This window comes from Podarcis melisellensis (genome assembly GCF_964234715.1).
Source record: "Podarcis melisellensis genome assembly, chromosome: 7".
NCBI classification, from domain to species: domain Eukaryota; kingdom Metazoa; phylum Chordata; class Lepidosauria; order Squamata; family Lacertidae; genus Podarcis; species Podarcis melisellensis.
Window position 1 is genome coordinate 37442613 of NC_138539.1, and position 143332 is coordinate 37585944.

The window sequence follows — 143332 nt, forward strand, 5'->3', positions numbered from 1 at the left end:
CTACTTGAGTTTCATCTCAGTCAGGAGGGGAGAGGTCTTCTAGAAAGAGAAGACTCCCAAACCAGTTCAGAGTGGTGTTGTGTTCCCCTGGTTTTTAAGATGACAGATTGCAAACAGGCTAAAGTTTTCATACAACTGGTTTTCACACACACACACACACACACACACACACACCTGACCCCTGTTCACGGACGGACAAATAACACAACTGCTAGCACATTTGCAAAGCTTAGCAGGGTCTGGTATGGTTTCCAGTTTGATGGGGGTCTGTGTACTCAGTTTCCTTGGGGTTCCTTCCAACTCTACAAGTCTATGAAACACAAACTTTCTGATAAGCCTAAATTGCCTTTACATCAGTTACTCTCTGTGTGACCAGCAGAAGTCTTGTCTGGTGCGCTTTTTCATCAGCTTATTTTCACCCCTCTTGTGCTGCATCCCTTTATGTAATATTTAAAGAGATTCTGATGGGTATGCAATCTCTATGAAGATTCTGGAAGCGATATATACAACCTTTAACTAGATAGTTACAGCCTGTCATTTGCAATAAAACATGCAGTGTGGGGTGACATGTATAACAAGCATACTTGTATGGATAATGGATCAGATAAAGTCAGTTTTTGGATAATGGATCAGATAAAGTCAATTTTTGCTGAAGTATCAAAGGAAGTAATTGTGAGAAGTATGTTATATCCCTTTGCTGATAGCTCCCTTCTACCTAATGCACAAGTCAGAGAACAAGCTACTTACACCATCCACCTTCAAGAAAGGTACAATACGTTCTTGAGATAGGATCTTCTTGCTTAATATTGCTTCTGCGGACTTGTGTACAATCAGCTTGCCCTGTGTAGTCACCCCTTTGTAGACCTTAAGGAAAGAAGCCTTTACAGTGCATGATGTTTGGGCCAGGGCCTCCAAGGCACATGCGTATGAATAGGGTGAGAGGGATGGTGGGGGGAATGGTGAGCAGAAGGCTGGAAGTATCCTGGGGCCTCTTTCTGGGGATGTGATGTGGGATAACATGTCTGCTGCCAGGTATGAGGAAATGCTGTTTGCCTCCACCTCCAAGAACCAAAACCAGATAGCACTGCCCCTAGAAATCCTTTCTATTTTGGTAACCAGGGACCATGCCACAAGACTACTGCATCCTGAAAAGTCTTTGGAGCTAGTGTTATTTTTCTAGGAAAAGAGGTGCTGGAACCATAGCTATCAACTTACAGATTTGAAAATAAGGGACAGCAGCCTTAAAAATAAGGGACCAGCAGCCAAAATAAGGGACTCGCGGCCTCACCTGTTCCAGGCACTCCGGTCTTCCTGTCCTCCTGCAGTCTGGTCAAACTCATGCTGGGTAGCTTCGAGAACACTGTCCAACCAACTTTGGAACCAGAGGTTCAACTGAATAGAATCTGAATCACATGCACCACAAGGCCTATGCAGCCTCAAATTAAGATGGCTCCCCAGCCTGGCTTTGCACTGCAAAGTTTGCAGCAGCACGTGCAACAAAATGGCGTCCAGCATTCAAAAACCCCCTCAGCTTGCATTAACTAGCCACACACAAGGCATGCAAGCTCCACCGCCCAGTCTTTCTTAGACTTCTTATTGGGTGAGCAACACAGCCAAGCAACACAGTTGGAGCCTCCCTCCTCCCTGGCTGGCAGGGAGGGAGGGAGAGGAGCTGCTTCCTTTGAAATTTAAGGGACATCATTTAAGGGACATTTAAGGGACATCCATCAATAAGGGACAGCAGCGGGACATGTCACAGGAATAAGGGACTGTCCCTTCAAATAAGGGACACTTGACAGCTATGGCCGGAACTCACCATGTACACCTCCTTCTTTCTCTTAGAATAACAATGGCACCCACCTGAGAGGTGCTGGAACTGAGTTCCAGTGATTTCCCCCTGGAAAAAAGCCCTGCAGAAAACCCAATTAGCTTTATATAGTTGGAGAGAGAGAGAGAGAGAGAGAGAGAGAGAGAGAGAGAGACTGTGCAGAGGGTGTACAGAGCCCTGGAGGCACATGGCTTGGCTCTGCTGCTGCTGGTGGCAGTGACCACGCACTCTTTTGGCTCGGTGTCTCAGCTGCCTCTCGGCCTCTCACTGCCTCAGTCGTCTTCAGCTGCTCCTTGCACCCTCTTATTTTTGCAAAATCCAATAACAGCCCTTGAGCCACTTAAGCAACAGTTAGAAAGGTATCACAGGGTAGCAGGATTTCAAATTGACTATTCTAAATTTGCCCTCCTTCTTATCAATTTAGACGACACTATGAGAGACTAGGTACTAGTTAACTCTCCATTTGTCATAATGCATGGAGAATTTAAGTACTTAGATATTAGCCTTACTGCAGATATAAGACAACTGGGATGTAGAAATATAGGGGACTCAATAAATTCAACAAAAACTTAGGAAATGGATACATATCAGCCTTAGCTGGCTTGGGCAAATACCCATGGTTAAAATTTTAGTGTTGCCTAAATTCCTTTTTTCCCCCTTCAAGTTTTGCCTATTCCCATCTATCCTCTTCAGCTAAAGAGATGGCAAAAGAAACTCAATGTGTTTGTGTCGGGATTCTTGCCTTTAGATTCTTGCACACCTTTTGCATCTCAGAAAGGACACAAAAATTGCATGACCCAGTTTTCTATGCAATTCATGTACACACCCCTTATGAACTGACAAATTCTCCTGAACCATCTGGGCTGCTTTAAGAGACTTGTCCTGCATTACATACAGCCCATTTCCATCTTTTCATAGCCACATACCTGAGTTCCATTCTTTATCAGACAACCATCCTGCATGAACTTAACACTATACCTTGCATTAATCAAGCAGCTTACAGACAGTAAACAATAGTCCAAACTGCTGACAAACAGAGTCTCTGGTAGAGTAGTGTTCAAACACTGCAGGAAATATATTCTATGGCCATCAATCTTGCTTCTACGAACATCAGCAAGATAAATTGAGTCTTTTCCATTGGCAGGCTTCACCAGGGTCTTAAAGTCCTCCCAACTGTTGCAGATAATCCTGCTGCTGCCAGAGTCCAGCAACCATGTTCCTCGAGGTATCTTCCCCTCCTCTCGAGAAAATGCAGACACAAATTGAGCAGAATGCATGTTATTCTTCCCTGAAGAGAAACTCTTCTGCTTACGTTTCTGCGTCGATTGCTATCTCTGCTCCATGTCATCTCCTGGAAGTTTTGCCCTGCATTGACATTGGAGATGCCCGGGTTGGTTGCATCTATAGCACCTCCTCACTGCCACGGCCAAGTCCAAACCTTGGCATTGCTCCATTGGCAGATTTTGGCGCTGGCCCCCTCAGGTGCAACTTCTCCACCCTTGGAGTTCAGCTTTTCTATCTGACCTTCTTTCAGCTTCTTCGATCAATCTTCCGACAACATACTCAAGGGTCAGACCTCGGGGATGCATACTCTCCATGCTGTTAATCACGGGCAATCAGTTTCAGACAAACTTGAAAGGATAATGTATGTTTGGTCAGTTTCATCATAACGCTTACCTCTCTGCTGTAGTTGAAGAAACAGAGATTTCAGCGTTTGAAGATGTGTTGCCAACCTCTCACCTTCTTTCATAACAGTCCTGAACGGCCTTCTGGTCAGAGAAATTATAGTTCCAGCAGTTTCTCTGACATGCATTGTCCTTAATTAATTCTAGCACTCAAACACTGTGCTGGCATTTGCTACATGCAATAACAGAGTTGCTCAAACACAGCATAATTTGGGCATGAGCCCTTTCATTCAGCCGTCTTTTCTCATAGAATCATAGAGTTGGGAGCCGCCCAGAGTGGCTGGGGAAACTCAGCCAGATGGGCGGGGTATAAATAATAAATTATTATTATTATTATTATTATTATTATTATTATTAGTTGGAAGAGACCACAAGGGCCATCGAGTCCAACCCCCTGCCAAGCAGGAAACACCATCAGAGCACTCCTGACATATGGTTGTCAAGCCTCTGCTTAAAGAGCTCCAAAGAAGGAGACTCCACCACACTCCTTGGCAGCAAATTCCACTGTCGAACAGCTCTTACTGTCAGGAAGTTCTTCCTAATGTTTAGGTGGAATCTTCTTTCTTGTAGTTTGGAACCATTGCTCCGTGTCCACTTCTCTGGAGCAGCAGAAAACAACCTTTCTCCCTCCTCTATGTGACATCATTTTATATATTTGAACATGGCTATCATATCACCCCTTAGCCTCCTCTTTTCCAGGCTAAACATGCCCAGCTCCCTTAGCCGTTCCTCATAAGGCATCGTTTCCAGGCCTTTGACCATTTTGGTTGCCCTCCTCTGGACACATTCCAGTTTGTCAGTGTCCTTCTTGAACTGTGGTGCCCAGAACTGGATACAGTACTCCAGGTGAGGTCTGACCAGAGCAGAATACAGTGGCACTATTACTTCCCTTGATCTAGATGCTATACTCCTATTGATGCAGCCCAGAATTGCATTGGCTTTTTTAGCTGCCTCGTCACACTGTTGGCTCATGTCAACTTTGTGGTCAACCAAGACTCCTAGATCCTTTTCACGTGTATTGCTCTCAAGCCAGGTGTCACCCATCTTGTATTTGTGCCTCTCATTTGTTTTGCCCAAGTGCAATACTTTACATTTCTCCCTGTTAATTCATCTTGTTTGTTTTGGCCCAGTTCTCTAATCAGTCAAGGTCGTTTTGAAGTGTGATCCTGTCTTCTGGGGTGTTAGCCACCCCTCCCAGTTTGGTGTCATCTGCAAATTTGATCAGGATGCCCTTGAGTCCATCATCCAAGTCGTTGATAAAGATGTTGAATAAGACCGGGCCCAAGACAGAACCCTGTGGCACCCCACTAGTCACTCTTCTCCAGGATGAAGAGGAACCATTGATGAGCACCCTTTGGGTTCCGTCAGTCAGGCAGTTACAAATCCACTGAGTGGTAGCATTGTCAAGACCGCATTTTACCAGCTTCTTTACAAGAATATCATGGGGCACCTTGTCAAATGCCTTGCTGAAATCAAGGTAGGATACATCCACTGCGTTCCCTTCATCTACCAGGGTTGTAATTCTGTCAAAAAATGAGATCAGGTTAGTCTGATATGACTTATTTTTCAGAAATCCATGCTATTGGTGACCACAGCATTCCTTTCTAGGTGCTCACAGACTGTTTACTTAATGATCTGCTCCAGAATCTTCCCTGGTATTGATGTCAGATTGACTGGGCGGTAATTATTTCTTCTCAGCAGAGTCCCGGCTTGAAACCTCAGTTTCAACACAGTCCCACAAACCATGTCTTAGCAACTGCTGCATTTTTATCAACCAACTCAGCCAGTTGCTTTCTCAGAGAAGTTCAAAAGGAATGCCTCCCCCAAGATTTATGACTTGGGAGGACTGGGAATCTGCCATCTTAGGTGCTTGCTGAGCCCCTTCTGTGGGGCCTCCAGCAATCTCTTCTGACTCTCTCTTTAAAGTCCAACTGGACGGTCCTGGGCGGCACTCACCAGCTTCTAGCTGCTGCCTCTGTCGACCCTCAGGTTCCGCCTGCCTCTGCAACTGGTGTAGCCGCTCTGTGAGTTGCCTACTGTGGTCCTCTAGCAGTTCAAACTTTTCCAGTAGCCGCCACTGAGTGCTTTCCTGATCCTCAGATCGTAGCCCCTCCAGCATCACTGCAGACAGTTACAGCTTGCCACCAACTCCTCCAACACACAGCCACTGGCTCCATACACCACCAGGACTCACCAGCTCCCTGCTCAGATGCTGTCAGTTGCTTTGCACTCTGCACACGCTCAGAAACACTGGGCCCATAACCTGTCAGTGTTTGAAAAAGAAAAGGTTCTGACCTCCTTTTTACTCCTTTGCCTAGTCCTCAGACCTTAGTTGGCACAAAAAAGTCTTTGAGAAAGAGGATTCTTTCAGAGTATTGCTGCTTTTATTTTTAAAAAGTCTTCTTCTCCAACCACGACTAACAGCTTTTACACACACCAAACGCAACCAGCTTTCAACCAACCCACACCCAACAGTAACATTGACCACTCTATATATACAGGTACAATTTGGTGAAAGGTTGCATGAGTCATTGTAGGCCGCTGACTCATGCTGACTTAGTTCTTTTAGCATTAAAGAAACAGCAGCCAATTTTTAGCCGTGACAAGCAATGGAAGAAATTCCCCTGAACATATGGGGAAATAATATCTGAGATACAGTGATGTCTTAACATCTCACCAGACAGGAGGGCAATTAAAGGCATAACAAATAGAGACACTTTCCAGGAAATGTGGAGCTCTTTCTTTGTTAATGACAAAAATCAAGGCCTGATTATACCAGCTGCTCAATCTTCTCAGAGGAGAGGTTTGAACACTGAATGTGTGAGCTTATGTCTAAAGTCAATGGAAAGAACAAACATTATTAGATGTACTGCTGGATAAGGGTTTAATGGTAATTGTTAATGTATTCGTATTTGTTTAAAAACCAACAAAAATTGTTTGTGTTTTTTGGTTTTTAAATTACACAAATTGAGGCGGATGAAGAAATAATTGGTTGGGTCATATTCAATTTATCTTCCCCTCCCTTTCCAAATATCCTGACTGAAATACACTATGGTTGAATGCCCAGCAAGGGAGATTGGAAGACGATGATACAAGGATAACATTGCTAAAACATCTCTTTTTCCTACACGTTTCATTTGAGGATTCTGGGATGGCTCATTTTCAGTGTGCAAAGCAAGAAGCTTTGCCTGTTTACCTTGAACTGGGTCAACTGGAAAAGGTATATGCTGCAAACAGAGTAGGGATGGCTGAATCTGTCAATTTTTGGTTTCTCTCACTTTCTGACCCCACATATTAGGTTCCCTGGACTGCTGTGAGCCATGCTGTAAGATCTAGACTTCCTCCATGCAGGCTGAATTTGTAAACAGGTGAATAAACCAAATTTATTAAAGTACAACAATCTCCGCTGTCTATTCTCCAAAGGGACACAGACCCTGTGTGTGTGCCTGGGGATCCATGGGCTCTTGCCAGTCCTCAGCAGAGAGAGGGGCAGGCACCCAACTTTTGTATCAATGTTGCATTTTTCTTGATGGTGGATGGTGTAAGTAGCTTGTTCCTTGATTTGTTCATTCTGTTCAAGGCAGAAGGGAGCTATAAGCAAAGGGAGACAACATAGTTGTCAGAATTCCTACCTTTTATCCTTTGCCAAGAATAGGCTTTATGTGATTCACCATGCTACTATGCAATGCTTTCTATTACCTCGCGCAGCATGTTTAACTGCATATGGGAATAAAACCAAGTTGTATCATTTCCAAAAAGCTTGTTTTCTTCATAGGGTGTCACACCCATCAGAGTCTCTTTAAAAATCACAAAAGGGATGCATCACAATAGGAGTGAAAGCCTATGAAAAAAACCATGAGAGAACTTCTGCTGATCCCATGGAGAGGTAACTGATGTGAAGGAAATTTAGGCTCATCAGGAATGTAAGTTAAAAGTTTGTGTTTCATAGATTTGTAGCATTGGAAGGAACCCCAATGGACCCCCCCCATCAAACTGGAAACCATACCAGACCCTGCTAAGCTTTGCAAATGTGCTAGCAGTTGTGTTATTTGTCCGTCCGTGAACAGGGGTCAGGTGTGTGTGAAAACCAGTTGTATGAAAACTTTAGCCTGTTTGCAATCTGTCATCTTAAAACCCAGGGGAACACAACACCACTCTGAACTGGTTTGGGAGTCTTCTCTTTCTAGAAGACCTCTCCCCTCCTGACTGAGATGAAACTCAAGTAGATTGTGATCTCCTGGCACTGCCTCAGCCTCCTGGACTTTTGGCTTAATACTCTCACAGGACGCTATACACTGTCCTTCTCATTAAGCTCAGAAACTCCTTTCTCTAGCTTTAGATATTTTCCTCAAAGTGGATGTTTCTTTTCTTTTCTTTTTAATGATATTTATTAAGATTTCAACAAAAAAGGTTACAAAAGTAATAAAAAGAGAATAAAAAGAAAAGGGGGGGAAAGATACAAAATACAGAAAAAATGAAGACAATTAAAAATAAATCCCTCTTTCTATGTTTTACTTGTTTCCTGACCTCCTCACACCTCCCTTTTTTGTATTCCATTTCTAGTGGTTAATTCAGCAAATCCTTTCACTCTTTGTTTTTATCTTATTTCTTTATCTTAACATATTATAGCCTTATTTTTTCCTCTATTATCAATCCATTTTTACATATTCCTTTTTAACATTACTGCTAAAACCGCTTCATTTCATTCCGACATCATTTTAACACTCATTAATTTTACAATGTTTCTGTAGATAGTCTTTAAATTTCTTCCAATCTTCTTCCACCAACTCTTCTCCCTGGTCTCGGATTCTGCCAGTCATTTCCGCCAATTCCATATAGTCCATCACTTTCATCTGCCATTCTTCCAGAGTGGTTAGATCTTGTGTCTTCCAATTCTTTGCGATGAGTATTCTTGCTGCTGTTGTAGCAGTTGTGTTATTTGTCTGTCCATGAACAGGGGTCAGCAGAATGTGTGTGTGTGTGTGTGTGTGTGTGTGTAAAAACCACTTGTATGAAAACTTTAGCCTGTTTACAAACTGTCAACTTAAAACACAGCTAGGGTGTTCTTTTTTCAATCAGGGTTTATCTGAAATTGGTTTAGGGAAAAACTAACCAATATAAAGTATTTCATAAGAATTAACATGACATTAGCCACATATAGATGGTGGCTAATGTCGTGAGTAAACAGCTCTCTAAACCAGCAATAGGAGAGCACTGGATGCAGAGCAAACCGAGACTTAAATATATGCAATATAAAACACTTTGTTTTAGTCACAACTGGAATTTATCATTCTTCTAATACCAGTAGAATCATAGAAGGTAAATGGCCCCTGGATGGTTAAATCCAGTCAAAGGTGGCTATGGGGTGCGGCACTCATCTTGCTTCAGGCCGAGGGAGCCGGCGTTCGTTCATAGATAGCTTTCTGGATCATATGGCCAAGCATGACTAAACTGCTTCTGGAATACCATGACGGAAGTCAGAGAACATGGAAACGCTGTTTACCTTCCTGCCACAGTGGTAACTATTTATCTACTTGCACTGGTATGCTTTCAAACTGCTACTGTAGGTTGGCAGAAGCTGGGACGGAGCAACAGGCGCTCACCCTGTTGCGCGGATTCAAATTGCTGACCTTCCGATCAGCAAACCCAAGAGGCTCAGTGGTTTAGACCACAGCACCACCCATGTCTCTTAGAATCAGAGTTGGAAGGAACCCTGAGGATCATCTGGTATAACCCCCTGCAAGCTTCTTTCCTTAAGGTCCACAAATGGGGAGGGGGCGCTACATAGGGGAAGCTGTTTGTACACAGATCTGCAGAAGAAATACACAACTCTGAAGTAATATAATGCCACATATTTTTACTCAACTGGCTATTTAGACATAGGGTAATCTGGTCATAAATATATTTGAACCTTAATTGGGCATTCCATTTGAACAGCAAGATTCTAGTGTGAAGGGAGCTGCTTTACTAATGTGCAGGGTTTCCAACACAGAGATGGGAATCCTCATAAATTCAGTGGTGCTCACTTCTGAGTAGACGGGGTTTGTTTTGCAGCCATTAACTTTATCTCTAAGGTGTCACAACACTCATTTTAAAATTTTTGCTGCCAAAATCTAACAGGGCTACCTCCAGACATCTGTGATCACACATAGAAGGCAATTGGTTTTAAATCTTATAATGATGACAAAAAGAGGACAATACATATGTATAAAGCCTCCACAGAAAATAGCAGGAGAGAGAGCGATTTACCTGGGAGAAATGGAACAGCAGTTGAATGAAACCAGCTTGCTTTGTGACTAGTATTCTTTCCCAAAAAAGAACCCAACCATGAAGTTGTTACAGTAACACTGGGCGACTCAGGGCAACCCTGAACAGATGCCAGTTCTCCATGGTTCTGGTGTGCGGGGGCACACCAGATTTCTTCCCTTGATTTCTTAGATTCAGGTGGATGACGAGAGCAGCTCAGAAGGGCCTTGCATAAACGCACATGAGTGCAATGGTAGAGGCTTCCCTGGAATGCTTAAAGCCCACCACCAGCACACGTGAAAAGGATATACGAATTGGCTCCTCCATGTAGCTTGACAAATTGTGGCTAGGAATGGCCAGGGGTGGAGTCATAGATCTAAAAAAGGGGTAGACCAATACACTGGCCAGCTTCTGTTTTGACTCGAAATGTTCATTTGGGGCTTCTCAGAAGTACATAAAGACAAGAAGCAGGTGTGAAGTGAAGGCACAAGACAGGTGTTGATCATCATGTGAGCTGCGCACAGGTGGGCTGAAGCGAGCTGCTGACCAGCCTGTGGAGCCTCCTTTTATTGAGACAAATATGCAAGCTAGGCAGATACATTTTGGGCTGTGACCTTTACACATCTTCCGTCCTGAGATCGTGGGGTGGTATAAAGTTATTTTGGCACCTGTTTCCACCGCGTCATTTTCCCCTTTCACAGTGTATGACGAAGGAGACAAAAGGTCTCAGGGACAAAGGTTACAGCCAGGACACCGCCGACTACTGAGACCGCAAAAGGTCAGACAGAACGATGTACCAGACAGCTGTGGCTTGTCTGAGGGGGGGTTGTACCCCACACCCCAGGGTCACACGTGCAGGCAGACTGTGGCTGCCTGCTGGTGGGGAAGTGAGCTCCCTCTGGACTCCACTCCCCACTCTGCGATATCCCTACACAGGTGGAAGGAGCATCTGCCCACAATGGCGCCCACCTGAGAGGTGCCAGAACTACATTCTGATTGAAATATGATGAATCATACATTACTAATACAGTGGTACCTCCAGTTGCGGATGGGATCCGTTCCGGGGCTCCGATTGGATCCCAAGGTTTCTGCAACCAGAGATGCCTGTTCTATGCATGCGCGTCGTGCAACAGAGCACTTCTGCGCATGCGTGTGTGGCGAGACCCGGAGATATACTTCTGTGCTTGCTGGGTGCATATCCCGAAGGATACGTAACAAGAGGGACACGTAAGTAGAGGTACCACTGTATTGTACATCCCAGCAATGAATGTTGAAAAAACAATATGTCTACTTGGCAAGTTATAATGGGAAAACTAGAAAAATAGTAAATAGCATGAGATTTCATAAATGTCTCTGGGGTGGCAATTCAAATTAATGTACTGCATTTTCTGTTTTCCAGGTAAATGGTGTGTGTGGGGGAAACCATTACGACTGTGGAAAATTCCACTTGATTTCTTTCTTTCATTGGCATACACTTGATGCTTCAGATCAGGAAACAATGAGCTGGTTTACTCAAATGCTGGGAAACTGGATTAGTTTTCCTTATTTAGAAGACTACCTGACCTCGGTGGTTCACCCTCTGTGGTTTTTTGTGCTTCTGATGTTGTTTTATTCAGAAATATTGGTTTTCTGGTTTTTTTCCTCTTGTGCCTCACTATTGTTATATATTTACAAGAAGATGAATAACCACCAAGAAAATGATTTTTATAGCAAATTTTGGGACAAGCCAAAGCAAGTTATGGCTAAAGTTGTAGATACATATGGAAAGATATGGCATGGTGAGTAAAGGTTTCTTTCATACCAATTATTCCATCTTATGAGCCACTATACTTTCATAGTACTGAGCATCAGAATTTCAGGCTTCAAGCACTGGAACAATAGTTGCCACAGTGCATCAGGAGTGTAGCTCTGAACCCACCTTGGCGTCACAACAGCTACAAGTTTGGTTTGGCTTCATAAGGCTCAAAACAAAGCCATCAAGATTTATTTATGTAATAAGCAATCATAAAGAAATACAAAACTTTTTATGAGGTATGAAATTAAGACATATCACAGAAGAAAGGGTCAATTGGTGACTGCATAAACACCATACATTTAATCACATTTTAAGCATGCCTCATCTCCAAAAGAAACTTGGGAGAATGTTGCTTACACCCAGTGCTTTTTTCCTGTCAGTACGCATCATCGGTATGTTGTACTGCCACCTCTATCCCCCCTGCCACCATCTTGCTGCCACTTGCCCATCCCCCACTCACTCCCCCTGCACCTTTGCCGCTTTCGACTCCAAAATCTCTGCTGCATCCCTCGGCTGCAGTCAAGCCAGAGCCAAGGCACTTTGGCCATTGTAAGAGCCATGCCATAGCACCTCCAGGAGGATTCCCCTGCAACCACGGGAAGCAGCAGTGATGGAGGAGGAGGAAGAAGCAGCAAAATAGTACCTCGGGTTAAGAACTTTGCTTCAGGATGAGAACAGAATTCGCGCGGCAGCGGCAGCGGGAGGCCCCATTAGCTAAAGTGGTACCTCAGGTTAAGAACGGTTTCAGGTTAAGAACAGACCTCCGGAATGAATTAAGTTCTTAACCTGAGGTACCAGTGTAGCTGTCTCAAAGGCTGGGCAAAAAATGTTTGCATCCATGCCCAAACGTAAGCAAGGAAAGAACATTTCAGGAGAGTAGGTGTCCCCCTTCTTTAATTCTGCAACCACCACAGAGTAAGCTCTGTTTCCTGTGGATGACAACCTAGCACCCACAATGCTTGAGCATATAGCAGAGCTTTTTACCTGACCTTTAGTTTTTCTGAACCACATTGTTTTCCTCCACTAAAAGCTGGTGATATCGTATTTAGTTTCATTAAAGCAATATTTATTTGTTAAACTTTGTATTATTTTCAGGTTATGAAGTTATGGACATGGAACGTCTCCCTAAAGGTCCAGGGATTATTATTCTCTACCATCCACCTTTTCCTATCAACTATATATTATTTCTGACTAAACTTTATAAAAAGACAGGGTTACACTGCCATTCAGTAATTGATCACATGTTGTATTGGACACCAGGTAAATGATTTAAATTCAAATCATGCCTTTTTAGATAAAAATGTACAAAATATGACATAAAACAAAGTGATTAAATATAAAACAGTGCATCAGGCAAACAGGTAAAAAGCAACAGAAAATAAAATACCACCAATAGGTGAAATTGCACTCAGTCTCACTCTATTGCTTACCAGAAAAAGATTACTCCAAGAACATGTGAGCAAAAGAGGAACTAGCATAAAGGTCACCTTTCATGAAATCATGGTTGAAGAAGATTTGCAGAGAGCTGTACTTGTGATCCATAATAGTGCAATATCATTTGAATAATGACACTTGTATAGTATTCACACTATTTCCTAAATAAGAGTTATATAAGGTGCATTTTTCTGTTTGGGTTTATTTTTTTAGGGATGAAGATGATGTGTGATGTTGTCTTCTTGAGAGATTTCACGAATGCTGAATGTGTGGAAATTCTGAAGAAAGGCTATTTATTGGGCATTATACCGGGTGGAGCTAGAGAAGCAAACTTTAGTAATGATTACAGCTTAATGTGGGGTAACCGCAGAGGTTTCGCTCGGATAGCTTTGGAGGCGAAAGTGGTGAGTGACCTTTGGGCAATTTGCATTGACCTCAAGATTATCCTGGAAATGATGTATGACGTAATGTGTTAAAATCCTTGATCTAGCATCCTAAATAGCCAGACATCCTGTTTTGGTGTCAAATGATTATCTGGAGAGCCACAAATCAATGGCATTTAGAAAGAAAAACAGCTTTTCTTTCTTTTTTCTCTTCAATTCCTGAAAATCTGGGGGACAGCTTGTGAAGTTTCTTCATCTGAGATATTTGAATTGAAGCAAATTAAATAATTTATGAGTTGCCTGTCATTATAATACCAAATGGGAAGCATTCTTCCTAGTCTTTAAGAAAAATAAAGGCAGGACGGTTGGGGGGAAGTAGTTTTCCAGTTCTCGCCTTTCTTTTCATTGTTATTCCATCTTTTATCTTCTAGCCCATCATCCCTATATTTACCCAAAACATGTGTGAAACATACAGGACCATTGGAAAGACAAGTGAGCTAAATATCCTATGTTCCTTGGTTGACCAAGAGCTCTGATATCAGGGAATAAACATTTTAGGTTTTTTTTTAAAAAAGAATATCTATTTATTACCTACTAGTAGAGTTTATTCCATGTACACTTATCTGCAAAAAGCGGTGCTGCCTGCCTCAGAACTGAGTGAACATGTCCTTGCTTAGTTTCCCATTAAATTTAAAACAAAGCTACAATAGATACATGTGGTAGCAACCCTAACATGGAGGGGAACTGAGCAGGAAACAAACCATATTCTGCAGTGTATTGCACAACCTATGACCCTGATTGCAAAGTATGAGAAGGGCTGACTGAATATCTTGCATCTCTTTCCCCAAGCACTTATATTATTTAACTCTTCCACGCTGTGATGTATGGATTGTAACTGCTAAACACTTAGAATGCCAACTAATTTGAAATTCTTTCCTAATCTTCTTCCATTTCATACACAGGTCTGACAAAATGGCTGTATGAGAAAACTCGATGTATATTCCTTCCCACTTATGGAGGGTTCCCAGTGAAATTGAGGACATATGTTGGAGAACCCATCCCATATGATCCAAATATAACTGCCACAGAGCTGGCTGAAAAAGTAAGTGAACCCTACACTTGGAAGTAAAGAAGCAGAATATTTTTTCCCTGTTGGTTTCTCTCTCTTTCAGTTCTAAATTGTACTCTGCGTACAGTGGTACCTTGGGTTACAGACGCTTCAGGTTACGCGTTTTCGGGTTGTGTACCACACCGAACCTGGAAGTTCGCACTTTGCACATGCGCAGAAATGCCAAATCGCGACCTGTGCATGCACAGATGCGGCGCTGCAGGTTGCAAATGTTGCGGGTTGCAAATGTGCCTCCCACACGGATCACGTTCGCAACCCAAGGTTCCACTGTACTCACTTCCTCATTCTATATGACCAGAGATAGGGTTCATTATATACACTTTTGTGCATCATTTTCCTCGCTCAGTTTCCCTCTTCTTAACTTGTTCAGACTAATTAAATGGGAGAAACTATGCATTTTATCTAGTGCAGCACAAAGAGATCTGATCACACAATGGAACTTTTTTTCTCCCCCACTATAGAGGGTCCCTCTAAGTCACCCCAGTGCCAATTTTTGAGGGTGGTGAGAGGGCTGAAGAGGAAGACAATTCATTGTACACGTGGATGTGTGTTGCATGAGCCGAACTGCACTGTTGGATACCGCTCTCTTTAACAGCCATGATTCCAATCCAATCAGCTACCAACCCTGAATCTCCAACACATTTTTCGTTAGCTATTGCTTGTGCATCATCAATCTCCTAAATGGGATGCTATTTCACAGAAGACAATTTTAAACACAGGTGCCATCTTTATGGTAAACTCTGGTATTACATTATAGTGTGACAATAAATCATTCTTAAAGATTGACGTTGGTTAGGACTGTCTAAAAGAAGCTCAACAATTTTGGGGCCTTCCTAAACGAGAAAACCAGGGTAAACATGAATAAAATGGGCTGGATTCACAGAGAGATGAGCAGTTGTATTGTAGAGTTTGCTGGCCCTGGCTCCTCTTGCTCAACCCTCCATGCTTAAAAAGCCGTTCTTGAGTGTTGATACACAAGGCCTCTCATGCAACACATCTCTGAATACAAATGACTGGATTTACATTTGCAGCATCGTCCCTCAAAATAAATTCAGTTGCTTACATTTACATTTTTGCTGGAAGGAAGGAGATTCTGGATGCCACAGATTCTGATGCCTTTTGCTTTTTCCTCACTGATATTAATAACTGTGAATATCTATTTTGTTTTTCTTTCAACAGGCAAAGACTGCACTTGAAAATCTTCGGGACAGACACCAAAAAAGGCCAGGAAATATATTAAGAGCTCTTTTAGAACGATTTGATAAGCATGACAAAGCCAACTAGTCCATATAAAACAAACCATATGTTTGTAATAGGAAAAATTAATAATTATGTAATTAAAGCTAAGTTAACATGCATAGAATTGTGCTGGATTGTATATGAATTATCTGGAAGGGTCCCTAGCTCAGTAGCTCAGCACCTGCTGTGTGTGCAGAAGGTCCTAGGTTTGGAAAAGGTACAGGTGCTTTCCTGCCCTATCCTGCAATACTCCCAGAATCCCCTTTTTGGGGGAACTTGCATTAGTAGAGGCAGAATCGAAGAGTATAACAGGAAGGCAAGTGTTTAACTGAAACATGAAATAATACTACATGTGAAAGAGTAATGTCTATAAATCACCTGTATTAAAACAGTGGCACTTCTTTCATATTTATAAAAGGGTGCTCCAAGATCAGCTTTGAATCTGAGTCTCTGCAATCCACATGCAGTTATACAGCTAAAGAAAACTGTCCCAGACTTACATCTTAAACCTGAGGATTACTGAAATTGGGATCAGAATCTGAGATGGAGTGGGGTGCTAGAGAAAGAGCAGGGGGAAGACATGGCTGAACAGTTTGTATGTGGGGTAGGTAGGGTTGCGCAATATATCAATAAATTTTTAGAAACCAGTTTGAAGAGCATATCCCAATGACCATTTTGAGCTTGTGACATATCACCAGAAGGAGCCTGAGAATGTGCTCACCTGCCTGCCTGCAGCTCCCTTCCTTCACAAATGGGCTCCCTCCTCCCTTCCTCCTGATCACTCCTCCTGCCCACACCCTCCCCACCACAGTCCAGTCACTGCAAGGGGCTAGAGGCAATTGCTGGGGAGGACCTGCTGCCTGTGGTTTTAAAGCGCATGCTGCTCGCTCCTCTACCAAGCCCTTCTTAAGTCTCCCCTGCCTCCTGCAGCCACAGCCATTAAAAAAATAAATCAATAGTTATTTACTTAAAAGTAGGAAATAAAATATTGTCCTGCTCCGTCTCCACTTTTGTGTGTGTGTGTGTGTGTGTGTGTGAGAGAGAGAGAGAGAGAGCGTGCAATGGCAGGCCGAAAGCAGGATGCTGCCTTGCCTTCCCTCTCCCAGATATGAGTCTCTCAGAGAAATGGGGTAAACTGAGGGGGGAAGATTCAAACTGGCTGCCTTACGAGAGAGGTTGGATGGCCACCTATCACAGCTGCTTGAGTTGAAGGGGGATTCACACTATCCATGCTTAAGGCCTGGAAACAAGAAGTAGGCACATTGCCACCAACCCCATCCCCACTAATCCCCTTGTCTCATTATCCATTATCAGTCATGCGGCCCAAACCTTTCACATAGAAACATGGCAAACCAAAGGCCTATACTGTCTTGCAGACTTCTACAAAAACAATAAACCCATATCAACAGAGGAATTACAGGATAAAATAGGAGGCATTCAAGTATCCTGGCTAACGCACCATCAACTGCACACATCCCTAAACAACAACAAAGCCTTCTTTTGTCAGCAGAGGGACATGGTAGGGGGGTAGTATCTGCAATATACAAAATACTACAGTGGTACCTCAGGTTAAGTACATAATTCGTTCCAGAGGTCCGTTCTTAACCTGAAACTGTTCTTAACCTGAAGCACCACTTTAGCTAATGGGGCCTCCTGCTGCCGCTGTGCTGCCGGAGCACGATTTCTGTTCTCATCCTGAAGCAAAGTTCTTAACCTGAAGCACTATTTCTGGGTTAGCGGAGGCTGTAACTTGAAGCGTATGTAACCTGAAGCGTATGTAACCTGAGGTACCACTGTACTTTACAACGCCGCAATTGCACTTGACACAATTAAAAAACAATGGGAACATGACATAGGTTACAAAATAAACTCTATCCAATGGACTACAATTTGGTCCAAACCTCCCTTTAAATCCACCTCAGCCAACAGAAGAGAACTCACTTTGAAACTTATCTATAGATGGCATCTGACCCTGAGGAAATTGGTGTTAGTACATTCAGGAACCTTATCAAAATGCTGAAGAGGCTGTACCTCTACAGGCACATACCTTCACATGTGGTGGGAATGTTCCCAAATCCAACCCTTTTGGACAGCAGTCCTACAAAAAATATGTAACATAACTAAGGAGGTATTGGAACCCACTCCAGAATTGGCCCTATTTTCCAAAACAATAATGTTCACTTCCACAAAGAGCTTATAACCCACCTACTCTCAACAGCCAGAAACGTCATAGTTAGACACTGAAAAACTAAAACTGACATGAAGACAAAAAAAAGAGGACACCTTCACTCTTGTGTGGCTCCCTTTTGTTACACGCACAGCTCAAACTGACAACAGTGATAGCAGGGATATACCAACAGCATTCAGCTCAATATGGCTAACTTGACCTAATATTTCATACACACCCTTCCGCAACTTCAAACAAATCTCACTACAGTTCATCAGCGGCAATAAAAGGCAAATAAACACGGCCTGCCCCCAATCTTCTCTCATCATCAATGTAAACCAGTAAATATACAGAAAGAGAACCTACTCAACTGACACTGGCATAAAACTCCATAGCTACCATCTATGGACCAGCAGCTTTTACAGCCTCAGAGGTTCCAGAATTATTAAAACAGCTGATCGACTCACATGTAACAAAAAACAAACAAACCACTATAACCTTATACAAGTGTTTATTATAAGCATACCAGTTTGATAGGCAAATATTAAGAGAGGAGCGGAATAATGAATTAGGGATGCCAATCTTGGCCAAGCAATGAGAACCTGTGCTAAGTTCTACAACACGGGGGTCTCTGGACCTTAGACTAAGACTCATATAACAAAAAATATTATTTAGAATTTAATGCACTTGACTACGTTTGTTTAGGAAAGGGCTGTCTATGACATCTAGCTGCTGCAGATTTTTTTGACGAGCTGTCTGTAGTAAAATCAACACAGCATAATTTAATCCCAACTATCAAACAGATGGTATTGGAGATCTCAGATAATGCCTGGAGCACAAGTCCATTCACCCCTTTTGGTGTGGCGGCATTGCAGGACGGTAGAAGATCCACTGGGGCCCCAACGAGGGAACCATGCATTTGGTGCCCTTCCTGATAGGTGGTGAGGGCTTATCAGGAGCCGGATCCTGGCATTCACCCTGCTTTGGTGAATGTGGATGCAGGCTGGGACTTTGGCTGTGCCAGGGGGCAGTGCCAATGGAGCAGGAAGGCTTCCTTTAGGTCCACCCCCTGGCCATTTAAGCAGCCCACACCTGCCAGAATTTATGCTCTTAGTCATGTCAAGAATTGAGTCCCAAGGAATGATGCTTTGCTCATTCATTTGGGGGAAAATGATGTGGGCCAACACAAGGGTATTGATCTAACATGGGTTATAATTGAGGACTTGCAGACATTGCACAACCTGTACCCCTCCATAAGCCTAGGCTGGTCCGAGATGCTGGAGAGACAATGGCAGAACCCAGACTCAACCGGGCTTGGCAAAAGGTTAATTGCGCAGTGAGGTGCTGCATACTACAGTGGGGTCGTTGAGTGATTTACCACCCCAAGATCACATTCTCAGATGAGACCCTGTTTAGGCCGGATGGCGCACATCTTTTCTTATCAGGAAACAATATTTGGTTGCCAGATATTGTTATGTACTGAAGTTCTCACCCTGGGCCAGCAGGGGGATACTGTAGATAGTTATGCAAATGAAGGATTGAAAGTGACGTTCAGTGATTGGATAGTTTTAGAAACTTGTTACAGTAACGTTCTGGAGCTCTATATAAGCAGGCTGACTGAACCCTTCAGTTCAGTTCTGTTCTGGCCTCTGAATAAACAAGAGCTGTTTGAAGAATTGCTGTGTCGTCTGATATGTTCACCCACAACTTAACACTGGTGATGTGGATGGGATCGATGGACATCAGAGCACAGCCCTTGGAACTGAGCCGTATCACTGAGCTGAATCACTGAACGAAATCACTGAACAGAACCAATTCAGAGCTGACTGTTCTGGCTAGAGCACTATGTTCCATCCATCGCCCTCCATGCCGGCATCAGAATCATGGCTTCACTTGTGCCTCTGGCCGTTTGTGCCAGCCTCTGAATCATGGGAGTCCTACCTCGCTCGGTTCGACTGCTACCTCCAAGCCAACAAGCTGACAGAAGTATCACAGGAGCGGAAGCGGTGCCTATTCCTCAGCCTTTGTGGGCCTGAGGTGTTTGAGACGGCCCAAGCATTGCTTGCACCTGAAGCAGTCCAGGCAGCACCGTGGGACACGATCCAGGAGTAGCTCCACAACCACTACACACCAAAGCTGTCCAAGATTGCTGCCCGCCCTGCATTCTAGCACCGGAACCAGGCAGAGGCGGAGTCAATTAACAACTACACCGCTGCCCTCCGACAGGCTGCAATGCATTGTGAGTTCCAAGACTTAGATGATGTGCTGATGGATCGAATCGTCTGTGGGGACCGGGACATCCGTCTGCAACGGTATCTCCTCACCAAGCCAGATCTCACACTGCAGAATGCCATTGAGGAGGCCGTGGCCTCAGAAGCTGCTGAACGCTCCACCCAGTAGATCCGCAAGGCCAGCAGCCCGTGTCTTGCTAGGAAGCCAGTTCCAGTGCATCACAAAGAGGCCAGCAGTGATGAGGCATCCTCCAGTGAAGACGATGACGTGCACCAGACAAAGCGGGAGTGCACAAAGTTCCAACAGAAGTCCAAGGGCCAATCAGAATGTGCTGGCTGCGGAGGCAACCATTCCCAAGCCAAATGTTGATTCAGAGACGCCATCTGTCACAAGTATTCCAGAAGGGGCCACATTGCTAAGGTCTGCCGATCGGCACCATCTGGCACCCCCCCTTCACCGACTTGCAAGTCCAAGTCTTCACTCCAGTCCATTGAAAGCTGTTTCACTCTCACCAACTGCCACTGCCCATCTGGAACCACGATTGGCCAAACCGACTCGCCTACGCGACACAAGCTGAACGTCACGGTGCTCATTGAAGGAGCTCCATGTGACATGGAGATCGACACTGGGTCTGCCCTGTCCATCATGTCTTGGAGCACCATCAAAAGACTGGTACCCAGAGTGTCCAAAAGGCAACTTGACTCTCACTGCGTACACCTGAGAGACTACTAGGGAAACGACATTCCTGTGGTAGGCGTTGGCCGGTTCTAGATCGCCTTCAAGGATTTTTTGGGCCTGCTCTGACTGGTGGTGGTCGAAGGGCAGCGGCCAAGCCTCCTAGGGCTAGACTGGTTTGATGCCCTCGGCCTGGCAGTCACTGGCATCAACTGCATCTCTAACGCAGAGACTGAGGGTCTGGTCAAAGACTTTGCCGAGGTTTTTGATGGCACTTTGGGTCAATATACAGGTACGCCCATCTCCTTTAGCCTTGATCCATCAAGCTAAAGCCACACTGGGTTCCTTTTGCTCTCAAGGCTAAGGTGGACGAACAACTGGACAAGCTGATTGCCCAAGGAGTTTTGGAGCTGGCTGACCACGCCAAGCCAGACGGGTCAGTGAGAATCTGCGCTGACTACAAGTGCACGATCAACAAGGCACTTCAGCAGCACGCTTATCCGGTTCCTGTTGTCTAACACCTGCTGCATTCCCTGGGTGAGGGTAAGGTCTTCGCTAAGCTGGACCTTGCCCAAGCCTATCAACAACTGCCCGTCGATGATGCCACTGCTGAAGCCCAGATGATCGTCACCCACCGGGGGCATTCCGTTGCCGCCGTTTGCAGTTCGGGGTGAGTTTGGCTCCTGGCATCTTCCAAAGCCTTATGGAGCGTCTCCTGCAAGGGCTTCAGGGTGTGGTACCATATTTTGATGACGTCTTGGTGTCTGCAGACTCACACCAGCAGCTGTTCGAGTGCCTCCGCACCCTGCTGACCAGGTTCCAGGAGGCTGGGCTCAAGGTAAAGAGGGAGAAGTGCCAGATCGCTGTTCCACAGGTGGAGTTCCTGGGCTATCTTATCAACACCTCCGGCCTTCACCCGACCACATCCAAGATCCGCGCTATCCAGCAGGCCCCCATCCCAAAGAACAAGACGGAGTTGCAGGCGTTCCTGGGACTGCTGAACTTTTATAACTGCCCCACAAAGCCACGGTGGCTGAGCCTCCTCACCGACTCCTCAGCACAAAGACACCTTGGTCCTGGGGTCATCGGAAGACAGCCGCCTTCAAAGCGGTCAAGGCTCTCATTTCATCGGACAGTGTGCTGGACAGTACAGTGAAGCCAGGACGCTGGTCCTTGCCTGTGACGCCTCACCTTTTGGCATTGGCGCTGTCCTTAGTCACCGTTTTCCAGACAGAAGAGAAGCACCGCTCGCCTACTTTTCCAGGACCGCTATCTCTGACTGAACGGAATTACAGCTAGCTTGACAAGGAGGCACTGGCACTTGTGGCTGGAGTGAAGAGGTTCCATGAATACGGCAGGATTTTTGACCTCATCCCCGACCACAAGCTGCTCCAGGGCATCCTTGCCGGTGATTGATCAACTCCATCGGTCCTCTCGCCATGCATGCTGCGATGGACTGTTTTCCTGGCTGCCTACCACTACCAGCTTGTCCATCGCCCAGGGAAATCCATAAGCCATGGCGACACTCTCAGCCATTGCTCTCTTCCAGCGTTTGTGGAAGACCTGGCTTCTGCTTCATCGCTCCTTCTGATTGAGGATCTTTCGGCAGAGCCTGTATCGGCTGCCACTGTGGCATCTGCATCTGCCCAGGATCACAGCATCAGCTGTGTGCTCAAATGGGTGTGGAGGGGGTGGCCACAAGGGCCTTTTGCATCAGAGTTCCAGCTGTTTGCAACCAGACAACATGAACTCTCGGCTCATCGCGGCTGTCTGCTGTGCGGAGACCGTGTTGTGATTCCCCAAAGACTCCGTCAACGTGTCCTTGAGGCTCTGCACGTTGGCCACCTGGGAATCGTCAAAAAGAAGGCGTTGGCTCGGTGTTACATATGGTGGCCTAACATGGACGATGCCATCACTGCCTCGGTTTCCGCCTGTCAAGCGTGTCAAGAATTGAGGCCTGCGCCACCAGCAGTTAAGGGACACACCTGGGAGACGCCCAAGACACCCTGGTCAAGGATGCACATCGATCTGGCCAGCCCCTTTCACGGCCGGACCTTTATGGTAGTGATGCACGCCTATTCCAAATGGCTGGACGTGGCCCTGATGCCCTCCACCACTACCGAGGCCATCATCCGGGTGCTGCGAGGCCTCTTTGCAACGCATGGGTGTCCTGATGTCCTTGTCACAGTTCACGTCAGGCACTTTTGAGTGGTACCTTTTGGGACTGGACATCCGCCATGCCCTAAGGGACCATTTCATCTAACCAGCAACGGGCAAGCAGAGAGAATGGTGCGCTCGGCAAAAGAGGCACTGGCGCACCTGGACCGGGGAGACTGGCACGAGCGGGTCGCCGTATACTTGTTTGTACAACACATCACCCCTCATCCGGCCACAGGGCAGAGTCCTGCCGAACTGCTTATGGGCCGCCGCCTCAGGTCCCTGCTTGACCAGCTGCGCCCAGACTTTGCTGTGGCTGAACCCCCAGTCTGTGCCAATGCGCCATGGTCATTTGTTCCAGGAAACCAGGTCTTTGCCTGGAACTTTGTGGGGGACATTCCTTGGGTGCCAGCCACAGTAGTGGGAGTCACTGGACCTCGCTCGTACCAGGTGGCACTTGAAGACGGACCCTTGTGGCACCGGCACATAGACCAGCTTAGGCGCAGGGTTGGGGACTTGGACTCTACAGTGGTGCCCTCAACTGCACTCGTGGCTCCAGAACAGACACTTACAGATGGTGATGCTCCACCTACACCTCTCTCGCAAACTGTGGGTGTGGAGCCGAACCAAGCCACTTCAGGGGGTCTGCAGGAGTTCCCACAGACTCAGACCACTGCCGTACCTGACATTCCATCAACTCCACTTGTGGAGGTTCCACCCAAAGCAGCGGATCCAGGGGACTTGGTTTCAACATCACCTAGGGTCGCGCCACAGCCTCAGCAAGAATTGGGCGGTCCCTCAGACTTGGGTACTGGTCCCCAGCGGTCTGGCAGAGTTTCCAAGTGCCCAACTTATTGAAAGGACTATGTTGTTGGACATGTAACACTGTTGGTCTAAGTATGTGGAAGTATATGAAATGTAACTGATATGCTTTTGCGCCTAATTGAACCATTACGTGTAGTGCTGTTTATAAGGAAACCATTACGATTGTAACTAACGCCTTATCTCGGTGGGGAGGGGTGTTATGTACTGAAGTTCTCACCCTGGGCCAGCAGGGGGATACTGTAGATAGTTATGCAAATGAAGGATCGAAAGTGATAGTTTTAGAAAGTTGTTACAGTAACGTTCTGGAGCTCTATATAAGCAGGCTGACTGAATCCTTCAGTTCAGTTCTGTTCTGGCCTCTCAAACAAGAGCTGTTTGAAGAATCGCTGTGTCATCTGATATGTTCACCCACAACTTAACAGATATGATTGAAGGTATTAGGGCATGGATGTAGATGTAAGTGTTTTTGGGCAAGCTGTCTGCTCGGTTGGGCATTGGGGCAATCTGTTGTCTTCGCCTGCCCCTCCAAACACTGGTGTATCCCATTAAGGGATCTGGGGGGAGTGGTTATATCTGCGTGCTCAGGCGGGGCCAGGTCTGAAGGCACTCCCCCAGACGGCAGTCCCTGTGGGGGTCACCCTATTTGATGTAACTCTTAGGAACCCCCATCTGGATTGAACTATGCGTCACTTCTGGCAGGTGGGCTGGAAATATTTTGATTGCCCCATGCCCAAGCCAAACCTCTTTCATCTGTATTCAATAAAGTTGTGACCTGTTTTGATCCAAACCAATTTTATTGGTCTCTTTCATCTGTAAAGTGGTACCTCGGGTTAGGTACCTAATTAGTTTCGTTATTGTGCCATAGGAATGCTATTGTAGGTGTGACTCACTATTTCATGTTTAATTACAAAGGGCCACAACCTCCAAGCAGCCGGTGCCCTAAGCCTTCCCTCATTTTCACAATGCTTCATCTCTTAATACAAATGGCACCACCCATCACAGTCTCTTCAAGCCACTACAGAAACAGACGTGCCTCATTACACCTGGAAATTAGCTGATGAAAAAGTGCACCTGACAGGACTTCTGGTGCTTCTACAGAATGGTGACTGAAGCCAAGGCAATTTAGACTTACTGTACCAGGAATGTAAGTAAAAAAAAAAAAGTTCATAGATTGAGAGAAATGTAGAGTTGGAAGGGGCTCCAAGAATAATCTAGTCAATGCCCTGCAATGCAGGAATCTCAAAAAACCAGTCTTTTCTTAGCTTAGCAAATGTGCTATTAGTTGTGTTAATTCTCAGTTCCTGTAAGGTGAAATTTGGTTTTTCATAGCTGCGCAAAGAGAGGAGCTTGAGCTCTTATGGTTTTTGAATTTTATAACACTGAGAAGCAGAAATTTGCGTAATAACACAGTCTTCTTCAGTAAAAGAATAAAAGCTTTACTGAGTTAAAATAAACTTATATGCAAATAACAGCATAATGAACAGAAGATTAAACTAGCGTCAGACCATACACAGAGTTTCCATTGAGCACAGGCTTGGCAGAGCACAGGATCCACCACACACACTGACACACACACACACACACACGACACTGAGCAAAATTTATACAGAGAATGAGTCATCCTCAATATAAGTCACAGTGATTCAGCATGCTAAATGATTCTGCAGCTTTCAGCATTTCACAACATTTCTAGACTCCTTATCTTCTTCCTTTACGGCTTCTGCTCTCAAATACCTTTGTCACATGCCACAGCCTTCCCCCTTTGCCAATTTTATCATACTATTTAGTTGTAAGATGTAGTGAAAATAGAGGAGAATCAGAAATGTGCAATTCAGCTACAGTGGTACCTCTGGATGCGAAAGGGATCCGTTCCAGAGCCCCGTTCGCATCCTAAGCAGAACGCAACCCGCGTCTCCACAGGCTGTGATTTGGCCGCTCCTGCGCGTGCGTGTGATGTCATTTTGAGCGTCTGCGCATGGGCGAGCGGTGAAACCCAGAAGTAACCCGTTCCTTTACTTCCAGGTCACTGCGAAACGCAACCTGAAAACGCTCAACCTGAAGCGACTTTAACACAAGTTATGACTGTATGTGACTGTATGTGAGGTTTTCAGGTGATTTAGTAATTTGTAGATAAAAACATGGTGAATGAGTATTATGGCATGGTCCCCCATTACCCATGTGGAAAGAAGTTCTAGAGGCAGTGATATTAGGTAGGGTTTGGTTTCAAGAGGTAGAATCCCACAGCATTGGCTCTCACCTGGCAATCCCACATCACATCCCCAGAAAGAGGCACTTTGTAGTGTATCCCAAAATGCTTCCAAACTTCAGCTCCCCATTCACCCCGCCCTCCTTGTTGACTGTTGTGTTCGCGCTGCAGAAGTTCAGTCAAGCGGTTAGGTTCAATGTAGGAAACAACTGTGTAGCAGAGAGAGCTCTTACTTCGGGGGCAAAAAGACACACACTATATATACACACATTCTTTGCAGTTGTTACAAGAAGTCTTCACTCTCTGAAGACAAGAGAGCGTTTTGGCTTATAAAGTACAGTGGTACCTCAGGTTAAGAACTTAATTTGTTCTGGAGGTCCGTTCTTAACCTGAAACTGTTCTTAACTTTAGCTAATGGGGCCTCCTGCTGTCGCCGTGCCGCCGTGGTGCTATTTCTGTTCTCACCCTGAAGCAAAGTTCTTAACCCGAGGTAATAATAATAATGATAATAATAAATTTTATTTATATCCCTCCCTCCCCAGCCAAAGCCGGGCTCAGGACAGCCGACAACACTAAAACAGTGCAACATTATAAACATTAATTAAAATCAAAATTGATGGCAACCATAAACTAAAGTTTTGTAAAGATTGCCAAAGGAGGGAGTCAGGCTGCGCCCTGACCAAAGGCCTGGTGGAACAGCTCTTCCTTGCAGGCCCTGCGGAAAGATGTCAAGTCCTGCAGGGCCCTTGTCTCTTGTGGCAGAGCGTTCCACCAGGTTGGAGCCGCAGCCGAAAAAGCCCTGGCTCTAGTTGAGGCCAGCCTAACCTCTCTGTGGCCTGGGACCTTCAAGATGTTTTTATTTGAAGACCGTAAGTTCCTCTGTGGGGCATACCAGGAGAGGCGGTCCCGTAGGTATGAGGTGTTCCACCTTAAAAGGGAGCAGGCTATGTGAGTCACAGAGTCTGCGTATTTCCTGTTCACAGGATGTTTATGTTTGCTATTGCTTTCGTTTTCTCTCTCGGTGCCTGAACACGCTAGCAGGCGGTCATGTTTTTCTTTGTTCTGACCAACGCTGAATAAACTTGTAAATATGCTCTCCTGCTGTGCAACTTTCGCTGTGTGAATTCTGCTGATAGAGTGTGCATCAGTCCAGGAATGTGGCAATCTATTTCTGGAGCTTGTGTCGCTAAACTTTGATACTGTATCTACGGGAGGTCGATGGACGTCCGGAGTCCGGAGTTGGCGTGGAGGCAGTGATGGCAACAGGTTTCAGGCCCAGATTCACGGCACTTACAGGAGAGTAAGACTGCGACAGACTGCTGAGGTATGTGTTGGAAAAGCGAAAGGAAATAAGGCTTTTCTGAATGCCGGCAAAAGTCTTAGATGTCCGGCTGGCTTAATTGGCCTGGGAGCCGCGCCAGAGGCTTCGTGATTAATGAGCTGCCAAAATAAGAAGTCTTTGAAGGCATAAAGGCTCACGGCTCAAGTAAAGACCTGGAATGGAGTTTTTACAAGCCTCAGAAGCTGCAGAGTGCCCAAAGTTAAATCGGCACAATTATGACACCTGGGTTGTGTACTGTGAGAGCTTGCTGAGACAATTTGGAGTGTGGCATACTGTGTGTGAGGCCCCTCCAGTTCCTCTGACAGAGAGATGGAAGGCTCAGAATTCGACGGCTGTAGACATAATAGTCTTGTCCGTCTCTCTGGAGGAAATTAAAATGCTTGCTGGCAACGTGACTGCACGACAGATGTGGAATGCTTTGAAAAAAGCTCATCTGCCAGTCATCCCAGCTCAGAGTCTGAATGCCCAGAGTGTGAATGCATCGGAGGTCCTGGCTGTTTCCCAGAATGCGAATGAATGCAGGGATGCTGAGGGCACCGGTTGCAAGCTGCAGGGGGAGCTGACTGTGATGTCATCCCAGGCAGCATTCCAGTCTCCAGGGGGAGCCAAGGAGTTTGCAGCTGAGAGCTCTGTTTCTCGTGGGAACCAAGGTCATCGCCTTTGCAGAGGCCAGAAGGCCAGAGGTAAACAAAGACAGATGCCTGCAGATGGCCTGAAGCAGAGGGAGGATGAAGAGCCCACGCCAGTGGAAAACAAGGCTTTGTTTGCTGGCACAGCTTCACCAAAGGCTAAAGGCAAGTCTGATGGCCAGGAGCAGGGGGGTAAGCTGCAAAAGCCCACGCCGGTGGAAAACAAGGTTTTGCTTGCCAGAAAAGCTGCTCCAAAGGCCAGATTTGTTATTGATTCGGGGTGTACCCGTCATGTTTCAAAAGACAAGCACCTGTTTATCTCCTTCACACCTCAAGATGGTGAGATCCACCTGGCTGATGGAAGGACGTTGCAAATTGCAGGAGTTGGGACTGTGAAACTTGCAAGTCTGCACACTACCATCAGAGATGTACTTTTTGTTCCAGGTGATGCGGACAATTTGCTCAGTGTCCCACAGCTGACTGGGTGTGGTTTTGAGATTTCCTTCAAGAGGAGCGTCTGTGTCATCAGGAAAGGCAAAGAGGACATTTTGCATGCAAAGTTTACGGATGGCTTATTCTGTATAACTTATGATGACAATGCTGTTGTGTCTAATGTTGATTCTTGTTGTGTTGCACAAACTAACAAGGTTCTTCATGCAGGATGTATTCATGAAGCACATTGAAGATTTTGTCACATGTCTTGGCAGGCGCTGGCCAAGATGCCTGAGTTGGTTGAAGGTTTGAACATCAAACTTGCGTCTGGTTCGCAGGTCCGAAAGGGCGACCAAAGGCAGACCTCCAAAGAGATTTGCTGATGAGTTTGCTAAGACAGCAACTGCTGTTCTTAGTAGCTCAGAGAAGGTGTGGGAACCTTCAAGCTTCAAAGACGTTCAAGAGTTAACCTCTAAAGATGCTGAGCCTTGGCTAAATGCCATGAAGGCTGAAGTTGATTCCTTGAACAGGAACCAGACTTGGGAACTGGTACCGGTAGTCCCAGGAATGAGACTGGTTGGCAGCAAATGGGTCTTCAAGGCCAAGACAGACCAGAATGGCAAGGTTGTCAGACACAAAGCCAGATTGGTTGCCAGAGGTTTTTCACAGGTACCAGGACAGGATTACCACGAGACCTACTCGCCCACCGTCAAATATGAGAGCATTCGACTGATGCTCAAGATCGCTGCAGAGGAGAAACTGCATGTTTCCCATCATGACATTAATACAGCTTTTTTGTACGGGATTTTGGGGGAGGAGCTGTACATGCTTCCACCTGATGGAATGCAGATACAGAAGGGAATGGTCTGTAAACTGCGGAAATCCTTATATGGTCTCAAGCAGAGTGCCAGGTGTTGGAACACAAAACTCACTGAGACATTGCTTTCTCTAGGTTTTCACCAGGGCAAAGCTGATCCATGTGTGTTTGTCAAGGAGGAGGGGCAAAACAAACTGTATTGTTTATGTTTTGTTGATGATCTTCTGGTGTTTTGGAAGAATCAGGCTTTTTACAAAAGCACCCTAGCTCAACTGAAGGAGCACTTTGACATGAAGGATCTTGGTGAGGTATCCAACTATCTTTCTCTGCAGGTGGAGAGGGACCAAGCAGGTAATTTTCTGGTACACCAAACACAGAAAATTGCTGATGTATTAACCAGGTTGAATTTGGTTGATGCAAACCCAGCAGACACACCGATGGTGACAGGTTACCAGGTAGATAGTACTGCTGAAGCATTTTCTGACACTACAGATGCATTCTAGGCAAGTTGAATTTCATTGCTAGATGCTCAAGACCTGACATTGCTGTAAGCACTAACCTGTTTAGCAGACATGCTAGCAATCCCACTGTTCAGGATTGGAAAGCTCTGAAGCGCATAGCCCGCTATTTGAAAGGGACTATGCACTACAGGCTGAGGTTCACCAGTCAGAAGACTGGAGGTCTTGAAATCTTTGCAGATGCAAGTTTTGGAAGTGACACCACGGATGGTACAAGCACTTCTGGAGTATGCTACATGTACAACCACTGTCTGTTTGACTGGTTGTGCAAAAAGCAGATGACAGTGAGCCTAAGTTCCTGTGAAGCAGAACTCAATGCTCTGTCATTTTCACTCATGGATTGTGAATGGTTGATGCAACTGTTTAAGGACATCGGAGTTTCTGTGAAATGTCCTATACAAGTGTATCAAGACAATAGATCCTGTTTGGCTTTGCTGAACTCAGAAAGTTGCAAGCAAAGAACCAAGTACTTGCAGATTAAGCTACATCGTGCAAGAGAGTGTATTCAGAAAGGACTCATTTAGGTGTCCTACATGCCAGGAAATGAAATTCCTGCTGATCTGTTGTCTAAGGTTGTTAACAGAGAACAACTTAAGGTTTACGTACAGAGGTTGCAATTGGGTTGAACCACAGGTACTACAGGTTACACTGAAAGGGGGAGGATGTTAGGATATTTCCGTTCCACCTTAAAAGGGAGCAGGCTATGTGAGTCACAGAGTCTGCGTATTTCCTGTTCACAGGATGTTTATGTTTGCTATTGCTTTCGTTTTCTCTCTCGGTGCCTGAACACGCTAGCAGGCGGTCATGTTTATCTTTGTTCTGACCAACGCTGAATAAACTTGTAAATATGCTCTCCTGCTGTGCAACTTTCACTTTGTGAATTCTGCTGATAGAGTGTGCATCAGCCCAGGAATGTGGCAATCTATTTCTGGAGCTCGTGTCGCTAAACGTTGATACTGTATCTACGGGAGGTTGATGGACGTCTGGAGTCCGGAGTCGGCGTGGAGGCAGTGATGGCCTTTGTCTCCCATGCAGTATCCCAACACGAGGGCCCTAGGCCGTATAGGGCTTTGAAGGTTAAAACCAGCACCTTAAACCTGATCCTGTACTCCACCGGGAGCCAGTGCAGCTGGTATAGCACCGGATGAATGTGATCTTGCATCGAAGACCCCGTAGGGCATTCTGCACCCGCTGGAGTTTTTGGGTCAGTCTCAAGGGCAGCCCCACGTAGAGCGAGTTACAATAATCCAGTCTGGAGGTGACCGTCGCGTGGATCACAGTGGCTAGGTCAGGGCAAGAGAGGTAAGGAGCCAACTACTTAGCTTGGTGGAGATGAAAAAATGCCACCTTTGTTATAGCTGCAATCTGCGCCTCCATGGAGAGGGAGGTATCGAAGATTACACCCAAACTCTTAACGGACGATGCTGGCACTAATTGCACCCCCGCAAGAGATGGGAGTTGCTCCCTCAATCCCATATTGTCCTGTCCCAGCCACAGGACCTCTGTCTTTGAAGGATTTAACTTCAACCAGCTCCCACGTAACCATCCAGCCACAGCTTCCAAGCATCTGATCAGTGTGTCTGGGGCCGAGTCAGGATGGCCATCCATCAACAGATAGAGTTGGGTGTCATCAGCATACTGATGGCAGCCCAGCCCAAAACTCCAGACAAGCTGGGCGAGGAGGCGCATAAAGATGTTAAAAAGCATGGGTGAGAGTATCGCACCCTGGGGCACTCCACACACCAAGGAGTGGTGGGATGACAATCCCCCCCCAAGCGCCACCCTCTGTCCCCGACCAGAGAGAAACGAGCGCAGCCATTGAAGGACTGTGCCCTGGATCCCCACGTTGGCAAGGCGGTGGTCCAGGAGTTCGTGATCAACCATGTTGAAGGTTGCTGACAGGTCTAGAAGATTCAGCAGCCCTGACCCGCCTCGATCCAGCTGCCTGCGGAGATCATCTGTTAGGGCGACCAGAGCCGTCTCGGTCCCATGACCAGCGCGGACGCCGGACTGGAATGGATCCAGAGCCGGTTTCATCCAGAAACCTACCAAGCTGTTCAGCAACCGCTCTCTCAATCACCTTACCCAGGAATGGAAGATTCGAAACCCGGCGGTAATTGGATAGATCTAAGGGATCTAATGTTTTCTTTAAAAGCGGGCGCACCACTGCCTCCTTCAGTTCCCCTGGGAATGTCCCGGTGCCAAGGGACAAATTGATGATATCCCCCAGGGGGCCCCGCACCTCATCTGGACACGCTCTAATCAGCCAGGACGGGCACGGGTCGAGAGGACAAGTGGTGGGCTTTCCAGCTCGGAGGAGTCTGTCCACATCGGCTGGGGATATCCGGTCAATGTGGTCCAATACTGGACCCGAGGACAGTCGAGGAGCCTCCAGTTCCTTTATTGTATCCAAATTGGCAGGGAGGTCATGGCGGAGCAACAGGACCTTCTCCGCAAAAAAGCTTGTCAATGCCTCACAGCTGTGTGTCAAATTGTTATTTAAATTTGGCTGTCCTTCGAGGGACCGAATTATACTAAATAATTGCGCCGGGCAAGAGCTAGCGGATGCAATGGAGGCCGAGAAGTAGGACTTCTTAGCGGCCTTCACTGCCATCTCGTAGGTTTTCATAAAAACCCTATAAGATGTTCTTGAAGCTCCGTCATGGGCACCCCGCCATACTCGCTCTAGCCGTCTGAGGTCCCGCTTCATTTTCCGGAGCTCCTTGGTAAACCAGGGAGCCCGGTTTCTGTGGGGTCGCAGAGGGTGCTTAGGTGTGATCTCATTGATGGCTGCCAGGAGCTGGGTATTCCAGGCCTCAACAAGCTCAATCAATGAGTTGCCAGGGGGAGAAAGGTCCAGCAAGGCTTGACGGAATCTATCAGCGTCCATCAGTCTGCAGGCGAGCCCAAATTGGCTTGCCACCTAAGCAGGGTGGGGGTGGAACATCAATCCTGGCTTTCAGAGCATAGTGATCAGACCATGGCACCTTCATCGAAGGAAACATGATCACATCTATACCGACGCCAAAGATCAAATCCAGCGTGTGGCCTGCTTGATGTGTGGGGCCCGAAACAAACTGGGAGAGCCCTAGTGTCGCCATGGAAGACACCAGGTCCAGAGCCTGTGAGGAGGGAGTGGCATCAGCATGGATGTTGAAGTCCCCCAATACCAATAGGTTAGGGAACTCCAAGGCCCAGCCAGCCACCACCTCCAGCAGGCCTGACAGGGTGGCTGCTGGTGCGCTAGGTGGCCGGTACACCAGCCAGACAGCCAAGCTCACCTCGGATACCCACACTAGGCCAACACATTCGATGCCGGGGATCAATGGCGATGGTAGAGCCCTGAAAGAACAATCTTCCTGGATTAATAATGCCACCCCTCCCCCCCGCCCCACAGTCCGCGACTGGTGGAGGACGGAGAAACCTGGGGGCGCCATCTCTCGTAAGGTAACAGTATCCCCTTCACGCACCCAGGTCTACATCACACAAGCCAGATCGACCCCCTGTGAGATGAAGAAATCTCGCAGGGTGGCGGTTTTGTTGCCTATAGACCTGTCATTGCACAACACCAGTGACGGAGGTGAGTAATCCTTGCTCACCCTATCCTCGTCTCTCGGGATGCGGCGCAGATTGGAAGGGGTATGAGCATATCCATATCTCAATCCCCTTCACCTATGACATCTGCCCCCACCGCCATACCTCCCTCGCCCCTCCACAGTAGGAATCCCAAGCCTCATACTCGCCCCCATTTACAAAATATAAGAGCAAACAAACAAAAAACAATTACACCAAAACAAAACCAATCCCCACCCCACTCAACAACCATCCCACCCCAACCCAAAATAAAACAAAACAAAATAAAAATACATGGATAAAAACCACCGTTTATGGTGGTACAACAAAGTAAAAAGTAAAAACACTTTTAAAACATTTTAAAATATATAAAAACATTTCAAACATTTGCTGCAGTAGCACCAGTGTCCTTAAAGTTGTGGCGGTGGCGAGTATGGGCCCCGCCGCCCGGGCCTGGTGGAGAATGGGCTTGCAGGGGGAGCGGTCCTCCCCACAAACTCACGGCAGAGCGGCAACAGCAATGTCCCGAGGCCTCCTTGGAGCCTTATATGTCGAGGTGGAGTATGGGGCCCGGCCCCAGGCCCAAGGTGGAGAATGGGCTTGCAGGGGGAGCGGTCCTCCCCACAAACTCACGGCAAAGTGGCAGCAGCAATAGAGGTATTATTTCTGGGTTAGCAGAGTGTAACCTGAAGCGTCTGTAACCTGAAGCGTCTGTAACCTGAAGTACCACTGTACTTGCTGAAGCAAACTCTACACAGCAAGTGCAAATTCCAGTGGCTAACAAAGTCCTGCAAGTGCCAGAGCTCTCAGTCTAGAAGACCTTAACAATTCAGCTGTGAAATGAAACCAGCCTGCTTTACAAACAAATAAATGATGACAATACATTACTAATTTTGTACATTCCCATGATGAATGTTGGAAAAACAATATGTCTACTTGGCTAGTTACTGTGGGAAAAACTAAGAAAATATTAAATAGCATGTGATTTCATGCAACTATGAATGCTCTGGGGTGACAGTTCAAACTGATGTACTGCATTTTCTGTTTTCCAGGTAAACAGTGGGGGGGAAGCATCAAAACTGAGGAAAAACTCACTTGATTCATTTGTTTCATTGGCATATGCTTTGTGCTTCAGATCAGGAAACCATGAGCTGGATTAGTTTTACTTATTTGGAAGAATACCTGAGCTTTGTGGTTCACCCTCTGTGGATATTCCTGCTTCCAATTTTGATTTATTCACACTGGTTATGTTTTTATTTTGTTGGCTGTGTTATCTCATTTTTGTTCAATGCTTACAAGAAGATGAATAACCACCAAGGAAATGATTTTTATAGCAAATTTTGGGACAAGCCAAGGCATGCTTTGGCTCGATTTGTAGAGCTAGTTGGAAAGATATGGCATGGTGAGTACATGTTCCTTTCATACCAATAATTCCAATTTATGAGCCAGTATAGTTTCATATGACTGAGCATCAGAATTTCAGGTTTGAAGCACTGGAACAATAGTTGCGATAAGGATCAAAACACAGGCATGGGTATTTATATATGTAATAAACAATGATAAAGGAAAAAAACTTTTTATGAGCTATGAAATCAAGAAGGGTCGGTTGGTGGCTGCATAAACACCATACATTGAATCACATTTAAAGCATGTTTCCTCTCCAAAAGGAACCTGGAGAATGTTGTTTACACCTCGCAGAGACACAATTAGCAAACCCTTTGAAAATAGTTTCATGGATTGTGGAAAGGGAGAGGGATTGGCTTTAAGTGTGCAGTGGGTACACAGCCAATGTGATTAATATAACATTGTATAGTGGGACTTTGTGGGAGTGATTTTCCTGAGCATGATAAACTCTGAAGCATAAACGTTGGAATTTGCCAGCACAGGATGTGGTGATGGCTACTACTTTATGTTTTTTTTAAATAATATTTTATTAAGTTTTAACAATAAAGAAATTCCAGAACAACAAATAGAAAAAGACATAAGAAAAATACAAAAACACAAAAATACAAACTTACAAAATACAAAAACATAAACATTTAACATAAAAAAGAAAAGGAGAAAAAGCACAAAAACCAACAAAAATCCCTCTTTTTAAATTTCTCATCTTTGATTAACTTATTTTCCTGACTTCCTCACGCCTCCCTTTTTTGTATCCCTTTTAAAAATTGGTTCAGCAAATTCATAGCTTCAAATTTTCATCTATTGTCAATCCAATCTTACATTTTACCTTGTTGCTAGAACCCCTTCATTTCATTTCAATGTCATCAACATTCAAAAATTTTACAATATTTCTGTAAATAAATTTTAAATTTCCTCCAATCTTATTCCACCACCTCTTCCCCCTGGTCTCGGATTCTGCCAGTCATTTCCGCCATTTCCATATAGTCCATTACTTGCATCTGCCATTCTTCCAGAGTGGGTAGGTCTTGTGTCTTCCAATGCTTTGCGATGAGTATTCTTGCTGTTGCTGTAGCATACATAAAGAAAGTTCTATCCTTCTTTGGCACCAATTGGCCGACTATGCCCAGGAGAAAGGCCTCTGGTTTCTGGTGATGGCTACTACTTTAGAGGGACACTGCGGGAAACAGGATGGTGGACTATAGAGGCCTTTGGCCTGATCAGCAGAACTCTTCCTATATTCTGAATGCTTCTTAGAGGACTTTTATTTCTTTAGGAGTTGATGTACAAATCCAAAATACACTACTAAAACCAAGTCTGGGCCATAAGCATGAGACCCTGTAACTACTTATGACATGATTAGGGGTGCATCTGTCATGGAAACAGCTTGGTAAGTGATTCAGAAAATGGTCTGAAGATGCCTGAAGTTGGAGCTCTTAGGGAGAGGGGATAAATGTACTCCAAGCCTTGGATAGCTCATTCCCAAAGCAATCCTGTGCAGAACGGTAATACTGCCTGTCAGGGAACTGCCATCAGGGCCGGAGGGAGAGAGCGGGCTCCAGAGGGACTCCAGAGAGCACCCCGGGAGGGGGAGAGGCAGCCCATCTTCTGGGGAAGAGAATCAGTGTAGCACCAGTGGAGAAGGGGGGCAGGTGGGGGAAGCGGCGAGGTGGTTCCATGACTCCTTGCTGGGAACCAGAGGGGAGAGTAGGGGTCCTCCACTGCCCACACCCTCCTTGTGCAGAAGGCTTCCACGCAGGGAGAGTAGGCAGAGACTAGGCGTCAAAGAGCTTCTTTGCTGGAAGAAGTTCAAGAAACGCCCACTGACGGATTCTGCCAGCGATTGAGACAGCCACAGGCGAGTGGCTGTCCGGACAGAAAAGGTTCACTCAGGCAACCCAGCCAGGTGTGGCGCCAGTTTATGTATGAGCAACCCCTAGAACCATTACACTGCCCTTAAAATAAAATTTAAAAATCTCCAAAATATTTATCATAATAATGTATAAAGCTAAAAGTAGATTAAAACAGAAAATAGCTCAATCAAAGACTGCGCCTGGAAGAAAGCATGGAAGGAACATTCCATGAGAGGAGAAATTCCCCTTCCTGCCATTAATTCTGGGAGGACCACAGAGAAAGTCCTGTTACATGTGGATGACAGCCTAGTATCTAGAAAGCTGAAGGATATAGCAGAGCTTTTTACCTAAATTTCAGTTTTTTGAACTACATTGATTTTCTCCAGTAATTTTTTTTTGATATTTTATTTACCTTTCAACAAAGTAATATTATTTGTTTCATTTTATTTTCAGGTTATGAAATTTATGGCATGGAACATCTCCCTACAGGACCAGGAATTGTTATTTATCACCACTCAAGTGTTCCTATCGGCTATACCTTATTTGTGACAAAAGCTTTTACAGAGAAAGGGAAACTGTGCCATTCAGTAATTGATCATGCCCTGTATGGGATCACAGGTAATTTATTTATAATTAAATTATGTATTTTTACATTAAACATGTGTTAAATATGACATAAAACAATGCTCTAATATATAAAACAGTGTATCAGGCAAGTAGGAAAAAACCACAGATAAATAAAATAGCAGCAGCAGGTGAAAAAGTAAGTTAGTGGAGGAGAAGGTTATTTCTCACCAAGCCCCTGAAATTAAATGGATTGAACGAAGGATGAATAATTATTTCCAATTTCTTTCTTCAGGGCATTTTTTAACAGAAAACACACCAGAAGGAAGATTCAGGGCACAGTATTATGAAGAAAATGTCATATTTATTAAGTATAATGGTCTAAAGGATCTTTAAATCAAATTAAACTAGCCAAATCAAAATACAGTTAGGCAGGAGAAAACGGATCACTCCCCTTTCCTGGCCATGTTTACAGGCAACATTGCCTCAGAGTAAAGGACTGGAAGGAATATGTCCTCCATGTTCCTAGAATTGTGGGCACGTGAGTTGACGAGCACAAACCGATGTGAATGTCAAGCCAAATGACCCAATGCAAGGCCGAGCATGGCTCTGTCAATATTATATTGGCCTCTAAACTTCATACTGCAAAGGTCTACATCAGGCATAGGCAAGCTCAGCCCTCCAGATGTTTTAGGGCTACAACTCCCATCATCCCTAGCTAACAGGACCAGTGGTCAGGGATGATGGGAACTGTAGTCTCAAAACTTCTGGAGGGCCGCGTTTGCCTATGCTTGGTCTACATCATCCAAATGAATTTACAATGGGGGTTGAATAATTTCAGTTGCAAGTATATAGCAGCACATTCCCAGGACAAAATCATTCCTTGGGGCTGGTATCACCACCCGCCACAATTCTACATTATTATTCCATATTATCTTCGTCAGTACTTTAAGGAGTTGCTTTGATGTTATGAGGAAATGCAATCTATAATTTTGTGAGGTTTTTGAATAAATCTTATCAGGTTATACAGTGGTTCCTTGGGTTACATACGCTTCAGGTTACAGACTCCGCTAACCCGGAAATAGTACCTCGGGTTAAGAACATTGCTTCAGGATTAGAACAGAAATCTTTATTAATATCCCACATATACATACATACATACATACATAGATAATCATACAAAGCAAAAGCAACACAAGTAAAGAAAAGGGTAAAAAAAGGAAAAAAGAAAGAAACGAAAAATACAATATATTACAATTAAATAACAAATTAAAATGTAAAACTACCAATCATTCTCATTATATTGCTTATATAGTCTATATTTTCTTGCCCAGGTTTATATTATGTTATTATGTTATTAGAAGCCTAGCTCTTGGTGGTATATTGCTTCAATTCCATTTCTAAATTTTACTCCTAGTCCCTTTATTTTTGTCTGTTTTTTCATAAAATACCAGAAAACATTGTCAAAGGCCTTCTCCGCATCAAGTAATAACAAGGCTGCCTTTTTATCACTTTTAATTTCTAGATATTCCAAAATATCGACAATGTTTCTGGTATTTCCCGAAATTTGTCTTCCTGGGAGAAACCGTCTGGTGTGGATGAATGATTTCTCTGATGGCTTCTTTAAGCCTGCTTGCCAATATATTGGCAAAAAGTTTGTAATCACAGTTTAATAGTGATATTGGCCTAAACTGTGATTGCAGGTGAACATTAACTGACCTCAAAACGTCTACAAGAATGCCATTTTTTACTCCAGTAATCTCAAGGCTGCCATAAAGAAATTTCATGCTTTCTTGTACAATTGTCTGCATTCTTCCTCAGGGATGAAAAAATGGGGGGGGGGGGGAATCTGTATAATGTGTCATTAGATTTCTCCACTACATCTACAGGTTCTCATATAATAATTGCTGCTGCCTTTAATGCCAGTATAGAACAAGGTGTAAAAAACCTGGGTCCCCAACTTGATGATCCCCTCAATCAATCACTAATAAAGATGGATATGTCTTACTGGGAAGAACAATGCAAAGAATGGAATCCTGTTTGGGAGCCTGTTCACTAGTAAACCACCTGTGAAAAAGTTCACTGTATTCATACACCACTTGGGATGGGTTGGGAGCTACAGCTAAGGAAAAGAGCAGAAGCCCACATACATGCCCACGGCTCTCATAGCAACCCCAACCCATTAAAAAATGGTCAATCAAGCTCTCCCACGCACAGTTTTTATGCCCCCAAGTGACACTGCAAGCAAACACATGTGGCATCCTTGCTACACAGTGCACATGGTCCTCCATTGCCCCCCCCCAATCATCAAACAGCAGCCACACCAGGAAACATAGGTCAATTTTAAAAATAAAGCAAAAGAAGTGAGGTCAGAGCCCAAACAGGCCCAGTAGCACAGAGAGCTCTGTTGGGGGGCATTCCACTGGGTAAATTAATGGAGCATCTAACCCTCAGTCTGTGTGAAAAGATGGGCTTCTGCTGGTGGAGGCAGATTTCCACCAGCAGGTTCCTCTCTCTTCTCTCTCTTTCTCTCTCTCTCTGTATCTGTCTATGTGTGAATGTCCACTGTGTCCAAAACCCATGCAGCCTATAGGGATTGAAGACTTGTATTATCCAGCAAGGCACTATGGGCTGTATTTTTATCATGATGCAAACTAGAATATCAATCTGTTGTACTGCAGACTTGAGGAACACTTGCCCAAAATGTGCTCACCTCAGCACGCAATCTCACTCTGTGTGCTTTCAAAAAAAAAAGGCAATTGCCAGAACACGTGAAGAAAAGGGAAACTAGCATAAAGTCCCCCTTCCATGAAATCCTAGTTGATCTGTAATAGTGCAATATCTTTGGAATAATGACACTTGTATGACACTTGTATAGTATCCACACTATTTCCTCATTAAGAGTTGTGTAAAATGCATTTTTCTGTTTGGGGCTTACTTTTTTAGGGCTGAAGATGCTTTGTGATGTTATCTCATTGAGAGATATCACAAATGCTGAATGTTTGGAAATTCTGAAGAAAGGCCATTTACTGGGCATTGCCCCTGGTGGATCTAGAGAAGCAAACTTTAGTAATGATTACAGCTTAATGTGGGGTAACCGCACAGGTTTCGCTCGGCTAGCTTTGGAGGCGAAAGTGGTGAGTGATCTTTGGGCAATTTGCATTGCCCTCACAATTATCCTGGATATGACGTACTGTGTTGACAGCCTTGATCTAGCATCCTCCATAGCTAAGGATGGCAAATATCCTGTTTTGGAGTCAAATGATAACTGGAGAGCTATGGATACCCCACCACTACTTTTTAAAAAAGCTACTGAAATCAATAACATTTAATAAGAAAAATGGCTGTCAGGGAATTGGAGGCAGAGAAGGGGGAGAGAATGGGGACTTACAGAGAAAAGTCTCCATTACTTAGCAGGAGTACTTCCTCGGACGAGGAGGGTGACGAAGGGCTGGCAGGAAGCAATGAATCAGAGAGGGGGGAGCAGCTTCCAGGGCCCAGCCACTCTCGTAACAGAGGAAGGAAAGGGGGTGGGTTCAGGAAGTGGTTATGCTGGAAGAAAGCGAAAGCTTCTCCAGTCTCTGCAACTGACTCTGCATGATGCAGGCTGACTCTCAGAACTCCGTGTAAATAGCAGAAATAAACCAATAAATCTTGTAAATATGGCTGGTTTCCTGGACTCGTATCTCTTCTAGCACTCACCAGTCATCCCTGACAATGGCCTTTACCCCCTTTTTCTCTCTTCAATTCCTGAAAATCTGGGCAACAACTTGTGAAGTTTCTTCATCTGAGATATTTGAATAGATATTTGATATTTTGCATAATTTATGACTTGCTTCTCCTAATAATCCCAGATGTGAAGCATTCTTCTTTGTCCTTAACAAAAATAAAGGTGGGGTGGTCAGGGCGAAGTAATTATCCAGTTCTCGTCTGTCTTTCATTTTTGTTTCATCTTTCATTCTTCTAGCCCATCATCCCAATATTTACACAAAACAGTTGTGAAGTGTACAGGAGCTTCGGAAAGACAAGTGAGTTAAATATCTTATGTTTCTTGGTTGAGCAAGAGATCCAATTTCAGACAATATACATTTTAATAGTAGACTATTTTTTTTTTTAAAAAAACCAATTATCTTTTTCCTAACTACTAGCAGAGTTTATTCCATGGACACTTATCTGTGCTGCCTGCCTCAGTATTGAGTAAATATGCCTTTGTTTAGTTTTCTATTAGATTTAAAACAAAGCTGTAATCTATAAGAGGGGTAGGAAGCCCAACATAGACAGGAACAGATCAGGAAACAAACCATATTTTGCAGTCTGTTGTACAACTTATGATCCCAATTGCCAAGAGATGAGAAGAGCTGATTGAATATGTTGCATATCTTTCCCCAAGTACTCATATTATTTAACTCTTCCTCCTTGGGATGGATTGATTGCAATTGCTTAACAGAATGCTAACTAAGGTCCAATTTGAAATGCGGTCACTTTCTTTTACAGGGCTGACAAAATGGCTGTATGAGAAAACTCGACGTGTACTCCTTCCCATTTATGGAGGATTTCCAGTGAAACTGAGGACATATGTTGGAGAACCCATCCCATATGATCCAAATATAACTGCCACAGAGCTGGCTGAAAAAGTAAGTGAACCCAACACTTGGAAGTAAAGAAGCAGAATATTTTTTCCCTGTTTGTTTCTCTCTCTTTCAGTTCTAAATTGTATTCTGCGTACAGTGGTACCTCAGGTTACAGATGCTTCAGGTTACGCATTTTCGGGTTGTGTACCACACCGAACCCGGAAGTACCGGAATGGGTTACTTCTGGGTTTCGGCGCTCGCGCTTTGCACATGCGCAGAAATGCCGAATCGCTACCCGTGCGTGCAATGACGCGGCGCTGCGGGTTGCAAATGTTGCTGGTTGCAAAAGTGCCTCCTGCACAGATCATGTTTGCAACCCGAGGTTCCACTGTATTCACTTCCTCATTCTATACGACCAGAGATAGGGTTCATTATATACACTTTTGTGCATTATTTTCCTTGCTCAGTTTTCCCTCTTCTTAACTTGTTCAGACTAATTGAATGGGAGAAACTATGCATTTTATCTAGTGCAGCACAAAGAGAGATCTGATCACACAATGGAACTTTTTCTCCCCCACTATGGACCCCAGAACTGGGCCCCAGAGGGTCCCTCTAAGTCACCCCAGTGCCAATTTTTGAGGGTGGTGAGAGGGCTGAAGAGGAAGACAATTCATTGTACACATGGATGTGTGTTGCATGAGCCAAACTGCACTGTTGGATACAGTTCTCTTTAACAGCCATGATTCCAATCCAATGAGCTACCAACCCTGAATCTCCAACACATTTTTCATTAGGGCTGTCTAAAAGAATGTCAACAATTTTGGGGCCTTCCTAAATGAGAAAACCAGGGTAAACATGAATACAATGGGCTGGATTCACAGAGAGATGAGCGGTTGTATTGTAGAGTTTGCTGGCCCTGGCTCCTCTTGCTCAACCCTCCATGCCTAAAAAGCCGCTCTTCAGTGTTGATACACAAGGCCTCTCACGCAACAAATCTCTGAATACAAATGACTGGATTGACATTTGCAGCATTGTTCCTCAAAATAAATTCAGTTGCTTACATTTACATTTTTGCTGCAAAGAAGGAGATTCTGGATGCCACAGATTCTGATGCCTTTTGCTTTTTCCTCACTGATATTAAGAACTGTGAATATCTATTTCGCAACAACATAATGTAGTGCTTTGTTTTTCTTTCAACAGGCAAAGACTGCACTTGAAAATCTTCGGGACAGACACCAAAAAAGGCCAGGAAATATCTTAAGAGCGCTTTTAGAACGATTTGATAAGTATGACAAAGCCAACTAGTCCATATAAAACAAACCATATGTTTGTAATAGGAAAAATTAATAATTATGTAATTAAAGCTAAGTTAACATGCATAGAATTGTGCTGGATTGTATATGAATTATTTGGAAGGGTCCCTAGCTCAGTAGCTCAGCACCTGCTGTGTGTGCAGAAGGTCCTAGGTTTGGAAGAGGTACAGGTGCTTTCCTGCCCTATCCTGCAATACTCCCAGAATCCCCTTTTTGGGGAACTTGCATTAGTAGAGGCAGAATCGAAGAGTATAACAGGAAGGCGAGTGTTTAACTGAAACATGAAATAATACTACATGTGAAAGAGTAATGTCTATAAATCACCTGTATTAAAATAGTGGCACTTCTTTCATGTTTATAAAAGGGTGCTCCAAGATCTGAGCCCTATAAAGCAAGTCTTCATAAACAAATAGCAAGAAAAGTAGAGAACATAAAAATATAGCCAGGCTTGGTGAAAAAAATGACTGATCTAACAAAAACAGCCAACTCAGCTTTGAATCTGAGTCTTGGCAATCCACGTGCAGTTATACAGCTAAAGAAAACTGTCCCAGACTTACATCTTAAACCTGAGGATTACTGAAATTGGGATCAGAATCTGAGATGGAGTGGGGTGCTAGAGAAAGATCAGGGGACAAGATTGTAGCTTCCATGAGACTTCCGGTTTAGCGCCTCCGGTAATGGCTGAATTCCTCTGATCGGGAGGAATTTGCTTCGTGGAAACCAGGGTCTGGCCGCCACGGCGAAGGCATAGACCCACTAAAAATCACAGGCGGGAGAAGCCTGTGAACGTGGGATTCGGCTGGCACCTTTTGCGCCTCCCCTACTCGCGGGGAAACCCGGTTTCGGGGATCCGGAGTGACGTTGGGTGAGCGGCGCGGTGCTTCAAATTGACTGCTTCTTTCACGGAGTGAAGCCGCATTGCTGTTGCCGGAGAGCGCTGACTTTTTCCTGTGGACAATTTGATCTTAAAACAACTACTCGTGAGTAGAACAGAAAACTGGATTTTTAAACGCCTTAATTTGGCACCGAAATGGGGAGGTTTCAAACAGGAAGTCCGCCTTCCCCTTTTGTAAATAGACTGAAGCAAAGAGGCTGCAAGCTAAAGTCTTGGAAAGCCTTCCGTAAAGGTTTAAACTTCCATTGGCTAAAATCATTAAACCCCCCTTGGAAGCAGGAGAGAGTGAAGAAAGTCAAATTACCACCGCTCTGAACCTGGAAACGGGCTGCTAGTAAGATTGAGGTTTGGGAAATGCTCATTGATTGTGAATAGATCGTTCGTTGACAGCTAGTCAAATAAGAGAAATACATTGTTTCCATTGTCTCCTTCTGCGCTTAAAAAGGAGTAAAAGTAACTGAAAATTGAAACTAACTTTATTGCTTGAACTGTGCCTTTGAAATTATTACAAGGGCTGAAATTGTTACAAGAGCTGAGCTGGGGGAATTTCCAGCTGCAAGATAAAAAACTGTGAGAATCTGGGACTGACCTTGGATCGTTAAGAATGTTGACAGAAGAAGCCTTAGTGGTTGCATTATGTAAGATAAATGATTCATTGGAACAGCTCCACAAGAAGACGGATGTGATGACTATCAAAATTGATAACTTGGGACAAAAAGTGACCAATTTGGGACAAAAAGTGAACATTAATACAGAAACTATTCAGGAATCGATACAGGGATCTACTTTGACATGGCAAAAGTACCTAAAGTAGCACAAGTTGAGAGTGAGAGAGCCCCAGCCTTACAGATGCAATTTGATGACTATAAGTTGATGCCTTTTATGATTGAATTTAGAGAAAGTCAGATTTTGAGGATTGGAGCCCTGCTTGGACTGGAGAAGGAAAGTTGGATAGATCCCTATATGCAGGGATTTACTGACCTTTGGGACCTAGACTTGGGTCAGGAGGAGACGGGAGTTGTGGGGACCTCCAGATTTGGAGGAATTTTGAAACACGTCCTGAAATATCTTTTGGATCTAAGTTTTAACTATGGAGATTTGGCTGACCTGTCGAGAAGGAATAAAAACAAAGCTAGGTGGGAGTTTCCCCGAGATCTACTCTTCAGCATCAAAGGAAGGAAAATAAGAACAAGATCAGTAGAAGACAAAGTAAAGTACAAGTATAAATATGAAGAAGACTTGCAGAAGGGTCTTGGAAAAGAGTTAAGAGCCTCAGACAGAAGATCACCAGGTTGATGGACTATATGGAATTAACGGAAATGACTGGCAGAATCCGAGACCAGGGAGAAGAGATGTGGAAGAAAATTGGAAAAAGTTTAAAGACTATCTATGGAAAAAATGTAAAATTAATGAGTGTTAGAAAAATGTTGGAATGAAATTATACGGCTTTAGTAGAAATGTTATAAGGAATTAAGCATAAATAAGTATTATAGCATTAATGGAAAATAAGGTTAAAATATGTTAAGATAAATATATGACAGAAAATAGAGAAAAATGGAAAGGATTTGCTGAAATAATTAATAGAAATGGAATACAAAAAGGGAAGTGAGAGGAGGTCGATGAAACAAGGGAATGAAAGAGAGGGTATCAAAATGGTATGATGTGTGTTTTTGAATTGTTTTTGCTCTGTCTTGTTTTGTTTAATGTGTTAATGTTGTGTTGTGTATTGTTTATATATTGTACTGTATTGTTTTTTCTTTCTTTTTCTTTTTCTTTTTTCCTTTCCCCCCTGTAATAGTTCTAGGGGTTGCTCGTGCATACGTTGTCGCCACTCCTGGCTAGGTTACCTGGGTGAACCCTTTCTGTCTGGACAGCCTCTCACCCGTGGCTCTCTCAATCACTGGCAGAATCCGTCAGTGGGCGTTTCTTGAACTTCTTCCAGCAAGGAAGTTCTTTGACGCCAAGTCTCCTCCTACTCTCCCTGCATGGAAGTCTTCTGCTTCTCCACTGCTGTTACGCTGATTTCCTTCCCCAGCAGATGGGCTGCCTCTCTCCCTACTGGGACCCTCTCCGGCATCCCTCTGGAGCCTTCCCTCCACCTCTGGCTCTGATGGCAGTTCCCTGACACCCCCCTTTTTGTAAGGTTTAAAAGTAATAATTTTTTTTTTAAAAGAGAAAGATCAGGGGGCAGACATGGCTGAATAGTTTGTATGTGGGGTAGGTAGGGTTGTGCAATATATCAATAAATCTTTAGAAACCAGTTTGAAGAGCATATCCCGATGACCATTTTGAGCTTGTGACATATCACCAGATGGAGCCTGAGAAGGTACTCGCCTGCCTGCCTGCAGCTCCCTTCCTTCACAAATGGGCTCCCTCCTCCCTTCCTCCTGATCACTCCTCCTGCCCACACCCTCCCCGCCACAGTCCAGCCACTGCAAGGGGCTAGAGGCAATTGCTGGGGAGGACCTGCTGCCTGTGATTTTAAAGCACATGCTGCTCGCTCCTCTACACAGCCCTTCTTAAGTCCCCCCTGCCTCCTGCAGCCACAGCCATAAAAAGAATCAACAGTTATTTACTTAAAAGTAGGAAATAAAATATTGTCCTGCTCCGTCTCTACTTTTGTGTGTGTGTGAGAGAGAGACTGAGTGAGTGAGAGAGAGAGAGAGAGCACTATGGCAGGCAGAAAGCAGAATTGCCTTCCCTCTTCCAGACATGAGTTTCTCGCTTTTGTGCCACAAAAGGGAGAAATGGGGTAAACTGAGGGGGAAGATTCAAACTGGCTGCCTTATGGGAAAGGTTGGATGGCCACCTATCCCAGCTGCTTGAGTTGAGGTTCCTTCATTGAAGGGGGATTCACACTATCCATGCTTAAGGCCTGGAAAGAAAAAGTAGGCACATTGCCACCAACCCCATCCCCACTAATCCCCTTGTCTCATTATCCATTATCAGTCATGCGGCCCAAACCTTTCACATAGAAACGTGGCAAACCAAAGGCCTATACTGTCTTGCAGACTTCTACAAAAACAATAAACCCATATCAACACAGGAATTACAGGATAAATTAGGAGGCATTTAAGTATCCTGGCTAACGCACCATCAACTGCACACATTCCTAAACAACAACAAAGCCTTCTTTTGTCAGCAGAGGGGGTGGTATCTGCAATATGCAAAATACTACTTCACAACCCTGCAATCTCACTTGACACAATTAAAAAAACAATGGGAACATGACGTAGGTTACGAAATAAACTCTACCCAATGGACTACAATTTGGTCCAAACCTCCCTTTAAATCCATCTCAGCCAAAAGAAGAGAACTCACTTTGAAACTTATCAATAGATGGCATCTGACCCTGAGGAAATTGGTGTTAATACATCCAGGAACCTTATCAAAATGCTGAAGAGGCTGTACCTCTACAGGCACATACCTTCACATGTGGTGGGAATGTTCCCAAATCCAACCCTTTTGGACAGCAGTCGTACACAAAATATGTAACATAACTAAGGAGGTCTTGGAACCCACTCCAGAATTGGCCCTATTTTCCAAAACAATAATGTTCACTTCCACAAAGAGCTTATAACCCACCTACTCTCAACAGCCAGAAACATCATAGTTAGACACTGAAAAACTAAAACTGACATGAAGACAAAAAAAAGAGGACACCTTCACTCTGGTGTGGCTCCCTTTTGTTACACGCACAGCTCAAACTGACAACAGTGATAGCAGGGATATACCAACAGCATTCAGATCACGGCCTGCCCACAATCTTCTCTCATCGTCAATGTAAACCAGTAAATATACAGAAAGAGAATCTACTCAACTGACACTGGCATAAAACTCCATAGCTACCATCTATGGACCAGCAGCTTTTACAGCCTCAGATGTTCCAGAATTATTAAAACAGCTGATCGACTCACATGTAACAAAAAACAAACAAACCACTATAACCTTATACAAGTGTTTATTATAAGCATACCAGTTTGATAGGCAAATATTAAGAGAGGAGCGGAACAATGAATTAGGGATGTCAATCTTGGCCAAGCAATGAGAACCTGTGCTAAGTTCTACAACATGGGGGTCTCTGGACCTTAGACTAAGAGTCATACAACAAAAAATATTATTTAGAATTTAATGTACTCGACTACGTTTGTTTAGGAAAGGGCTGTCTATGGCATCTAGCATAGGGGCAATGTTTCAAATTTATTGACGAGCTGTCTGTAGTAAAATCAGCACAGCATAATTTAATTCCAACTATCAAACGGATGGTATTAGAGATCTCAGATAATGCCTAGAGCACACGTCCATTCACCCCTTTTGGTGTGGCAGCATTGCAGGACGGTAGAGGATCCACTGGGGCCCCAACGAGGGAACCATGCATTCGGTGCCCTTTCTGATAGGTGGTGGGGGCTTATCAGGAGCCGGATCCTGGCATGCACCCTAGTTTGGTGAATGAGGATGCAGGCTGGGACTTGGGCTGTGCCAGGGGGCAGTCCGATGGAGCAGAAAGGCTTCCTTCAGGTCCACTCCCTGGCCATTGAAGCAGCCCACACCTGCAAGAATTTATGCTCTTAGTCTTGGCAAGAATTGAGTCCCAAGGACCCCTGGATGCTTTTCTCATTCATTTGGGGGGAAATGATTTGGGCCAACACAAGGGTATTGATCTAATACGGGTTATAATCGAGGACTTGCAGACATTGCACAACCTGTACCATCCCAAGATCTCATTCTCAAATGAGACCCTGTTTAGGCCGGATGGCGCGCATCTTTCCTTATCAGGAAACAATATTTGGTTGCCAGATATAATTGAAGTTATTAGGGCGTGGATGTAGATGTGTTTTTCAGCAAGCTGTCTGCTCGGTTGGACATTGGGGCAATCCGTTGTCTTCGCCTGCCCCTCCAAAGACTGGTGTATCCCATTAATGGGATCTGGGAAGCTATCACATTATTTCTCCCCTGTTGACAAATCACACTTAATACAGGAAAATACTACTTCTCTGTTACAAGGAATATCTCTTCTCTTGAAAAGAGAGTAAAACAGACCATCATATGTGTATGCAAACATTGCTCTGACAACTGACAAATGCATGCTGGATGTGCTGGTCCTGGGGGGCGGGGTTACCGTGAGGTGTGGTCAGAGTCCGGTCCTGGGCCGAGGGTCTGGAGACTGTCCACCATGGGCGAAGCGGGGTCCAAAGCAAGAAGCCGGGCGTGGTCGGGAACTCTGGAAAAACAGGTCTGGGTGCTGGCAGAAACAGGTTTCCAACGTCGTTGCTCCGTCAACGCGTCCTGGAGGCTCTGCACGTTGGCCACCCGGGAATTGTCAAAATGAAGGCGTTGGCTCGGTGTTATGTCTGGTGGCCTAACATGGACGATGCCATCACTGCCTGGGTTTCTGCCTGTCAAGCGTGCCAAGAATCGAGGCCTGCACCACCGGCAGCTAAGGGACACACCTGGGAGATGCCAAAGACACCCTGGTCGAGGGTGCACATCGATCTGGCCGGCCCCTTTCACGGCTGGACCTTTATGGTAGTGGTGGATGCCTATTCCAAATGGCTGGAGGTGGCCCTGATGCCCTCCACCACTACCAAGGCCGTCATCCGGGTGCTGCGAGGCCTCTTTGCAACGCATGGGTGTCCTGATGTCCTTGTCTCCAACAACGGACCGCAGTTCACGTCAGGCACTTTTGAGCGGTATCTTTTGGGACTGGGCATCCGCCATGCCCTAACGGCACCATTTCATCCATCCAGCAATGGGCAAGTGGAGAGAATAGTGCACTCGGCAAAAGGGGCACTGGCGCGCCTGGACCGGGGAGACTGGCACGAGCGGGTCACCAAATACTTGTTCGTGCAACACATCACCCCTCATGCGGCCACAGGGCGGAGTCCTGCTGAACTGCTTATGGGCCGCCGCCTCACGTCACCGCTTGACCGGCTGCACCCGGACTTTGCCGTGGCCAAACCCGCAGGCTGTGCCAACGCACCATGGTAATTTGTTCCAGTAAACCAGGTCTTTGCCTGGAACTATGTGGGGGACATTCCTTGGGTGCCAGCCGCAGTAGTGGGAGTCACCGGACCTCGCTCGTACCAGGCGGCACTCGAAGATGGACGCTTGGCGCCGGTACATAGACCAGCTTAGGTGCAGGGTTGGGGACTTGGACACTACCGTGGTGCCCCCAACTGTGCTCGTGGCTCCAGAAGAGACACTTACAGATGGCGAGGCTCCACCTACACTTCCCTCGCAAACTGCCAGCGTGGAGCCGAACCAAGCCGCTTCAGAGGGTCTGCCAGACTTACCACAGGCTCAGACCACTCCACTTGCGGAGCTCCACCCACAGCAGCGGATCCAGGGGATTTGGTTTCAACGCCACCTAGGGTCGCACCACAGCCTCAGCAAGAATTGTGTGGCCCCCCGGGTCTGGAAAGTAAACGAGTGGACATTTAGACTGTATTTCACCGGAATGACAGGACGGAGTGTCTGCTCGAAAACATGATGGTTGTATTTGTGGACATATGAGAGAGCATTATAAAACCCACACAGAGACAAAATAAGACTGTTCCTTTTAATCCACTTGTGGAGAAAACTCGGAGGTGACAGAAAAGGAAAATGAATAAATGACAAATATGAGAAGATGGGACTGGAAACATCATTGCAGTAAGGAAAGCAGCACGAATTTGGATCTTTGGATTCCTGACGATCAAGGAGCATGGATGGGTACCCCCCACAAAAAAATTTAATTTGGAAAACATTTGGACTTTATGATGTGTATTGATATAATTTGGACTAATTGGTATGATATGTTTAATTTGGCAAATGGAAACTTACCGTAATAAAAATTATTGAAAGAAAAAAAAATCATTGAAAGAAAAAAAAATTAAACGAGGCAACATTATTTCTCCCCCGTTGACAAATCCCGCTTAATGTAGGAAAATACTACTTCTCTGTTACAAGGAATACCTCTCCTCTCGAAAATAGAGTAAAACAGACCATCATATGTGTATGCAAACATTGCTGACAATTGACAAATGCATGCTGGACTTCCTTCGCCTCCACCTGACAATACTGAACATGTACCAAATACCAGAGACCCTTTGATGTCAAAGCATGTCAACCTGGAACTTTTTTGCTCTTGATCAAGCAATGCATACTGCAGGGGCAACTCCTGGAGAAGCTTTTCAACCAGCCGCCTGCAGTAAAATCAGCATGGCAGGATTTAATTTCAGTGATCAAACAGATGGTATTGGAGATCTCAGAAAATGCCTGGAGCATAAGTGACTGGTCAAGTTTATTGGAGTAGACTTGATTTCTGAGGATGATTACTTGAGATTCAGTATTCAAACCCAGTAGTGTTAACGAAATCCTCATTTGCTGTAGAATTAAAAAGTCACATGCCAATGAAAGAGCTTTCACTTATGCTCTAGGATTCAATATTGCAACAGAACATGTTGTTCAGGTTGTGTATTACACAACATACATATTGTACCTGACTGGAAGGGAGAGATTACCATGAAAGGGTACACTTGTCACAATTCCTTCCTTTACTCTGTGACCCAATATGTTATTGTGCCATAGGAATGCTATTGTAGGTGTGACTCCCTATTTCATGTTTGATTACAAATGGCCACAACCTCCAAGCAGCCGGTGCCCTAAGCCTTCCCTCATTTTCACAATGCTTCATCTCTTAATACAAATGGCACCACCCATCACAGTCTCTTCAAGCCACTACAGAAACAGACGTGCCTCATTACGCCTGGAAATTAGCTTATGAAAGAGTACACCTGACAGGACTTCTGGTGCTTCTACAGAATGGTGACTGAAGCCAAGGCAATTTAGACTTAAAAGGAATGTAAGTAAAAAAAAAAGTTCATAGATTGATAGAATTGTAGAATTGGAAGGGGCTCCAAGAATAATCTAGTCAATGTCCTGCAATGCAGGAATCTCAACCAACCAGTCTCTTCTTACCTTAGCAAATGTGCTATTAGTTGTGTTAATTCTCAGTTCCTGTAAGGTGAAATTTGGTTTTTCATAGCTGCGCAAAGAGAGGAGCTTGAGCTCTTATGGTTTTTGAATTTTATAACACTGAGAAGCAGAAATTTACGTAATAATGCAGAGTCTTCTTTAGTAAAAGAATAAAAGCTTTACTGAGTTAAAATAAACTTATTTGCAAATAACAGCATAATGAACAGAAGATTAAACTAGCGTCAGAGCATACACAGAGTTTCCATTGAGCACAGGCTTGGCAGAGCACAGGATCCACCATACACACTGGCACACACACACACACACACACACACACGACACTGAGCAAAATTTATACAGAGAATGAGTCATCCTCAATATAAGTCACAGTGATTCAGCATGCTAAATGATTCTGCAGCTTTTCAGCATTTCACAACATTTCTAGACTCCTTATCTTCTTCCTTTACGGCTTCTGCTCTCAAATACCTTTGTCACATGCCACAGCCTTCCCCCTTTGCCAATTTTATCATACTATTTAGTTGTAAGATGTAGTGAAAATAGAGGAGAATCAGAAATATGCAATTCAGCTACAGTGGTACCTCTGGATGCGAAAGGGATCCGTTCCGGAGCCCCGTTCGCATCCTAAGCAGAACGCAACCCGCGTCTCCACAGGCTGTGATTTGCCGCTCCTGCGCGTGCGTGTGACGTCATTTTGAGCGTCTGCGCATGGGCGAGTGGTGAAACCCGGAAGTAACCCGTTCCTTTACTTCCAGGTCACTGCGAAACACAACCTGAAAACGCTCAACCTGAAGCGACTTTAACACAAGTTATGACTGTATGTGACGCTAACAGGTTTTCAGGTGATTTAGTAATTTGTAGATAAAAACACAGTGAATGAGTATTATGGCATGGTCCCCCATTACCCATGTGGAAAGAAGTTCTAGAGGCAGTGATATTAGATAGGGTTTGGTTTCAAGAGGTAGAATCCCACAGCATTGGCTCTCACCTGGCAATCCCACATCACATCCCCAGAAAGAGGCACTTTGTAGCGTATCCCAAAATGCTTCCAAACTTCAGCTCCCCATTCTCCCCACCCTCCTTGTTGACTGTTGTGTTCGCGCTGCAGAAATTCAGTCAAGCGGTTAGGTTCAATGTAGGAAACAACTGTGTAGCAGAGAGAGCTCTTACTTCGGGGGCAAAAAGACACACACTATATATACACACATTCTTTGCAGTTGTTACAAGAAGTCTTCACTCTCTGAAGACAAGAGAGCGTTTTGGCTTATAAAGTACAGTGGTACCTCAGGTTAAGAACTTAATTTGTTCTGGAGGTCCGTTCTTAACCTGAAACTGTTCTTAACCTGAAGCAGCACTTTTAGCTAATGGGGCCTCCTGCTGCCACCGCGCCGCCGTGGTGCGATTTCTGTTCTCATCCTGAAGTAAAGTTCTTAACCCGAGGTACTATTTCTGGGTTAGCGGAGTCTGTAACCTGAAGCGTCTGTAACCTGAAGCGTCTGTAACCCGAAGTACCACTGTACTTGCTGAGGCAAACTCTACACAGCAAGTGCAAATTCCAGTGGCTAACAAAGTCCTGCAAGTGCCAGTGCTCTCAGTCTAGAAGACCTTAACAATTCAGCTGTGAAATGAAACCAGCCTGCTTTACATACAAATAAATGATGATCATGCATTACTAATTTTGTACATCCCCACGATGAATGTTGGAATAACAATATGTCTACTTGGCTAGTTACTGTGGGAAAAACTAAGAAAATATTAAATAGCGTGTGATTTCATGTAACTATGAATGCTCTGGGGTGACAGTTCAAACTGATGTACTGCATTTTCTGTTTTCCAGGTAAACAGTGGGGGGGAAGCATCAAAACTGAGGAAAAACTCACTTGATTCATTTGTTTCATTGGCATACGCTTTGTGCTTCAGATCAGGAAACCATGAGCTGGATTAGTTTTACTTATTTGGAAGAATACCTGAGCTTTGTGGTTCACCCTCTGTGGATATTCCTGCTTCCAATTTTGATTTATTCATATTGGTTATATTTTTATTTTGTTGGCTGTGTTATCTCATTTTTGTTCAATGCTTACAAGAAGATGAATAACCATCAAGGAAATGATACGTATAGCAAATTTTGGGACAAGCCAAGGCATGCTTTGGCTCGATTTGTAGAGCTAGTTGGAAAGATATGGCATGGTGAGTACATGTTCCTTTCTTACCAATAATTCCAATTTATGAGCCAGTATAGTTTCATATGACTGAGTATCAGAATTTCAGGTTTGAAGCACTGGAACAATAGTTGCGATAAGGATCAAAACACAGGCATGGGTATTTATATATTTAATAAACAATGATAAAGGAAAAAAAACTGTTTATGAGGTATGAAATCAGGAAGGGTCGGTTGGTGGCTGCATAAACACCATACATTGAATCACATTTAAAGCATGCCTCCTCTCCAAAAGGAACCTGGAGAATGTTGTTTACACCTTACAGAGACACAATTAGCAAACCCTTTGAAAATAGTTTCATGGATTGTGGAAACGGAGAGGGATTGGCTTTAAGTGTGCACTGGGTACACAGTCAATGTGATTAATATAACATTGTATAGTGGGACTTTGTGGGAATGATTTTCCTGAGCACGATAAACCACAAGGTAGCTCTGAAACATAAACGTTGGAATTTGCCAGCACAGGATGTGGTGATGGCTACTCTTTAGAGGGACACTGCGGGAAACAGGATGGTGGACTATAGAGGCCTTTGGCCTGATCAGCAGGACTCTTCCTATATTCTGAATGCTTCCTAGAGGACTTTTATTTCTTTAGGAGTTGATGTACAAATCCAAAATACACTACTAAAACCAAGTCTGGGCCATAAGCATGAGACCCTGTAACTACTTATGACATGATTAGGGGTGCATCTGTCATGGAAACAGCTTGGTAAGTGATTCAGAAAATGGTCTGAAGATGCCTGAAGTTGGAGCTCTTAGGGAGAGGGGATAAATGTACTCCAAGCCTTGGATAGCTCTTTCCCAAAACAATCCTGTGCAGAAGGGTAATACTGCCCTTAAAATAAAATTTAAAAATCTCCAAAACATTTATCACAATAATGCATAAAGCTAAAAGTAGATTAAAACAGAAAATATCTCAACCAAAGACTGCACCTGGAAGAAAGTATGGAAGGAACATTCCATGAGAGGAGAAATTCCCCTTCCCGCCATTAATTCTGGGAGGACCACAGAGAAAGTCCTGTTACGTGTGGATGACAGCCTAGTATCTAGAAAACTGAAGGATATAGCAGAGCTTTTTACCTAAATTTCAGTTTTTTGAACCACATTGATTTTCTCCAGTAATTTTTTTTGATATTTTATTTACCTTTCAACAAAGTAATATTATTTGTTTCATTTTATTTTCAGGTTATGAAATTTATGGCATGGAAAATCTCCCTAAAGGACCAGCAATTGTTATTTATCATCACTCAATTGTTCTTGTCGGCTATACCTTATTTGTGACAAAAGTTTTTACAGAGACAGGGAGACTGTGCCATTCAGTAATTGATCATGCCCTGTATGGGATCCCAGGTAATTTATTTATATTTAAATTATGTATTCTTACATTGAACATGTGTTAAATATGACATAAAACAATGCTCTAATATATAAAACAGTGTATCAGGCAAGCAGGAAAAAACCAGAGATAAATAAAATAGCAGCAGCAGGTGAAAAAGTAAGTTAGTGGAGGGGAAGGTTATTTCTCACCAAGCCCCTGAAATTAAACAGATTGAGCGAAGGATGAATAATTATTTCCAATTCATTTCTTTCTTCAGAGCATTTTTTTTTTACAGAAAACACACCATAAGGAAGACTCAGGCACAGTATTATGAAGAAAATTTCATATTTATTAAGTATAATGGTCTAAAGGATCTTTAAATCAAACTAAACTAGCCAAATCAAACTACAGTTAGGCAGGAGAAAACAGGTTACTCCCCTTTCCTGGCCATGTTTACAGGCAACATTGCCTCAGAGTAAAGGACTGGAAGGAATATGTCCTCCTTGTTCCTAGAATCTTGGGCATGTGACTTGACGAGCACAAACCGATGTGAATGTCAAGCCAAATGACCCAATGCAAGGCCGAGCATGGCTCTGTCAATATTACATTGGCCTCTAAACTTCATACTGCAAAGGTCTACATCAGGCATAGGCAAGCTTGGCCCTCCAGATGTTTTAGGGCTACAACTCCCATCATCCCTAGCTAACAGGACCAGTGGTCAGGGATGATGGGAACTGTAGTCCCAAAACTTATGGAGGGCCGAGTTTGCCTATGCTTGGTCTACATCATCCAAATGAATTTACAATGGGGGTTGAATAATTTCAGTTGCAACACATTCCCAGTACATTTCAGTAGCAGCACATTCCCAGTACAAAATCATTCCTTGGGGCTAGTATCATCACCCACCACAATTCTACATTATTATTCCATATTATCTTCGTCAGTACTTTAAGGAGTTGCTTTGATGTTATGAGGAAATGCAGTCTATAATTTTTTGAGTAAATCTTATCAGGTTATACAGTGGTACCTTGGGTTACATACGCTTCAGGTTACAGACTCTGCTAACCTGGAAGTAGTACCTCGGGTTAAGAACTTTGCTTCAGGATGAGAACAGAAATCATGCAGTGGTGGCACAGGGGCAGCAGGAGGCCCCATTAGCTAAAGTGGTACTTCAGATTAAGAACAGTTTCAGGTTAAGAACAGACCTCCAGAACGAATTAAGTTCTTAACCTGAGGTACCACTGTACCTTGGTGTGCCAAGCTCCAACTAATGCCCCACAACGCACCCATCACGATGCCCATGGCACGGCCAAGACCTCCCGCCCGCCCGCTGGCCTCTCTGTCCACGGCTGCAGTGCGTTTACCTCAGCTGCGAGTGGAAGGCTTCGAATTGGCTGCAGGAACTTCCAGCAGCCAATCCAAAGCCGTACCCGCATCGCCGCCCGCCCAGAAGCCATGCCAGAACCATGGAAGCCAGCCCCCATGCGGCAAGGCATTCGTAGTGTGCGGGGACTGACCAAGCAGGTGGCAGGGTCCATGGGCCGGATTTACCAGCCTGGGGGCCGCATCTGGGCACCGGGCCTTAGTTTGCCAATCCCTGCAGTAAGGCATGTCTTTTAGCCCTTGATCACAGATTGCAGGTGAACTTTTTAAATTTTTAAAAATAAATCTTTATTAATATCCCACACATACATATATACATAGATAACAATCATACAAAGCAAAAGCAATACAAGTAAAGAAAAGGGTAAAAAAAAGGAAAAAAGAAAGAAACGAAAAATACAATATATTACAATTAAATAACAAATTAAAATGTAAAACTACCAATCATTCGCATTATATTGTTTATATTGTCTATATTTTCTTGCCCAGATTTATATTATGTTATTAGAAGCCTAGCTCTTTGTTGGTGGTATATTGCTTCAATTCCATTTCTAAATTTTACTCCTAGTCCCTTTATTTCTATCTCTTTTTTCATAAAATACCAGGAAACATTGTCAAAGGCCTTCTCCGCATCAAGTAATAACAAGGCTGCCTTTTTATCACTTTTAGTTTCTAGATATTCCAAAATATCGACAATGTTTCTGGTATTTCCCGAAATTTGTCTTCCTGGGAGAAACCGTCTGGTGTGGATAAATGATTTCTCTGATGGCTTCTTTAAGCCTGCGTGTCAATATATTGGCAAAGAGTTTGTAATCACAGTTTAATAGTGATATTGGCCTAAACTGTGATTGCAGGTGAACATTAACTGACCTCAAAACGTCTACAAGAATGCTATTTTTTACCCCAGTAATCTCAAGGCTTCCATAAAGAAATTTCATGCTTTCCTGTACAATTGTCTGCATTCTTCCTCAGGGATGAAAAAATGGGGGGAATCTGGATATGTGTCATTGGATTTCTCCACTACGTCTACAGGTTCTCATATAATAATTGCTGCTGCCTTTAATGCCAGTATAGAACAAGGTGTAAAAAAACCTGGGTCCCCAAGTTGATGATCCCCTCAATCAATCACTAATAAAGATGGATATGTCTTACTGTGAAGAACAATGCAAAGAATGGAATCCTGTTTGGGAGCCTGTTCACTAGTAAACCACCTGTTCACTGTATTCATACACCACTTGGGATGGGGTGGGAGCTACAGTTAAGGAAAAGAGCAGAAGCCCACATATATGTCCATGGCTTTCATAGCAACCCCAACCCATTAAACAATGGTCAATCAAGCAATCCCATGCACAGCTTTTATGCCCCCATGTGACACTGCAAGCAAACACATGTGGCATCCTTGCTGCACAGTGTTCATGGTCCTCCACTGCCCCCCATCATCAAACATTAGCCACCCCAGTATCTGTGTATGTGTGAATGTCCACTGTATCCAAAACCCATGCAGCCTATAGGGATTGAAGACTTGTATTATCCAGCAAGGCACTATGGGCTGTATTTTTATCATGATGCAAACTAGAATATCAATCTGTTGTACTACAGACTTAACTTGAGGAACACTTGCCCAAAATGTGCTCACCTCAGCACGCAATCTCACTCTGTGTGCTTTCCAAAAAAAAAAAAAAAGGCTATTGCCAGAACATGTGAGCAAAAGGGGAACTAGCATAAAGTCCCCCTTCCATGAAATCCTAGCTGATCCATAATAGAGCGATATCTTTGGAATAATGACACTTGTATAGTATCCACACTATTTCCTCAAGAAGAGTTATGTAAAATGCATTTTTCTGTTTGGGGCTTACTTTTTTAGGGCTGAAGACGTTTTATGATGTTATCCTCTTGAGAGATTTCACGAATGCTGATTGTGTGGAAATTCTGAAGAAAGGCCATTTACTGGGCATTGCACCTGGTGGAGCTAGAGAAGCAAGCTTTAGTACTGACTACAACTTAATGTGGGGTAACCGCACAGGTTTCGCTCGGATAGCTTTGGAGGCGAAAGTGGTGAGTGATGTTTGGGCAATTTGCATTGTCCTCACAATTATCCTGGATGTGACGTAATATGTTGACATCCTTGATCTAGCATCCTAAGTAGTTGAGGACGGCAAATATCCTATTTGGGGGTCAAATGATATCTGGAGTTCCAAGCATTTCCCACACCTGCTTTTTAAAAAAGCTACTGAAATCAATAACGTATAATAAGGAAAATGGCCTTTGCCCCCTTTTTTTCTCTTCAGTTCCTGAAAATCTGGGCAACAACTTGTGAAGTTTCTTCATCTGAGATATTTGAAAAGATATTTTGAAGCCTATTTCATAATTTATGACTTGCTTCTCCTAATAATCCCAGATGTGAAGCATTATTCTTTGTCCTTAACAAAAATAAAGGTGGGGTGGTCAGGACGAAGTAATTATCCAATTCTCGCCTTTCTTTCATTTTTGTTTCATCTTTCATTCTTCTAGCCCATCATCCCAATATTTACACAAAACAGTTGTGAAGCATACAGGAGCTTTGGAAAGACAAGTGAGTTAAATATCTTATGTTTCTTGGTTGAGCAAGAGATCCAATTTCAGACAATATACATTTTAATAATAGACTATTTTTTTTAAATAAAAAAAACCAATTATCTTTTTCCTAACTACTAGCAGAGTTTATTCCATGGACACTTATCTGTGCTGCCTGCCTCAGTATTGAGTAAATATGCCTTTGTTTAGTTTTCTATTAGATTTAAAACAAAGCTGTAATCTATAAGAGGGGTAGGAAGCCCAATATAGACAGGAACAGATCAGGAAACAAACCATATTTTGCAGTCTGTTGTACAACTTATGATCCCAATTGCCAAGAGATGAGAAGAGCTGATTGAATATGTTGCATATCTTTCCCCAAGTACTCATATTATTTAACTCTTCCTCCTTGGGATGGATTGATTGCAATTGCTTAACAGAATGCTAACTAAGGTCCAATTTGAAATGCGGTCACTTTCTTCTACAGGGCTGACAAAATGGCTGTATGAGAAAACTCGACGTGTACTCCTTCCCACTTATGGAGGACTTCCAGTGAAACTGAGGACATATGTTGGAGAACCCATCCCATATGATCCAAATATAACTGCCACAGAGCTAGCTGAAAAAGTAAGTGAACTCTATACTTGGAAATACAAAACATAAGAATTTTTCCTAATGTTTTTCTCCTCTTACAGTTCTAAATTGTATTCTGTGCATTGACTTCCTCAATCTATACAGTCAGAGCTAGGCTTCATTATATATACTTTTGTGCATTATGTTCATCACTCAGCATTCCCTTTCCTTAAGTTATTGATTCTTAAACTTGTTGAGTTTCAATTTGTGTGCAACCATGCATTGCACCAAACCCAGAAATGACCCCAAAATGTCACATTTTTGGAGTGGGTGCGGAAGGGGGAGTGTGGCAATCATACAGAGCCCCCGGTCATTTCACGGACTATTGACCGGTACACCACTGCTTTATTCTTCCACTGCCACCAACCAGGTATCTTCTGGTGAAATACTGAGTCTCAGTCAGGTTGTAAAGTCAACAACGAAGATTAAAGTTTATTGAGGAACAAACAAGTTTTAAATATATTCAGAACTGTTTCTCAAATGCGCGCCCTTAACTAGATGTGGCACCATCTCACACTGTCACATTCTTCTCTCTCAGTTCTATCCGTGTCTTTCACTCCGTCCAACTACTGTGTTCTACTTTTTCTGCCTCTGTCTGACCCTCACTCCTTTATCTCCCCATGGTAAACCCCTGGCCTGAGCCTCAAAACCGGATAGGCTCCGCCTCTGAGCTTTCTCATTAGTCGGTCTACATTAGCCATTTCCATCCCTCCTGTACAAACAATCACAAGAAATGGACAAATGCCACAGGGAGTTTGCAGGCTCTTTTAGTGGTGTTTCGATTATACAGTGGTACCTCTACCTATGTGCCCCTCTTATTACATATCCTTCAGAATACACACATGGCAAACCCGGAAGGATATTTCCTGGTTTTCGCCCCGTGTGCATGCGCAGTAGCGCTCTATCGCACCGTGCGCATGCACAAAAACGCTCTACCACGTGTGCGCAGAAGAGGCACCTCGGGTTGTGGAAACCCAACCAGAGCTCCGGAACAGATCCCATCTGCAAACGGAGGTACCACTGTACATGATTTCACTTAAATGTGTGGTTCTTCAGAATGTAACCCCCATGTAAATGGGGAGTAGCCTGCACTATATCTCTCCTTTTTAAATGTTTGTTAATCTGCTCTAAGAAGGCATCATCCAAGTCTTCAGTCTGTCTTGGTGGCCTATAGCAGACACCCACAGTAAGGGTTACTGTAGTTCTGTCTCCTACAATTTTTACCCATATACTCTCAATCTGCTTTCCATGCTACAGATCATGAATTTTTGCACAAGTTTACACATCCATTCAATATAAGCCCTTCCTGTTTAGTTCATTCCTTTTGAATAGTTTATACCCCTAAATTCCTACATTCCAATCATGAGACTCATCACATAAGTCTTCATTAATGCCTACCAGATCATATTTGCCATCCTGTAGTAAAAGCTCCAATTCATCTTGCTTCTTTCCCATACTCTGTGCCTTTGTGTAGAGACAATTGAAGCCATGAATCATTCCTTCCTGGTGCTTCCTTCTTGTAGTTTCTTGCCCTTTAGTGGGTTTCTGGAGCTCTACCTCCTGTGCATCTATATTGTTATGGCTTGTGCACCTTCAACCTCTTAAATGAGATGCTGTTTTACAGAAGACATTTCAAACACAGATGCCATTTCTCGGGTACTCTAGGGTATTGTATTGTGTGACAATATCTTAGGTGTTCCTGCAGGGGGTGTCGCATTTCCCCCTTTCCCAAGGAAGTCTTAGGAAGTGGACTTTCAAAGGAAGGGGGTTAAGGGAAGGAGCATGTGGGGGGGTCTGATGGCTAAAGGGAAGGAGTTTTGGAACATGGTTTTTTATGGCTGGTTCTCCCCAAGGGGTTTATGCTTTCATTCTTGCTGAACCCCCTCCCTCCCCACATCTAGTTTCAGCTTTTGGTTGCCTGTTTGAAGGAGCAGTAGTTTACTTGGTGGGTGTGTAGGGGTTGATCCTTTGGTTATCCTGTGGTTCCCTTCTTTATTTCACATTGTTAAGATGCATTACATTGTCATTGGACAGTGGTGTGGTTTGTTTGTTCCTACCACATTGAGTCTGTACAGTAGAGAAAGTTGGAGAGAGAAAGATTAGCTTTACTGAGGCATTATTGTGTTAAGGGTGCCCTTGGAGGACCTGCCACGGTGGTATGCCTGGTAGGACTTGCATAGGTCCTCTTAGGCCTGGTACATGCATTTTGGCTGAACACTGCAGAGCAGGGTCTGGGTGTGCATTCTGGGTTTCATATTCAAGGTTCAATATGCAAGGAGACAGTAATTTCCTCCCTATCCTTTGCTGGGGAGCCAGTTGCATATGCCTTAGGATCTGGAGAGATGGCTTCCTACCACAATTAGCTAAAAACCCTTATCTGCCCTTACCTTACTTCTGATCCCAGAAAGAAATTACATATTGTGCTTCTTTAGCTGGAAAAAATGGGATTTTTTTAAATGCTACTGGTTCTGACTCCTTTAGCTTTTTCCTGTTCATTTAGCTATAACATAATGCATTCCTTTGTTTTTGTTTTTTCAACAGACGAAGACTGCATTTGAAAATCTTCGGGATAGACACCAAAAAATTCCAGGAAATATGTTAAGAGCTCTTTCAGAACGATTTGATAAGCATGACAAAGCTAACTAGTCCATATAAAACAGTTGTAGCATTTTGACTATGTGTCCACAATACAAAACTAATAATTATACAATTAAAGCTAAGGTAATGTTCATACAATTGTGCTGGATTGTGTATGAATTATTCAGAAGGGTGGCTAGTTCAGCACCTGCTTTGCATGCAGAAGGTTCTAGGTTTGAAAGACATACAAGTGCTGTCTTGACCTATCCTGCAAGACTCCCAGAATGCCCCTTTTTGGGAAATACTTACTTTATCAAACCTTTATTAGGCATTATGGAAATAAAACCTTAAAAGAGAAAATAACATATAAAAGCCTTGAAATATATATAAAAAAGGCAGCAGTTTGCTAAGTACATATATATATATACATATAGAGTCAGTGGTATTCCTTGTTAACCTGCTCCTTGGAGGACTGCTGCCAAAAACTCGGCTACCCCCGCCGTTACCCTTTGGTCAACGTCGGATAGGTAGAATCCCACACATTCACCTTGCTGCGGTTCCAGACCACCCAAAAGAGGGGACAGCACGCGTTGACGGAGTGTACTGTACAGTGGGCAATGAAGGAGAATATGCTCTACAGTGTCCGGGACATTCATAGAGCATCTGCAGAGTCTCTTGTTTCTAGGAATGTTTTGATATCTTCCCCTGACAAATGCTGAGGGAAAAACATTCAAGCGGGCCAGCATAAAAGCCCTACGTTGGGCTGGGATTATTAGTTTAGTGACGTAATTGGCTCTGCTATCTAAGATATTTAATTCATAGAATATGGGGGAGCAAATTTTGTTTACAGCTGCCGTAATATTTTGTCTCTCGACATCCTTTAGTCTAGTTAGGATATTATGGGAAATATATTGCTCATTAGAATTGTACAGGGACTCCAGCTCGACGCCTAAAGATTCAATCTTTTTTTCGTGGTGCTGATACCATCTTGATTTATAGGAGTCTTTGAGCAAATCAGCGAGCAGACTTGATGGAGGGCAGCGGAAGTGGCAGCGTAACCAATACTTTATTGAGGTGGACCATGCCCAATATTCCATTGTGTGTATGCCTATTTCTGCACACATTGTTTCATATTTGATCATAGCTGGGAGTCCAAGAATACGTCTCAGAAAGCTAGAGTGAATCTTTTTTAAATCATTGTTATATGCTTGGACCCATAGCGGGATTCCATAGAATATCTGGGATTGCACTTTTGTTTGAAATATCTGATTTGCCGCAGGAATAAATTGATTACCTTTCTGATAATGAAAACGGGCAACTGCTGATGAGATGCACTTTGCCTGTTTTATGGCATTTGTGCGATGGGTTGCCCACCCTAAATTGCTCTGGAATAAGATTCCCAGATACCTATAGATTTTCACTTGTTGGATTTCTTGCCCTCTTATTTTCCATTTCTCTAATTTCCAACCATTCGAGAAGACCAAAATTTTTGTCTTCTCATAGTTTATAGAGAGTTTGTTACATTCGCAATAGAGGATCAGTGAAGATATAAGACGTTTTAGACCCAAGCTCGTTAAGGATAGTAGGACAGCATCGTCTGCGTATAGTAAGAGAGGAACTGGTTTCTGATTAAGTTTGGATGTGAGGGCGATCTGGCTGCGACATCTGTCACCCCATTGATCGCCAGGGTTGATTCGGCTGATCTGGCTGGCTAGGCGGGTGTCCCCTTCCTCCCTCACCGCTCCATGTGCGTCCCTCCCGAAGCTGCGCGCTCGGTGGAAGAGGACGACCATCCCAGATAGAAGGAGTGTACCGTTCTTCGGTCAAGGGTATACGATAGCTGCGCTCCCCTGCTAGAACCTCCAAACAAGCTCAAGTTTGGGAAATACACTGGTAGAGCCAGAATCAAAGAGTATAATGGGAGGATGGGTGTTTAATTGAAAGCCATCTTAGAGAGCAAACTAAAAGCTAAAAAGACATTTCTCTTGCCCCTGCTTGCAAAAACAATATTTTTGCAACACAGCGAGTTTGCAAGAGGATGCGGTCAGGGGATTTTGCTAGTAGTTGAGCTGTTTCTGAGAAACTGTCTGTTTGCCCAGGATGTCTGCCCACCGCAGGATTCTAAATGCAGACCTAGGCCTGAAACTGTTAAAACCACAGACCCCTCTTCTTAGAAATGGGGGGCCAGAGCATCTACTGGAAACAACAATTAGGTCAAATAGTTTTTAAGCTCGCAGCACCACCTAGTGTATAAAGCAGTTTGGAACCGAAAGGCCAACACCAATTTTCTCATTGGTAGAGCTACAATGAATATGCATAAAGGGGGATGTCTGGGAGGTGGAAAGGGGGGCTGAACTGTTGCTTTGCCTAAGGGTATAAAAACTGTCTGCCCCTGGTGCTCGGGGGCATTCTCTCATTTCGTCCTGAATGCACCCCTTTTTGCTTTTTGTCTGACAAAAACCAAATTGAATAAAACTTTTGCTTTAAGAAATATTGCTGCCTGGAGTTTTCCATTCTGGTCTGTATTCTAAAGTCCCTAACATTTCTGGTGCCTGTGTGACTCGGATAAGGGACCTTAAGTCCTAAAAGACCAGAAGGCAGCTCCCTTGTCCTTTTCTGGGCAGGGCACAGCCGAGGGCCAAGGGCCAGCTGCTCCTGGCGCGCACCGAGGCTTTTCTTCGGAGGAGGGCGAAGCCAATTTGACCCTTCTGCTGGATCCTGTGAGAGGAGACAACGGATTGAAGGACCGAGGTTGGGAGGACAGGACAGGAGGAACAGCCAGCTGGTGAGTACATGGCAAAGGGCCCTGGGGACAGAGGAAGGCAGACCCCCTTGTAATTAAAAAGGGGAAGGGACATCCTGATCACATGTCCAAGCGTGTTTGGTAATACTAAGGGAAGGATTGACCCCTGATATTCACCCACGCTTAAGGATTTAAAAGAAGGAAGAAGGAAACGGGGCAGAGGGAATTGGTGTTTGTGTTTTGTATGTTGTATGTCAGATACTCCAGTGCATGAATTGTGAATGAGCGGTCAGGGTTTAGCATCCCTTTGGCCAAGCGATTGTAGGGTTGTGCATTTGGCAGGACGACCTCGTCCAAATCACAATCTGTAGCATGTGGAGAGTGGAAGGAATTTTGAAATCCGGTTAGGAGCGGAGTATCTGAAAAATGGGGTCTGAAGCAAGGCAATGTAGTCCTTTTGAATGCTTTTGATTTGGCCCAAATTACTTACAATCAGAGAGAGGAGGCCTCAAAGGAATAACCACCCCCAAGCTTTTCTGATGCCTACTCCTCAGTCAACAGGCATCAAATCTTTCAGAAGTATAGCGGCCCTAGTTGGGGCAGGGCAGCAAGGAGTATCCCTTTGAGGCTGAGTATTTACTTAGAGAAGAGTTTCAGACTCAGATTCAGGTTTGGGAGCGATGGAGGGGATCGCTCCAGAGATCCCTTAGGTTATTCAAGTTGGTATATTGCACTAGAATGCATACAAACCTTTCAGATCTCTGGACCTCAATGAAGGCAAGAGTTCAGCCAGGCAAAGCTGGAGGGTTCTCTACTGAACTGTGGCTTTGGTAGTAAGGCAAGCCTCCAAGTTTCTCCAAAGCCCATCACTGAACTGGGAAGCACATGAGCCTCGCAGACCTCCAACAGTTTTGATCCCTATAGTAACTACAGCTTGACCAGGGAGGGCAACCTAAATCCCAGAACTTAGCTAGGGAAGAGCTGGGTACCTCTGTGACCAGCGGCAGTTTGGAACACATCAGGGAAACCGCCAGCAGCCCCCTAGCTTCTCTGATGACCAGTGAGAGGTGGTCTATGGCTAGGAACTACGAAATGCTTTCAGACCTATAGCAGTTACAGTTGAGACAGGGAGGACAACCTACCTGGTGTCCTTAACCAGGCACCAGCTGGATGGCTCAGTGCTCAGGTGTGTCTCAGAGAACACTGCAGCAGACCCCTAGTTTGAGGCTCAGGCAGAGGAGCCTCAAGAGAAGACCTGCATCTCTGTGGCCACAACAGTGATGAAGGAAGAGATGAAGAATAATCTGGACACCTGAAGCTGACACAGGGTGTGAGCAGCCAAGGTCAGGTGTCTGCTGGGAGAACTACTAGAAGTTAAAAAAAAAAACTGCACAAAACCAAAAGAGGAAGAAGAGCTTTCTCCATTTAACTTGGATGAGTTTATGACCATGGATGAAGTTCTAGAGGTTCACGTGATAATAGAGAAACCCCCCCCCGACTGAAGAAATGTAAGACTGATCAATGCAAAATTATGGCCCTTAGGACTGAAATTAAAGGAGGACAGGCAGGAAATTGTCTGTTCCCAGTGCCGTGGTGGCCCCCATGGGAGGCCAGAGGACAGGGACAGCCCCATATCCCCAAAGCTCCACCGCCGCCCCGATATGCGGCCCCGGGAGCCGAAGCAGGAAAGGGGGGGCTGCCAGACACCCCAGAAGTAGACAAGGCAGAGCCCAGCGACCAGACCCTGGAGGAAATATACCCCAAAGTTCAAGAATTGAGAGAACAGATGGGCAAATACAGAAGTTCGACCCCTATGTATCGAGAAGCTGCAGAAGCTTATTGCAATGCTCGAGCCAAAGCATTGGGGGAGCACCTAAAGCGGTCCAGGTCCACCGCAGAGGCAAGAGCAGAAGTCCTGATTCCCCCTTCGTGTAGTCCTGCGCCTCCGTTCACCCTCCAATACGTCCCCTTCACCACCACTGATTTGATGAATTGGAAGACCCACACCCCTGCATTCACTGAAAAACCCCAGGCAATGGTGGACTTGCTGTCCTGCATATTTGCAGCAGCTGAGGGAAGCCTCCAGGACCAAGGTGGAGGGACTGCAGTATCAGATGGTAGAGTTTTCCTCTCTGGCTGCCAAAAGACACCCAGGGGAGCTGGGGAGACTTAAGGAGAAGGTCCAAGTCCTGAGCAGGAGCAGGAGCAGGCCCACCTGAGGCTGTAGGCCGAGCTGCAGAAGGTGGCAGAACTGGAGGCTCAGGTGAAGCACCAGAACACCAAGCACCAAGGAGCACTGGCTGAGTTCCAGGTGGACTTGGCTCGTGCCACGTCGTAGGCTTAAGGAGAAGGAGGGCACAGAGGACCAGGTCCGGGCAGAGATTGCCTCTCTGCAGGAGAAGGTGGCTGTGGCTCAGAGGGAGGCTGCCCAGAGCCTGGCCAAAGGGAAGAAGGAGGGGCATGAAGCAGCCCAGGTGCTGGAAGTTGTCACCAGGGAGCTGGCTGAGGAGAAGCGAGGTAGCCGAGCTGGAGGCTCAAGTGAGGCTGGCAGGGGATCAGAGCCCTAAGGACCTGAGTGCAGCTGAGTCCAGTCTCTCTAGCACCAGGGCAGCCCTGAAGGAGAGGGCACTGTGACCCAAGAGAAAAAAAAAAGCTATTTGCTGCATGAAGGAACCCACCACCAGAAAACAGCTGCGAGGATTCCTAGGAGCAGCAGGCTTCTGCAGAATTTGTATCCCAGGCTTCAGTATTTTAGCAAAATTGCAGCAGGCACCAGCGCTGAGTATCCCAAATCCAGAAAAGTCTTTTTCCCTGTTTGTGGATGAAGACCAGGGAAAAGTAAAGGGAGTGCTGTGCCAGAAATTGGGGAGCTGGCAGCAGCCCGTGGTGGCATATTTATCTGAGCACCTGACGTCTGCAGAAGAAGGTTTACTGCCATGCATGAGGGCAGTTGTGGCAGTCGCCACCCTACTGGACAAAGCAGACAAATTCACCTTTGGCCAAGACACTGTTTGTATAATCCCGCATGCAGTCCCAGCTTTGTTTGACATGCTCCCAAGCGAAGATGAGAAAGTGTCAGAAGTTTCAGGTCACCACCGCCCTCAACCCAGCTACCCCGTTGCCAGTAGGAGAAGGTGAGGAGCAGACGCGTGATTGCATTGAGGTTATGGACACAAGACTGGACCAGGGGAAGTGGCCAGAGGAAATCGATTGGCAGACAGAGTGGCCAAGGAAGCAGCCCGGGAACCGGCCCCCGCCTCAGTTATCGGAGCACTGGTCCCAGAAGGGATCTTAAGCACTGCTGACAAACCAACCTATACAAAGCAGGAAAGGGACACTGCAGATGCTCAGGAGTTGACATTGTCCAAAGAAGGATGGTACCTTACCCCTGATGATAGGATATAGATCCCAGAGTCCCTTTCCCAGCAGATAATTCAGAGATATCATGAGTCCACCCACATGGGGCCAGATGCCACAACCAAGCAGCTGGAGAAGTATGTCTATATAGCCAACCTTTATCAACTGGCAGCCCAGATTTCCAGGAAATGCCTGCTTTGCCAAAAGAATAATCCCAGAATACATTTGCGGGTTGCCAACACCCTCAACCCAGCTACTCTACTGCCTTTGCCAGACACAGACAGCGTGGAACACCATGATTGTCTCCAGGTGATGGATGAGGTCTATTCCAGCAGACCGGATCTGAAGGATGAGCTGCTGAAAAATCCAGACGTTGTATACTATACAGATGGCAGCAGTTTCATTGTGAACGGCCTTCGTAAAGCAGGATATGCTGTAGTGACCAATGAGGAGGTTGTGGAAGCAGAACCCCTGTCCCCCGGCGCTTCTGCCCAAAAGGCTGAATTAATTGGACTGACTAGGGCCCTGCAATTGGCAGCTGGATGCAAGGCTAACATCTATACAGATTCCAAATATGCCTTCTTGACCCTGCATGCGCATGGAGCCCTGTGGAAGGAGCGAGGCTTGATTGGAGCCCACGGGAAAGCCCTGAAATACGGTCCAGAAGTTGAGACATTACTGGAAGCTGTATGGGGTCCCGAAGAGATTGCTGTGATGCACTGTAAAGGCCATGGGAGGGGCCGGGACATGGTCACTAAAGGCAACCGGAAGGCAGCTCGTGAAGCAGCTCTGAAATCTCCACCAGGGCTCGTCGCAGCCCTCATCCCAGAACTCACTCCAGACAACGTAGAACCGTGTTACACCCTTGATGAACAGCAGTGGGCACGTCAAGAAGGAGCAACGCTCCAGGAAGGACCAGACAGCCGTGTTTTTGTGCCCCAACATCTGGCCAGCGTGATTGTAAAGAATTACCACGAATCCACCCATTTGGGAGGCCCAGCTGCTAAAGCACACCTTGGGAGAATATTCTACATCCCCAACCTATCTCAACTAACTGCTACTATAACTAACTGCTGCTATATCCCAAAGGTGTGTCGTGTGTGTTTGCTTCCTTTCCAGGTATTTCTTCCAGTCTCGCTGAGCTGGTTCACCAGTTCCAACCGGGTGACAGCGTCTGGCGACCCTCTCATCCCCAACTGCGGTGAAAGTAGCCGAGGTGATCCCTTGGGTACATCACACGCGTCTGAAGAAGTCGGAGGGTGTCTGGACTTGCAAGAGAAATCCTGCTGACCCTCTGAAGCTGACTCACTGATCATCACCTTGTGTCTGACGCTACCGGGAAATGCGTTGGGCCACGGGCAACGAGATCCTGCGACTAATCATCACAAGGACAGTCACAAAGACTTTCTCCTTTCTCTCTTATTTTCTTTATTGACTTGCTCTATGTCTTATTGCCCTGACCCTACCGAGCCATACCAACACTATTGGCCTGCTGACCTCTGCTATGAGTGGTTGGGCCTGGTAACTCCACACCTAATACCCTTGAATGTGGCAGGGTATTCTTGTGGCTGCATAAGAGTTGCCACCCAGTAGACAGACAGGGCACCTAGTTCCGGAAGAATTGGATGGGAGGGGTGCCCGCGGGCAGCGTCCCCAAAGTAGAAACTTGCTCTCCAGCAAATTTAGAGGCACCACTAGGACTTTTGGTATTGGGACCAGAACCCCTTGATATAGTCACCCCTTGTGTCAGGCCGTTGCAGGGGTGGATATATTCTTGTGGATGCAATATCATTTACGTGGAAGAAGGGGCCCCTTTTGGGTATAGTACTCTCCCAGGAAACCACAGGGGTCTCCACCCACCGGGAATAGTTGGGAAGTTGATCCAAGTGGTAGGAGCTTCCGAAATAAGGTGGAAAATAACCCCAGAGGCCCAAGCGTTTATAGAATACGAATATCAGTGGGCCCTTCAGCAGTAAAAGAATATTAGGAATGGCCCCCGAGTATTAGTGGGAGGAACTATGGAAATATTGGGGTTGGTGGGTAGGCGTGGTATGTACTGCCCTACTTCTTTGGATGCTCCTGTATTCTTGCTGGCATGAACAATATTGTATCTGGTTGGAGAATTGGAGAACCTACCTGTGTATTGGCCAAAGCGGGAAAGAGTCCCCTGGCCTCCCCTGCCAACTTTTCCCGTCTAATGACTGAGTGGGGCGTCCATAACCCCTACACTAGGTGGTTACAAGTGGCTGAAGTGGTAGCCCATTCTGCCAATAAGTCAAAATGTCTGGTATGCACCTTGGCCCCAACAGATGCCACGAGTGGACTACCACTCCTCCCACTGCCACTTAACCGTTCCGCCATTCACAAACGAGCATTGGTCAATGCAGCTACATGTACCCATATCCTGGCTCTCTATGATGTGGTACCTATAGATCCATCAAAACGAAAATGGAGAACCATAACCGGTCGGCATTTTCGTGATGGAAAGGGGGGAATGAAGGAGTGGAGACCAGAGGTCCACTTTGGAGAGCCAGGCTGGAGCCATTTTATAAGCTGAAAGCCATCTTAGAGAGCAAACTAAAAGCTAAAAAGACATTTCTCTCTCCCCTGCTTGCCCCTGCTTGCAAAAACAATATTTTTGCAACACAGCGAGTTTGCAAGAGGATGCGGTCAGGGGATTTTGTTAGTAGTTGAGCTGTTTCTGAGAAACTGTCTGTTTGCCCAGGATGTCTGCCCACCGCAGGATTCTAAATGCAGACCTAGGCCTGAAACTGTTAAAACCACAGGCCCCTCTTCTTAGAAATGGGGGGCCAGAGCATCTACTGGAAACAACAATTAGGTCAAATAGTTTTTAAGCTCGCAGCACCACCTAGTGTATAAAGCAGTTTGGAACCGAAAGGCCAACACCAATTTTCTCATTGGTAGAGCTACAATGAATATGCATAAAGGGGGATGTCTGGGAGGTGGAAAGGGGGGCTGAACTGTTGCTTTGCCTAAGGGTATAAAAACTGTCTGCCCCTGGTGCTCGGGGGCATTCTCTCATTTCGTCCTGAATGCACCCCTTTTTGCTTTTTGTCTGACAAAAACCAAATTGAATAAAACTTTTGCTTTAAGAAATATTGCTGCCTGGAGTTTTCCATTCTGGTCTGTATTCTGAAGTCCTTAACACTGCCACCACCTCCCATCACTGCTGTGAGTCCTTGTAGGACACCATCACTTAATAATCTTATTCCTTTAGTTGTACATTGCTGCCCGATCACTGCAAGTGGCCACCAATCACGCTCCCTCTTGCTGTGACAAGGGCAGCTGTCTTTTGGCTGCCGCAGCAGAATCAAAAAGGCTAATGATGGCAATCGGGCGGCTGCGATGCAAAAGGTTGCGTGCTGCGCTCACCCACCAGAACGCAGCACACAACCACTTGCGTCGCTTACAGTTGCCGCTTCCAATCTCGGGCTCGCGCTGCGTTCTGGGGGGTGAGCGATTCTCGGCAATATGTTATTCTGAAATATGAATCCTAATACAGGTGTGACTCCATACATTATGTCACTGAGCCCTCTGTCTTCCTCACAATGCTTGGTTTCTTCATACAGATGAAGAAACCATAAAACCTGTATGTCCTGGGTCAGCTCAGACTTCATGGCCTCTGTGGTAACCATGAGACTGTCCCAGTAAATTAAAGGCCCAACACAAGAGCAAGAACATGCCTTGTTCAGGTCTCTCCAAGGGAAGGCAGAAATCCATCAGAAACATGTGGGGTTTTTTGGTTTTTTGCTTCTGTATGCTTTTCCCCATGGATATTTGTTTTTATTGTGTCCATGACTGCATCACATTATTTATCCCCTGTTGACAAATCCTGCTTAATGCAGGAAAATACTACTTCTCTGTTTCAAGGAATACCTCTCCTCTGCAAAAAGAGAGTAAAACAGACCATCATATGTGTATGCAAACATTGCTGACAATTGACAAATGCATGCTGGACTTCCTTCACCTACACCTGACAATACTGAACATGTACCGAATACCAGAGACCCTTTGATGTCAAAGCATGTCAACCTGGAACTTTTTTGCTCCAGATCAAGCAATGCATACTGCAGGGGCAACTCCTGAAGAAGCTTTTCAACCAGCTGCCTGCAGTAAAATCAGCATGGCAGGATTTAATTTCAGTGATCAAACAGATGGTATTGGAGATCGCAGAAAATGCCTGGAGCACAAGTGACTGGCCCAGTTTATTGGAGTAGAACTGATTACTGAGGATGATTACTTGAGATTCAGTATTCAAACCTAGTAGCATTAATGAAATCCTCATTTGCTGTAGAATTAAAGAGTCACGTGCCCATGAAAGAGCTTTCACTTATGCACTAGGATTCAATATTGCAACAGAACATGTTGTTAAGGTTATGTATTACACAACATACGTGTTGTACCTGACTGGAAGGGAGAGACTACCATGAAAGGGAGATAGCTACCTTTACTCTGTGACCCAGTATGTTATTGTGCCATATGAATGCTATTGTTGGTGTGACTCCATATTTCATGTTTGATTGCAAATGGCCACAACTTCCAAGCAGCCGGCGCCCTAAGCCTTTTTCACAATGCTTAGTTTCTTCATACAGATGGCACATCTTTCACAGTTTCTTGACACATCTTTCACAGTTTCTTGACATCACCAGATGAAGAGACGTGTTTCAATACGGTTGAAAATCAGACATCGAAAAAGTGCAGCAGACAGGATTTCAGGTGCTTCTACAGAGAGGTGACTGAATTAAAGGCAATTTAGGCTTACCAGGAATGTAAGTAAAAACTTTTGTTCATAGAATCCTAAAGTGTAGAGTTCGGAGGGGACCCAAGGGTCATCTAGTTAACCCCTTGCAATGCAGGAATCTCAACAAACGATCCCTGCTTACTTTTGCAAATGTGCTAGTACTTGTGTTATTTGTCAGTTTCTGTGACAGCATCTCTCCCTTTGTGCATGTTTGTGCATACATGCATAAAAACCATGTATGGTCTTTTTTTAAAAAAAATAATAATTGCATTTTCAAAAACAGGAACAGAGAGCATGTTTAACCCCCCCTCCCCCTGTTACAACTTCATACCAAATACAGCCTGTATACGTATACCATATGACTTCCCTTCCACACTTTTCCTGGTTCGTTTGCTTTTCTACTACTCTATGTAACCCACATCTTTTTAAGCATGAAATTTGTTATCAATTATTATTTATACCCCGCCCATCTGGCTGGGTCCCCCCAGCCACTCTGGGCGGCTTCCAACAAAACACTAAAATACAATAACCTATTAAACATTAAAAGCTTCCCTAAACAGGCCTGTCTTTAGATGTCTTCTAAAAGTTTTGCAGTTATTTTTCTCTTTGACATCTGGTGGGAGGGCGTTCCACAGGGTGGGCGCCACTACCGAGAAGGCCCTCTGCCTGGTTCCCTGTAACTTGGCTTTTCACAGTGAGGGAGCTGCTAGAAGACCTTCGGCGTTGGACCTCAGTGTCCAGGCAGAATGATGGGGGTGGAGACGCTCCTTCAGATATACTGGACCGAGGCCGTTTAGGGCTTTAAAGGTCAGCATCAACACTTTGAATTGTGCTCAGAAACGTACTGGGAGCCAATGCAGATCTCTCAGGACCGGTATTATGTGGTTCCGGCGGCCACTCCCAGTCACCAGTCTAGGTGCCACATTCTGGATTAATTGCAGTTTCCAGGTCACCTTCAAAGGTAGTCCCACATAGAGCACATTGCAGTAGTCCAAGCGAGAGATAACCAGAGCATACACCACTCTGGCGAGATAGTCCGCGGGCTGGTAGGGTCTCAGCCTGCCCTGGACACAGAATTGACCTGTGCCTCCATGGACAGCTGGGAGTCCAGAATGACTCCCAGGCTGGACACCTGGTTCTTCAGGGGCACAGTTACTCCAGCAGGACCAGGGAGTCTTCCACACCTGCCGGCCTCCTGTCCCCCCAAAACAGTACTTCTGTCTTGTCAGGATTCAACCTCAATCTGTTAGCCGCCATCCATCCTCCAACCGCCTCCAGACACTCACACAGGACCTACCCTGCCTTCACTGGTTCCAGTTTGAAAGAGAGTTAGAGCTGGGTATCATCCGCATACTGATGAACACCCAGCCCAAACCCCCTGATGATCTCTCCCAGCGGCTGCATGTAGATGTTGAAAAGCATGGGGGAGAGGACAGAACCCTGAGGCACCCCACAAGTGAGAGCCCAGCGGTCTGAACACTCATCCCCCCCCACCACTTTCTGAACACGGCCCAGGAGGAAGGAGTGGAACCACTGTATAACAGTACCCCCCAGCTCCCAGCCCCACTAGATGGTCCAGAAGGATGTTATGGTTGACGGTGTCAAAAGCCGCTGAGAGATCAAGTAGAACTAGGAAAAAGCTCTCACCTTTGTCCCTAGCCCGCCAGAGATCATCGACCAGTGCAACCAAGGCAGTTTCAGTCCCATGATAAGGCCTGAATCCCGACTGGAAGGGATCCAAATGGTCCGCTTCTTCCAGGCATGCCTGGAGCTGTTCAGCAACCACCCGCTCAATCACCTTGCCCAAGAATGGAAGATTTGAGACTGGGTGATAGTTGGCCATCTAAATATGTTTTTTTAAGAAGCGGTTTGATAACCGCCTCTTTCAGCAGGTCTGGGAAGGCTCCCTCACATAGAGAAGCATTCACCACCCAACAAAGCCCATCACTCAGCCCTTCCCAACTAGCTTTTATAAGGATCAAGGAGACAGGTGGTTAGTTTCACTCTTCCAAGCAGCCTGTCCACATCCTCGGAGGTAACAGATTGGAATTGATCCCACATAACTTGACTAGACAGGACTCTAGCACTCTCCCGCCCCGGCCCTGCTCCCATGGTAGAGTCTACCTCTTCCCAAATTTGAGTGACTTTATCTGCAAAAAACTTTGCAAAATCATTGCAGGAGATCATGTGGCCGTACTGGGCCCCGATGTAGCAGGTGGTTCCGCTAAATTGCGAACCACCTGAAAAAGTCTCCTGCTGCTGTTTTCTGCAGATGCAATAGCAGCAGTGAAGAAAGTCTTCTTCGCTGTCACTACCACCACTTGGTAGGCTCGACATTGAGCTCTAACCCGTGTTCAGTCAGCATCAGAATGAGTTATCCACCACTGGTGCTCTAGCTGTCTCAATGATTGTTTCATTGCCCTCAGATCTGTGGGAAACCACAGGCCTGTCTGGGCTCCATGCAATCGGAGAGGGCACTTCAGAGCCAAATAATCAATAGCCCTGGTTAACTCCGCATTCCAGCGGGCCACCAGGGAATCAGCTGAAAGGCCATCAAAATGGGATAAAGCATCCCCCTGTCTTCAGATGACTTAGTAATTTGAAGACAAAAATGTGATGGCTGGGTGCATAGCTGTCAACTTTTCCCTTTTCTTGCGAGGAATCCTATTCGGAATAAGGGAATTTCCCTTTAAAAAAGGGAAACCTTGACAGCTATGGCTGGGTGTTGTGGCATGGTTCCCAATAACCAAAGTGGAAAGAATGTCTAGAGGCAGTGATAACAGGGTTTGGCCTTCAGCATCTGCTATTACCTGGCAGAAGAGCTGTAATCCCACTTTGAAGTGTATCCCAAAATGCTTCCAAACTTCAGCTGTGGCGTAGCGTGGGGGGTGCAGGGGGGCCCGGCCGCACCGGGCGCAACATCTGAGGGTTAGGGTTAGGGGGCGCAAATCCACGGGTTAGGGGGCGTAAATTACTTGCCTTGCCCCGGGTGCTGACAACCCACGCTACGCCACTGCTTCAGCTCCCCATTCTCCCCACCCTCCTTGTTGGGTGTTGTGTTTGCGCCACAGAAATTCAGTCAAGCAGTTAGGTTCAATGTAGGAAACAACCGTGTAGCAAAGAGAGCTTTTACTTCAGGGGCAAAAAGACACACACTATATGTACACGTTCTTTGCAGTTGTTAGAAGAAGTCTTCACTCTCTGAAGACAAGAGGCCATTTCAGATTATAAAGTAATTGCTGAGACAAACTCCACTTAACAAGTGAAAAGTCTAGTGGCTAACGAAGTCCTGCAACTGCCATTTCTGCTGACTCATGGAGAAGTAACTCTTTTTCCACTTTCCTTAACACTTCAGCCATGAAATGAAACCAGCTTGCTTTACAACAAAGAACATGATGATCTTACATTACTAATTTTGTAGATCTCAGCGATGAATGCTGGGGGAAAAAAATATGACTGCTTGGCTAGTTACAGTGGGGAAAATTAGGAAAATATCAAATAGCGTGAGATTGCATGTAATCATGAATGCTTTGGGTTGACAGTTCAAACTGATGTACTGCATTTTCTGTTTTACAGGTAAACAGTGGGGGGAAGATACCATCAAAACTGAGGCAAATTTCATTTGATATATTTATTTCATTGGCATACTCTTCAGCTCTTCTCATCTCTTGTCATACACTTGCTTCAGGTCAGGAAACAATGAGCTGGATTACTCAAATGCTGGAAAACTGGATTAGTGTTACTTATTTGGAAGAATGCCTGAACTCTGTGGTTCACCCTCTGTGGTTATTTATCATTCCCATTTTGCTTTATTCTTTATGGTTATTTTTTTATATAATTTTCTGTGCTGTCTCATTTCTGTTATATATCTACAAGAAGATGAATAACCAGCAAGAAAATGATTTTTATAGCAAATTTTGGGACAAGACAAGGCACGTTATAGCTAAAGTATTAGATACATATGGAAAGATATGGCATGGTGAGTAAAGGTTTCTTTCATACCAATAATTCAGTCTTATCAGCTCCTATACTTTCATAGGACTGAGCATCAGAATTTCAGACTTGAAACACTGGAACAATAGTTGCCACAGTGCATCAGGAGTGTAGCTCTGAACCCACCTCAGTGTCATAAGAGCTACAAGTTTTGGTTGGCTTTGTAAGGATCAAAACAAAGGCATGGATATTTATATATGTAATAAGCCATCCTAAGGAAAAACAAAATATTTTATGAGGTACGTACAAAATCAATACGTATTACAGAAGAAAGGGTGAGTTGGTGGCTGCATAAACACCATACATTTTAATCATATTTAACCCCCCCCCAAACCTGGAGAATGTTGCTTACACTTCACAGAGCTACAATTAGCAAAGCCCTTTAAAAATAGCTTCATGGATTGTCGCAAGAGAAATGTGTTGTGGATACACAGCCAATGTGATTAATATAACATTGTATAGTGAGACCTTGAGCGTGCAATTTTCCTGAGCATGATAAACCACAAGGTAGCTCTGAAACATAAACTATGGTATTTGCCAGCACAGGTTGTGTTAATGGCTACTACTTTAGATGGACACTGCGGGAAATAGGACAGTGTGCTATAGAAGCCTTTGGCGTCATCAACAGGATTCTTCTTATATCCTCCCAGAAAACTGCTAAAAACCCTCCAAGTATTCCTGTTCTCCAGGGACAGTCCCAGATTTACCGAAACCATCCTGGTAGGGTTTCTGATTTGATCCTGGAATGCCCTGCTTTTCCTTAGGATGTTTCTATTTTCATCAGAGAAATGTCAACCTAGTATACAAAAGTTTTTTAACGTTTAATATTTTATATATATGTTGTAAGCCACCTAGAGTGGCTGAGGCAACCCAGTCTGATGGGTGGGGTATAAAGAATACAATTATTATTGTTATATTATTATTATTATTATTATTATTTGATGTGCTTATTTTCATTTGAGAAATGTTGGAGGGTATTTTGATGTTGCTTTAGGAGTTGAAACATAAATCAGAAATACACTACAAAAACTAAGCCTGGGCCTAGCTCTTCCCCAAAGTAGCGCTCTGTACAGAAGAGTAATACTGCCCTTCAAATAAATAAATAAAAGTCTCCAAAACATTTATTTTGATATCATGTTAAATCATCTCAAAGGGTCAAACACACATAAAGTAGATTAAAAGAGCAAAATAACTGAAAGACTGGGCAAAAATGTTTCCATCTGTGTCCAAAAGGAAGCAAGGAATGAATATTCCAGGAGAGAACTCCCCTCCTGCCCCTTAAGTTCTGCGACCACCAAAGAGAAAGTCCTGTTCCTGCTGGAATACATAGCAGAGCTTTGTACCTGATCTTAAATTTCATTCCCCCCCCTTCCAAAACACACTGTTTTCTTCCAATAAAATATTGTGATATTTTATTTACCTTTCAACAACATAATATTTGTTGCCATTTCTATTATTTTCAGGTTATGAAGTAATTGGCTTGGAACATCTCCCTCAAGGACCAGGGATTGTTATTTTTCATCACTCAGTTTCCCTTCTTGGCTATTCTTTCTTTGTAGGCAAAGCTTATAAAGAGAAAGGAAGACTGTGCCATACAGTAGTTCATCACTTCTTGTATAATCTTCCAGGTAAATTATTTAAATTAAAATTGTGCTTTTTTGCTTAAAACATGTGCCAAATATGACATGAAACAATGCTATTAAATATAAAACAATGCTGTAGAATACAAAAACAGTGTATCTGGCAAAAAAACCACAGGTAAATAAAATAGCAGCAACAGGTAAAACTGTAAATTAGTGGATAGGTTCTTTCTCACCAAGTCCCTGCAAGCAAGACAGAATGTAGGATGAATAATTATTTCCAATTCATTTCTTTCTTTCTTAAATTTGTATACTGTCCTTCATCTGAAGATCCCAGGGTGTTTCCCAACACAAACTACACCTTAAGGAAGACTCAGGGCATAGTATTGAAATGAAAATGAAATGAAATATTGTGGACAAAAGGTTATATTTTTAAAAATATAGCAGCCTAAAGGATCTGTAAATTAAATTAAACTAGCCAGATCAATATACAGTTAGTCAGGAGGAAACAGGTCACTCCACTTTTATGGCCATGTTTACAGACAACATTCCCTCAGAGTAAAGGACTAGAAGAAATATGTTCTCCTTGTTCCTAGAATTGTGGGCACATGACTTGACGAGCACAAACCAGTACGTTAGATCTAGCACTTTGCTTAAAAGTGAATATAAAGTTTGAATGCATCAGATTGCCATCTTCCAATGTCCCAGATCTGGTGGGATGCCCATGAGAGCTGCAGCTATGGCTGTACCTATGCGAAAGGAATGCAAACCAAACTGAACTGGATCATAAGCTATGGCTAATTGGGCAGAGAACTGTCCAAACTTCAAATTGATCCTGGGAGAGGAAAAGGTGACCCACACACAGGCCGAGTGGCCAGATAGGCTGCAAGTGCTATCACAGGGCATAAAGGTACATCATGGCAACTCTTGTTCATGACCTTTGAGCCAAAGCCTTCTGGCCCATCTTGGACTGCCTTAGGAGAATGCGTACCAACCCATCTGCGAACTGGACATTCTGGAACAACAAGGCCTGCCCTAGACATAGAAAATAACTCGTAGGCCCAAAGCTCCACGAAAGGCAACCAATGAAAAAGCACGAAACAGCTGTTCTTCCAAAGTGAAAGAACACAGGGACAGCAGCAACAATAGAGCATCTGGTATTATGGGCTTACATTTATCTGGTCTGTTCTGCTCTTGGTCCTAAAGTGGATGGGCCATAGAGGTGGTCCTGATGTCCCTGAACTCCTGGTGATTAGGCAAATATGGCTGCCTGGTACAGGGGGCCAGAGTGGACAAAATGTCCAGTTGAGGTATCAATTGCCAAGGTTTGCTTGGCATCCTCATCAGGTTGTGCACAACCCCCAGTGCCAGCTTGCGTGGCGATTCCCGCCCCCCCCAGTTGGAATAAAATTAAGACACAGGACACCGGAATTTAAGGTTAATGGGCAACAAATGGCCACAACTTTATTGGTCACAGGTAAGAGCGGTATTGGCTTTAGCCATTGGACCTATCAGACTATCCGGGATAAAACCGGAAGGGATTGAACACCAATGGGGGAGCCCCCAAGATGCACATCCCTAGGCGATCCCCGAGGGGGTCACCGCTCGGGAGCGTGCTTTAGGCCCTAGCCTCCATAGGTTTCGGATGAGGCAACGCCCCCCGGAATCCTTTACGAACTACCCTTCATCATTTGGGGGAGGTGATGGGGCTCCCCCCCAACTCATCTGCATAATAATACCCCTACCAAGGCCAATGCTTTGCATACAATTTGACCCTGGATATCACTCCCAAACCATTTCTATCCTCAGCAGCATATTCAACTGGAGTTCGGTTCCAACAGCAACTCCTGATGCCAGAATTCGAAGAAAGTGGGACAAGGGGCATGTGACCATGTCCTTTTTTCGTGATCTCTTGTAGGCATTTGATGCCATTGATTATGGCATTGTCCTGGACTGTCTCTAAGGAATGGGAATTGGGGGCACTGTATTACCATGGTTCCAATCCTATCTTTAGGACCGATTCCAGGGAGTAGCACTATGTTATGGGATGCTGCAGGGAGTGGGCAATAGAAGTTTTGGGGAGAGGTACCATCAGTATGCTGATGACACTCAGCTCTCTTTCTCCATCGCATCTGAATCATGAGAGCCTGTGCATTCCGTGGGCCATTGCCTGGATGCAGTGGTGAAATGGATGAGGAAAAAGAAGTTGAGCTTGGATCTTGCAATGTCCGACAAATTGGTCAGTTGCTTGTTCTGGATAGGTTTGCACTCCCCTTGAAGGAGCAGGTTTGCCGTTTGAAGGGCTTCTGGATCCAACTTTGTTCTGGAAGGCTCAGTTGAGGACCCTCTGTCTTTTCTAGGCCTAAGTACCGTAATTTCAGGGTAATCAGGAGACGAAAAGACAGCTACAGGAAACAACAAGACATTTACACTGATCAGTGCCCAGAGCTCCAGCAGTAGGTCAGCTAGGTCATGGGCTGTTAGGGCAGATCCAGTCTGGTCCTGTTGGGCCCCAAAATCAGTCATTATTAAAGATGGAAGTGTCTTACTGGGAAGAACAATGCAAAGTATGGGAAACTACTTGAGAGTATGTTCACTAGCAAGCTTCCTGTGAACAATTCACTGTATTCAAACATACTTCGTGGCAACTGGGATGGAGTGGGGGCTACAGCTACGGAAAAGGGCAGAAGCACACGTACATGCCCATGGCTTTCATAGCAAGCCCAACCTATTAAGCAATGTGCAGTGATCCCAGGAAGTATGCCTCCCCCAAACACATGGTCAATCAAGCACTCTCACACACCGTTTTTATGCCCCCACGTGACACTGCAAGCAAACACTTGTGGCATCATTTCAACACAGTGTTCATGGAACCTCCACTGCAACTTCCCCCACATCATCTTCCTCTGCATGCACACAGCAGCCACACCAGGAAACTATGACACCACACATAGGTCAATTTTAAAAATAAAGCAAAAGAAGTGAGGTGAGAGCCCAAACAGGCCCAGTAGCACAGAGAGTTCTGTTGGGGGGCATTCCACTGGGTAAATTAATGGAGCATCTAACCCCCTGTCTGGGTGAAAAGATGGGCTGCTGCTGGTGGAGGCAGGTTTCCACCAGCAGGTTCCTCTCTCTTCTCTTCTCTTCTCTCTCTCTCTCTCTCTCTCTCTCTCTCTCTCTCTCTCTCTCTCTCTCTCTCTCTCTCTCTCTCTCTCTCTCTGTATCTGTCTATGTGTGAATGTCCACTGTATCCAAAACCCAAGCAGCAAATAAGGATTGAAGATTGAAGATTGTCTGGCAAGGCACTAAGGTGTGTATCAGGCACCCCCAAACTTGGCCCTCCAGCTGTTTTGGGACTACAATGCCCATCATCCCTGACCACTGGGAGTTGTAGTCCCAAAACCACTGGAGGGCCGAGTTTGGTGATGCCTGGGCTGTATTTTTATCACGATGCAAACTTGAATATCAATCTATTGTACTAGAGACTTGACTTGAGGAACACTTGTCCAAAAGGTGGTCACCTCAGCACTCAGCCTCACTCTATGAGCCAGAACATGTGAGCAAAAGGGGAACTAACATAAAGTCCCCCTTCCATGAAATCCTAGTTGATCAGTAATCTTTTGAATGAAGACACTTGTATAGTATCCACACTATTTCCTAAATGAGAGCTATATAAAATGCATTTTTCTATTTGGGGCTTTCTTTTAGGGACAAAGATCCTTTGTGATGTGCTCTTATTGAGAGATTTCAAGAAAGCTGAATGTTTGGAAATTCTGAAGAAAGGCCATTTACTGGGCATTGCACCTGGTGGAGTTAGAGAAGCATATTTTAGTAAAGACTACAGTTTAATGTGGGGTAACCACACAGGTTTCGCTCGGCTAGCTTTGGAGGCAAAAGTGGTGAGTGATCTTTGGGCAATTTGCATTGTCCTCACAATTATCCTGGATATGACATACTGTGTTGACATCCTTGATTTGTGGTTCGAGGGCCCGACCCCCGCGAAGTGAAATGAAGACACAAGGACACATGATATAAGGTTAATGGGCTAGAAAAGGCCACAACTTTATTGATTACAGCAATGAAAAGGTATTGGCTTAGGCATTGGATCGAAACAAGTGGGTTTATTCACCAGGGGTTCATCACCTGTTGATGCTAATTCAACTATAGGCTCACCCCTGCTGTCACCGCGGGTCGTGCCATGGCCTCCCGCCAAGCAGGCATCGGACAGAATACACGACCGCCAGATTCCTTTAACGGAATACCCCTAAAAATTGAAGGCATAGGCGATGGCCACACCTAGCACTTCGACACACCACAACACATTATTCCAATGCCTAACCTACCCACCAATACCACAAAAGTTGTGACGATTGCTACGAGGTAGGCGAAAAAACCAAAAAGCCTAGTGCCAAATGGAAAAACTCCTACCAGGCCCCCCAGGCAACCAGGGCGACCAACCTAAGGTCCATAGCAAGGCCAATGACCTAAGCCCTAACTAAAAGGGAGTGGAGGGTGGGTGACTCGTGATGGGACGACGACGAGGAATGAGGCCAGGGAAAGGCTGACGCTGCAGCAAAAGGCTGCTGAACACGCCCCCACCGCGGCACCTGGTTGGGTGGCCACCGGGGGGGGGGCGTGAGCACCAGCCAGGTGAGCTGGAGGCAGGGGCAACGCCCCCTGCTGGGCGGTGCTCGGGCTCCCGCCCACAACCACTCCCCTCTCTTTCAGGGAGGAGAGTCTTTGTGGTTCGAGGGCCCGACCCCCGCGAAGTGAAATGAAGACACAAGGACACATGATATAAGGTTAATGGGCTAGAAAAGGCCACAACTTTATTGATTACAGCAATGAAAAGGTATTGGCTTAGGCATTGGATCGAAACAAGTGGGTTTATTCACCAGGGGTTCATCACCTGTTGATGCTAATTCAACTATAGGCTCACCCCTGCTGTCACCGCGGGTTGTGCCATGGCCTCCCGCCAAGCAGGCATCGGACAGAATACACGACCGCCAGATTCCTTTAACGGAATACCCCTAAAAATTGAAGGCATAGGCGATGGCCACACCTAGCACTTCGACACACCACAACACATTATTCCAATGCCTAACCGCCACCCGAGCCAAAGGCTCGCCGCCAATACCTTCAAAGCTGCAACCAATCCCAGATGCTTTTGCTGACACTAGCTACCAAATGTCGTTCCCCAGATCCGATAAGTGGACGCCGTCAATCCGGTATAAAGCTTGTTCGCCGGTCCGGATACGGTCATGATAAATGACTCAGCCATACATAAAGCGCACCCAACGGGCTACCGCCCGATTTACGAGTTTCCTGGTTCTTTCAATGGCCATATAGCTTTGCGCACCGCGCCAAACAGTTCTTTTCAGGAAGGAGGACCAGAACACCGTTGTTCTGGGACACAAGGCTGCAAATGCATTCAAGTCTCTTTTTATGCTCCACAACACGTCCACACTCCTTCTGTTAGCGAGGTCATTCTCCTTTTTTTTTTTTTAAGGACTCGTGATGGGACGACGACGAGGAATGAGGAATGAGGCCAGGGAAAGGCTGACGCTGCAGCAAAAGGCTGCTGAACACGCCCCCACCGCGGCACCTGGTTGGGTGGCCACCGGGGGGGCGTGAGCACCAGCCAGGTGAGCTGGAGGCAGGGGCAACGCCCCCTGCTGGGCAGTGCTCGGGCTCCCGCCCACAACCACTCCCCTCTCTTTCAGGGAGGAGAGTCTTTAGCATCCTCCATAGCTGAGGATGGCAAATATCGTGTTTCAGGGTCAAATGAGATCTGGAAAGCCATTGATTCCCCACCCCTGCTTTTTTAAAAAAGCTACTGAAATCAATAACGTTTAATAAGAAAAACAACTTTTTTCTTCTTACTCTCTTCAATTCCTCAAAATCTGGGGGGCAGCTTGTGAATTTTCTTCATCTGAGATATTTGAATAGATCTGCCAGGAATTCTGAAGTCAATCACGTCTGGCTTGTCATTAATGCCAGATGTGAATCATTCCTTCTAGTCTTTAACAAAAATTAAGGTGGAATGGTTGGGGTGAAGTAATTAACCAGCTCTCACCTTTCTGTTATTGTTTATTTCCTATTTTGTTCTTTTAGCCCATCATCCCTATATTTGCACAAAATGATTCTGAAGTGTCCAGGACCTTTGGAAATACAAGTGAGTTAAATTTATTATGTTCCTTGGTTGATCAAGATATCTAATTTCAGGCAAAATACATTTTAATAATATACAATGGTGTTTTTTAAAAAATGAATATCTATTTCCTACCTACTCTCAAAATGCCAACTAATTTCAAATTTGATATGGGGTCGCATTCTTTCAGAATATTTTTATAGAAATTCCCCCTCCAAATTTTTTTTTATAAATACATAGTTAACAAATAAAAAAAATAAAAAAAATCCTCCCAGTAGCACCTTAGAGACCAACTAAGTTAATTATTGGTATGAGCTTTCGTGTGCATGCACACTTCTTCAGACAGCTGTTTCGACTACAGCAGATCAACACGGCTGTAACTATACAACCTGTAACTATACAAATAAATACTTTAATAACCTGCCTGGAATAAAAATAAAAAAGAAGAAAAGGGAAATAGGGAAAAGTGTACATATCAACGTACATAGAATAGAAAAGGATATAAAAAAAGAAAAGAAAAATAAACGAACAAAAATTAAGCAAGTTTAACTCTGTCGAAATAATAACTTAGACTGCCTTAAGACCTCTTTCCTAAAAAAATTCTATTTGATATGATTTAACCCTATAATAGTATTTCTTATATATAGTGACCTTCAGTATGGGTTGAATCTCTTTACTTATTTGTTATTGATGTTGGCTTCCTTCTGCCTCATTATGATTTCAATTCAAATTAGTTTACTTTCCCCCTTGTATTTAATATTTTATCCTCATCTTGGTATGAGGAAACAGTATGTCACTATTGGTGGAGTTATTCAAGACACAACCAAGTCTTAGTAGTATAACCTTGTTTCATTAAATAATTGTTGAAACATTCCCATTCTTTTTTGACTTTGTCTGCTGATTTGTTTCTTATTGATTCCGTCATTTTCGTTAGTTCCAAGTACTCGTAGAGTTTTAACTGCCATTCCTCTCTTGATGGGATAAATTCGCTCTTCCAATACTTAGCCACTAGCACTCTAGATGCAGTCACTGTGAATAGGAATATTCTCTTGCTTAGTTTTGGGATGCTATTTGTTAAGATCCCTAGTAAGATTGCTTCTGAGGGTTTTTGTAATAGAAATTTTAATATTTTTGTTAATTCCTTGTAGGTTGTGTCCCAGATTTTTTGATTCCTGGACACATCCACTACATATGGAAAAAGGTTCCCTCATATAATTTGCATCTCCAACATTTATTATCATAATTTAAGTCATGTGGAGAATTTTGAAGGGGTTAAATACCAGCTAAATTGCATTTTTATAAACTTTTCTTTAATTAAGCAACATGCTGTGAATCTTAGATTCTTTCTCCACAGCTCTTCCCATTTTTTGTAATTCTATAGGATAACCCAGATCTTGCACTCACTTTAGTATCTCTTCTTTTACTTCTGGAACTGCAAATCCACCTCTGTCTCTAATCTCTGTTAGTAATTTTATTCCAGGTTTTTTACACTGCCAAATGAATGTTGCCAGATCTTTTTGCCAATCTTTAAAACATTTAACCCCACTGATTATTGGTAATGTTTGGAATAGGAGTAACATCTTTTGCAGCACTGTCATTTTAATTATGGACATCCCGCCCCACAGTGACAGATTTAACCTCCCCCAAATCTCTAAATCTTTTTTTATTTCTTTCCATTTTTTTTTACAAAATTGTAATTTTAGAGGTTTATATTTTTTGTTGTGATCCAGATGCCTAGGTATTTCACCTTATTTGTTATTTTTAATCCTGTTTTAGTTTCCAATCCTCTTTTTTCTTCTTCACACATGTTTTTCACGAATAATTTTGTTTGGTCTTTGTTTAGTTTAAAGCTGAGACTTTCCTGAATTCATCCATTTTTGTCAGTGTTTCTAATATGCTCTCTATTGGGTTCTCGGTGGTTATGATGATGTAATCTGCAAAGGCTTTGAGTTTATAATATCTGTTGCCCAAATAAATACCTTTTATTTTTGGTTCTTTCCTTATAGCTGTTACTAATGTTTCTAATATGGTGATAAATAAAAGTGGCGAGAATGGACAGCCTTGTCTAGTCCCGTATTCAATGTTAAATGTTTTCGTTAGTTCATTATTTATGATTAATTTTGCTTTCTGGTTATTATATATTGCCTTGATTCTGCAATATATTTTATTTCCTAATTTCATTGCATCAATGGTGTTCAACAAGAAATCCAATGATACATGATCAAATGCATTTTCAGCGTCCATTAACATCATTGCTGATCTTTTATTCCCACCTACCCCCAAATATTCTAATAAATTGATAATTGTTCTTGTATTGTTATATATTTGTCTTACCGGGAGGAAGCCAGCCCGGTCTTCATTAATTATTCTATTTAATATTTTTTTAATCTGTATGCCTGTATGTAAGTATTCCTGTAAAAAATTTGTAATCCAAATTTAGTAATGAAATTGGTCTATAGTTTTTGGTATTCATCAGATCTGCTCCTTGTTTTGGGATCAAGGTTATTAAGGCTTCTTTCCATGACTCCGGTGTCTTCCCATTCTCTAATATATTGCTCATAATCTTTTTCAGGGTTGGAAGTACGGCCTCTTCTAGTTTTTTAAATAATAACTAATTGAAATTCCATCTGGGCCCGGAGATTCCCCAACTTTTGTTTGTTTTTCACTACTTGTAGTATTTCTTCTATTTTGATAGTTGAATTTACATATCTATGTTCCTCTTCTAATATTACGAGTAATTTGTTTTGTTATAGATAATCATTTATTTTATTCTCATCTTTATCTTCTGATTTGTACAGTTTTTTATAATAATTTACAAAGCACTGTTTTATTTTTTCTGGGTCTACTATCTCTTCCCCTTGATCCCCCTATAATTTTATCTTTTTGCCTTTTCTTTATTAACCGGGTTAACATCCTGCCAAGTTTGTTGGCTGATTCAAAGCTTTTTTGTCTCATCCATTTGATATGGGGTCACATTCTTTCAGAATCTTTTCCCTTTCATACACAGGGTTGGCAAGATGTGTATATGAGAAAACTCGATCTTTACTCCTTCCTGTATATGGAGGGTTTCTAGTGAAATTGAGGACATATATTGGAGAACCCATCCCATATGATCCAAATATAACTGCCAAAGAGCTGGCTGAAAAAGTAAGTACCAGGAAATATAAAACAGAATAATCTTTCCTATTGTTTTTTCACTTTCTCAGTTCTAAATTGTATTCTGCATACTGGCTTCTCATTCTGTATGACCCAGAGCTAGGTTTCATTATATATATTTTTGTGCATTATATTGATCACTCAGCTTTTCCTCTGCTTAACTTGTTGAGACTAATTAAATGCCCTCTGAGCTACCAGCTTTGAATGCCCAACACATTTTTAAATATAGAATCATAGAATCTTAGAGTTGAAAGGGACCCAAGCGTCATCTAGTCTACTCCTCTGCAATGAAGGAATATCAGCTAAAGCATCCATGACAGATGGCCATCCAGCCTCTGCTTAACCTCGTACCAACGGGACCGCCTCTCTTGGTATGCCCCACGGAGGACCTTGTGGTCTGCAAATAACAACATCCTAAAGATTCTGGCCGCCAAGGAGATCAGACTGGCCTCGACCAGAGCCAGGGCGTTTTTGGCCGTGGCCCCGGCCTGGTGGAACGCTCTCTCACAAGTGACTAGGGCCCTGTGGGATTTGACATCTTTCTGCAGGGCCTGCAAGACGGAGCTGTTCTGCCAGGCCTTTGGTCAGGGTTCCGTCTGACTCATTTTCTCCTTGTATAAGAACAAGCATGAAAAATAAAGAAAAAGAGATAAAGGGAATTACATTAGGCAAGGATGTTTTCAAAATTAGAGCTTTTGCGGATGATATTATATTAACAACTGAGGAGCCAGAAAGCAGTTTAATGAAAGCATTGAGGATAATGAATGAGTTCGGGAAAGTAGCAGGCTTCAAAATAAATATGTCAAAAACAAAACTTATGGTAAAAAACATACAGGAATTAGAAAAGAACAAATTACAGAAGAAATTAGGTTTGGAAATTGTTACAAAACAAAAGCAAAACATTTATGTATAGAATTGACGATGAAAAATATTAATCTATTTTGAAACAATTATGAAAAAGCCTGGAAGGAAATTAGAAGAGATCTAGAAACCCGGAGTAGATTAAAGCTGACATTAATGGGGAGAATATATATATAATTAAGATGAATGATTTACCCAAAATGATATATATGTTCCAAACAATACCAATAATAATTAAAGAAAATTGTTTTGATGAATGGAGAAAATATCTAACAAAATTCATATGGCAAACCGAAAAACCACACATAAAGTATAAACTATTAACAGATAAAAGGGAGAGAGGAGGACTCGCATTACCAAATTTAAAATTATACTATGAAGCAGAATGTCTGGCATGGCTAAAAGAATGGATTATATTGGAAAACACTAGTATTTTAAATCTAGAAGGTTTTGACAATAGGTATGGATGGCACGCCTACCTAGCGTACAAGACGGTTAAGGTACATAATGGCTTCAAAAATCTTAGTCCCTTTATGGATCTCTCCATTAGAAGCCCATGCAGTTAAAAAACTCAATATGAATCCAAACTGGGTAACATATAGACAAATACTGGAAGAAGACCAAGGAAAGTTAAAATTTAAAACATATGAAGAATTAAAACAATATGGGATGGATAATTGGCAATATATACAATTTAAAAGTCTGTTCAGGGGAGACTGTTGAACTGACAAAACAGCTCTCACTCTCAGAAAGCTCTTCCTGATGTTGAAGTGGAATTTCCTTTCTTGCAACTTGAAGAGTGGCCATGGAAACCCTGTCAGATGGGTGGAGTATAAATTAAAAACATGATGATGATAATGATGATTATAAGGCATTGGTTTGAGTCCTTCCCTGCAGAGCAGGAGAAAATAAGCTTACTCTATCTTCTATGTGACAGCCCTTAAGATATTTAAAAATGGCTATCATAACGCTTCTCAGTCCCCTCTTTTTCAGGCTGAAAATACCCAGCTACTTTCACTGTTGCTCATAAGGTTTCCTTTCCAGACCCTTAATATTCATGGTTGCTCTCGTCTCCCCGAAGAACTATCTGCTTTCATTCTTGCTTCACCCTCTCCTTCCCCACATCTAGTTCTGGCTTTTGGTTGCTTGTTTGAACGGGCGGAGAAGTAATTTATTTTTGTGGCTGTGTGTGTGTGTGTGGGGGGGGGGGTTGATTCCTTGGTTGTCCTGTGGTTCCTTTCTTTTATTTCACATTGTTGGGATGCAGTCATTGTCATTTGACAGTGGTGTGGTTTGTTTGTTCCTACTGCGTTAAATCTGTACAGATGAGAAAGTTGTGGAGAGAAAGATTAGCTTTACTGAGGGATTATTATGTTAAGGGTGCCCTTTAGGGACCTGCCAAGGCAGTATGCCTAGTAGGACTTGCATAGGTCCTCTTAGGCCTGGTACATGCATTTTGGCTGAACACTGCAGAGCAGGGCCTGGGTGAGCATTATGGGTTCATGCTCAAGGTTCAATATGCAAGGAGACAGTAATTTCCTCCCTATCCTTTGCTGGGGAGCCAGTTGCATATGCCTTAGGATCTGGAGAGATGGTTTCCTGCCACAATTAGCTAAAAACCCTTATCTGCCCTTACTTCTGATCCCAGAAAGAAATTACATATTGTGCTTCTTTAGCTGGAAAAAATGTTGTTGTTGTTTTTAATGCTACTGGGGCTGACTCCTTTAGCTTTCTCCTATTCCTTTAGCTATAACATAATGTATTCCTTTGTTTTTGTTTTTTTCAACAGACCAAGACTGCATTTGAAAATCTTCGGGATAGACACCAAAAAATGCCAGGAAGTATATTAAGAGCTCTTTCAGAACGATTTGATAAGGGTGACAAAGCTAACTAGTCCATATAAAACATACCATAGTTCTGTAATTGGAAAATTTAATAATTATGTAATTAAAACCAAATAAACATACAGAGAATTGTACTGGATTGTATATGACTTATTTGGAAGGATTGGTAGCTCAGTAGCTCAGCACCTCCTGTCTATGCAGAAGTTTTCGAAGAGGTGCAAGTCCTTTCTTGCCCTATCCTGCAAGACTCCCAGAATGCCCCCTTTTGAGGACTTACACTGCTAGAGTCAGAATCAAAGTGTGTAATGGGAGGGTGGATGTTTAATTGAAACATGAAATAATGTTACACCTGAAAGAGTAATCCCTATAAATCAGCTGCATTAAAACAGTGACAATTCTTTTATATTTGTAAAAGGCATTTTCTGCTAGTTATCCATTTTTATTTCCAAAAAGGACTTTTTGCCAGGTTGTTAATTCCATGAGTGAGTGAATTCAGCAATGGAGTCTGGATTCCCACCATCCCCCAAGTTTCCCCATGGCCATATACTCTCAATTTTAGACTGTTTTCTCCTTCAGTTTTTTACTGGAGAGAGAGAGAGAGAGAGAGAGAGAACCAACCCCCCCCCCCCCCAGGGCAAGGTTAGAAACCCAGATATAAAAACTCAGAGCCAAATGGGACCTTAAACATGTGGTTGCCACTACAACATGTCTCTTAGTTTTTCTGGGGCATCTTCAAGACACACCAGGGTGCCATGGCCTTACACATTCACAGTGCTGACTATTTACTATTTACTGCTATTTACTCACATGTAGGCCTAGGCAATGTATCAATACATCGCCTGGGACTGGTATAAGGGGCAGACTATGATGGCAGTGGTGCCTCGCAAGACGAAATTAATCCGTTCCGTGAGGCTCTTCATATAGCGGTTTTTCGTCTTGCGAAGCAAGCCCATTGACAGCTTAGAGGATTAGCGCTATTAGCGGTTTAGAGGCTTTTAGCGGTTTATCAGCTTAGCGGATCAGCTGATAAGCAGCTTAGCTGCTTAGAAAAAGGGGTTGAAAAGGGGAAAAAAAACCTGCAGGGACTCGCAAGACATTTTCATCTTGCGAAGCAAGCCCATAGGGAAATTCGTTTTGCGAAGCGCCTCCAAAACGGAAAACCCTTTCGTCTAGCGGGTTTTCCGTCTTGCGAGGCGTTTGTCTTGCAGGGCACCACTGTATTGCTGGTGAAACCGCCACATACTGAGTCCCTCTGCTACCAGCGCCAAGGTAGAAACAAACTGCAGCCGGGTGCTGGAGGCAGAGGGACTCAGAAGGATGAGTGAAACCTCATTGTCTGCTCTCATACTGGCCAAGGGAGAAAGAAGCTGCATAGGCGAAACAGTTGCTCCTTCCTCTGCCTCTTTAAACTGCTTGGCTGAGACCGTTGCCCTCACCTCACCCAAGCAGTTTTATACAGCCCCCAACCCACCACTGATTGCAGGAGCTGAGCCAGCAGCGGGGTGGGGGCTCCATTAAGGTGCTCCCCCTTCCCAGCTGAGAAGGTGTCAAAGTGGGTTTATCACCAAACCACAATGTTCAAAACCCAACACCACCCAGCCCTAATCAGGAGCAAGTTCTCCTGTGCAAAAGGAAGCTTACTCCCAGGTAAATGTGTAGGAGGTTTAAAGGCCTCATTTTTTCTTGAGGGCACAGAAATTAATAGCTTGGTTTGTATATCACTTTAAACCATAAAAACAAATTATAGGGCAATAGCATGCAGCAGGTATTGAAAGTCCAATTTATCATGTTATCTGAACCTGGGCTAGCGGTTTCTTTCATGCCAATAGTTTGGCATCAATGTTTATGCACATTGGGCCAATGTAAGTCGCTTAGGGTTGCTTTGGGCAAGATAAAGCAACTAACAAATCTAATAAACAAACAAACAAATGTAAACAAACAGTAATAAATAAATAAATAAATAAATAAATAAATAAATAAATAAATAAATGGTACTTACTAAGGGAGAGATTTGGATCACAAATGAACCCACCCTGCCCGTTCTTGGGGCTGGAGTATCTGCTGGAGGGGACATTTCCTAGTTGCAGATATTCACCTTATCTTCCTTCAAGATCCTCAGAGTATTAGCAACATTATACAGATGGTCAACAAGGCCAGGAGTGTGTCCTATCTTGGCCACTTGGTTACCGGTACATTCATGGCAATGAGGCCAGCAGCACCCAAGCAACAAAGAGCTTACTTTTCTGTGCTGGGCCAAGTGCCTGTGGTTCCTCAGCACCACCCAGCAGAAGTCCCCCCAAGGGGGCATTCTGGGGGAGGCCTGAAGTGGATCTCCCCTTCACAATAGGAAAAGCACTGCTAGGGAGGAGTTGCACTGGTGTTAAAAGGAGCTTCACAGTCTTTCAGATGAGTCTGCGGTTGCAGGCAAGGCTGCCTCAAACTGTTTGCGCCTACATACTTAAGCATACTTAAGAACATTAGAACATTTACAAAACTAACCAGGGATTGTTTCCTGAGATTCCTGCAGTGCGAGGCGTTAACTAGATCAGTGTTTCCCAACCTTTTTTGGGCAAAGGCACACTTGTTTCATGAAAAAAATCTCGAGGCACACCACCATTACAGCCCCGTGACGTCAGCGCGCAGCGTCACGCCGGGAGGGACGCAGGAAAGTGTAAGATTCAATTTTTTCCCCTCCCCCTTGCCTTCCTTCTGTGCCAACCGCCAAAAAGCCAAGAATCGCGGGACCGCCGGCGGAGGGGGGGAGGGCGAGCGGAGGCAGCGGCGAGCCCCGTTCCTCCCCATCCGCCCCATTCCGTGCAAGGAGCGCGAACAGGTGTGAGAAGGGGGTCAAACCTGCGGGTCGGCGCCGGGGAACCTCCAAGCTTTGGGGGTGGGGGGGAGGAGGCAGCAAAGCAAGGCAGGAAGGAGAGCACGGCTTGGCGAAGTACTCGGCGGCGAAGTCCAGCAGGTCCGGCGGCCGGTGCCGCAGCACCTCCACCGTGTAGCCCTGCAGCAGCTCAGTCAGACCCGGCGGGATCTCGATGCTCATCTTGTAGCCGAGGCGCGTGGGAGACTCAACGGACGGGCCCGGGAGAGAGAGAGAGACAGAGAGAGACACACGACGGAGAGAGAGCGGGAGTCCCTGCTCGCCGTCGCCACCGCTACAACTACTGTGGCGGTTGGTCGTGGTCGTCGCCGCTGCCGCCGCCGCCCACCTCTATCTCTCCCCCTCAGCTTTCTACGCGGGCCTCGAGCCGGAGGTGGGGTGTGGCCGCCGCCGCTTTCTCCGCCTCCACGTCCTGCCTCCTCCTCCTCGAGCCCTCCGTCAGCCCTGAGGGAACCGCCGCGCTCGCGCCGCCGCTCTCTGACACGCGAGAAAGAGAAAGGAACGGAGCGGCGGGGTAGTCGGGGGAAGGAGGGGCCGGAATGGAAGCGCAAGGCGAGCTGCGCATGCCCAGCAGGAAGCGGCGGAGAACGCCACAGAGAGAGAGAGAGAGAAGCAAGGGAGGGTGGGGAGTGGGCGGGAACACGCTTCATGCGTCACAATAATGGACAAGAGGCGCTTGAGGGATAGATTAGGACCTAATTTGACTTTTACCAAAAAAAAAATCTTTCGAATTTTCCCCGCGGCACACCAGGCAATGTCTCGCGGCACACTAGTGTGCCGCGGAACACCGGTTGGGAAACACTGAACTAGATGACCCCTGGGTCCCTTCCGAACTCTACACTTTAGGATTCTATGAACAAAATTTTTTACTTACATTCCTGGTAAGCCTAAATTGCCTTTAATTCAGTTACCTCTCTGTGAAAGCACCTGAAATCCTATCTGCTGCACTTTTTCGATGGCTAATTTCCAGCCGTATTGAAACACATCTCTTTATGTAGTGGTGTCAAGAAACTGTGAAAGGTGTGCCATCTGTATGAAGAGACCAAGCATTGTGAAAAAGGCTTAGGGCGCCGGCTGCTTGGAAGTTGTGGCCATTTGTAATCAAACATGAAATATGGAGTCACACCTACAATAGCATTCATATTGCACAATAACATATTGGGTCACAGAGTAAAGGTAGCTATCTCCCTTTCATGGTAGTCTCTCCCTTCCAGTCAAGTACAATATGTATGTTGTGTAATACACAAACTGAACAACATGTTCTGTTGCAATATTGAATCCTAGTGCATAATTGAAAGCTCCTTCATTGGCACGTGACTCTTTAATTCTACAGCAAATGAGGATTTCATTAACGCTACTGGGTTAGAATACTGAATCTCAAGTAATCATCCTCAGTAATCAGTTCTACTCCAATAAACTGGGCCAGTCACTTGTGCTCCAGGCATTTTCTGAGATCTCCAATACCATGTGTTTGATCACTGAAATTAAATCCTGCCATGCTGATTTTACTGCAGGCAGCTGGTTGAAAAGCTTCTTCAGGAGTTGCCCCTGCAGTATGCATTGCTTGATCAAGAGCAAAAAAGCTTTGACATCAAAGGGTCTCTGGTATTTGGTACATGTTCAGTATTGTCAGGTGGAGGCAAAAGAAGTTCAGCATGCGTTTGTCAATTGTCAGAGCAATGTTTGCATACACATATGATGGTCTGTTTTACTCTCTTTTTGCAGAGGAGAGGTATTCCTTGAAACAGAGAAGTAGTATTTGTGGAGCAGCTGCAGGGTGAAACTGGTAATCTAGATCCATTAAAATCTAGGTTCAGACCTAAATTTAGAACTGAATCAGATTTGGTCCCCTTGATGGATTACCTTTATCATAAAATAGACCAACTGTAGGGCCAGGTTCCCAGAAATATAGTCTGCACTACTGTAGTGTGTTCTATGTGGAGCTGCCCTTGGGCCTTATCAGGAAGCTCCAGGGGGCATAGAATCGGGTGGCTTAGATTGCTGATGGAGGCATCTGACGAAGATTATGTGACACCATGGGGTAATTTGACCCTTGCTGAGAGGAGCATTGTTTCCCCTTACATAAATATTTCCTGACATCTTTAAAGAAACAAGAAAGCAAAATAAGTGGAAGAAGACTGAAAGGGAATATGAGAGAGATAGGGTGCCAATAGTATTGTTTAGGAACAGGCTTGAATTTTGAATTTTGTTTTTCCACTGAATATCATATGCCAATACTTCATATTACAATGGGGGTCTTAGTTATATTAAATGATTATTGATTGAAATATTTTGGTGGAAATCAACCCATGTCTTCTATCTGTTATGTGTCATGTTTTGTTCCATAAAATATATACTTTTGGAAGTGTCCAAATGTACAATTGTGTGTGCACAGTACTTAACACTTTGGTATTTATAGCCACTTGAGCAAAACCTTTCCATTTTTTCATAGAAGTTGGTATGATTTAAGTACTCCTTTAGATGGACATTGCGAGAAACAGGATGGTGGGCTATAGAGGCCTTTGGCCTCATCAACAGGATTCTTCTTATATTCTCAATTTCTCCCAGAAGACTGCTAAAAACCCTCCAAGTATTCCTGTACTCCAGGGACAGTCCCAGATTTACAGATGCCATCCTGGCAGGGTTTCTGATTTGATCCTGGAATGCCCCACTTTTCCTTAGGATGTTCCTATTTTCATTTGAGAAATGTTGGAGGGTATTGATGTATGTGACTCCTGAGCGAAGGAGTTAAGCAACTATACAACCTTTAGAAGACATCTCAAAGCAGCCCTGTATACAGAGTTTTTTTTTAATGTTTAATGTTTTTATATATGTTGTAAGCCACCCAGAGTGGCTGGGGCAACTGAGTCTGATGGGTGGGGTATAAAGTATAAAATTATTATTGTTATTATTATTGACATGCTTATTTTCATCTGAGAAATGTTGGAGGGTATGTTGATGTTGCTTTAAGAGTTGAAGCACAAATCAAAAATATACTACTAAAGCCAAGTTTGGTTCCCAAAGATAAAACACTGTAGCTACTTATGACATGGTCAATGATGCATCTGTCTGGGAAACAGCTTTCTCACTTTGTATATTCAGAAGATGGTCTAAAGATGCCTGAGGTTGGTGCTCCTAGGGATGCGGAAGAAATGTCCTGGATAGCTTTTCCCCAAAGAAGTGTTCTGTATAGAAGGGTAATAGTGCCCTTCACATAAATGAAACGTCTCTAAAACATTTAGTATGATACCATGTTAAAGGCTCAAACACACATAAAGCTTAAAGTAGATTAGAAGAGCAAAATAGTTCAATCAAAGACTGGGCAAAAATGTTTCCATTTGCGTCCGAAATGAAGCAAGGAATGAATATTCCAGGAGAGAAGTCCCCTCCTGCCCCTATTATTTCTCTGACCACCACAGAGAAAGTCCTGTTCCTCTTGGATGCTCTCCTGCCATCCAGAATGCTGGAACACAGAGCTTTGTACCTGATCTTAAATTTCACCCCCCCCCCGAAACACACTGTTTTCTCCCAATAAAATATTGTGATATTTTATTTACCTTTCAACAACATAATATTTATTTGTTGCCATTTGTATTATATCCCGGTTATGAAGTTATTGGCTTGGAACATCTCCCTCAAGGACCAGGGATTGTTATTTTTCATCACTCAATTTTTCTCTTCGGCTATTCCTACTTTGTGGAAAAAGTTTATTTAGAGAAAGGGAGACTGTGCCATACAGTAATTGATCATGCCCTTTACGGGGTTCCAGGTAAATTATTTAAATTAAAATTGTGCTTTTTTACATAAAAACATGTGCAAATTTTGACATAAAACAATGCCGTAATCAGGAGATGAAAAGACAGCTACAGGAGACAAGACATCTGCACTGGTCAGTGCCCAGAGCTCCAACAATAGGTCAGCTAGGTCATGGGCTGTTAGGACAGACCCAATATGGACCTGTTGGGTCCACTGCCAAAAGGAGATAAACACTCCAAAAACCCAAAAAGAGACTGAACAACTCATCAGCATGGCTCTGCCAATATTATTTTGACCTATAAACTTTATGTCCAGAAGCTCTGCATTGTTCAGCCCCCAGTACTAAGTTATTCCTGCGGTTTGGTATCATCACCCACAAAAATTCTACACTACTAATCCATATTGTTGGTTGCTTTGAAGTTCTGATGAAGTGCATTCTATAACGTTTCCACCAGCATGGGTTCCTCTCTGTGTTCTCTATCTATCATCTATCTATCTATCTATCATCTATCTATCTATCATCTATCTATCTATCTATCATCTATCATCTATCTATCTATCTATCTATCTATCTATCTATCTATCTATCTATCTATCTATCTATCATCTATCTATCTATCATCTATCTATATCTATCTATCTATCTATCTATCTATCTATCTATCTATCTATCTATCTATCTATCATCTATCTATCTATCTATCTATCTATCTATCATCTATCTATCTATCATCTATCATCTATCTATCTATCATCTATCATCTATCTATCATCTATCATCTATTTATCTATCATCTATCTATCTATCTCTATCATCTATCTATCTATCTATCATCTATCTATCTATCTATCATCTATCTATCTATCTATCTATCTATCTATCTATCTATCTATCATCTATCTATCTATCTCTATCTATCTATCATCTATCTATCTATCTATCTATCTATCTATCTATCTATCTATCTAATCTATCTATCTATCATCTATCTATCTAATCTATCTATGTGTGAATTTCCACTGTATCCAAAACCCATGCAGCCTATAGGGATTGAAGATTGTCCAGCAAGACACTATGGGCTGTATTTTTATCATGATGCAAACTTGAATATCCATCTATTGTACTAGAGACTTGACTTGAGGATCACTTGTCCAAAAGGTGGTCACCTCAGCACTCAACCTCAGCACTCAACCTCATTCTGTGTGCTTTCCAAAAAAAGGCTGTGAACAAAAGAGGAACTAGCATAAAGTTCCCATTCCGTGAAATCCTAGTTGATCCGTAATAGAGCAATATTTTTGGAATAACGACACATGTATAGTATCCACACTATTTCCTCAATAAGAGCCATATAAAATGCATTTTTCTATTTGGGGCTTTCTTTTTCAGGGAAGAAAGTATGTTTTGATTTGATATACTTGAAAGATTTCAAGAAAGCTGAATGTGTGGAAATTCTGAAGAAAGGCCATTTATTGGGCATAGCACCTGGTGGAGCAACAGAAGCAAACTTTAGTAATGACTACAGCTTAATCTGGGGTAACCGTACAGGAGGCGAAAGTGGTGAATGATGTTTGGGCAATTTGCATTGTCCTCACAATTATCCTGGATATGACGTACTGTGTTGACAGCCTTGATCTAGCATCCTCCATAGCTAAGGATGGCAAATATCCTGTTTCTGGGTCAAATGATATCTGGAGTTCCAAGCATTTCCCACCCCTGCTTTTTAAAAAAGCTACTGAAATCAATAATGTATAATAAGAAAAATGGCCTTTGCCCCCTTTTTTTCTCTTCAGTTCCTGAAAATCTGGGCAACAACTTGTGAAGTTTCTTCATCTGAGATATTTGAAAATATATTTTGAAGCCTGTTGCATAATCTATGACTTGCTTCTCCTAATAATCCCAGATGTGAAGCATTCTTCTTTGTCCTTAACAAAAATAAAGGTGGGGTGGTCAGGGCGAAGTAATTATCCAGTTCTTGCCTTTCTTTCATTTTTGTTTCATCTTTCATTCTTCTAGCCCATCATCCCAATATTTACACAAAACAATTGTGAAACATACAGGAGTTGGGGAAAGACAAGTGAGTTAAATATCTTACGTTTCTTGGTTGAGCAAGAGATCCAGTTTCAGGCAATATACGTTATAACAATAGACTATGCTTTTTAAAAAAACCAATTATCTGTTTCCTAACTACTAGCAGAGTTTATTCCATGGACACTTATCTGTGCTGCCTGCCTCAGTATTGACTAAATATGCCTTTGTTTAGTTTTCTATTAGATTTAAAACAAAGCTGTAATCTATAAGAGGGGTAGGAAGCCCAATATAGACAGGAACAGATCAGGAAACAAACCATATTTTGCAGTCTGTTGTACAACTTATGATCCCAATTGCCAAGAGATGAGAAGAGCTGATTGAATATGTTGCATATCTTTCCCCAAGTACTCATATTATTTAACTCTTCCTCCTTGGGATGGATTGATTGCAATTGCTTAACAGAATGCTAACTAAGGTCCAATTTGAAATGCAATCACTTTCTTTTACAGCGCTGACAAAATGGCTGTATGAGAAAACTCGATGTGTACTCCTTCCCACTTATGGAGGGTTCCCAGTGAAATTGAGGTCATATGTTGGAGAACCCATCCCATATGATCCAAATAAAACTGCCACAGAGCTGGCTGAAAACGTAAGTGAACTCTATACTTGGAAATACAAAAACATAAGAATTTTTCCCTAATGTTTATTTCCTTTTTCAGTTCTAAATTGTATTCTGCACACTGACTTCCTCAATCTATACATCCAGAGCTAGGCTTCGTTATATACTGTATTTTTCACTCTATAAGACGCACCAGACCACAAGACGCACCTAGTTTTTGGAGGAGGAAAACAAGAAAAAAAATACTTTGAATCTCAGAAGCCAGAACAGCAAGAGGGATCGCTACGCAGTGAAAGCAGCAATCCCTCTTGCTGTTCTGGCTTCTGGGATAGCTGCGCAGCCTGCATTCGCTCCATAAGATGCACACACATTTCCCCTTACTTTTTAGGAGTCAAAAAGTGAGTCTTATAGAGCAAAAAATATGGTATACTTTTGTGCATTATGTTCACCACTCAGCATTCCCTTTCCTTAACTTATTGATTCTTAAACTTGTTGAGGCTGAGTTTCAATATGTGTGCAACCATGCATTGCACCAAACCCAGAAATGACCCCAAAATGTCACATTTTTGGAGTGGGTGCGGAAGGGGGAGTGTGGCAATCATACAGAGCCCCCGGTCATTTCACGGACTATTGACCGGTACACCACTGCTTTATTCTTCCACTGCCACCAACCAGGTATCTTCTGGTGAAATACTGAGTCTCAGTCAGGTTGTAAAGTCAACAACGAAGATTAAAGTTTAATGAAGAACAAACAAGTTTTAAATATATTCAGAACTGTTTCTCAAATGCGCGCCCTTAACTAGATGTGGCACCATCTCACACTGTCACACTCTTCTCTCTCAGTTCTATCCGTGTCTTTCACTCCGTCCAACCACTGTGTTCTACTTTTTCTGCCTCTGTCTGACCCTCACTCCTTTATCTCCCCATGGTAAACCCCTGGCCTGAGCCTCAAAACCGGATAGGCTCCGCCTCTGAGCTTTCTCATTAGTCGGTCTACATTAACCATTTCCATCCCTCCTGTACAAACATAATCACAAGGAATGGGCAAATGCCACAGGGAGTTTGCAGGCTCTTTTAGTGGTGTTTCGATTATACAGTGGTACCTCTACCTATGTGCCCCTCTTATTACATATCCTTTGGAATACACACATGGCAAACCCGGAAGGATATTTCCTGGTTTTCGCCCCGTGTGCATGTGCAGTAGCGCTCTATTGTTCCGCGCGCATGCGCTAAAGCGCTCTATCACGTTCGCGCAGAACAGGCACCTCTGGTTGCGGAAACCCATCTAGAGCTCCAGAACGGATCCCATCTGCAAATGGAGGTACCACTGTACATGATTTCACTTAAATGTGTGGTTCTTCAGAATGTAACCCCCATGTAAATGGGGAGTAGCCTGCACTATATCTCTCCTTTTTAAATGTTTGTTAATCTGCTCTAAGAAGGCATCATCCAAGTCTTCAGTCTGTCTTGGTGGCCTATAGCAGACACCCACAGTAAGGGTTACTGTAGTTCTGTCTCCTACAATTTTTACCCATATACTCTCAATCTGCTTTCCATGCTACAGATCATGAATTTTTGCACAAGTTTACACATCCATTCAATATAAGCCCTTCCTGTTTAGTTCATTCCTTTTGAATAGGTTATACCCCTAAATTCCTACATTCCAGTCATGAGACTCATCACACAAGGCTTCATTAATGCCTACCAGGTCATATTTGCCATCCTGTAGTAAAAGCTCCAATTCATCTTGCTTGTTTCCCATACTCTGGTGCTTCCTTCTTGTAGTTTCTTGCCCTTTAGTGGGTTTCTGGAGCTCTACCTCCTGTGCATCTATATAGTTATGGCTTGTGCACCATCAACCTCTTAAATGAGATGCTGTTTTACAGAAGACATTTCAAACACAGATGCCATTTCTAGTGTACTGTAGGGTATTGTATTGTGTGACAATATCTTAGGTGTTCCTGCAGGGGGTGTCGCATTTCCCCCTTTCCCAAGGAAGTCTTAGGAAGTGGACTTTCAAAGGAAGGGGGTTAAGGGAAGGAGCATGTGGGGGGGTCTGATGGCTAAAGGGAAGGAGTTTTGGAACATGGTTTTTTATGGCTGGTTCTCCCCAAGGGGTTTATGCTTTCATTCTTGCTGAACCCCCTCCCTCCCCACATCTAGTTTCAGCTTTTGGTTGCCTGTTTGAAGGAGCAGTAGTTTACTTGGTGGGTGTGTAGGGGTTGATCCTTTGGTTATCCTGTGGTTCCCTTCTTTATTTCACATTGTTAAGATGCATTACATTGTCATTGGACAGTGGTGTGGTTTGTTTGTTCCTACCACATTGAGTCTGTACAGTAGAGAAAGTTGGAGAGAGAAAGATTAGCTTTACTGAGGCATTATTGTGTTAAGGGTGCCCTTGGAGGACCTGCCACGGTGGTATGCCTGGTAGGACTTGCATAGGTCCTCTTAGGCCTGGTACATGCATTTTGGCTGAACACTGCAGAGCAGGGTCTGGGTGTGCATTCTGGGTTTCATATTCAAGGTTCAATATGCAAGGAGACAGTAATTTCCTCCCTATCCTTTGCTGGGGAGCCAGTTGCATATGCCTTAGGATCTGGGGAGATGGCTTCCTACCACAATTAGCTAAAAACCCTTATCTGCCCTTACTTCTGATCCCAGAAAGAAATTACATATTGTGTTTCTTTAGCTGGAAAAAATGGGATTTTTTTTAATGCTACTGGTTCTGACTCCTTTAGCTTTTTCCTGTTCCTTTAGCTATAACATAATGTATTCCTTTGTTTTTTCAACAGACCAAGACTGCACTTGAAAATCCTCGGGATAGACACCAAAAATTGCCAGGAAATATGTTAAGAGCTCTTTCAGAACGATTTGATAAGCATGACAAAGCTAACTAGTCCATATAAAACAGTTGTAGCATTTTGACTATGTGTCCACAATACAAAACTAATAATTATACAATTAAAGCTAAGGTAATGTTCATACAATTGTGCTGGATTGTGTATGAATTATTCAGAAGGGTGGCTAGTTCAGCACCTGCTTTGCATGCAGAAGGTTCTAGGTTTGAAAGACATGCAAGTGCTGTCTTGACCTATCCTGCAAGACTCCCAGAATGCCCTTTTTTGGGAATTACACTGGTAGAGCCAGAATCAAAGAGTATAAGGCGAGGATGGGTGTTTAATTGAAACCCAAAATAATGTTACACCTGAAAGAGTAATGCCTATAAATCTGCTGTATTAAAACAGTGACATTTATTTTGTGTTTGCAAAAGGCATGTTCTGCTTCTTAAGTGTTCTTATTTCCAAACAGGACTTTATACTAGGTTATTAAGTCCCATGGGCGAGTGAATCCAGCAATGGAGTCTGGATTTCGGTCAACCTCTAATTTCCCTGTGGCTGGGTGTAGTTCTCATGTTTCTCCATGGGAGAGGCACTTCTCAAAAGAGGAATTTAATGTTTCAACTTCCAGTTTTGATTACCATTAATGTTTGTTTGGACCACATTGTTTACTACCTTTCTAGTGTCTGAAGTGACTGGGCCTGTTGTCTTCTAGTCTTCATCCTCAAGCCCTTCCACCTCCACAAATAAGTCCCAACTGCTTTCTTTTTAGTAGTTAAAAATGGTAAAGGTAAAGGACCCCTAACAGTCCAGTCGCGAACGACTCTGGGGTTGTGGTGTTCGTCTTACTTTACTGGCCGAGGGAGCTGACGTTTGTCCACAGACAGTTTTTCCAGGTCTTGTGGCCAGCATAACTAAGCTGCTTCTGGTGTAACCAGAGCAGCACACGGAAACACCATTTACCTTCCTGCCAGAGCGGTACCTATTTATCTACATGCACTTTGACGTGCTTTCGATCTGTTAGGTTGGCAGGAGCTGGGACCGAGCAACAGGAGCTCACCCCATTGCAGGGATTCGAACCACCGACCTTCTGATCAGCAATCCCTAGGCTCAGTGGTTTAGCTACAGAATTGCGGGGGGGGGGGGGGCTATATAGTTAAGTGAAAGACATCCTCTGTTACAACCATATATTTCATTCTCTATGTAACTGAGAAGAATTGTCAAATCAGTTAGAAACTGGTAAGTGAAAGAATCTTGGGGGAAATGAACAGAAAAATCAGATTAAAATACATAGGATTCACCTCTACCACTGCTGCTCTTCAGTGGTAAAACATAATTCAGCCTGATCTGTCTGGATATTTCCAACAATCCAAGTGTGCCACTAAGATCTGCTTTTGGGTTTGTTTTTAAATCTATTGTATACTGTAGGCTGTGTTCTCCTTCAGTTTTTCATTGGAGAAGAGAGATTAAAGGACATCATACATGCTCAAATGGTGGCTGCCACCACAGCAATTCAGTGGACAAGATCAGAAATATAGATATAAAAGCTCAGATCAGAGTCAAATGGCACCTTAAACCTATGTTATGGTCGCCACAATGATATGTTTGGCATATTTTAAAAAACCCTAAGATTGTAAAGCAAATGAAGCCAAGATGGGAGATCTAGCTGAAGATGGAATGAATGCTGTCTACAAACGACAAATTATTTTAAAACACAGAAGCAATCAAATGGAAAAGCAGTCTGGAAGAAATGTGGCTGCAGTTTCATTCTAGCAAAAGTGAAAACTAAAACTCTTTTACTTAGAGGGGGTAGTTTGTCAATACATGTATCTTTATAAATGTGTGGACAACTTAGCATAGAGAATTTATTTGGCTTCTTTTGCAATTTGTGGTATTTTGAGGGTTGTAAAAAAAGAAAAGAAGGTAATGATCCCTGGGCAGTTGAGTCTAGTCAAAGGAGACTATGGGGTTGTGGCTCTCATCTCGCTTTTCAGGCCATGGGAGCTGGCATTTGTCCACATACAACTTTCCGGGTCATGTGGCCAGCAAGATTAAATCACTTTTATGCAATGGAACACCATGACAGAAACCAGAGCACATGGAAATGCCATTTACCTTCCCACCGCAGTGGTACCTATTTATCTACTTGCGCTGGTATGCTTTCAAAGTGCTAGGTTGGCAGAAGCTGTGTTTTTTGGTTCTGTTTACCTTTTCTCATGGATATTTGTTTTTAATGTGTCCGTGACTGCATCACATTATTTCTCCCCCGTATGTATTACACAACATACATATTGTACCTGGCTTGGAGAGAAGCTATCATCAAAGAGAGAGAACACACTTTGCCTTTACTCTGTGACCCAATATATTATTGTGCCATAGGAATGCTATTGTAGGTGTGACTCCATATTTCATGTTTGATTACAAATGACCACAACTTCCAAGCAGCTGGCTCCCTAAACCTTCTCTCTTTTTCACAGTGCTTGGTCTCTTCATACAGATGGCACACCTATCACAGTTTCTCGAAACCACCATGTAAAGAGATGTTTCTCAATACAGCTCGAATTTAGCCTACGAAAAAGTACACCAGACAGGCCCAACACAAGAGACAGAACATGCCTTGTTCATGTCTCTGCAAGGGAGTGGGAGGCAGAAATCCATTAGGGGAGATCAGAAACGTGTGGGGTTTCTTGTTTTTTGCTTCTGTTTGCCTTTTCGCATGGATATTTGTTTTTAATGTGTCCATGACTGCATCACATTATTTCTCCCCCGTTGACAAATCCCACTTAATGTAGGAAAATACTACTTCTCTGTTACAAGGAATACCTCTCCTCTCGAAAATAGAGTAAAACAGACCATCATATGTGTATGCAAACATTGCTCTGACAATTGACAAATGCATGCTGGACTTCCTTCACCTACACCTGACAATACTGAACATGTACCGAATACCAGAGACCCTTTGATGTCAAAGCATGTCAACCTGGAACTTTTTTGCTCCAGATCAAGCAATGCATACTGCAGGGGCAACTCCTTAAGAAGCTTTTCAACCAGCTGCCTGCAGTAAAATCAGCATGGCAGGATTTAATTACAGTGATCAAATAGATGGTGTTGGAGATCTCAGAAAATGCCTGGAGCATAAGTGATTGGTCAAGTTTACTGGAGTAGACTTGATTACTGAGGATGATTACTTGAGGTTCAGTATTCTAACCTAGTAGCGTTAATGAAATCCTCATTTGCTGTTGAATTAAAGAGTCACGTGCCAATGCTATTGTAGGTGACTCCATATTTCATGTTTGATTCCAAATGGCCACAACTTCCAAGCAGCCGGCGCCCTAAGCCGATTTCACAATGCTTAGTTTCTTCATACAGATGGCACACCTTCACAGTTTCTTGACACTACTACATAAAGAGACGTGTTTCAATACGGCTGGAAATTAGACATCGAAAAAGTGCAGCAGACAGGATTTCAGGTGCTTCTCCAGAGAGCTGACTGAATTAAAGGCAATTTAGGCTTACCAGGAATGTAAGTAAAAACTTTTGTTTTTAGAATCCTAAAGTGTAGAGGTCGGAGGGGACCCAGGGGTTGTTTAGTTAACCCCTTGCAATAATAATAATAATTTTTTATTTATACCCCGCCCTCCCCAGCCAAGGCCGGGCTCAGAGCGGCTTACAAGCAATAATAAAAACAAGATGAATGATTACAACTTAAAAACAAAAATAAAATACAACATTAAAATAATGGAACATTAAAATATGTAGCCTCATTGCCGGAGGAGAAGGAAAAGAAAAAAGAAAGAGAGGGAGGGAGGGAGGGAATCAAACTGGCTCCAAGCCAAAGGCCAGGCGGAACAACTCTGTCTTACAGGCCCTTCGGAAAGAAATCAGATCCTGTAGGGCCCTGGTCTCATGAGGCAGAGCGTTCCACCAGGCCGGAGCAAGAGTTGAAAAGGCCCTGGCTCTGGTTGAAGCCAATCTAACTTCCTTAGGGCCTGGGACCACTAGGGTGTTGTTATTTATGGACCTTGAGGCTCTCCGTGGGGCATACCAGGAGAGGTGGTCCCGTAGGTACGAGGGTCCTAGGCCGTGAAGGGCTTTAAAGGTCAAAAGCAGCACCTTAAATCTGACCCTGTACTCCACCGGGAGCCAGTGCAGCTTGAAAAGCACTGGGTGAATATGCTCCCATGGCAGAGACCCCGTGAGGAGCCTCGCTGCAGCATTCTGTACCCGCTGGAGTTTCTGGGACAGCTTCAAGGGCAGCCCCGCATAGAGCGAATTACAGTAGTCCAGCCTGGAGATGAGCGTCGCATGGATCACTGTGGCCAGGTCGGGGCGGGAAAGGTAAGGGACCAACTGCTTGAGGCGGCGAAGGTGGAAAAATGTCGCCTTCGCTGTTGCTGTAACTTGCGCCTCCATGGAAAGGGAGGCGTCAAGGATTACACCCAAACTCTTAACGGAAGGCAATGGCACTAATTGGGCCCCCGCAAGAGAAGGGAGTTGGTCCCTCATCCCCATGCCATCCTGACCTAGCCATAGGACCTCTGTCTTTGAAGGATTTAGTTTCAATCGGCTCCCACGAAACCATCCAGCTACAGCTTCCAAGCATCTGGGCAGTGTGTTCGGGGCCAAGTTGGAGTGACCATCCATCAGCAGATAGAGTTGAGTGTCAACAGCATATTGGTGACAGCCCAGCCCAAAGCTCCGGATAATCTGGGCAAGGGGGCGCATAAAGATGTTAAAAAGCACCGGGGAGAGAATTGCACCCTGCGGCACTCCTCACACCAAGGAGTGGCGCGATGACATTTCCCTCCCTAGTGCCACCCTCTGTCCCCGACCAGAGATAAAAGAGCACAACCAGTTACGGGCTATACCCTGTATCCCCACATCTGCGAGGCGGTGGTCCAGAAGATCTTGATCGACCATGTCAAAGTTTCCCCAGCCATTCTGGGCAGCTCCCAATCAAGTGTTAAAACAGTACAGCATTAAATATTAAAAACTTCCCTGAACAGGGCTGCCTTCAGATGTCTTTTAAAGATAAGGTAGATGCTTATTTCCTTCACATCTGAAGGGAGGGTTTTCCACAGGGTGGGCGCCACTACCAAGAAGGCCCTCTGCCTGGTTCCCTGTAACTTGGCTTCTCACAGTGAGGGAACTGCCAGAAGGCCCTTGGCGCTGGACCTCAGTGTCTGGGCAGAACAATGGAGGTGGAGATGTTCCTTCAGGTATACAGGACCGAGGCCGTTTAGGGCTTTAAAGGTCAGCACCAACACTTTGAATTGTGCTCGGAAACGTATTGGGAGCCAGTGCAGGTCTTTCAAGACCGGTGTTATATGGTCTCGGCAGCTGCTCCCAGTCACCAGTCTAGTTGCCACATTCTGGATTAATTGTGGTTTCCAGGTTACCTTCAAAGGTAGCCCCATATAGAGCACATTGCAGTAGTCTAAGCGAGAGATAACCAGAGTATGCACCACTCTGGCGAGACAGTCTACGGGCAGGTAGGGTCTCAGCCTGCCCTGGACACCAAATTGACCTGTGCCTCCATGGACAGCTGTGAGTCCAGAATGACTCCCAAGGGCGCGCACCTAGTCCTTCAGGGGCACAATTACCCCATGCAGGACCAGGGAGTCTTCCACACCTGCCGGCCTCCTGTCCCCCCAAAACAGTACTTCTGTCTTGTCAGGATTCAACCTCAATCTGTTACCAGCCAACCATTCTCCAACCGCTTCCAGAGGTAGAGCTGGGTATAAACTGCATACTGAAGAATACCCAGCCCAACCCCCCCTGATGATCTCTCTCAGTGGCTGCATGTAGTTGTTGAAATGCATGGGGGAGAGGACAGAACCCTGAGGCACCCCACAAGGGAGAGCCCAGCGGTCTGAACACTCATCCCCCCCCACCACTTTCTGAACTCAGCCCAGGAGGAAGGAGCGGAACCACTGTATAACAGTGCCCCCCAGCTCCCAGCCCCACTAGACGGTTCAGAAGGGTGTTATGGTTGATGGTATCAAAAGCCGCTGAGAGATCCAGTAGAACTAGGAAACACCTCTCACCTTTGTCCCTAGCCTGCCAGAAATCATCGACCAGTGCAACCAAGGCAGTTTCAGTGCCATGATGAGGCCTGAATCCCGACTGGAAGGTATCCAAATGGTCCACTTCTTCCAGGCGTGCCTGGAGTTGTTCAGCAACCACTCGCTCAATAACCTTGCCCAAGAATGGAAGATTTGAGACTGGGCGATAGTTGGCCATATTGGCAGCATCTAAAGATGTTTTTTTAAGAAGTGGTTTGATAACCGCCTCTTTCAGCGGGTCTGGGAAGGCTCCCTCACAGAGAGAAACATTCACCACCCCGCGAAGCCCATCACCCAGCCCTTCCCAACTAGCTTTTATAAGCCAGGATGGGCAAGGATCAAGGAGACAGGTGGTTGGTTTCACTCTTCCAAGCAGCCTGTCCACATCCTCGGAGGTAACAGATTGGAATTGATCCCACGTAACTTGACTAGACAGGACTCTAGCACTCTCCCGCCCCAGCCCTGCTCCCACGGTGGAGTCTACCTTTTCCCGAATCTGAGTGACTTTATCTGTAAAAAACTTTGCAAAATCATTGCAGGAGATCATGTAGCCCGTACTGGGCCCTGATGTAGCAGGTGGTTCCGCTAAATTGCGAACCACCTGAAAAAGTCTCCTGCTGCTGTTTTCTGCAGATGCAATAGAGGCAGTGAAGAAAGTCTTTAAAAAAGGGAAACCTTGCCAGCTATGGCTGGGTGTTGTAGCATGGTTCCCAATAACCAAAGTGGAAAGAATGTCTAGAGGCAGTGATAACAGAGTTTGGCCTTCAGCATCTGCTATTGCCTGGCAGAAGAGCTGCAATCCCACTTTGCAGTGTATCCCAAAATGCTTCCAAACTTCAGCTCACCATTCTCCCCACCCTCCTTGTTGGGTGTTGTGTTCGTGTTGTAGAAGTTCAGTCAAGCGGTTAGGTTCAATGTAGGAAACAACTGTGTAGCAGAGAGAGCTCTTACTTCGGGGGAAAAAGACACACACTATATATACACGTTCTTTGCAATTGTTAGAAGAAGTCTTCACTCTCTGAAGACAAGAGGGCGTTTCAGATTATAAAGTAAGTGCTGACACAAAGTCCACACAGCAAGTGCAAAATCTAGTGGCTAACAAAGTCCTGCAACTGCCATTTCTGCTGACTCATGGAGAAGTAACTCCTTTTCCACTTTCCTTAACACTTCAGCCATGAAATGAAACCAGCTTGCTTTACAACAAAGAACATGATGATCTTACATTACTAATTTTGTAGATCTCAGCGATGAATGCTGGGGGTGGGGGTGGGGGATCACTGCTTGGCTAGTTACAGTGAGGAAAACTAGATTTCATGTAATCATGAATGCTCTGCGTTGACAGTTCAAACTGATGTACTGCATTTTCTGTTTTACAGGTAAACAGTGGGGGGAAAGATACCATCACAATTGAGGCGAATTTCACTTGATATATTTATTTCATTGGCATACACTTTAGCTCTTCTCATCTCTTGGCATACACTTGCTTCAGATCAGGAAACAATGAGCTGGATTACTCAAATGCTGAAAAACTGGATTAGTGTTACTTATTTGGAAGAATACCTGAACTCTGTGGTTCACCCTCTGTGGTTATTTATGATTCCCATTTTGCTTTATTCTTTCTGGTTATTTTTATATATATTTTGCTGTGCTGTCTCATTTCTGTTATATATCTACAAGAAGATGAATAACCAGCAAGAAAATGATATTTATAGCAAATTTTGGGACAAGACAAGGCACATTATGTATCGCTTTTTCGATATATATGGAAAGATATGGCATGGTGAGTAAAGGTTTCTTTCATACCAATAGGACTGAGCATCAGAATTACAGACTTGAAACACTGGAACAATAGTTGCCACAGTGCAGAGGAGTGTAGCTCTGAACCCACCTCAGTGTCATAAGAGCTACAAGTTTTGGTTGGCTTTGTAAGGATCAAAACAAAGGCATGGATATTTATATATGTAATAAGCCATCCTAAGGAAAAACAAAATATTTTATGAGGTACGTACAAAATCAAGACATATTACAGAAGAAAGGGTGAGTTGGTGGCTGCATAAACACCATATATTTTAATCATATTTAACCCCCCCCCCCAAACCTGGAGAATGTTGCTTACACTTCACAGAGCTGCAATTAGCAAAGCCCTTTAAAAATAGCTTCATGGATTGTTGCAAGAGAAAGGGATTATCTTTAAATGTGTTGTGGGTACACAGCCAATGTGATTAATATAACATTGTATAGTGAGACCTTGAGCGTGCAATTTTCCTGAGCATGATAAACCACAAGGCAGCTCTGAAACATCAACTATGGTATTTGCCAGCACAAGTTGTGTTGATGGCTACTACTTTAGATGGACACTGCGGGAAATAGGACAGTGTGCTATAGAGGCCTTTGGCCTCATCAACAGGATTCTTCTTATATCCTCCCAGAAGACTGCTAAAAACTCTCCAAGTATTCCTGTTCTCCAGGAACAGTCCCGGATTTACAGACGCCATCCTGGTAGGGTTTCTGATTTGATCCTGGAATGCCCTGCTTTTCCTCAGGCTGTTTCTATTTTCATCAGAGAAATGTCAGAGGATAGGGAGTTAGGCGACACATGAGCGAAGGCAGCCAAGTATACAAAAGTTTTTTAACGTTTAATATTTTTATATATGTTGTAAGCCACCCAGAGTGGCTGAGGCAACCCAGTCTGATGGGTGGGGTATAAAGAATACAATTATTATTGTTATATTATTATTATTATTATTATTATTATTATTATTATTATTATTTGATGTGCTTATTTTCATTTGAGAAATGTTGGAGGGTATGTTGATGTTGCTTTAGGAGTTGAAGCATAAATCAGAAATACACTACTAAAACTAAGTCTGGGCCTCAATGATGAAACCCTGTAGCTACTTATAACATGGTCAATGGTGCATCTGTCTGGAAAACAGCTTTCTTACTTGGTATATAGTGATTCAGAAGATGGTCTGAAGATGTCTGGTTGGAGCTCTTAGGGATGGGGAAGAAATGTGCTCCTGGCCTAAGATAGCTCTTCCCCAAAGTAGCGCTCTGTACAGAAGGGTAATACTGCCCTTCAAATAAATAAATAAAAGTCTCCAAAACATTTATTTTGATATCATGTTAAATCATCTCAAAGGGTCAAACACACATAAAGTAGATTAAAAGAGCAAAATAACTCAAAGACTGGGCAAAAATGTTTCCATCTGTATCCAAAAGGAAGCAAGGAATGAATATTCCAGGAGAGGAGAAGTCCCCTCCTGCCCCTTTAGTTTTGTGACCACCCCAGAGAAAGTCCTGTTCCTCTTGGATGCTCTCCTGGCATCCAGAATGCTGGAACACATAGCAGAGCTTTGTACCTGATCTTAATTTCATTTCCCCCCTTCCGAAACACACTGTTTCTTCCAATAAAATATTGTGATATTTTATTTACCTTTCAACAACATAATATTTATTTGTTGCCATTTGTATTATTTTCAGGTTATGAAGTTATTGGCTTGGAACATCTCCCTAAAGGGCCAGGGATTGTTATTTTTCATCACCCAATTTGGCTTCGCGGCTATTGCTTCTTTGTGTGCAAAGCTTATGAAGAGAAAGGGAGACTGTGCCATTCAGTAGTTGATCACTTCTTGTATAATCTTCCAGGTAAATTATTTAAATTAAAATTGTGCTTTTTTGTATAAAACGTGCCAAATATGACATGAAACAATGCTATTAAATATAAAACAATGCTGTAGAATACAAAACAGTGTATCTGGCAAAAAACCACAGGTAAATAAAATAGCAGCAACAGGTAAAACTGTAAATTAGTGGATAGGTTCTTTCTCACCAAGTCCCTGCAAGTAAGACAGAATGTAGGATGAATAATTATTTCCAATTCATTTCTATCTTTCTTAAATTTGTATACTGTCCTTCATCCGAAGATCCCAGGGTGTTTCTCAACACAAACTACACCTTAAGGAAGACTCAGGGCATAGTATTGAAGTGAAATGAAATGAAATATTGTGGACAAAAGGTTATATAACAGCCTAAAGGATCTGTAAATTAAATTAAACTAGCCAGATCAATATACAGTTAGGCAGGAGGAAAGAGGTTACTCCACTTTCTTGGCCATGTTTACAGGCAACATTCCCTCAGAGTAAAGGACTGGAAGAAATATGTCCTCCTTGTTCCTAGAATTGTGGGCACATGACTTGATGAGCACAAACCAATGTGAATGTCAACCAGGTCAGTGTTCAGCCCAATGTGCAAGCAAAGCCCAAATGCCATCCCCAATGACCCAACACAAGACAATGTAAGGTGATCAAAGAGTGCCCCTCACTAAATACCACCGTAATTATTTACTCCACTCTCTCTTGTATTATGTTTCCTGCCTGAACTAACAGCCACTGGAAGAGATCAATGCCAGGTAGTTCACCTCCTCCTAAGAACAAAAAAAAAAGCTCAAATAGAGCTCATTGCAGGCCAGCAAAGAAAAGATTTCAGGCTTCCTCTGAAGGGTGGACCCCATTGTACTGATAGAGGAAGATATTGATGGATGTGACCAGGGGGAATGTAAGCAACCCAGTGGTGATCTTTCGGCACCCATTTCTATCCAGTTGGGGGAATCCTCTGAAAGCAAGCCTCTCTTCATTTCCCAGTGACAATTTGCCCTGGCAGATTCTCAGCTGGGTTCAAACAATGGATGAAGTAGCACACGGATGAGCCCAGAATGAAATGGACTGGCCACTCAGTATGACACTGACAGCTCCTGGCAACTGGCCAGATCCATAAAAAAAGGGGGGGAGTACGTTAGATATAGCACTTTGCTTAAAAGTGAATATAAAGTTTGAATGCATCAGATTGCCATCTTCCAATGTCCCAGATCTGGTGGGATGCCCATGAGAGCTGCAGCTATGGCTGTACCTATGCGAAAGGAATGCAAACCAAACTGAACTGGATCACAAGCTATGGCTAATTGGGCAGTGAACTGTCCAAACTTCAAATTGATCCTGGGAGAGGAAAAGGTGACCCACATACAGGCCGCGTGGCCAGATAGGCTGCAAGTGCGGTCACAGGGCATAAAGGTACATCATGGCAATTCTCGTTCATGACCTTGGAGCCAAAGCCTTCTGGCCCATCTTGGACTGCCTTAGGAGAATGCGTACCAACCCATCTGCGAACTGGACATTCTGGAACAACAAGGCCTGCCCTAGACATAGAAAGTAACTCGTAGGCCCAAAGCCCCACGAAAGGCAACCAATGAAACAGCAGGAAACAGCTGAGCTTCCAAAGTGAAAGAACACAGGGACAGCAGCAACAATAGAGCATCTGGTATTATGGGCTTACATTTATCTGGTCTGTTCTGCTCTTGGTCCTAAAGTGGATGGGACATAGAGGTGGTCCTGATGTCCCTGAACTCCTGGTGATTAGGTAAATATGGCTGCCTGGTACAGGGGGCCAGAGTGGACAAAATGTCCAGTTAAGGTATCAATTGCCAAGGTTTGCTTGGCATCCTCATCAGGTTGTGCACAACACCCAGTGCCAGCTTGCGGAACCACCTCTTCTGGAACCAACAGACAGCATCAGCTATCCAGTTATTCTGTGAATAGGATGCTGAAGTCCAAGCAGTGCAAAACAAATGTATGCACCAAGGCAAACGGGAGGGCTGTAAGTTGATAATGTTGGGCTACAGCTACCAACATGGGAGAAAATACATGGAACATAGCATCAGCTGTACAATGCTTTGCATACAATTTGACCCTGGATATCACTCCCAAACCACTGCCATCCTCAGCATCATATTCAACTGGAGTTTGGTTCCAACAGCAACTCCTGATGCCAGAATTCAAAGAAAGTGGGACAAGGGGCATGTGACCTTGTTCTTTTTTCGTGATCTCTTGTAGGCATTTGATGCCATTGATTATGGCATTGTCCTGGACTGTCTCTAAGGAATGGGAATTGGGGGCACTGTATTACCATGGTTCCAATCCTATCTTTAGGACCGATTCCAGGGAGTAGCACTATGTTATGGGATGCTGCAGGGAGTAGGCAATAGAAGTTTTGGGGAGAGGTACCATCAGTATGCTGACGACACTCAGCTCTCTTTCTCCATCGCATCTGAATCATGAGAGCCTGTGCATTCCGTGGGCCATTGCCTGGATGCAGTGGTGAAATGGATGAGGAAAACCAAGTTGAGCTTGGATCTTGCAATGTCCGACAAATTTGTCAGTTGCTTGTTCTGGATAGGTTTGCACTCCCCTTGAAGGAGTGGGTTTGCTGTTTGAGGGGTTTCTGGATCCAACTTTGTTCTGGAAGGCTCAGTTGAGGACCCTCTGTCTTTTCTAGGCCTAAGTAATTTCAGGGTAACCAGGAGACGAAAAGACAGCTACAGGAAACAACAAGAAATTTACACTGATCAGGGCCCAGAGCTCCAACAGTAGGTCAGCTAGGTCATGGGCTGTTAGGGCAGATCCAGTCTGGTCCTGTTGGGCTCAAAAATCAGTCATTAATAAAGATGGATATGTCTTACTGGGAAGAACAATGCAAAGTAGAGTATGTTCACTAGCAAGCTTCCTGTGAAAAATTCACTGTATTCATACACACTTAGTGGCAACTGGGATGGGGTGGGAGCTACAAATAAGGAAAAGGGCAGAAGCACACATACATGCCCATGGCTTTCATAGCAACTCCAACCTATTAAGCAATGTGCAGTGATCCCAGGAAACATGGATCCCTCAAACACATGGTCAATCAAGCACTCTCACAGACAGTTTTTATGCCCCCACGTGACACTGCAAGCAAACACTTGTGGCATCCTTTCCACACAGTGTTCATAGAACCTCGACTGCAACTCCCCCCACATCATCTTCCTCTGCATGCACACAGCAGCCACACAGTCAATTTTAAAAATAAAGCAAAAGAAGTGAGGTCAGAGCCCAAACACGCACAGAGAGGGGCATTCCATTGGGTAAATTAATGGAGCATCTAACCTCCTGTCTGGGTGAAAAGATGGGCTTCTGCTGGTGGAGACAGGTTTCCACCAGCATGGGTTCCTCTCTGTTCTCTCTCTCTCTGTATCTGTCTATGTGTGAATGCCCACCGTATCCAAAACCCAAGCAGCATATAGAGATTGAAGATTGAAGATTGTCTGGCAAGGCACTATGGGCTGTATCAGGCACCCCCAAACTCAGCCCTCCAGCAGTTTTGGGACTACAACTCCCATCAAAACTGACCACTGGGAGTTGTAGTCCCAAAACCGCTGGAGGGCCGAGTTTGGTGATGCCTGGGCTGTATTTTTATCATGATGCAAACTTGAATATCAACCTATTGTACTAGAGGCTTGACTTGAGGAACACTTGTCCAAAAGGTGGTCACCTCAGCACTCAGCCTCACTCTATGAGCCAGAACATGTGAGCAAAAGGGGAACTAGCATAAAGTCCCCCTTCCATGAAATCCTAGTTGATCAGTAATCTTTGGAATGAAGACACTTGTATAGTATTCACACTATTTCCTAAATGAGAGCTATATAAAATGCATTTTTCTATTTGGGGCTTTCTTTTAGGGACAAAGATGTTTTGTGATGTGCTCTTATTGAGAGATTTCAAGAAAGCTGAATGTTTGGAAATTCTGAAGAAAGGCCATTTACTGGGCATTGCCCCTGGTGGAGGTAGAGAAGCAAATTTTAGTACTGACTACAGTTTAATGTGGGGTAACCACACAGGTTTCGCTCGGCTAGCTTTGGAGGCAAAAGTGGTGAGTGATCTTTGGGCAATTTGCATTGTCCTCACAATTATCCTGGATATGACATACTGTGTTGACATCCTTGATCTAGCATCCTCCATAGCCGAGGATGGAGTGAAATGATATCTGGAGAGCCATGGATTCCCTACTCCTGCTTTTTAAAAAAGCTATTGAAATCAATGTTTAATAAGAAAAACAACTTTTTTCTTCTTACTCTCTTCAATTCCTCAAAATCTGGGGGACAGCTTGTGAATTTTCTTCATCTGAGATATTTGAATAGATCTGTCAGGAATTCTGAAGCCAATCACGTCTGGCTTGTCATTAATGCCAGATGTTAATCATTCCTTCTAGTCTTTAACAAAAATTAAGGTGGAATGGTTGGGGTGAAGTAATTAACCAGCTCTCACCTTTCTGTTATTGTTTATTTCCTATTTTATTCTTTTAGCCCATCATCCCTATATTTGCACAAAATGATTCTGAAGCATTCAGGACCTTTGGAAAGACAAGTGAGTTAAATTTATTATGTTCCTTGGTTGATCAAGATATCTAATTTCAGGCAAAATACATTTTAATAATATACAATGGTGTTTTTTAAAAAATGAATATCTATTTCCTACCAACTCTCAAAATGCCAACTAATTTCAAATTTGATATGGGGTCGCATTCTTTCAGAATATTTTTATAGAAATCCTCCCCCCCCAAAAAAACATTTATAAATACATTGTTAACAAATACAAAAAAATAAAAAAATCCTCCCAGTAGCACCTTAGAGACCAACTAAGTTAATTATTGGTATGAGCTTTCGTGTGCATGCACACTTCTTCAGACAGCTGTTTCGACTACAGCAGATCAACATGGCTACCTACCTGTAACTATAGTTAACAAATAAATACTTTAATAACCTGCCTGGAATAAAAATAAAAAAGAAGAAAAGGGAAATAGGAAAAAGCGTACATATCAACGTACATAGAATAGAAAAGGATATAAAAAAGAAAAGAAAAATAAATGAACAAAAATTAAGCAAAGTTTAACTATCGAAATAATAACTTAGACTGCCTTAAGACCTCTATCTTTAAAAAAATCTATTTGCTATAATTCAACCCTATAATAGTATTTCTTATATACTGTACAGTGACCTTCAGAATGGGTTGAATCTCTTTACTTATTTGTTACTGATGTTGGCTTCCTTCTGCCTCATTATGATTTCAATTCGAATTAGTTTACTTTCCCCCTTGTATTTAATATTTTATCCTCATCTTGTTATGAGGAAACAGTATGTCACTATTGGTGGAGTTATTCAAGACACAACCAAGTCTTAGTAGTATAACCTTGTTTCATTAAATAATTGTTGAAACATTCCCATTCTTTTTTGACTTTGTCTGCTGATTTGTTTCTTATTGATTCCACCATTTTCGTTAGTTCCAAGTACTCGCAGAGTTTTAACTGCCATTCCTCTCTTGATGGGATAAATTCGCTCTTCCAATACTTAGCCACTAGCACTCTAGATGCAGTCACTGTGAATAGGAATATTCTCTTGCTTACTTTTGGGATGTTATTTGTTAAGATCCCTAGTAAGATTGCTTCCGAGGGTTTTTGTAATAGAAATTTTAATATTTTTGTTAATTCCTCGTAGGTCGTGTCCCAGATTTTTTGATTCCTGGACACATCCACTACATATGGAAAAAGGTTCCCTCATATAATTTGCATCTCCAACATTTATTATCATAATTTTTAGTCATGTTGGCTAATTTTGAAGGGGTTAAATACCATCTAAATTGCATTTTCAGAAACTTTTTTTAAATTACGTAACATGCTGTGAATCTTAGATTCTTTCTCCACAGCTCTTCCCATTTTTGTAATTCTATAGGATAACCCAGATCTTGCACCCACTTTAGTATCACTTCTTTTACTTCTGGAACTGCAAATCCACTGCTGTCTCTAATCTCTGTTAGTAATTTTATTCCAGGTTTTTTACCCTGCCAAATGAATTTTGCCAGATCTTTTTGCCACTCTTTAAAACATTTAACTCCACTGATTATTGGTAATGTTTGGAATAGGAATAACATCTTTGGTAGCACTGTCATTTTAATTATTGACATCCTGCCCCACAGTGACAGATTTAACCTCCCCCAAATCTCCAAATCTTTTTTTATTTCTTTCCATTTTTTTACAAAATTGTAATTTTAGAGGTTTATATTTTTTGTTGTGATCCAGATGCCTAGGTATTTCACCTTATTTGTTATTTTTAATCCTGTTTTAGTTTCCAATCCTCTTTTTTCTTCTTCACACATGTTTTTCACGAATAATTTTGTTTGGTCTTTGTTTAGTTTAAAGCTGAGACTTTCCTGAATTCATCCATTTTTGTCAGTGTTTCTAATATGCTCTCTATTGGGTTCTCGGTGGTTATGATGATGTAATCTGCAAAGGCTTTGAGTTTATAATATCTGTTGCCCAAATAAATACCTTTTATTTTTGGTTCTTTCCTTATAGCTGTTACTAATGTTTCTAATATGGTGATAAATAAAAGTGGCGAGAATGGACAGCCTTGTCTAGTCCCGTATTCAATGTTAAATGTTTTCGTTAGTTCATTATTTATGATTAATTTTGCTTTCTGGTTATTATATATTGCCTTGATTCTGCAATATATTTTATTTCCTAATTTCATTGCATCAATGGTGTTCAACAAGAAATCCAATGATACATGATCAAATGCATTTTCAGCGTCCACTAACATCATTGCTGATCATTTATTCCCACCTACCCCCAAATATTCTAATAAATTGATAATTGTTCTTGTATTGTTATATATTTGTCTTACCGGGAGGAAGCCGGTAATTATTTTATTTAATACTGTATCTTTTTTAATCTGTTTGCAAGTATTCCTGTAAAAATTTTGTAATCCAAATTTAGTAATGAAATTGGTCTATTCTGAAATTGGTTTTTGGTATTCATCAGATCTGCTCCTTGTTTCGGGATCAAGGTTATTAAGGCTTCTTTCCATGACTCCGGTGTCTTCCCATTCTCTAATATATTGCTCATAATCTTTTTCAGGGTTGGAAGTACGGCCTCTTCTAGTTTTTTTAATAATAACTAATTGAAATTCCATCTGGGCCCGGAGATTCCCCAACTTTTGTTTGTTTTTCATTACTTGTAGTATTTCTTCTATTTTGATAGTTGAATTTATATATCTATGTTCCTCTTCTAATATTACGAGTAATTTGTTTTGTTATAGATAATCATTTATTTTACTCTCATCTTTATCTTCTGATTTGTACAGTTTTTTTATAATAATTTACAAAGCACTGTTTTATTTTTTCTGGGTCTACTATCTCTTCCCCTTGATCTATTATTTTACCTATAATTTTATCTTTTTGCCTTTTCTTTATTAACCGGGTTAACATCCTGCCAAGCTTGTTGGCCGAGTCAAAGCTTTTTTGTCTCATCCATTTGATATGGGGTCGCATTCTTTCAGAATCTTTTCCCTTTCATACACAGGGTTGGCAAGATGGGTATATGAGAAAACTCGATGTTTACTCCTTCCTGTATATGGAGGGTTTCCAGTGAAATTGAGGACATATATTGGAGAACCCATCCCATATGATCCAAATATAACTGCCACAGAGCTGGCTGAAAAAGTAAGTACCAGGAAATATAAAACAGAATAATCTTTCCTATTGTTTTTTCACTTTCTCAGTTCTAAATTGTATTCTGCATACTGGCTTCTCATTCTGTATGACCCAGAGCTAGGCTTCATTATATATATTTTTTGTGCATTATATTGATCACTCAGCTTTTCCTCTGCTTAACTTGTTGAGACTAATTAAATGCCCTCTGAGCTACCACCTTTGAACTTTGAACCCCCAACAAATTTTTAGAAATAGAATCATAGAATCTTAGAGTTGAAAGGGACCCAAGGGTCATCTAATCTACTCCTCTGCAATGAAGGAATATCAACTAAAGCATCCATGAAAGATGACCATCCAGCCTCTGCTTAACCTTGTACCTACGGGACCGCCTCTCTTGGTATGCCCCACGGAGGACCTTGCGGTCTGCAAATAACAACATCCTAAAGATTTTGGGCCCCAGGGAGATCAGACTGGCCTTGACCAGAGCCAGGGCCTTTTCGGCCGTGGCTCTGGCCTGGTGGAATGCTCTCTCACTAGAGACTAGGGCCCTGGGGGATTTGACATCTTTCTGCAGGGCCTGCAAGACGGAGCTGTTCTGCCAGGCCTTTGGTCAGGGTTCTGTCTGACTCATTTTCTCCTTGTATAAGAACAAGCATGAAAAATAAGAAAAAGAGATAAAGGGAATTATATTAGGCAAGGATGTTTTCAAAATTAAAGCTTTTGCGGATGATATTATATTAACAACTGAGGAGTCAGAAAGCAGTTTAATGAAAGCATTGAGAATAATTAGTGAGTTCAGGAAAGTAAATAAATATGTCAAAAACAAAACTTATGGTAAAAAACATACAGGAATTAGAAAAGAACAAATTACAGAAGAAATTAGGTTTGGAAATTGTTACAAAACAAAAGCAAAACATTTATGTATAGAATTGACGATGAAAAATATTAATCTGTTTTGAAACAATTATGAAAAAGCCTGGAAGGAAATTAGAAGAGATCTAGAAACCTGGAGTAGATTAAAGCTGACATTAATGGGGAGAATATATATAATTAAGATGAATTATTTACCCAAAATGATATATATGTTCCAAACAATACCAATATTAATTAAAGAAAATTGTTTTGATGAATGGAGAAAATATCTAACAAAATTCATATGGCAAACCGAAAAACCACACATAAAGTATAAACTATTAACAGATAAAAGGGAGAGAGGAGGACTCGCATTACCAAATTTAAAATTATACTATGAAGCAGAATGTCTGGCATGGCTAAAAGAATGGATTATATTGGAAAACACTAGTATTTTAAATCTAGAAGGTTTTGACAATAGGTATGGATGGCACGCCTACCTAGCGTACAAGACAGTTAAGGTACATAATGGCTTCAAAAATCATAGTCCCTTTATGGATCTCTCCATTAGAAGCCCATGCAGTTAAAAAACTCAATATGAATCCAAACTGGGCAACATATAGACAAATACTGGAAGAAGACCAAGGAAAGTTAAAATTAAAAACATATGAAGAATTGAAACAATATGGAATGGATAATTGGCAATATATACAATTAAAAAGTGTGTTTAAGGCAGATCAAAGAAAAGGTTTCGCCAAAGAACAATTAAATTGCTATTTAGCACCATTATATTACAAAACAATAGGAAATTATTATTGAAAATTTACACTCTATTATTGGACTATGATTTGATGGATGAAGAGGTAAAAGAAACAATGGCCAAATGGGCAAAAGATATCGGCCACACTATATATTTAGAACAATGGGAGAAACTCTGGTGCGACAATATCCGCTTTACCACCTGCTATACGATAAAGTAAAATTTTGTTTAAATGTTTTACAAGTGGTATTTAATTTATAATTAAAATCCAACCTTTGTTGGAAATGTAACAAAGAACCTGGAACGATAATTCATATGTGGTGAGGTTGCAAGGAAATAAAGAAGTTTTGGGGACTAATACATGAGGAACTTAAGGAAATGCTTAAAAAAACCCTTGATAAAAAATCCTGAAGCTTATCTGTTAGGAGTGGTAGGCAAAGACATACCACATATGAAAAAATAAAAAATTGTATGCAACAACAGCTGCCAGGGTAGTGATTGCCACTAAATGGAAATCTCAGGACACACCAACAAAGGAAGAGTGTATTTGTAAATTAAGTGAGTATATAGAATTGGCAAAATTAACTTCAATTATAAGATATCATTCAAATCAAAAGTTAAGAATGGAGTGGAAGTATTTTGAAGATTATATGTCAAAATAGTGTTCTAAAAATGACATGCTAATAGGCTTAGAATAAAAAATGTAAGCAATAACAAAACCAATAAAGAAAGAAGGAAAAATCAGAATTTAACAAAAATAATACAATGCAAGGGGAAAAAAGTAGAAAGAAATATAAAGAAGTGGAATTGCTGTGGAGGGAAGTAGAGGGTGGGTGGTGGGTTTTTATAATTAATTGTATAATTATGCAGCTGTTGTAATATAGATATTATATTTTATGTGAGGGAATCATTGGGAATTTTGGTTATTATGTGTATATGTTAAGTTTCAATAAAGATATTTTTTTTTGGGGGGGGGGGGAAGCATGAAGGAGGTTGCCAGCCCACTCAATGGTGCTTATAATATCAGTGGTAGCAGTTGGTAACCGCTTTTAAATCTACCCTGAAGATTTCCACTTGTCCAGTTTTAATTTTAATTTGTTTGAATTAAATGTGGGACGTATCTTAATTTATTGATCGCTTGTTTTATGCATATTGTCTTATATGATGTGAGCCGCTCTGAGCTCAGCTTTGGCCAGGGATGGCAGGATACAAATAAATTATTATTATTGTTATTATTATTAAACACCTTCGCAACCTCTCAGGGGAGACTGTTGAACTGTCAAAACAGCTCTCACTGTCAGAAAGCTCCTCCTGATGTTGAGGTGGAATTTCCTTTCTTGCAACTTGAAGAGTGGCCATGGAAACCCTGTCAGATGGGTGGAGTATAAATTAAAAACATGATGATGATACAGTGGTGCCTCGCAAGACGAAATTAATTCGTTCCGCAAGTCTCTTAGTCTTGCGAGTTTTTCGTCTTGCGATGCACGGTTTTCCATAGGAATGCATTGAAAATCAATTAATGTGTTCCTATGGAAACCGCCTTCCCCCGACCTCTTCTGGCGGGCGGCATTTTAAAATCGCCCGGGACAGCGGAGGACTTCTCCGCTGTCCGGGGCGATTTAAAAGCCCCTGGGAAGGCAGGCAGGGGGGACAAAGGCTTTCTCGCCCCGCCGCTCGGCTTCGGGACATCGTTCCGATGCCGGGCGGTGGGGGGAGGCGTTCCTGCCCCACTGCCCGGCATCGGGACGATGCCCCGAAGCCGGGCGGCTGGGGGAGGCGTTCCTGCCCCGCGCCCCGAAGCCGGGCGGCTGGGGGAGGCGTTCCTGCCCCACCGCCCGGCATCGGGACGATGCCCCGAAGCCGGGCGGCTGGGGGAGGCGTTCCTGCCCCACCGCCCGGCATCGGGACGATGCCCCGAAGCCGGGCGGCTGGGGGAGGCGTTCCTGCCCCACCGCCCGGCATCGGGACGATGCCCCGAAGCCGGGCGGCTGGGGGAGGCGTTCCTGCCCCACCGCCCGGCATCGGAACGATGCCCCGAAGCCGGGCGGCGGGGGGAGGCTTCAAAAGCCGTCCGGGGGCTTTTAAATCGCCCCGGACAGTCCCGGGGCGATTTAAAAGCCCCCGGTTAGGCAGGCAGCCTTCAAAAGCCTGCCTTCAAAAGCCGTCCGGGATAGCGGGAAGCGCTTCCCTGCTATCCCGGACCGCTTTTAAAATGCTGGCGGTGGGGAGCAAAGCCTTTCGCCCCCGCCGGCCTTCCTGGACCTCTTCTGAAGTCTGGAGGGGGGGAAAAGGCTTTGCTCCCCACCGCCAGCATTTAAAAAAAGGTCCCCGAGATTTCCCTATGGGCTTTCGTCTTGCGATGCAAGCCCATAGGGAAAATCGTCTAGCGAAGCGTCGCAAAAACCGAAAAACCCTTTCGTCTTGCGGGTTTTTCGTCTTGCGAGGCATTCGTCTTGCGGGGCACCACTGTAATGATGATTATAAGGCATTGGTTTGCGTCCTACCCTGCAGAGCAGGAGAAAATAAGCTTACTCCATCTTCCATGTGACAACCCTTAAGATATTTGAAATGGCTGTCATAACTCTTCTCAGTCCCCTCTTTTTCAGGCTGAAAATACCCAGCTACTTTCACTGTGGCTCATAAGGTTTCCTTTCCAGACCCTTAATATTCATGGTTGCTCTTGTCTCCCGCAAGAACTTTTGCTTTCATTCTTGCTTCTCCCTCTTCTTCCCCACATCTAGTTCCAGCTTTTGGTTGCTTGTTTGAAGGGGTGGAGAAGTAATTTATTTTTGCGGGTGTGTGGGGGTTGAATTCTTTGTTGTCCTGTGGTTCCTTTCTTTTATTTCACATTGTTGGGATGCAGTCATCGTCATTTGACAGTGGTGTGGTGTGTTTGCTCCTACCGCGTTAAATCTGTACAGATGAGAAAGTTGTGGAGAGAAAGATTAGCTTTACTGAGGCATTATTGTGTTAAGGGTGCCCTTTAGGGACCTGCCAAGGCAGCATGCCTAGTAGGACTTGCATAGGTCCTCTTAGGCCTGGTACATGCATTTTGGCTGAACACTGCAGAGCAGGTTCTGGGTGAGCATTATGGGTTCATGCTCAAGGTTCAATATGCAAGGAGACAGTAATTTCCTCCCTATCCTTTGCTGGGGAGCCAGTTGCATATGCCTTAGGATCTGGAGAGATGGTTTCCTGCCACAATTAGCTAAAAATCCTTATCTGCCCTTACTTCTGATCCCAGAAAGAAATTACATATTGTGCTTTAGCTGGAAAAAATTGGATTTTTAAAATGCTACTGGGTCTGACTCCTTTAGCTTTTTCCTGTTCCTTTAAAGGTAAAGGTAAAGGTACCCCTGCCCGTACGGGCCAGTCTTGCCAGACTCTGGGGTTGTGCGCCCATCTCACTCAAGAGGCCAGGGGCCAGCGCTGTCCGAAGACACTTCCGGGTCACGTGGCCAGTGTGACAAAGTTGCATCTGGCGAGCCAGAGCTGCACACGGAAACGCCGTTTACCTTCCTGCTAGAAAGTGATCCCTATTTATCTACTTGCACCCGAGGGTGCTTTCGAACTGCTAGGTTGGCAGGCGCTGGGACCGAGCAACGGGAGCGCACCCCGCCGCGGGGATTCGAACCGCCGACCTTTCGATCGGCAAGCCCTAGGTGCTGAGGCTTTTACCCACAGCGCCACCCGCGTCCCTGTTCCTTTAGCTATAACATAATGTATTCCTTTGTTTTTGTTTTTTCAACAGACCAAGACTGCACTTGAAAATCTTCGGGATAGACACCAAAAAATGCCAGGAAATATATTAAGAGCTCTTTCAGAACGATTTGATTGTTGGGATACTGCCAGGGAGACAAAGGCCATCACTGCCTCCACGTCGACTCCGGACGTCCATCGATCTCCCGTAGATACAGTATCAGCAATTAGCGACACGAGTTCCAGAAAATAGCCTTCCACATTCCAGAACTGATGCACGCTCTTTCAGCAGATAATGCACAGCGAAAGATGCACAGCAGGAGAGCATATTTACAAGTTTATTCAGCGTTGGTCAGAACAAAGACAAAACATGACTGCCTGCTTCGGTCTGCTCAGGCACACACAGTGAAACGAAAGCAATAGAAAACATAAACATCCTGTGAACAGGAAATACGCAGACTCTGTGACTCACATAGCCTGCTCCCTTTTAAGGTGGAACGGAAATATCCTAACATTGATAAGGGTGACAAAGCTAACTAGTCCATATAAAACAAACCATAGTTCTGTAATAGGAAAATTTAATAAATATGTAATTAAAACCATATAAACATACAGTGGTACCTTGGTTCTCAAACTTAATCCGTTTCGGAAGTCTGTTCCAAAACCAAAGCGTTCCAAAACCAAGGTGTGGTTTCCCAGGAAAGGTAATGCAAAATGGATTAATCCGTTCCAGACAATTAAAAACAACCCCTAAAATAGCAATTTAACACAAATCTTACTAGCTAACGAGGCCACTGATCCATGAAATGAAAGCAATAGACCAGGCTGCAATCTACTACCAACAATAAAAAACTGGCAGTGATCTACCAATTGGCATTGGAGGGAGCAGCACGAGCGGTGCGTGAAGAGAGAGTTCAAGTGGGGGGAGGAGGAAAGGAAGGCAAAAGTTCTCTCTCTGAGGAGCCAGTCTGCTTCTCTCCTCCCACCCCCAGGCCAGCATTTCTGGATCCCTCCCCCCCCCCATACACCCAGCACCCCTACATCACCTTCTTCAGGACTGGCACAAGCAGCCCCTGCCAATTGGGTGCATTCTCCTCACTGAAGAACTCTTACTTTATCAGCGGCTCTAGCATCCTCCCCGCACCGTCCAGAGCCCTGTGAGGGGATGCCATGGCAGTCACTTCTGGGGCCGATCCGCTTGGCGTTGCTCTGGGGCCCAGAGCGGTGGCCGCAGGTGACACCCGGTACTGGAGGTTGCTGTGGCAGCAGGGCGTTCCCTCACTCAGTGGGGGCCATGGCAGGACAGCTGGAAGCAGAGAAGGGGGTCTACTGCATCAGACCCACACAGCTACCTACCAGAATCCAGAATGACTGTAAAATTATTGAAGTGTATAAACCTGGAAATCATAAATATTTTTATTTTTTTATTTTTAAGAGCTATGTGTTGCTTCTCTCCCTTTGGGAAAGTGAATTCTCAAACTTATTGTTAAATTGAGCAGAGAGAGAGACAGATTCCTTGCCAGTGATGGGAGATTGAGAATTGGAGTAATTGTTCTGCGGTATTATGGCAGTGGACAATGTTGTAGTGCAACTTTTGATTTTGTTTGTAATGTATCATTATTACTTGTTTTAATATTAAATAAATGTGCAAAAAAATTAGGGAAGATCAGAAACCTATGGTTTTTTTCTTTTTCGGTTCTATTTGCCTTTTACTTCCCATGTTTTAATATTAAATAAATGTGCAAAAAAATGAATAAATCCCTCTTCACAGGGATCTCATGTTTTGAAGTTCTCATCCTGGCCACCAGGGGGCATACACAATACCAGGTTTTTTTTATCTGCCTGTGGTTTTTATCTGCATTTTAGTAGCTTTTAAGTGGTTTTAATGGCTTTTAATGGGCTTTAAGTCTTCTTCTAGTGATTCATTAAGCGGCTAGTGAACATAAGTTACATGTGCTTTTTATGTTTTGCAGTTCTGTTTGGCTTTTACAAGCCATGGATATTTGTTCTAATGACTGAATCATAGACAGTGTACTTCAAGTACTATTCCTACCTTTACTCCTTACTCAAGAACTGGTTTCGTGTGACACAATATGTTATTGTGCATTATGAATGTTCTTGTAGGTGTGACTCCATATTTTATGTTTGATTACAAATGGCCACGACTTCCAGGTAGCAGCCTCCCCAAGCCTTCTCTCTTTTTCACAATGCTTGGTTTCTTCATACAGATGGCACACCCACCACAGTCTCTTTAAACCTCCACATAGTGGGACGTGTATCCATACTGGTGGAAATTAGCCTACAAAAAAGTGCACCAGACAAACCTTCTGCTGCTCCTAGAGAGGTGACCAAAGTCAAGGCAATTTAGGCTTACCAGGAATGTACCGTATTTTTCGCTCTATAGCACGCACCCGACCATAATACGAACGTAGTTTTTAGAGGAGGAAAATCTGCAGGCATGCCATCCGTAGGCATTCCCTCCATAACATGCACAGACATTTCCCCTTACTTTTTAGGAGGAAAAAAGTGAGTGTTATGGTGCAAAAAATACGGTAAGTAAAAGGTTTTGTTCATAGAATCATAAAATGTAGAGTTGGAAGGGGCCCAACGGATTGTCTAGTCAACCCCCTGCAATCTCAACAAACAATCCTTGCTTAGTTTTGCAAATGTCAGTTCCTGTGTAAGAGTCAACAGAGAGAGAGAGAGAGAAATGCTGTCTTGTCTGTGTGCATGTGTAAAAATTAGTTGTATGAACATCTTAGCCCAGGGGTCCTCAGACTGGTTCACTGTCCCTCAGACACTCTTGGGGGCTGGACTATAGCTTGAAAAAAATATGTTCCTATCCACACTGCACATATTTTATTTGTAGTGCACAAAAAACAGGGGGGGGATACAATATTTAAGATGAAGAATGATTTTAATCAACATAAACTTATAAGTATTTCAATGGGAAGTATGGGCCTGCTTTTGGTTAATGAGGTGGTCAATATCGCTAATGCTCGTCCCTACAACCCAGCCTACACATGGATCACCCTCACCCCATGGCCCAGCCTACATGCAGGCCTTCCATGACCCCATCCCCACAACCCAGCCTTTACATGTGTCCGCCTGCATACACTCATCCCCACAACCCAGCTTATACACGTCTCCCTAACACCCTTCCACATGACCCAGCCTATGCATGTGCTTCCCTAACCCAGATCCCCACAACCCAGCCTGCACCCATGTCTCCTTAAGACCCATCCTCATGAACAAACTTGCCTGTCTGTCCCCCTAACCGCCACCCCTCCCAGCTTGCACTCCTATCCTCCAACTCCAAATCCCCACACACCAGCCTGCCCACATCGTTCATAGTGCCCGGCAACGAGTTGCGCCCAATCACCACCATCACCTGGTGCATCACAAACTCTATGTTGTAGCCCTGCAGGCACACCAGATCAGGGGATCAATGCTGGCACCAGGCCCTGGGGAGGTGAGGCGGGCACCCCGGAAGGTGGCGCATCACGCTGCAGCACCAGCAAGGCCCTCACGTCAGCCCTGTCCTTGCCAGTGGCTGCAGCCATCTCAGTGCAGTGGGGGGGGGGGCAGTGGAGGCCGAGGCAGGCAGGCAGGGGCAGGCGGTGACTATGCACTGCAGGCCTCTGGGGCAGGGAAACGGGCGGATGGGCAGGGAGAGGCCCAGGATGCCCCAGCGGCACGCTCACAGGCGGGCAAGGAGGCTACAAGCGGGAGATGGGGCGCATGGGGCCCAGGGCGTGTGGGGCACCTCTCTCCTCCGCAATCCCTTCCCGACCCCGGGCGAGCCGGGTTTAGGACCCTGGCAGGCCGGATCCGGCCCGCAGATGTAGTTTGAGGACCCCTGTCTTAGCCTGTTTCCACACTGTCGACTTAAAACACAGTTGGATATTTGTTTCTTTCAGTCGGGGTTGATTTGAAGCTGGTTTATGGGGAAACAAATCAACACACAGTATTTCATAAGAAGGCATGGGATAGATATGGATGGTAGCTAATGTCAAGTGTAAAGTAGTTAACTCTACACCTGGAAGTATAAAAGCAGAATATTGTTTTCCTTTTGGTTTCCCTCTCTTTCAGTTCTAAATTGTATTCTGCCTACTGACTTGCTCATTCTATACGACCAGAGATAGGGTTCATTATATAGTCTTTTGTGCATTATGTTCATCACTCAGCTTTCCCTCTCCGTAACTTGTTGAGACCACAAAAAACCTATGCATTTTAGGTAGTGCTGCACAAAGTTCTGCTCATGCAATAGGACTTCTCCCCACCAGGTGCCCCAGAATCTGCCCCAGAGGGATCCTCCCCCCTCCCCCAGTGGAAGACCCAATAAGCACTGTACGCTCTTAAGCCTCAGTAAAACTATTACTAAAGAACTTCTGATGCTGTGTGATTTATTGCAACTCTGCACGTGAATGTGACTCCATGCTATTCTGCTATTTTTACCCATGCCCTGCTGTGCCGTTTTCAGGCATGGAACCAGGGGGCGGCTGTTTTTTGTCACTAGCCCTGTCAGCCCTTGCCATTCTAAGAGAACGAGGGAGGTGTTCATAGTGAGTTCAGGCACCTCTTTTTCTGGAAAAATAGCATTGAGCATAGTGAAATATAACTCAATAGCATTTCTGCAGTTTTCCTCACATAGCTGGAGGTAACAACCATGCAGGAAAATTAATACGTACCAAGGACCTAGACAGCATAATGATGATACTAAAACACTCACTTGCTGGATCATCACCTTGTCGTTGTGAGTAGGGTTGCACATTTCTAGGACCCTCTCCAAATATCAATGAGGCTTAAATTGTCTGCTATCTGAAAAAAGGCATTGGGTATCGCTTTTTCTTTTAGTCATATCCCATTCCAGGGAAGCTACACTATTCATATCTCCCATCAATATGATATTTCAATTCATATTTTCCAATAGAATTTCTTCAAGGCCAATTTTTTCTCATTTGGTGCATATACACCTACTGTATTAGCAATATTTTTTGAGTTATCAATATTCTTCCTTGTTCCTCTTTGGATCCAGTTCAGGTTTTATATACATTACCACGCCTCTCTTCTTTGTTGCATCAAAGGCTACAAAGTCCTTTCCCAATATTTTTATTAATCAAAATCCTTCTATGTTTCTTTACAATGTGTGTTTCTTGAAAGCAAATCACATCCAAATTTAATTTTTTAACCACATGTTCAATCTTGTTTCTTTCAGTTTTATTATTAAGTCCATTTACATTCATTTTGTTTGTTTATTTGTCTCTTGTCTCAACCTCTGTTGGTTCTTCTTCCTGTCCTGCTTCCAAACCAAATGCCCTTTCTCCTGCTAATTCTTTTTCATATTTTCTCAGAATTAGTCTGCTTCAGTGGGATCCCAACACCTTTGTTTTCTTCCTTTATGTGTAAAAGATTGTGCATCAGGCTGTACCCAACAATAAGGGATTTTGTTATATTTCAGTGTATCTGCCAAATATTTGAAATTTACTCTTTTCTTTAACAACCTCATCAGGATTTATTTCAAGATTCTTATTTTCTGCCTGACGATCTGGAGATTTTTCTGGTAGTGAATCTGTATTACTCTGTTCTGAATTCTCTTTGCTAAAAAAAAACCCAAACAGTCACTCAGCAGTTTTTTTGGTTTTTTTGCTTTAGCCTATCTAGATTTCTCATGAAAAATTTTGTCCACTGCCACACTAACCGTTTCTTCTTCCAATTCAATCATGTTAGCAATTTTATTATTTTTTCCACTTAATTCCACCATCACATCTTCTGAAAGACCTCTGAGACAAAGAATCAGATCTTTTTGATTTAATTCCAAAGCAGAGGTCTGAGTTTCTGTCAATTGAGAGTGGGGAGAGTTGAGCTCAACCTCTCAGACACCTTTCGGTTCTAAGTGACTGGATAAAATCAGAGGGCAATGGAAGGGCAAGAGGGGAAATGTGGGAGTTTGGCGTCCTTCCTGCTATGGGAGGGGCAAAACTTGTATTGGCCATGATTTTATCAGCAAAGGAAAAAAAAGGAAAGGAAAATAATCTCTTTCCCCCTTCTTCCTCCCCTCTTACCCTTCTTCCTTCCTCCCCTTCCCCTCCTCCTTTTAAAGGTTCAAAATAAAAAATATTTTTTCCAGTTATTATTTAAAATAACTAAATCATTTTAAATAATTACACTGATATTTTAAACTTTAATTCTCAATTTCTATATGAAAAGAAAGAGGGGGAAAGAAAAATAAGTAAAGTAAGAAAAGAAAAACTTACTTTCTCACTACTTGTAATTTTATCAGAATGTCCTTTCTTTTGGTAAAATTTTCATTTAAAAAATGAAAAACAAAGTAGAAAAACCTGTTATCATTTTTCCAGCCACACTGCGCTATTATGTTTCCGTCCTTGTTCTCTTACTCTGCTTTCCCACATTGTACTTCCCCCTTATCTGTTATTTTGATTTATTTCCTGTTTTCCCTCGTTCACTACAAATTATTCACAAGATTTCACAGGATATAAGAAAAGAAAAAAATTAATTAAACAAAATAAGAAAAGGCTTTAATGCCAACTTTTTTCTTTTTTAACTCAAACAAAGGTCCATATCACTTAACAGTGTGTATCTTTCTTCAGCCTCTTCAAAACGCCCTTGTATTATCCACTTGTATATCGTCATAAGAAATAACACACACACATACACACACACACACACACACACACACACACACACACAAAGTTTAGAGTCTTTCAAACCAAGTCTCCTTTCCCCCTTTGTATTGTTCAAAGAGTCCACCCATTGATTCATATAAAAAAGAAAAGAAAATTACATTGCCTCCAGACTATGTTTAGTGTCTGTCAGACCCAAATAATAAAAAATAAAGAAAATAACCATCCATTTTGATGTTTTTTTTAAATGTCAGAGCCTTTCCAGATCTTATTTTAACATTTTAAAACCAAATTAAATCCAAGTCCACAGTGTCTGTCTCCTTTAGTTCATAAAAAGGAATAAAGGAAATAAAAAACAATCCTTAAGATATTGAAAACAGCAACCCACAAAGTCCACGTTGCAATTTCTTCTCTTTCCCTCCCCAATATTTCAAGTTCTTTGCAGTTTGGCTCACTTGCTGGAAAATATTTATAAAGCATAAAAGTTATGCATCCAGTACTTAAGCAAATCACAGTTTTAGCTCAGTTCATAGACTGGAATGCTTCTAAAAAAACTATTAGCAGTATTTTTTTCCCGTTCTTGTATCAGTCCCAGCAGATTTTTTCCATGTAGTTCAATACCTGTGTTTGGGGAGAGGGGTGGGTGGATCTCCTCTTTACCACCCTAGTGTGGATCCAATTATTTTATTTTTGATAATTTAAATGTCTTTACCTTGTCAAATTTCTTTTATTTTGAAGGAGCCGTTGCTTCAATGGCAGCTCTTGAGGCAGTTTGCTGTGGGTCTTGATGGTGCTGTGTGTCTGTGCTCAATCTCGGAGCTCCCATGGCTCCCTGCAAAGCTTTGGGAGCTTCCAGAGAACATCCTTTGACACTGCTGGACCCTTCAGAACCCAAACTTTTCCTTCAGACTTTTTTTGAGAAGGTGCTTTACACATGCTCCCTTCCCATCTCCTCACAGCAAGCGGGCTGTTCAGGACGAGTGGTCTCCATCATCCGCCATTATCCGCAGTCGACCTGGAAGTCACTAGTTATTAGGTTGATAACTACTAGCCATCAAAGTTTTCTCTGCTCATTTCAGGAAGCAATCTCCAATAGTCATGAAAAAGCATCTTATATTATTAGACTATGAAGCAGAGGGAGATTGAAAGTTTCTTTTCTTTCAAAGCCTCTAAAGAGTGTAGGAAGAGCTTGTTGGATCAGGCCAATGCTTCAGGAAGCATTGTCTAGTCTTCAATATTCATGAAAAAGCATCTTATATTATTAAACCAAGGAGCAAAGGCCTCTTAAGAGCATAAGAAGAACTTGCTGTATCCAGCCAGTGACCCATCTAGTCCAGCATGCTGTTCTCACAGTGGCCACTTTAAAACATTTAAAAACTGCATTAGGCTATTGTCATAAAAGTCTCCAAGAGACTCCTGAAAGAGAAAAGCAAGGACCCCTGCCAAATCTCTGCTGAAAAGGTGTTCCACAGTATGGGAGTGGTGACACTAAATGCCCAACATCCGGCTGCGGCGGAAGACACCATTGGTGGAATCTTTTGAGGAGCTGGTGATGGTGTTTATAAGTGGTTCATGTTTCACAAGCATACAGTAAGGTTGGTAGTACAATAGCTTTGTAAACAAGCATTTTGGTTTCCCTGCGAAGGTCCTCAAACACTCTGCACGGGAGAAAGCTTCAATTGCAGAGCTCAGGCGATGCTGGATGTCAGCCCTTGTGGAAATATAACTACCCAGGTAGGAGAAGTGAGCAACACTTTCCAATATTACACCATTGAGTTGGACTTGTGGCACTTTGGGGGCTTGTTTTATGCTTGTTGATGCATCACTTTGATTTTTTGGAAGTTGCATAATATGCCAAGCATTTTGTAAGCTTCTGTGAAGATATTTAGGATGGTTTGGAGGTCATCGTCTGAGTGTGCACGCACTACGTTGTCATCAGCATACTGAATCTCTTTGATGGAAGTTACGGTAACCTTACTCTTTGTTTTCAGCCTACTCAGATTAAAGAGCTTTCCATCTGTTAGATATATAATTTCTACTCTGGTGGGGAGTTTCCCTTCGACAAAGTGTAGGATAGAATCATGGCATTAAATAGAATGAATAGAGTTGAGGCGATAACACAACCCTGTTTAACACCTGATCGCACTGTGAATGGTTCACTTTGAGAGCCATTGTTATCTGTGCTTGTTGCTGTCATATTATCACGGAGGAACCGAATGATGTTATCTGGGCATTACGATTTACAGTGTTGAAGGCCTTAGTCAGGTCAATAAATGCCATATACAGGCAGGTATCCCATCAGGTTCGCTGGCTTTGTTGTTTTTCATCTCTAATTTGTTTTTGCGGAATTTGTGAGAGGACTTCAGCAGCTACAGAGAGTTGTGGTTAAGGAGATGTTGGTAATGTTCTTTCCATCACAGTGCAATAGCTTCTTTATCTTTTAGAAGTGTGGTACTGTCTGTTGAGCATAGGGGGCATATGCCATGATTTATTGTCCCATAGATGGTCTTTGTGGCTTTAATGAAACTCTGTGCATCATGAGTGTTGGCTAAGTGCTGGATCTCTTGAGCATTTTTTTATCCAACAGGTGTTCATGGGCTGCAACAATGGATGTTTTTATTTTGGTCCAGTGTTCCTCAATGTTATCAGGGAACTCCAAAAGTAGATGGTCCTAAAGAGTAGTTTGGAAGCAATCCCACTTAATGGGATCTTGAAGGGCTTCAGTGTTTATTTTGCGCCTTGGTTTCCTTCCTTGAAGCCTGCGTTGAGGTATAATCTTGATAGCCATTGCGGACCGTATTAATCAGTGATCTGTCCAGCAGTCGTCGGCACTCCTCATAGATCTGGTAAGGAGCACATCATGCCAATCTTCAGCTTGGACAATTGCATTGTCTAAGAGGTGCCAGTGGTTCGACTGAGGGTGCCTCCATGATTTAAATTTATAGTCATATCTTGGAAGTTGAACGGAATCGGTTCCGGATGTCCGTTCAACTTCCCAAAATGTTTGAAAACCAAATCATGGCTTCTGATTGGCTGCAAGAAGCTACTGCTGCCAATCAGAAGCCATGGAAGCCCCGTCAGACATTTGGGTTCCAAAATAATGTTCACAAACTGGAACAATCACTTTTAGGTTTACGCCACTGTTGGAGCCAAAATGTCCAAGTTCCAGGGCATTCGGAATCCAAGGTACGACTATATCTCTCTCTCTCTCTCTCTCTCTATATATATATACAGATATATATTTGTTGAAAGTGTGTGTTGGTAATAACAAGGTTGTGCACTGCACATAGAGTCAAAAGAAAGATTCTGTTCTGGTTGCTGTTGCCAATTCCTTCTTTCCCAATAGTCCCAGGCCACAAATCGAAATCTTGCCTAAGTATTGCATTAAAATCACCCAGGAGGATAATATTATCCTCCTTAAAGGGTAAAGAGGACCCCTGACCATTAGGTCCAGTCGTGACCGACTCTGGGGTTGCAGCGCTCATCTTGCTTTATTGGCTGAGGGAGCCGGTGTACAGCTTCCGGGTCATGTGGCCAGCATGACTAAGCCGCTTCTGGCGAACCAGAGCAGCACACGGAAACGCCGTTTACCTTCCTGCCGAAAGTGATATTGCACTTTGACGTGCTTTTGAACTCCTAGGTTGGCACGAGCAGGGACCAAGCAACGGGAGCTCACCCCGTCACGGGGATTCGAACTGCCGACCTTCTGATCAGCAAGTCCTAGGCTCTGTGGTTTAACCCACAGCGCCACCCGTGTCACATTATCCTCCTTAGGTGTCTCTGATCGGATGATATCCAGCAGATAGTAAAATTTATTTTTAATGTCTTCATCAACATTCTGTGTTGGCGCATAAGCACTTAGAATAGTAGCCTGTTGGTTTTTGGTGAGTTTTATTCAAAGAGTTGAAAGTCGTTCACTAATGCCGGTAGGGACTTTTGACAAGAGCTTCACAAGATCGTTTTTGATAGCAAAGCCTACTCCATGTATTCAATGTTCTTGTTCAGCAAGTGAGTGTTTTAGCATCATCATTATGCTGTCCAAGTCCGGAGACTCAATGAGCATACACAAGAGCTTCTACAGAAAGATTTGTGTTGTGATTTCAGGACCCGATCCCCGCTTGGGTAATGAAGGCACGTGGACACAGTATATTAGGTTAAGAAAATCACATGATTATAGCATGTGAAAATCACATGATTATAGCATGTGAGAAGGTATTGGCTTAGGCATTGGACCACAGCAAATTTGACTCCACCCACTCGGAGAGGGGTGAGTCTGATGAGGGCTTAACCACCAGTAGGGGGAGCCTGTTGATGCAAATACAACTATAAGCTCTCCCCTGATGTCACTGAGGGTCATGCCATGGCCCCCCACCACACAGGGCATTGGACTGGATCCACGACCGCCGGATTCCTTTAACAGAATACCCACACCTTGCCCTTCCATTCACCAACAACACATTCCAATGCCTAACCGCCACCCGAGCCCAAGTGGCTCGCTGGATTGGTGAGGAGGCTGGGAGAACAGTGCTGTCAGCAGTGCTGGAGCGACCTGCAGCCACCCGAGACCTCACTCTAACTAAAGCAAAACAACAGCCAGGAACCCTCCAGATGCCCCACAAAAATTACTAAGGCGAAATAAGAGTACAAATGCAGGTAAAATCACTGGACCCTTCCTCCAAACCTCACAACTGCAGAATCGGAACGTGCTTGGCTCAAACAAGACGACGACGAGCAGGAACACTTGATTCCTGGAAAATCTGAAGCGCAATGGTGGGGAGAGCTAGCGCGGCCGCATTAAACCATGCCCCCGCGGTGGCACCTGATTCGGTGCCCAACTGGGAGGCGTGGCGCGCCAGCGATGATGAGAGTGCAGGGAATTGTCTCCATGCGTGACATGGGAATTGTCTCCTGCTCACAATCCCTCCCCTCCGGAATGAGGAGAGGCTTTACAGGGCTCAGATCTTGGAACAGCCTTTTATACACATAAAAGAAGTGTCACTGTTTTGATATAGAAGATTTGTAGACATTACTCTTTCAGATATAGCATTATTTCAAGGTTCAATTAAATACTCACCTTCCCGTTACACTCTTTGATTCTGGTGCTACCAGTGTAAGTCTCCAAAAGGGGAATTCTGGGAGTTTTGCAGGATAGGACAAGAAGGGACTTAGGTTCTTCAGCATGTACAGCAGGGGCAGAGCTAATGAGCTAATGACCCTTCACAATAATTAATATACAATCCAGCACAATTCTGTGTATCTTAACTTAGCTTTAATTACATAATAATGAAAGTTTTCTATTACAGATGCATGATCATAAACATTACAACTGCTTTATATGGACTAGTCAGCTTTGTAATGCTCATCAAATCGTTCTGAAAGAGCTCTTAATATATTTCCTGGCCTTTTTTGGTGTTTATCCCGAAGATTTTCAATTGCAGTCTTTGTCTGTTGAAAGAAGAACAAAGGAATATTGTATTATATCAATATATTGCAAAATGGATATTTACAGTTATTCATATCTGTGAGGAAATGCTAAAGGGATCAGAACCATTAGAATAAAGAATCCCATTTTTTCCCAGTTACAGATTTTTTTTTTTTTTACCAAGAGCACTGTATGAGAATGGCAGAGATACAACCAAACATAAGTGCCTTGGGTTGCTTGGAACGTATCAGTTTTCCTGCATGGTTGTTACCTCCAGTTATGTGAGGAAAACTGCAGAAATGCTATTGAGTTATATTTCACTATGCTCAGTGCTCTTTTTCCAGAAAAAGAGGTGCCTGAACTCACTATGAACACCTCCCTCATTCTCTTCAAATGGCAATGGCTAACAGGGCTAGTGAGAAAAAACAGTCACCTCCTGGTTCCATGCCTGAAAACAGCACAGCAGGGCATGGGTAAAAATAGTAGAGTAGAATGGAGTCACATTCACGTGCAGAGTTGCAATAAATCAAACAAACATCAGAAGTTCTTCAGTAATAGTTTTATTGAGGATTAGGAGCGTACAGTGCTTATTGGGTCCCCCATCGGGGAGGGGGCTTGGAAGAACCCTCTGGGGCAGATTCTGGGGCATATGGTGGGTAGAAGAAGTCCTATTGCATGAGCAGATCTTTGTGCAGCACTACATAAAACTCATAGGTTTTTCGTGGTCTCAACAAGTTCCGGAGAGGGAAAGCTGACTGATGAACACAATGCACAAAAGTCTATATAATGAACCCGATCTCTGGTCGTATAGAATGAGCAAGTCAGTAGGCAGAAACCATTTTATAGAACTGAAAAAGAGAAACCAACGGGGGGGGGGGGAGATCCTGCTTTTTTACTTCCAGGTGTAGAGTTAACTTACTTTTTCAGCCAGCTCTGCAGCTGTTATATTTGGATCATATGGGATGGGTTCTCCAATATATGTCCTCAGTTTCACTGGAAATCCTCCATATACGGGAAGGTAGAAAAGTCGTATTTTCTCATATAACCATCTTGTCAGCCCTATGTATGAAAGGGAAAAGAGTCTGTAAGAAAGCGAGCTCATATCAATTTTGAAATTCGTTGGCATTCTGAGTTTTTAGCAATTCCAGTCAATCCATCCCAGAGAGGAAGAGTTAAATAGTATTTGGAAAAGAAAAAGCAGCATATTCTGTCAGCTCTTCTCTGCTCTTTAAAAATCAAGGTCATAAGTTGTAAAATAGACTGCAGAATATGGTATTTTTCCTGCTCAGTTCCCCTCCCTGCTGGGATTCCTACCACTTTTATAGATTATAGCTATCTTTTAAATCTAATAAAAAACTAAGCAAGGGCATGTTCACTCAGTCCTGAGACAGGCAGCACAACTTTTGCAGATCAGTGTACACTGAATAAACTCTACTAGAAAGTAGTAAAAAGATATTCTGTTTCTAAAAAAAAATGTATATTATTATAAAATGTTTATTGCCTGAAAGCAGATTTCTTGATACTCACTTGACTTTCCAATGTTCCTGTATGCTTCACAAATGTTTTGTGTAAATATAGGGATGATGGGCTAAAAGAATAAAATCAAAAATCAAAATCAAAAGGTAGCTGAGAACTGGAGAATTGCTTCACCCCACCCGCTCCACCTTTATTTTGGTTAAGGACTAGGAATAATGCTCCCCATCTGGCATTACAATGACAAGCCAGATGTAATTGACTTCAAATTGCACATGCTGTCCCCCAGATTTTCAAGAATTGAAGAAGAAAAAAGCTATTTTTCTTTTTAAATGTAATTGATTTTAATAACTTTAAAACAAAATAGAGCAGTGGTGGGAAATACAGATATCATTTGACCCCCCAAACAGGGGATTTGCCATCCTCAACTACTTAGGATGCTAGATCAAGGATATCAATACATTATGTCTTATCTAGGATAATCGTGAAGGCAATGCAAATTGCAAAAAGATCACTCACTACTTTTGCCTCCAAAGCTATCCGAGCGAAACCTGTGCGGTTACCCCACATTATGTTGTAGTCAGTACTGAAGTTTCCTTCTCTACCTCCGCCAGGGGCAATGCCCAGTGAATGGCCTTTCTTCAAAATTTCCACACATTCAGCTTTATTGAAATCTTTCACCCCGGCCGCATCTAAAGCTGTCTTCCATCCTGACAAAATAAGACCCAAATAGAAGAAGAGTGTGGATACAATGCAAGTGTCATTGTTCCAAAGATATTGCACTATTATGGATCACAAGCATAGCTCTCTGCCAATGCATTTCAACTAGGATTTCATGGAGGGGGACTTTCTGCTAATTCCTCTTTTGCTCAGATGTTCTAACAGTAGGCTTTTTTTGGAAAGCACATTGAGTGGGGTTGAGTGCTGAGGTGGCCACCTTTTTGGAAATGGGTTCCTCAAGTCAAGTTTGTAGTACATTCAAGTTTGCATTATGATAAAAATACAGTCCATAGTGCTTGCTGCACCACCCAAAACTTCAGTCCCTTTATGCTGCAGAGCTTTTGGATATAGCACATACTCACACACAGAGAGATACACACATGGCACACATAGAAGAAGAGTGTGGATACAATACAAGTGTCATTGTTCCAAAGATATTGCACTATTATGGATCACAAGCATAGCTCTCTGCCAATCCATTTCAATTAGGATTGTTGAAGAAGAAGAAGAAGAAGAAGAAGAAGAAGAAGAAGAAGAAGAAGAAGAAGAAGAAGAAGAAGAAGATGCAGCAGCACTCTCATAGCTGTTTTGAGGTCAGGTCAGGTTTTCCTGCAGTCTGTGAGCAAGGGCCAAAAGACCCAGGTTGACATTCTGTATTGGAAACATTGCCTGATTCAAATATGATGCCCGAAACATTACTGGGAGAAGAGGTTGATGTTGTAAGTGGCCAAAAGCAAGCCTGCCGTTTCCAACTTCCTTTTTTGTGAGGACACTTGCTGATATTTCATGTGTTGTTTTTCACCTACTTCCCTGATACACTGTTTTATATTTTATAGCATTGTTTTATATCTTATGGCTTTATTTTATATCATATTTCACATATTTTAAGAAAAAAGCATGATTTAAATTTAATAACTTACCTGGAAACCGATATATGCTATGATCACATATTGAAAAGCACTCTCTCCCTGTCTCCTTGAAAAGTCTAGCGATAAGGAAGAAATAGTCAATAGTACAAACTGCGTGATAAAAGATAATAATCACTGGTCCTTTAGGGAGATGTTCCATGCCAAAAACTTCATAACCTGGAAATAATATAAAATGCAATAAATAAATGTTATTTTGTTGAAAAATAAATGGAATATTGCAATCTTTTATTGGAAGAAAACACTGTGGTTCAGAAAACTGTAATTTATGATCAGTTAAAAAGCTCTCCTATATGTTGCAGCATTCTGGATACTAGGTTGTCTAGGATACTTGCTTAATTTTGGGCGCAGGTGGGGAAAAAATTGCCTAGTCTTTGAGTGAGCTAAAACTGTGACTTGTTGTTTCAATCTCCTTTAAAATTTCATCAGGGGCGACTTAAGCATATGCGGTGCCGGAGTGTAAAGATCCGCCTGGCACCACTAGGTTGCCCAGAGTTCTCCACCTTTTTTTAAGGGGGGACCCCCAAGTTGTTGACTTTTTTTTTAGGAGATAGTTGTTTATCTTTAGAATGGTGGCAGACGCAGTGACTCACAGCGCCAACTAATGGGGGTTCCAGCGCCAAACGCACAGGGGCGCATGAAGGTGGGTGCGGGTTCCATGCTAGAGGGGAACAAAATATCAGGTGGCACAGTCGCCACGCTGTCTGCCTGCTGCCTCCACATTGCCTGCTGCATGGCGGCTAACTGCTTCAACTGGGATCCATTCGCTCCTATTCGTTGGATTTGTTGCTGCCGTCGGCACTGTTGGCGTGCGGCGGATCCTGTCCAGAGATGTTTCCTCTGCTGCCACTTGCATTCCCCGTTGTTTTGAGCTGGGACGGCACGTTGGGCGGTGCTGGGAGCGTGCGGCGACAGCGGAAAAGCCAGCAAAGGAACCCACAGCTCGGCACATGCAACAGGATGAACCATGCAGCGCCCACAACGTTACATGGTGCTCCGGGCATGCCACTGAAACAGTTAGCTGCCATGAAGCTGGGGCAAGAGCCGACAGGCTCTTCTGCTGCGGGCAGGTTGATGCGAGTTTGGGAGTGATCGTTGGAGTCCAGGGAAGAGCCGCCTGCAGAAGACGAACTCAGATGGGCTCTGCTCCGCTCGGCTGTCAGCAGCTCTTCCTTAGACTCCAACGCTCGGCCCTGGACTCTCAGCCTGGCACCCCTGTGAGCCCGGCGCCCGGGTGCCGTGCACCCCTAGCGCCAATGGTTAAGATGCCCCTGACTTTCATATGGGTTATAACACTATATTTTCCTGAGCCTTTTTTATTTGAAGAACAGTATTACCCTTCCATACAGTGTTGCACATTCTTTCCCCATCCCTAAGAGCTCTAATTTCAGGCATCTTCAGGCCATTCTCTGAATCACTTTATACAATGTGAGAAAAAGTTTCCCAGACAGATGCACCCTTGACCATGTCCTAAGTAGCCAGAGGGTTTCATCCTTATGACCCAAGCTTGGTTTTAGTAATGTGTTTCTGATTCATGCTTCAACATCTAAAGCAACATTACACTCTGGGATGCAATGGGAACATAAGATGGATCCTCTTGATCAAGCCAAAGCTCTCTGTATTCCATCATCCTCTTTCACGCAGTGTCCATCCAAATTAGCAGTCATCACCACATCACCACATCCTTTGCTGACAAATTCCATGCTTTGTGTCCAGAGTTTATGCTTCAGGGTTACCTAGTGATTTACCATGCTCAAGAAAATTGCACCCTCAAAGTCTCACTACACGATGATATACTCATTAAATTCGCTGTGTACCCACCACATGGTAAAAACCAGTAGTGGTAACTATTGTTCCAGGGCCTCAAGTCTGAAATTCTGATGCTCAGTCCTATGAAAGTATAGTAGCTGAATTATTGGTATGAAAGAAACATTTACTCACCATGCCATATCTTTCCAAATATATCTAAAACTTGAAACGTAATTTGCTTTGGCTTTTTCCAAAATTTGGTATCAAAATCAGTTTCTTGATGGTTATTCCTCTTCTTGTAGACATATAGCAAAAATGAGATTGCACAGACAAACAAATACGTCATTATAACAATTGAACAAGGCAAAATCAGAAGCATACTCAACCACCAAGAGTGAGGCACTGAGCTCAGGTATTCTTCTAAGTAAGGAAAACTAATCCAGTTTCCCAGCATTTGAGTAAAGAAGCTCATGGTTTCCTGATATGAAGCCCCACGTGTATGCCGAGGAAGGAAACAAATCCCGTTAAACC

General features: G+C 43.6%; 7 protein-coding genes across 14 annotated transcripts in view; 5 read left to right on the forward strand and 2 right to left on the reverse strand.

Annotated features, from left to right (window-relative positions):
• Positions 1-5800: 5800 nt before the first annotated feature.
• LOC309373417 (DGAT1/2-independent enzyme synthesizing storage lipids-like) lies at positions 5801-15867 on the forward strand. The gene is made up of 7 exons (XM_081917621.1): positions 5801-7436; positions 11159-11537; positions 12650-12814; positions 13202-13392; positions 13803-13863; positions 14334-14473; positions 15680-15867. Exons 2-7 carry the CDS (start codon positions 11258-11260, stop codon positions 15782-15784), a joined length of 942 nt encoding a protein of 313 aa, XP_081773747.1. The 5' UTR covers positions 5801-7436; positions 11159-11257; the 3' UTR covers positions 15785-15867.
• An 8858-nt stretch (positions 15868-24725) lies between these two features.
• On the forward strand, positions 24726-43349 carry LOC309373408 (DGAT1/2-independent enzyme synthesizing storage lipids-like). Its single transcript, XM_081917608.1, has 7 exons — positions 24726-24939; positions 34365-34714; positions 37020-37184; positions 40077-40267; positions 41098-41158; positions 41625-41764; positions 42902-43349. The coding sequence occupies exons 2-7, from the start codon at positions 34432-34434 to the stop codon at positions 43004-43006; spliced, it is 945 nt and encodes a 314-aa protein (XP_081773734.1). The 5' UTR covers positions 24726-24939; positions 34365-34431; the 3' UTR covers positions 43007-43349.
• A 7729-nt stretch (positions 43350-51078) lies between these two features.
• LOC309373424 (DGAT1/2-independent enzyme synthesizing storage lipids-like) lies at positions 51079-62724 on the forward strand. The gene is made up of 7 exons (XM_081917633.1): positions 51079-51752; positions 53721-54070; positions 55287-55451; positions 58667-58857; positions 59314-59374; positions 59843-59982; positions 62530-62724. Exons 2-7 carry the CDS (start codon positions 53815-53817, stop codon positions 62632-62634), a joined length of 918 nt encoding a protein of 305 aa, XP_081773759.1. The 5' UTR covers positions 51079-51752; positions 53721-53814; the 3' UTR covers positions 62635-62724.
• A 10586-nt stretch (positions 62725-73310) lies between these two features.
• On the forward strand, positions 73311-103561 carry LOC309373418 (DGAT1/2-independent enzyme synthesizing storage lipids-like). 6 transcript variants are annotated; one of them, XM_081917622.1, is made up of 8 exons: positions 73311-73455; positions 76606-76749; positions 77004-77406; positions 78884-79048; positions 82709-82899; positions 85115-85175; positions 100194-100333; positions 103096-103561. In XM_081917622.1, the coding sequence occupies exons 3-8, from the start codon at positions 77127-77129 to the stop codon at positions 103198-103200; spliced, it is 942 nt and encodes a 313-aa protein (XP_081773748.1). In that variant the 5' UTR covers positions 73311-73455; positions 76606-76749; positions 77004-77126; the 3' UTR covers positions 103201-103561. The 6 variants fall into 6 exon arrangements, with proteins under 6 accessions (XP_081773748.1, XP_081773749.1, XP_081773750.1 ...); XM_081917623.1 differs by lacking the exon at positions 85115-85175 and adding an exon at positions 99670-99730; XM_081917624.1 differs by lacking the exons at positions 100194-100333; positions 103096-103561 and adding exons at positions 88159-88298; positions 90958-91146.
• Positions 84039-143332, reverse strand: part of LOC309374806 (DGAT1/2-independent enzyme synthesizing storage lipids-like) — a gene marked incomplete at its 5' end in the record, with an annotated part of 204787 nt that continues 145493 nt past the window's right edge. Inside the window, 2 exons of the mRNA XM_081919986.1 lie at positions 84039-84062; positions 136943-137180. The remainder of the gene's footprint in view (positions 84063-136942; positions 137181-143332) is intronic.
• LOC309373416 (DGAT1/2-independent enzyme synthesizing storage lipids-like) overlaps positions 106443-143332 on the forward strand; it is a 112592-nt gene continuing 75702 nt past the window's right edge. The window contains exons 1-6 of one of the 3 annotated variants that reach the window (XM_081917617.1): positions 106443-106663; positions 110582-110985; positions 112689-112853; positions 116752-116942; positions 117376-117436; positions 120426-120565. In XM_081917617.1, coding sequence (XP_081773743.1) covers positions 110706-110985; positions 112689-112853; positions 116752-116942; positions 117376-117436; positions 120426-120565 — 837 coding nt within the window. In that variant the 5' untranslated portion in view covers positions 106443-106663; positions 110582-110705. Of the gene's footprint in view, positions 106664-110260; positions 110345-110581; positions 110986-112688; positions 112854-116751; positions 116943-117375; positions 117437-120425; positions 120566-134226; positions 134246-143332 lie in introns of those variants that run through there. The other 2 variants (XM_081917618.1, XM_081917620.1) reach the window with 2 other exon arrangements.
• Positions 137467-143332, reverse strand: part of LOC309373410 (DGAT1/2-independent enzyme synthesizing storage lipids-like) — a 10435-nt gene continuing 4569 nt past the window's right edge. Inside the window, exons 2-7 of the mRNA XM_081917611.1 lie at positions 142994-143332; positions 141047-141211; positions 139926-140116; positions 139461-139521; positions 138853-138992; positions 137467-137956 (exon numbers count right to left, since the gene is read on the reverse strand). The exon at positions 142994-143332 is cut by the window's right edge and continues 37 nt beyond it. Coding sequence (XP_081773737.1) covers positions 137852-137956; positions 138853-138992; positions 139461-139521; positions 139926-140116; positions 141047-141211; positions 142994-143273 — 942 coding nt within the window. The 5' untranslated portion in view covers positions 143274-143332 and the 3' untranslated portion in view covers positions 137467-137851. The remainder of the gene's footprint in view (positions 137957-138852; positions 138993-139460; positions 139522-139925; positions 140117-141046; positions 141212-142993) is intronic.

What these genes read in the sequence shown, in the direction of transcription:
- LOC309373417 (XM_081917621.1), top strand. Translation starts at nt 11,258, where the DNA reads ATGAGCTGGTTTACTCAAATGCTGGGAAACTGGATTAGTTTTCCTTAT. An exon ending in CATGTTGTATTGGACACCAG is followed by an intron (nt 12,815 to 13,201) that starts GTAAATGATTTA and finishes TTATTTTTTTAG; the next exon opens with GGATGAAGATGATGTGTGAT. An exon ending in TAGCTTTGGAGGCGAAAGTG is followed by an intron (nt 13,393 to 13,802) that starts GTGAGTGACCTT and finishes TTTATCTTCTAG; the next exon opens with CCCATCATCCCTATATTTAC.
- LOC309373408 (XM_081917608.1), top strand. Translation starts at nt 34,432, where the DNA reads ATGCTTTGTGCTTCAGATCAGGAAACCATGAGCTGGATTAGTTTTACT. An exon ending in CAGGAGCTTCGGAAAGACAA is followed by an intron (nt 41,159 to 41,624) that starts GTGAGTTAAATA and finishes TTTCTTTTACAG; the next exon opens with GGCTGACAAAATGGCTGTAT. An exon ending in CCACAGAGCTGGCTGAAAAA is followed by an intron (nt 41,765 to 42,901) that starts GTAAGTGAACCC and finishes TTCTTTCAACAG; the next exon opens with GCAAAGACTGCACTTGAAAA.
- LOC309373424 (XM_081917633.1), top strand. Translation starts at nt 53,815, where the DNA reads ATGAGCTGGATTAGTTTTACTTATTTGGAAGAATACCTGAGCTTTGTG. An exon ending in TGCCCTGTATGGGATCCCAG is followed by an intron (nt 55,452 to 58,666) that starts GTAATTTATTTA and finishes TTACTTTTTTAG; the next exon opens with GGCTGAAGACGTTTTATGAT. An exon ending in CAGGAGCTTTGGAAAGACAA is followed by an intron (nt 59,375 to 59,842) that starts GTGAGTTAAATA and finishes TTTCTTCTACAG; the next exon opens with GGCTGACAAAATGGCTGTAT.
- LOC309373418 (XM_081917622.1), top strand. Translation starts at nt 77,127, where the DNA reads ATGAGCTGGATTACTCAAATGCTGGAAAACTGGATTAGTGTTACTTAT. An exon ending in CAGGACCTTTGGAAATACAA is followed by an intron (nt 85,176 to 100,193) that starts GTGAGTTAAATT and finishes TTTCTTTTACAG; the next exon opens with CGCTGACAAAATGGCTGTAT. An exon ending in CCACAGAGCTGGCTGAAAAC is followed by an intron (nt 100,334 to 103,095) that starts GTAAGTGAACTC and finishes TTTTTTCAACAG; the next exon opens with ACCAAGACTGCACTTGAAAA.